General features: G+C 42.4%; 1 protein-coding gene and 1 non-coding gene across 2 annotated transcripts; both read right to left on the reverse strand.

Moving 5' to 3' along the window:
• Window positions 1-73,850: 73,850 nt before the first annotated feature.
• On the reverse strand, window positions 73,851-73,924 carry TRNAI-UAU (transfer RNA isoleucine (anticodon UAU)). The gene has a single exon. It is a non-coding gene; the product is annotated as a tRNA-Ile (tRNA).
• Window positions 73,925-75,487: 1,563 nt separating this feature from the next.
• LOC147422560 (ras-related protein RABA1d-like) lies at window positions 75,488-116,774 on the reverse strand. The gene is made up of 2 exons (XM_086503608.1): window positions 116,383-116,774; window positions 75,488-76,450 (listed from the first exon to the last, which is right to left on the reverse strand). The coding sequence occupies exons 1-2, from the start codon at window positions 116,598-116,600 to the stop codon at window positions 76,021-76,023; spliced, it is 648 nt and encodes a 215-aa protein (XP_086359734.1). The 5' UTR covers window positions 116,601-116,774; the 3' UTR covers window positions 75,488-76,020.
• Window positions 116,775-144,179: the final 27,405 nt, after the last annotated feature.

The raw sequence follows: 144,179 nt of genomic DNA on the forward strand, positions 1-144,179 counted from the left end.
CTATTTACAAAGGTGAAATGTCGATTTTTCTCAATTAAAGAATAATTACAAAAAATAATATTCCATCAGGTAATCATTCTCCGTAGGGTGTGTCCAGCAGCTAACAGATTGGAAAGCCACTTAATGCTTTTTTGATAAAAAAAACTATCATAACGTTAGCACCATATAAATAGTGCTTATATTTCTTCAATGCATAGAAAATAGCATACAATTCTCTCTCATATATTGAGTAATTTTATTGTGCATGGTTTAACGCTTTACTTTCAAATGCTAAGTTAGAGCTGCACCTAGAAAAAAAATGTTAGCATATGTCTCTCAACCACAAAAGGTTTATCAGGATCCACTATGTAAAATATTGGAGTTGGAGCTATTGCCATCTTTAGTTTTTGCATACTTTTCTTTGTGTCTTCCCCCCACTCAAAGATTTTCCCCTTTCCTTTGAGTTGGTCAATCATGGGAACTACTACCTTGGCATAATCTTTAATGAATTTATGATAAAATCCAAACATTCCTAGGAAGATTTGCAACTCTTCTAGATGCTTAGGTTCAGGCTCGGTTTAGGCCATTACAATATGGCTTGGACCTTTTCTGGATCCATCTTGATTCCATCTCTAGAAATGATATGACCAAGATATTTACTTCTTTGAAAAAGAATTCACATTTAAAATCCTTTGCATAAAGAGAAAATTTTCTAAGCAATCACATTTTTGAGATGTTCTAAATGCTCATCTCGAGTATGACTATAGATGAGGATGTCATCAAGAACAAGACCACTAAAAATTTTCCTAGATACAATGGTCAAACACTATTCATTAGCTTCATAAAGGTAGTTGGTGCATTGGTAAGCCCAAAAGGCATCACCAAATAGTCATAATGCCTATCTAGTCCTAAAGGCTATTTTTGAAACATCTTCAACCTTTATTTCTAACTTGATGATAAACAGTTCGTAAGTCGATCTTTGTAAAATAATTGGATCCCTCTAATTGATCAAAAAAATCTTTCATTCTAGGCATACAAAAAACTATTCTTGATTGTGATACTGTTTAATGCTCTATAATCAACACAAGGTCACATAGAACCATCTTTTTCTTCACAAATAAGATTGGCAAAGCTCATGGAGAGTTAATTGTCTTGCAATTTTTGTTCTACTTCTAAGTGTTGTAACTGTCCTAATCTATCAAGTGGTATAGATAGGATTTGCATCTAAAATTAAATCAATAGCATGGTCTACTTCACCTCTTCCATCACTATGTAAACTATTTGGCAAATCAATAGGAAAAACGTCTTTAAATTCCTCCAACATAGGCTTTGCATCTTGAATAAAATCAATAGCATGGTCTACTTCACCTCTTTCATCACTATGTGAACCATTTGGCAAATCAATAGGAAAAACGTCTTTAAATTCTTCCAACGAGACTTTCAAACCACTTTCACAAATACTACAAGAAGACAAAGACAAGTAGAAAACCTGATCTTTCATTTCCATATCACAATCTTTATTTACAACACATTGACACCAAAGCATATATACATCACAATATCTTTTATTCACAAGCTTTTACAACTCAAGAGAACATATCAAACTCAAGGACTATTCTATACATCATGCTCACCTTGTATAAAAAACCTTTTACCTTCTTTTCAAATTCTAGTGAGTTTTGCTCTGGCAACAATGTTTCAAAGAAGGTCCTAATCCCCATAACCATTCCCTTCCCAAATCCAAGTCCGCACGATCCATATTCATAATTTGGAAGTCAAGAATTTATTTATGCCCTTGTATCTCAACTTCTAAATTGAATATCAATGTATCCCATATTTCTTGTCTTCACCATGCATTATGGAAACAACATATTGGTGAGCACTTGGTTATTGAGAAAGTTTTAATTTCTTCACAAGGGCATAGTTCACAAAATTATATGCGGCAAAGTCATCAATCATGTCTCTAACACTTTTCCCATTTACAAACCCATGCATTTTCACCAACTCATGTGGACCAAAACTTGATTTCCACATGGTGATTGACGGACAACAATGATGTTCTTTGTCCTTGTGCAACCCTTCTATGACTATACTTCTCATTACCACTCATCAGAAGTGTTTGGACCGCATGGATTTGCTTGTCTTTATGATTCTTGTCAGAACCTTTACCTTTTAGCTTTTGGTCTTTGGACAATGAGAATAGTTGGGTGGTGACAAACAAGTGAAGCACAAGTTTTCTTTTTTCACCTTTTCAAAGTCCTCTCGGTTCAACCTATGTCCTAATACAACCCTCTTTTTAAACAGTGGCTTTCCTTCCTATTAAATGGAATGTAATGCCAAGAGGAAGAAAGGTTTTGCATGGCTGCATGAAAAATCTCTCTCTCTCTCTCTCTCTCTCTCTCTCTCTCTCTCTCTCTCTCTCTCTCTCTCTCTCTCTCTCTCAACCCTCATGGACACCCTTTCACCTTCAACGGACGCCTTATTATTTATTTGATTGAGTCATGAAGATTGGGCTTGTCAGTACAATAGGTGTGTAGGTGATTGCCATGAGAGGCCCACCACTTATCTTAAATTTACAGTAGTTTTGCAATGACTGGCCACTGTGAGCGCCCATGTGTGAATGGGTCAAACTCTTATAAAAGGTCCATTTGACTTAAAAATCCTCATTATTGGAGGTGCAAGCTAAGAAGTGCTCTTGCTCCATCTCTATTTCCTTCTCCTTTGTTTGCTCACGTGTGTGTGTGTGTGTGTGTGTGTGTGTGTGTGTGTGTGTGTGTGTGTGTGTGTGTGTGTGTGTGTGTGTGTGTGTGTGTGTGTGTGTGTGTGTGTGAGAGAGAGAGAGAGAGAGACAGAGAGAGTGTGTGTGATCCAGCATTACAGTGGCATCGATGATGGCGAGGCGGTTGAGTGCAGTGGCAGTGAGGCGGATCCTTCTTCTTTGCGGCATAGGATTCTTCACGACAGAAGCATTGAGCAATGAGTGACACACCCCTACCCCTTTGAGCTTGCTAGGATCTTCTAGTTGTGTGCTTGCAGCCTTTCGAGACTTGCACATAGTGCACAGGCAAGTTCCCAGCCTCCGACATGTGCAGCAAAGCGCACGTTTTTGGCACCGTTGTCGGGGACTGCCTTGCACTAAGCTTGAGGAGCATTCACTACTACCTCAAGAAGCCTTTACTTCTGCCATTTTTTGTTTTTAGCTGAGTTGTGTGAGAACTGTTAAGTGGCTGTAATGTGCAATCTTAGCAGGTTTTGTTAGCTTCTATTAGTAGCTGCAAGGTGCAATTTTAGTAGGATCTGTAAGCTCTGTTAGATTTGTAAGCAGGATCTGTAAGCAGTGTACTTATTTTTGTTAGATTTGTTAGATCTATAATGTACAGTAGTTAGCAGATCTGTTAGTTAGTGTAGATCTGTAATGTGCAGTAGACAGTGAGTAGATTGAGTAGTCTATGAGTGAGCAGTTTTCTATATTAGGATGTGTAGACAGTGTGCAGTAGTTAGTGTAGACAGTGTGCAGCTTACTCACTACAAGAGGTCACTTGAATTCCGGCGCCACATTACCGGCATCACTGGCGGGCGTCGATATATGTGTGTGTATTTATGGAGGGAGCTAAGGTTTTTTTTTAAAATTTATTTTCAAATTTCCGACGCCTCTTCCGGTACATCTTCTGACGGCAGCGCAAATGCGCATTTCGATGCCCCTTCCGATGACTATTCGGACGGGTGTACGGATAGCAGTACCGTCGGTACCTGCAAAAACCAAAACCGCGAGTTTTCTCTACGCATTTCTCCTAGTTCTTGTGCCACATCTCAAGCTCTCCTCTTCACCATCTCTCACAGATCTGCTGCGATACACGCCGTCGGAGGTGTTAATCTTGCTTGTGTGTTAGCGCATAACACTAAGGTAAGATTGTTTTCATGTTTACTTGTAGATTTAGGGTTTAGGGTTTAACTTTGTGTTTGTGTGTGCGTTTTTGCAAGTTCCAGGACTTTACAACAACTTTCATTGCTCAAATAGGACTAATGTGAGTGCTCAAACCTTTAAATGCATATTAAGTTTATTTAAATTACTTTGTATATTAAGAAAAGAAAATTTCATGCTTTAAACTTTCAATGCTTTAAAAGAAATTAGGATTTGTTATGTGAAATTTTATTTTAAATTATGAAAAAAAATTGTTTAAGTTAATGAAAAAATCTTGTTTTGAAAAAATTTTATATTGAATTATGTCATTTTTCAAATTATGTATTTGATGGTGTTTATGTTTTAGGTTAAGTTTAGGTTATAAGTTAAGTTAGATTAGGTTAGGTTACGTTAAATTAAGCTATGTTGTTATGTTAGGTTATACGTTATGTTAAGTTAGGTTATCTTATACGTTAGGTTAGATTACGTTAAGCTACATTAGGTTAAGTTATATTAGGTTAGGTTAGGTTAAGCTACATTAAGTTAGGTTAGGTTATCTGATATGTTAGGTTAGGTTAAGTTAATCTACGTTAGGTTATGTTACGTTAGGTTAGGTAAAGCTACATTAGGTTAAGCTACGTTTGACAATACGGCAAGCTATAGAGCTTACCCACAGCGTATATTAAAAACAACACAATGGTGATCCGTTCGTCAAAACGGCAAGCCATAAAGCTTACCCACAACACATATGCATTGTGGGCAAGCTCTATGGCTTTCTGCATTGCCAACGGCTCGCCATTGTGTTGTTTATATGTCTGCGAGTGGATTTCAAGTCCTAAAATAACACCATGGCAAGCCATTTGGCAATACGGCAAGCCATAGATCTTGCTTACAATGCATATGCATTGTGGGCAAGCTTTATGGCTTTCCGTATTACCAGATGGCTCGCCATGGTGTTGTCTATATGTTTGCGAGCGATTTTCAAGCGCTAAAATTATCTCGTGCCCCTACAAACAACACAATGGCGATCCGTTTGGCAATACGGCAATCCATAAAGCTTGCCCACAAGGCGTATGCATTGTGGGCAAGCTCTATGGCTTGCCATATTGTCAACGGCTCGCCATTGTGTTGTCTATATGTTTGCGAGCGGTTTTCAGGCCATAAAATTGCTTCGCAACTCTAAAAACGACTCAATGATGAGCCGTTTGCCAAATTGGCAAGCCATAGAGCTTGCCCGCATTGCATATGCATTGTAGGTAAGCTGTATGGTTTGTCATTTTGCTAAACGCCTTACCATTGTGTTGTTTTTATGTTAGGTTAGGTTAGGTTTAGGTTATATGTTAGGTGAGATTATAGGTTAGGTTAGAGCTATCGACCGCATAATAGTCGAAAAAATACAAACGGACTCCGAACATGACTCGTGTACTTCTAAAAACGCAATCGCACTTTGAAGATGACTCGTGTACTTCTAAAAACGCAAACGGACTTCAGCTAGGTTAGTTTATAGGTTAGGTAGATGTTATAAGATAGGTTACATTAAGTTAGGTTAGGTATAGGTTTTACGTTAGGTTAGATTATAGATTAAGCATAACGATTATAGCTTAGGTTAGAGCTAGCGTCAAATTAATAGTAGTAAAAATGCAATCGGACTTCGAAGATGACTCGTGTACTTCTAAAAATGCAAACGGACTTCTGTTAGGTTAGGTTATAGGTTAGGTAGATGTTATAAGTTAGGTTACATTAAGTTAAGTTAGGTATAGGTTTTACGTTAGGTTAGATTATAGGTTAGGCATAACGATTATAGGTTAGATTAGAGCTATCATCAAATTAATAGTAGAAAGAACGCAATGAGACTTCGAGCTGACTCGTGTACTTCTAAAAACGCAAATGGACTTCGGTTAGGTTAGGTTATAGGTTAGGTTTATGTTATAAGTTAGGTTACATTAAGTTAGGTTAGGGTTATGTTATAGGTTAGGTTAGAGCTAGCGTCAAATTAATAGTAGAAAAAATGCAATCGGACTTCAAAAGTGCACACAGACTGAAAGAACCTTAATATATAGTCATTGACCAATAAAGACGAGATTATTACCCTGTTTTCGTGCACCTCTAGACCGAGGTGTGCGGGGATCGGGCCTGGCTAGAGAATGTGAGGTTGTTAGAGCTAGCAAAAAATAGTTGAAAAAATATAATTGGACTTCAAAAGTGCACACAGACTTCAAGAACTTTAATATATAGTCATTGACCAATAAGGACGAGATTATTACCCTGTGGTCCTAATCTACGTGCACCTCTAGACCGAGGTGTGCGGGGATCGGGCCTGGCTAGAGAATGTGAGGTTGTTAAAGCTTGTAGTTATAACAACTAGAGTATTTTAATTATTTGTTGCATCATTGGTAGATAAAGTATGGACGATAGGATGGCGTGTCCTTGTGCGCATTGCAAGCATCAGATCTTTTGAAAACGAAAAATCTGCGACCAACACATACGCAATCACGGTCTCTTTCCGATAGAGCAAGTACAAGACCTGCGTTATCAATCTCATGGTCTAGAGATTGAAGGTCAAAGTACGCAAGTAGATATTGCTTCAATTTCATCCCAGAGAAGATGATTTTCAAACGAGCAGCCATTAATTGAGTCCTCCCAACAAATACCTGAAGCGGCATTTCAAGAAGTAGAGATGGATAGATGTTGGACGCGTTCTTTGACATGGATTCCAACATAGAATGCCACAACATTGAACGCAGTACTGTGGACCAACCTCAGCCATCCCGTTCATATCGACGGCATGATAGCAACGATGAGGAGGACGAGATGATGAAAAGTCTTGCACGCATGCCGCTCTACACTGGTGCAAAAATCTCAGTTCTTCGTACCGCATTGGCAATGCTTAATTTGCAGTCTGGTCTGATGCCTTAGTCACAGAGCTTTTCAGGTAAACATATTTATCCTAAGCATGATAAAGTGCAAATTACAGTTCATATAAAGTGATCAAAGGGCTGACTTGTTCATATAATGCCAGGTTGCTAAATGAGAAAATCTTGCCAGAAGGAAATCACATGCCCCCTACCCGTCCAACCGCTAAAAAGCTTCTTACTAATTTGGGCTTGGATTATCAAAAATACATGCATTTCCTAATGATTGTATACTTTATCGCAATGAGTATGCAAACCTGGAATAGTGTCCCAATTGTGGATCAAATAGGTACAGGGAGGACACACAAGGAAAATTTATCCTAGCAAAGGTCCTTCGACCGACACTTTCCTATCATTCCAATAATAAAGAGCATGTTCAGATGCAAGTCCATAGCCGCTTTGATGACATGGCACTCAAATACTAGATCGACAAATGATGTTATGTGGGTACTTGCTGACTCTCGTGCATGGAAGCACAGAGAGGAAAGTTGGCCTACATTTAAGAACGAGCCTCGATGTATCCGCTTTGGTCTGGCAATGGACGGAGTAAACCCATTCAGATTATGGAGTTCGTCATGGAGCACGTGGCCTATTTGTCTGGTTAATTATAATCTTCCACCATGGCTCGCTATCAAGAAGGGCCATTTGTTGTTGTCATTGATCGTCCCAAGAAAGTACAAAGCAAAGAACATGGACGTCTATCTGGCACCACTTATAGAAGAGCTCCAAATCTTGTGGACAGGAATCGATGTGGTTGATATGTCCCAACCAATCGGACGATGAAATGTACATGTGCAAGGCATTCTCATGTGGACCATGCATGATTGGCCAGGGTTCGGTGAGTGCTCAGGTAAGTGCCTTTAAAACCCTCACACGCATGTGATTCATGGCTATGTCAATGCTTTTAAATGTTAATATGTGATGTTTCAAGCTTGCGTTACTTGGGCAATCATGCATGTCCGAAATGTGGTCCTCGACTTGGCTTCCACCGCTCTGAGCATTTGAGCAAGACAGTTTACGAGGAGCATGGTAGATTTTTGCTTGAAGGACATGAGCTACGTGGACCAAACATATGCAAACATGACATGCATCCACTGAAAGCGAGCGTTTGGAGAAACATGTGGCTGGAGAGGGGAGATTGGATGCCACCTGGAATGAAAAGACTTTCTATTTTCCATGATCTCTCATACTAGAGTGACCTGCTGATTAATCATTTGCTCAACCCAATGCACATCTTCAAGAATGGGGGAGATCATCTGAGAGACCATCACTAGAAAAAGAGAGAGCAAGGCCCAAAGAGATGACCTGCAGGCTGTGGGTCGAATGCCAGAGATGTGGCCTCAACTTAAACCCAATGGAAAGTGGTCTATACCAAAAGTTCCATGGGTTCTGAGTCGTGCAGAAGAGCAACAAGTGAAGAAGACTATATCTTCATTCAAGACTCCCACAGGGTGCATGCGATGTTTGAAAACGGCTTTTACGAGAGATGACAATCTCAGTGGTCTTCAGTCCCACGATTGGCACAAACTTTTATAGTTCATCTTACCAATTGCCATAAAGGGTTGTTTGACAGATGAAATTAGAAGAACAATCTACAAAAGCAGTGAGTTGGTACGCTAGATCAATTCAAAAGAGATAAGAGAAGACGACATCGATGCAGCACGCTTAAATGCTATTGAAGTAGTGTGCATGGTGGAGAAGTACTTTCCAACAAACATTCTTACCATCCAAATGCATGTACTTGTGCATGTGGTCGATGAAGTTGCAGTTGTTGGGGTGGTCCATAGCAGGTGGATGTTCTTCTTGGAGAGATTTATGAAGACTTAAAGGGGTTTGTTTGTCAAAGGGCTCGTCCCAAGGGTAGCATGGCCGAATGATGGTTTGTACAAGAGTCTCTTGTCCTCATCAGTGAATTTTTGGTCTCAATTGATCCAAAGATGCCCCGAATGTGGACTACTGAGGTCAACGTCAAGGTGACAGAGGATGAGCTGCAGGGATAAGGCATCGTTAGAAAGATGGACCTCACAATGCGAGAAAAGGTTATGAGATTTTGCCTTCTCAACTCAGACATCATGCAAAAGTGGCTAGAGAGGTACGAAGGGGAAAAGCAACAACGTTTGACAGGTCGCCTTCAATTCAAGCGCAATCATGCAATTAGAAACCTTCCTTTTCCATACCATCTTTAGAAATTACCTGACTTTCCAACAAGGCGGTGGTTAGATGCGACACTCTCAGAGGCAAAGAGGAGTGGAGTGTTGATTACTCAAGAGGATGAGGAGATGTCAAGGGGTTGCGATTGACACGTACATTTTACAACTTCCTTTTCGAGCTCTACATGAAAATTAGTTTGCTTTAATAACTTTTAGTCTGTTTCAATTTTTTGGCTGCAGTATCACAAATATGGAGCTTTGTGGTCGCATGGGAAGCACTTCAAAGTGCAACAGATTTACGAACAAAGGTTCACTTTCGACAATGGTCTTAGGGCAAGCTTCATCCAAGAAAGTAGGAGTAGTGCCAGGGATGAGAATATAGAGACTGGCTAGCTTGAATACTTTGGCTACATCCAAGACATCTTGAAGATTAGCTTTAGAAAGTTTGATATATTTATCTTTGATGTCAAGTGGTTCAAAGTTATTACCAGCGGCCCTAATGCAACTGTGCGCAAAGACAAGAGTGGATTGATTCAAGTGAACTCTACATGGGTGTAGACAGATGTGCACGATACATTCGTACTTCCGCAGCATTGTGAACAAGTTGTGTTCATACACGATCCACTATGGACAAAAAATGATAATGCTCTGTCTAAACCCTGCTGGCTCTATGTCGTTCAAGTTGCTCCACGTAGCAAGCAAGCGTGTGAAGGATTGAATGTTGAGCTTGAAGAGGTGATGCATGAACAAATCGCACAACTGACTCCAACTTTAAGTTTAGATTTTGAGGTGGATGTCAACATTGAGCAATTGTCTGAACCTAAAGATGAGGTGTCAAATAGTGAAGTTGATGCGGAGAGTGACGAAGAAGTAGAGTTTGATGATGAGATACAGAAGTACAGATTGAGATAGACATCTTTGGTGCATCAGATCTCATAGAGGATGAGAGATTAACTAATGACTTTTGCTAGGAAACCTTTTGTAAAGCTCTTTTTATTAGTCTACAATACACTTTAGATTTTGGTCATTTATGTAGCATTTTCGTTGATTTGTTTCATTTGTGTAGCAGTTTCATTGATTTGTTGTTTGTATTGATTAAGCATTTCTTATGTAAACTAATGTATTTTGTGGGTGTTGTTTGTGTATGATTAGCCATGGCCGATGACGATGAGCCCTACTCTCCTAGTTTTAGTTTTCTAGTCACTCCGGCCGGCATGTCACCCGAGCAGGTGGGCTCCTTTTTGTCTCAGTTCACACCATAGCAGATCCCAATGGCACAACACCTTTGGGGTAAAGGTGCAAGTACCTCTAGACCTACTACGACCGACCCTACGCCCGGGACTAGTGTGTTCCCTACACTGAGCGGCCCCACACCTCAGTCTAGTGTGCCCCCTACACCTAGGACTCGTGTGCCCTCTACACCGACGAGTGGTTCATCCTTGAGACAACATCGCCGTTGTTCTGGAGGTGGTGGTTGTTGTGGTAGCGGTTCTACCGATGCGTCCACACCATCGAGAGAGCATCCATCACTCTCTTCAGTAGATAGTTCACCGATGGGCACACCACATACACCTTGGGGATCACACGAGCATGATCCTAGCAAGGTGTATAGGAGCAAGGATGGGGCTGTTGTGGCAGATAGGGTGGGAAAGGAAATGCGACAGAGGATTTGACAGCTCTGTACGATTCAGTTTGGTCATATTGTGATGGAGATTTGGAAAAATCTCTATCTTGAGAGAAAGAATTACATTGTCGACGCCATTCAGAGAGAGTATAGGCCAACAGAGGGGTACGATCAGGTCTCGAACGCCTGGATTTTGAGCGTGGCGAGGTCCACAATGTCACACCGTTGGTCAGAGGCCAGAGACAGGTTCAATGACGGTGATCCCAAGCCGGCATGGTTGGACGCAGAGGAGTGATTGGGATTGCACAAGAGACACAAGACAATCCCAATAGATTTCAGTAGCAGAGAGATGCAGCCAGAGCACGTTTGGAGTCTGTTGGAGCGTCACATCTTGGGAGTGGAGGCTACGATACGCTTCGACATGAGTTTGTAAGTGTTATACGTATGCTTTAAATTATTGATAGTATATATGTTATTTGAAGATTTATCTAATGATTAAACCATAATTTTGCATGAAGTTGCGGTGAAGCGCCTTCCGACACACCAAGAGGAGAAGTATGGGTACAAACATGGACTTGTGGCCCTTTTGACCTAGCTTCTGCAGGAGGAGGGAGAGGACGTCGATTGGGAGGTATTACCATGAGGGCTTCTCACTCAGTGATTATTTGCATATGTACAGTTTTGTAGTACTTATGTTTAAGGTTTATGGTTATGTTTATGGTATGGTTAAGGTTTGACAGTCAACTTACGTTTATGGTTTATGGTTATGGTTATGGTTATGGTTATGGTTATGGTTATGGTTATGGTTGTGCAAGGTTATGCTTATGGTTTTGGTTCAGGTGATGGTTATGGTTTTGCTATGATGGTATAGCAATCTTGCTATGGTTATGGTTTTGCTATGGTTATGGTTTTGCTATGGTTATGGTTGTCCAAGGTTATGGTTGTGCAAGGTTATGGTTATGGTTTTGGTTCAGGTGATGGTTATGGTTTTGCTATGATGGTATAGCAATCGTGTGATGGTTACGGTTACGGTTATGGTTACAGTATAACAAGCAAGTTATGGTAATGGTAATGGTTATGGTATGGCAAACAAGTTATGTTTATGCTTTTACAGTTTTCAAATCATGTTTTAATCATGTTAACAAGTTATGTTATTCTTACAATTTTGCTAATTGCCATACACTCGCTCTTTAGCGTCAGCTTGTAGGTGGAGTGCGATTGCTTGTGCACTCTTCCTTTGGGCAGAGAGGGTTGTTTTCTTTTGGTGCAGTGCATGCAACATTAGTTCCCAGTCCTCTCTGCCCAAAAAAAATTACAGGTTTTGGTCGTCGATACAGGTTACTGTACCACCCTCGGTAGAGCCAACTAAATGAGCGTCGGAATTTAATTTATTAAAACCGATGCTTGTTTCGTTGATTATTCCGATGCCGATTAATATGCGTATTCCAACAACTGCCACACCAATAGTCATACCGGCGCTACGATACCGGCATCTCTTCTGAGGCTTATTTCAGCGCTTTTTAGTTTAAAAATTAGTGCTATTTCGTCGGTACATGCGCCGACTTCTGCACGACCTTTTGTAGTGACTGTGTTAGACAATGTGTGAGCAGAGGTAATTAGTGTTAATTAGTTGTGTTAGCAGCAAGGAGGTTAGACAAAGCTGCCAGGAGCTGCTGTGTGCGCGCGTGAGCTCGACGTCGGCAACATTATCCACAAGAAAAAGATTTTTTGAAAAAGTTTTTTTGTAAAAAAAATAACAAGAAAAAGTTTTAAAAAATGCACGAAATATTTGAGACCAAAAAGAAAATTCAAAAACAAAAAGAAAATTTTAAAAATCTCATTTTAAAAGGAAGGATCGAGATCATTCCTCGAGCCCGAGCCCGAGCCCAAGCCCAGGCCCAGGCCTCAGTCCTCAGTCTTCTAGTATAGTATACATACTACTATATATACAAAGACTAGGACCTCAAGTGAAGGGAGGGCATGTGGGACAAGTTCCTCAAGTTCTCCACCATTCCCTTCACACTCACCCTTTGGACTTACTAATTTAAGCCTTCACCTCGACTAGGAAAATACTATTTTTAGGATTTTGAGGATTTTACGTAATCGAATTGGGGGCTGTAAAGCACGGTATATCCCTCTAGCCAAGAGGCTTGTTTTGAGCTGTCACACGCCATATTCCATGGCTTGGTTAGAAAAAGGACCAAAAATAACAAAAAAATTGGGTTGTAAACACCTAAAAAACTAGGTGAGCGGCCTTCATGGGCACTCACCAACACTTCTAGAGTGTTAGGTCACATGCACCTACGCTCTGGTCGTGTGCTAGAGGACGATCACATAGAGAGTGTCTCTGTTTATGCGGTCACTCATTATTCCTCCACATAAAACTCTAGGCCCTTAGCAGGAACCCAAGTTAGTACCACTCATGACCCACATATTGCATCTAGTAACTATTCCTCTTACTAAGATGTAATGGAGGGTTACCCAATGCCTAATCCCAATAGTTCAAGCCAAGACATGCATGCCATGGGCCCACGGTTCGGGCCGAGCGTGCTTAGCCGCTTGAAGGATACTTGTAGTAGAGCCACTCGCTCCAAACATGCAACTAACGAGGTAAATAAAGGGGGTGGGGAAGTAAATTCACCATTCATGACCAATGTAGACCCCATGCTCCTAGAGAGTGTGCATGTTAATACTCCATTCACTGCACCCCCTGAATCTTCAGAGTTATTCTCCTTAGAGGTTATATTACCCGATGGTAGAAGCCTTGCCGAAGTGTAAGAGATTGAGTGATATATCATAGCGGCTAGGGAAAAGGAAATCGAGAGCCTATGCAAGGCAGATCAAAGGAGAGAGTTGAAAACAAAAGCCCGTATGTCAACATCCATGCTAGGTGAGCAATCAAGTGCTCCTGAATTAGCAACCACTAAGGGTCAACCCATAGAGAGCCATATTGCATCTAGTTCAAAGGACACCCCTAGCACGTCCATCTTAGATGGAGCGTTTCTAAATGAGAACTGGGAGTATGAACTACAAACGAAGACTTTAACCGACCTATACATAGGTCACACCTATCACATGGGTTGGTTAGATGTCCTACAATCCACAACGGGTGCTACTAGAGATCCGAGCCTATCACAAATTTTTTGTTTGCTATATTTTGTTGGTTTTCCATGCTTCTATAGGTTTACAATAAAAGAAAGAGTGAGAACAACCTCTTGGAAAATTCAAAAAATGACTGGATGGGAATTTTTCCTTGACTAGTTCACCGGAGGTGAAAGGTAGAACCTAGTGGTAAAGGGAAGGGAAAATATGTAAATGTGAAAAGAAAAGATATGATGTGGTTGTGGAGCCATGCACCATGATTCAAGGGTCATGAGGGGTTCATATCATCATGGCTTTGGAGCCATATAATGATTCAAACAGATGGGACCCATGTGGAAGATTTGGTGAAGGAAGAAACCAGACACATGATTTTGCTGGATTTTTAAAAAAATATGTCCACTACGATCCAAGAAAAGTTGTCTTCATCAAAGTGTAGCTAATGAGTTGTAGATTCTGACCATATTTTTTTTATAATATTTGCATTTATGGTCTAGGAGATATCGCCAAAATGGCGGACGCCAATTTTTCCAATTGTGGTGGAGACCACCCCCTCTACCTTTACACACACACCCTTTCTTTTCCACATTGAGTCCTTCTCTAAAATCAGCCATTAGTCTCCTCCCCCTCCCCTCCTTCCTTCTCTCTCTCTCAAGCTCATAAAACCATCACAAATTCCTCTTCCAATCACCTCTCAAATCATGCTTAATCTTGTTGTAATTCATAAGTTGTCATTCAACCCCTTTCTATTATTACTAGATATGCATTGATTTTATGTAGATTCTTTACATTTTAAAATAAGGAAGCTCTTGGACTCAAGTTATGGAGGAAGGAGTGAAGACAACACAAGTGATGATGGAGCCAATTAGTTGCAAATTGATCAACAAATCACTTGGAAGGAGCTTCTTCATTGGTGGAATGTCCCTAATCAAGCTTCATTTGTACAAATTGCACTTGGATCTTAACCTCACTCCTAATCACTCTCTTGCCTATATAAAGAGCCCCTCCCCTTTGTAATTTCAAGGCCTCCCTCAGCCTCATTGAGTCTTTGTATCACTCATCATGATCCCATAAAGCTCATTCATTCACTCTATTCTTTGCACATTCTAGAGTGCAAAATGTTTTATGCTAGTAACCTCACCCCCTCTGTTAACCCTCACGGCACACGGACACCCTATGCTCTATAAACGTTGTATTATTTAGAGTCAGGTACCGGGCTTGTCAGACCAATAGGAACAGGGTAAGGGTGATCGCAGATGACAGGCGCACTCTAACTAGAATATTCAAGGAGTTAGTTGGCTAAGTATGGGCGCCCAAGTGTGAATGGGGTGAGCTCATATAAAAGCCACTAAACTTAATTTTTACTCATTCTCTCATTGTGCAATAGAAGCCGCTCTTGCTCCATCTCCACCTTCTCCTTCACCATCTCCTTGTGTGTGTGTGTGTACGTGAGAGAGAGAGAGAGAGAGAGTGTGTGACAGTGTGTGTGTGATCGAGCGTTGCGGCGGCACGACGGCGGCGAGGCGATTGAGCGCGGCGTAGCAGCGTCTCCCTCTTCTTTGCGGCGCGGGAATCCTTCATTCGCAACTACGCAGGAAGGTGAGTGACACACCATTCTTCCTTGAGAGCTTGTCTGTTGTATGACTGTGTGCTAGGAGCCTTTGTGGCTCGCACATGGCGCGTAGCAAGTCCCTAGCCTTGACATTTTTGGCACCGCTGCCGGGGAGCTGCTGCACGTGAAGCTCCAATGGCGACCTGTAAATTGTATTGAAGCTATTTTTTATGTAGGAAAGGCGCGGCTTAAGTTTGATTATTGTTGTTATGCAAAAACGGTAGAGAAAGACACAATGTTGTTGACTGCATTCAAGTTTTCTGTGTTCTGTTAAGCTTTGTTTTGCTAGTTCTATTAAGCTCAGATTTCAGCTTACACAGTTAGCATTTCTTGCGTTTCTGCGTTTTCTGCATTTTCTGGTTTGCACTGCACAGTTCTGTCAAGTTTCAATTTTCTGCATTTTCTGTGTTTTCTGGTTTGTGCACAGTTAGGCGCACAGTTAGTTAATTAAGTAGGTAAGTAATTAGGTGAACCACTGATTAGCAGGTCAGTAGGTAGCTGAGACAGTAAATAGTTAGGTGAGGTCAACGCGCACCAAAACGCGTACCAAATAATATCCAAAAAAAAAGAGAAAAAATAAAAAAAATAAAAAAATAAGAAAAAAAATCGAAAAATAAAAACGTGAGTAAGCGGGAGGTTATAAAAACAGACGGGTTGGTTTATATAAAAGTGAGATCGGGATCGGGATCGGGATCATTTGACCCAATCCCACCAGGCCCAGGCCCAAGCCCAGGCTCTGTCTCTGTCTTATGATATAGGGTAGTCTCACTCCTATATATATAGGGTAGTCTCACTCCTATATATATAGGCTAGACTCACAAGGAGGGAGTGAGGAATGTGGGATAAGTCCTACACTCTCCTCTCCTTCATTGCACACTAGGACTTGCTATTTGGAGCCTAGTTCTCCAGTTAGGAAAAGACTGTTTCGGGCTTTTCTGGAGCAAAACAGAACCAAACGGTGGCCTGTAAAGCACAGCGCGTCCCTCCTAGCGATACGCTCGTTTCGAGCTATCACATGGCCCATTCCACGACACGCTCTAAAAAATCTAGCAAAAAAACAAACAAAAAGCACGCAAAAAACTAGTCACAAGGCCTCCTAGAGCAGCTTTTTGACACCTTAGGGTATCAAAATCACATGCACTTACGCTCTGGGCGGGTGCTAGAACACGAGCATATTGAGGGTGCCTCTGTTCATACGGACACCCATTACCCATCCACGATAGGCTCTAGACCCTCGGCGGGGACACAAGGTAGCACCACCCAAGACCCTAAAATAGCCGCTAGTGATTCCTCCTCCGACTCAGAAATCATGAAAGCATACCCTTACCAAAACACTGAGAGAGAAGGCCATGCACCTCCCGAAGCTCCACAGCCTAGTACTAGTATGTTTAGCCGTTTCATGGAAACATTAGGTAGAGCTACTCGCTCGGAACCTGATGCAAATGAAGCACACGAAGGGGGTGGGGAAGTGGACTCTCCTTTCACATCGCACATGGACCCCACACCCCCAAAGAGTGTCCATGTGGATATCCTGCCAACTTCTTACCAAGAAGGCCCTGTTGAGCTGCCTCCTTCAGAATTTCCCTCTAGAGTACCGTTGGTGACAAGTAAAACCACGGGGAGCAACATTGCTTCTACCTCACAAGAAACCGTTAACACGTCGACTCTAGAAGGATTGTTCATTAATGATCATTGGACATACGACCTCCACACTGAGGTGTTGACGGATCTACACTCTGGCCACGCCTACCATGTAGGATGGATAGAGATTGTACGATCCACCTCTAGTGCCACGAGCATCGAAGATCAACAGAAAATGATCTGTAATGTTATCCATGGCATTATTCAATCAGAAAGGCAAAACCGAGGGGTAAATATACTCTCAACTGGCCCCATGAGATTTTTGGATACGAGCAAGGCTCAATAGCCTACTCTATCACAAATGGAGACTCCTCTAATGAGTCCCATGGACCCATCTTACGTCATTTCACCTGGGGTCTCTATGCAATCTGAGCCTCCAAGCGACAACTTTAGCTTCCCTAACTTGGCTCAACCCTCTATTAAGGAAAACACAGTGCTCACTCCAGGGATAGGCCTGACAGAGAATGTACCGATGACATCTACGGTTAGCGCAGTGCCACTACCTAGTGTCGTAGTACCTAATATGGGGCCTCGACCGTATGTGCCTCTAGCCCCTTATGCACACCTGGCCCCCACACCTCCAATTGTACCACTTGTTTATGCTCCTCCAGTACCGCTCCCTAGCCCTTATCCGAGTGGACCTATGCCCGGTTATGTTCCATATCCTGCATCATCCACACATATGCCAAGACCGGTACCCGTCCCTCTCCCACATATGATTCCAAGAGTACCTCCACCGGCCCTGCCTCCTCACATAGGTGACTTGGCAGCGTTTGCTCAAACCATAGGTCAATCTATCACGGAAAATATGCGTCATGCATCTGATAGAGAGCCTAGAAGTAAGGCAGTACAAATTGCCAAACTCACACAAAAATTCAATGGGGACGAAGATGCTAGAAAACACATTGAAGTGTTTGAACAAGTATGTGATTCCTTAGGGGAACGCAACGAACTACATAAGTGCAATGCGTTAAGCTTGACATTAAGTGGGAAGGCTGGAGATTGGTATAGAACCCTAAGGGTGGACGAGAAAACAATCTACCCTACCCTTCGAAGGTTGTTTCTAAAGGAGTACATACGAGAAGGTGTGCTTTGGGGTGTAGCATCTCAGCTACAGAAGGCCGAACGTAAGGAAGGCGAGTCAGTAAGGGACTTCATTAGTCGTCTAAAGCACTTAAACTCTCGCTGCCTTGTAAATGAGCGCTTCAACAATAACCAACTGCTTGATCGATTCATTCGAGGGTTGAGGAATGAAGGAATCTATAATGGACTAGTGATTAGAGGTATCACAACCTGGGAAGATGTGATAGCCAATGCAATCCAATTAGAGGACAACTTGATGATAGCAGGCATGAGGGTGTCTACTGACACGAGATCCACTAGCTCACAAGCCATTGAGTATGAACCCATGACTGCAAAGCCCATTGCCAATGAGCCAAAGGTATTTGAGACATTCTTGACAGACCTCACCAAGGCAATCCAAGAGTCTCTTAAGGATAATCGACCCCCTCAAAATAGTCACATGTATCCAAGAAGGGAGCAACAATGGTGTTCCATTTGCTTAGGTCCACATAGCACTAGTGAGTGCCCTACGTTTAGAGTAAAATTTAATGGAATTTGCAACGTATGTGGTACGTATGGTCACCAAGCTAAGGATTGTTTAATGATCAAACGTATGATGGCAAATAGACCACCTGTAGCCTGGACGGATGTGCCTCGAGCTCCTGTATTGATGCCTGCTCCACCTGTTGAGCAACTACTGCAACACATGGTCCCTAGATCTCAAAATGTTGTACAAGCTACACCGCTACCACCTCCTGTGCTAGGACCGCAGCCCCCGCATCCAAGAGTCGCCCCTATGAACCAAGTGGGTTGCGAGCCATCTAATGCTTATGCAGATGGCTGTGAGGAGGAAATAGACACTAGTATTGCCTACGGACTTGATACATTGGAAGAGTGTCCTATATACTACATGGAAGATTGTTGGGGGCAAGTCAAGCCGGTTTATCAAGCTGCTGCTCCCGCATCCAGAGGTCAAAATATCAACACCCAGGCTAGGAGGCCACCTCTTCAATGCTACGAGTGTGGTGGACCACATCGGGCAGCAGAGTGCCCTATTAGGCTGCAAAAGAATGTTGCACAGATGCAAATGAATCAAGGGAGCACGTCTGCAATGCCAATACTCACATGTAATCGTTGTGGCATAGATCACTTGATTGCCCAATGTCCCTATAACCCAAATGCGCCTAAAATCACACCCCTAAATTTGGTCGAAATTGCTAGTGTGACATCGCCAATACCACTCGTCGCACCCGCTTATGCGATTACACGGTCCATGCTTCAAGGGCCAGGCCATATCCTTGAAGAGAGAGATACCGCGTCAGTTATCCAATCAAAGAAAAAGAAGACACGAAGGAAGAGGTCGCAGAATACGGGAAATTCAAAGCCAAGTTCCAAAACAAACATAGGAACAGGAGATGAACCCGTGTATATGAATGACCTCGAGGATGATTCAGATTCAATCGAGACAATGGAGACTAGAACCAATACCACAAAGGGAAAGACCGACAAAGAAAACCGTAACATGGAACCAAATGAAAATCAAATAAGAGAAAACCATAAAGAGCCTCTGAAAACACCACAAGTGTTTCCAAATCCAATCCAAGACCCCCAAGATAAACCGCAGGGGCAAAAAGGGAAGAATCGTAAAAAGAAGATTGGGACGTACCCAAACCCAGTAGACGAGATTGAGCAGGTGAAACATCTAAGAGGTTTAGTAGAGGAGACTCAAAGGAAACTAGAACCAGAACCCATGCATGTCATTATTCATGACACAGTGTTTCCCACGCAAGTTCATCCACCCCACATGAACCATAGACCGTTAGCCATACCTAGTATCATCCAAGAAGGGAGTGAGGACGGGACATCAGAAAGTGAGCATACACCTTTCTTGTTGGAAAGGATGTTTAACGAAGGAATACCTGATCCCATTGAGGAATATGAGATTCCATCCTCACCAGTTCCTAGTCAAGGACCTACACCCTGAAAAATGCCAATGAATGTTGCCAAACTAGTGGACTTCATGTCTTCTGAGGTCCGAACCACGATCATAGCAAAGTTGTATGGAGATCTTGAGTTATTCTTTGCACTTCGAGCATTCCTTAACGAAGAGCTACAAACGAGATTACCGCAGTTTGTGTAAACAAATAGGCCTGACTCGATTATGATTGATGAGGAAAATCATGTGCAATCACTTGACTTAGATGGACACGAGTCTGCGATCGAGGTACCCATTAACGAATTAGGGCAGTATTTTGAAGGCGACGAGTCTAATGCGACCCTACCCATCACTACCAAGGGATTAACTATAAAGGGAATTCTTGATGGTGGTGCGGGAGTTAGCATCGTTACAAAAGATTGTTGGGAATCCATGGGAAAACCCCGCCTCAGTGTTACTAACATTGTGGTAAAGATGGCAAATGGTACCATAGCCAAACCTATGGGGATGCTCAAGGATCTTAAGATCAAAGTTCTAGGACACAAGGTACGACATACGTTCATTGTAATGGATTTCTCTAAACACCTTATGTCATATGAAATGATTTTAGGACGACCATTCATGAGGGAAGCACAAATGGTTCATGATTGTCTAAAAATCATGTCTATTTGCAATTCCAAGACTCTGTCCTTAGAGTGGATTTGGTGACTGGTAAGGTACACCCCTTAGGGAGTAAAACCATTATTGATCATCGCTCTGACACCACAGTTCACTCGGCCCCACTACAATATTGTTACACTTGTAAGAAGGATACAGACATTGGCCAAGATTCTCCTTACATGGATGTGTTACCGGGTATGACGGAATCAGACAACGTAGACTGGGTACACCTAGCTGCAACCATAGATACCCGGGGAAATAGAGGAACCACTTGGGTCACACCAGAGGGGGAAGAGGTACCACAAATTGCACCTCTGAACATGATAAGTGCCATACATGCATCTTCTAAGGGCAAGGCAATTGTAGACCAATCTGACAGTGACACCGATAGCTCAATAGAAGATTTTGACCAACATGACTCAGACACTGACTCCCAGAGTGAAACGGATTCTGAATCTCATGAATTAGAGAGTGGAGCAAGTTCAGAGTCAAAACATTCGGAAGGACCGAGAACATCAACCGATGATAGCTCCTCCGACAGTGAAGAGGACACCAACGAGGACTCCTTTAGTGAGCCAGATCTAAATGCAAATCAAAAGCAGGTCTCAAATAAGAAAAAGAAAATCTTTAAGAGGCGTCAATATCGAGCCAATGTACGTGCTAGGAAAAAAAAGAAGAGATCCTCAACAGAATGACTCAGTTATATAGGAGCATGTGATGCTCATCGAAAATTGGTAGACGATTGGGGTGAATATCTCCAACATGTTATGTGGTGTAGACCACGACCCCATGACATAGCCCAATTAGAGATCATAGACAAGCCAAAGTTGAGCCGCACTGCAAGGAGGCGTCAAAACCAAGAGTTAGCTCGACAACACAAGAAAGCAGAAATAGAAGCACAGACCAAAGCACAACCAGAATCCACAGACTTGCATCCTGCACCAGAACATTTCAAATCTTACACCACAGGGGAAGCAAAGGTTGTGTACACAAAAGCCCAAAGAATACCTATCGATGGGAATAATGGAATCTATGATGGTCCGGCAATAGTTAAAGAAATAGAATTAGCCGACCCCGGTGAAGAATCAAAACCTGTTTTTATTGCCCAAGACCTCACAGAAGTTGAAGAGGCGGTCCTCAAAGAGCTTCTCAAGGAATTCAAGGACATATTCGCTTGGACATACCATGATATGAAAGGTGTTCCACCTTCTGTGGTCCAACATACAATCCCTATGATTAGCACTGCGAAGCCCGTACAACAAAGACCCTACCCGATGAATCCTAAGTACGCAAAGATCATTCAAGAAGAACTAGAAAATCTTATCAAATGTGGGTTCATATATCCTATTGAACACTCTGAATGGGTGTCTCCAATAGTTATCGTGCCAAAAAATAATGGGAAACTCAAGGTGTGCGTGGACCTCAAAAAAGTTAATGCAGCTACTAGAAGAGACCATTACCCCCTACCATATTCCGAACATGTACTCGAAAGAGTTGCAGGCAAGGAAGCTTATAGCTTTCTAGATGGGTACTCAGGCTACAACCAAATCACGATAGCGCTAGAGGACCAAGCTAAAACTGCCTTCATCACAGAATTTGGCGTGTTTGCATTTCGTGTGATGGCTTTTGGCTTAACAAATGCCCCTGCTACATTCCAACGATTAATAAACACTGCTTTTAAAGAATATTTGAGAGAGTTTTGTGAAGCTTTCTTAGACGACCTTTGTGTTTACTCTTCTTGGAAAGAACATCTATCATGTTTGCGGAAGGTGTTTGAAAAGTGTAGGTTATATCGTATCTCATTGAACCCGTTCAAATGCCAATTTTGGGTCAAGCATGGAGTTATTTTAGGGCATATAGTATCTAAGAATGGTATCTCAACCGATGAGAGAAAAATTAAAGTGATTCTAGAGTTACCACCACCAACCAATTACAAGGGAGTTCAAGGTTCATGGGACACGTGGGTTATTATCGACGGTTTATTTTATTTTTCGCTGAGATAGCACGTCCTTTGTACAAGCTTCTCATTGAATTTAAATGGACTGAAGAGTGTGACCAGGCCTATGAACAATTGAAGAAAACACTAGCAAGTGCTCCGATTTTAAGGACACCTAACTGGGATGTCATTTTCCATGTGCATATTGATGCATCAAACTTTGCTATTGGGTGTGTTCTCACTCAACCAGGAGAACATAAATTGGACTATCCCATTAGCTTTGCAAGCCGTCAATTGAACGATGCTGAAAGGAACTACACCACTACAGAGCGAGAAGGTTTAGCAATGGTTTATGCAGTAAAGAAATTTCGCTACTACCTTCTGGCAAACAAGTTTGTATTTTATGTGGATCATCAAGCGTTGTTGTATCTGGTAAACAAGCCATGCTCCATAGGAAGAATCACACAATGGTTGTTAATTCTTCTAGAGTTTGATTTCACGATTGTAGTGAGACCCGGTAAAAGGCACGTCATGGCTGATCATTTGTCTCGCATACCCAATGGTGAAGCCCCTACAGGAGTTGATGATGAATTACCCGATACTTCCCTATTCATAGTTGAGACTATGCCTGAATGGAGTGAGAACATTGTTAACTTTTTAGTTAATGGTTTTCCACCCAAGGAACTTCGTAAGGATATCGCTCGAAGCCTAGTAAAAGAATGTGAACCCTATTGTTTGATTGCCGGAACTCTGTATAGACTAGGCAAGGACGATATTCTTAGGCATTGTGCCCGCGAGGATGAATATTTGTATATCTTGCAAGAAGCACATATGGGCATAGCAGGAGGACATTTTTCAGGAGACCTGACTGCTAGAAAGGTGCTGCAATCAGGCTATTGGTGGCCAACTTTATTTAAGGATGCATCACTTTTTACAAAAGGGTGTGATGAGTGCCAACATTACAAGACCACACAGCGCAAAGACAGAATGCCCTTACATCCTATTAAAGTAACCCAACCATTTGAAAAATGGGGCTTAGACTTTGTAGGTCCAATTAGTCCCGCAGCTCGCAACACTCAGTCTCGATATATTCTAGTTGCTACGGACTATGTAACAAAGTGGGTTGAAGCTAAGGCTTCACAAAAAGCTGACCCGAGGACAACAGCTAAGTTTCTTTTTGAGAACATTATCACAAGATTTGGTTGCCCTTTTGAAATTGTTAGTGATAATGGTACCCATTTTATAAATGAGGTAATAAGAGAGCTTACCACGACCTTTATCCCACCATAAGTCTACACCTTATTACCCGCAAGCTAATGGACAAGCCGAAAGCACCAACAAGACTCTAATCTCTATTTTAACCAAGACGGTAGAAGCTCATCGCACTGATTGGGATTTGAAGTTGACATCTGCTCTATGGGCTTATCGTACTGCTTATAAAGTGGCTATTAATTGTACGCCATTCAAAATGGTATACGGCCAAGAAGCGGTTATGCCTTGGGAGTTTGTCATTCCTAGTCTTAGGGTAGCTTCGCAAGAAGGATGGAATGGTAACCCCTTAACCGAGCGTTTGTATATCTTAGAAAAACTAGACGAAGAGAGACAGTTGGTTGTGCAAAATGCTCTTTGTGGAAAATGATAGGAGAAAGAAGTGGTTTGATCGCCATGTGAAGGACAAGGACATCAAAGTTGGTGATAAAGTCCTTATGTATGGAGTACGTAAAGAGAGGAAAAAGTTGAAATATGCTGGTAAAGGACCATATAGAGTATGTGAAATTACCCCACAAGGTACCCTTCGTGTGGAAACTCTTGATGGAGTTGAAACCATTGGATTCCTCAATGGGAGTAAATTCAAAAGATATTATGATCCTTTAAGCCAAGAAGAACTACGTGCCATTCATCAAAAGAAGGCCGCCAAAGCACAAACCGAGTTAAAGAAGATACAAGCTCAAGCTGAGGCTAAGGAGCGACAACAACGTATAAGACAAAAACGAGAGGCTAACCTTGGAGTCACAAATGCATTCCACGTGGAAATCGAAGAGGATTGGTTGGACTCTGATACACCTCTACGATACCCTATTGAGTTAAATAGTGCCTATGGAAAAGTGCTATATAACGCCTTATTGGACACGGGTGCTAAATATAACCTGCTATCCTATGGGGTGTGGTGTCAGTTAGGGAAGCCACCTCTATCTGAGAGTATTATCCAAGTCAAGGGTGTCAACAAGAAAAAAACTACGGTTTTTGGAATCTGGCACACTTTTGTCAGTTATGACAATGGAATTGTAGCTCAAGACTTTTTGGTCATGCCTATTGGAACTATGGAGGGTAATATAAACCTAGGACGCACGTGGATGATAGCCACCAAATGCACTATTGATTGGGGGACTGGGGGTGTCACAACGCAAAAACCAACTCTTATCCCTACCACTCAAGCCATAGTCCCTAAGATATTGCCTAAGGAAATAAAACCCAAGACATTGCATGTCCAGGAGGTTGAACCATACGTCCCCATAGCCCAACTCTCTAGATCTTCAACTGATGTAGTTGAAAGAAAGCCTGAGACACACAAGAACCATCCTAATATAACAAAGAAAGCATACAAGTGGGTCCCTAAAGCTTCTTTAGTAACCATGGCTGATGCTAAAAAACGGAAGCCTCGTAAGAAACGTCCCACTCGCTCCAAGAAATGTAAGAAAACGTGGCGCTGGATTCCTAAACGACTATTAAAAGCCCAAGGATAGTATAAAAGAAATGATCAAATCTGGGTGCCCAAATGTAAATTGTACTCTTACCTCTCACCTGGCCCATGTAAACCCAATCCTGTGGCTCCAAAACAAATTGAAAATCGTGGAAAGGAAAAAATCACGGAATGCGACACACCTGCTCCAGAGCTAGTTTGGGTACCAAAGAAAGAACGATTTGTTCCACCTAGCTCAGGAACACGAAAAGCAAATGAAGCTTCTTGCTCTTCATGTAGTTCCTATACGGAAATAGAAGCTTCGACACAACCTCCACCTACCATTGTACATATCTATACAAGCAAGAAAGAGTTTGCACCTCCCGTTGTAGATTCACCACCTCCAACAATGTTGCAAATAAAATCATGGGAGAGTACCTTACCACCCTTGCAACTAGATGAAACACATAGGGTGATCGAAAACTATTGGTTAAATCCTTTACCCATAACAACTTGGAACAATTGGTTTCAAAAGGTGACGACATCATTCCAAAAGGTATGATCTACCCAAGGAAGGGGGGAGTGTTTGCTGACATCCGTCATTCACTTGCTTCCCTCTCAACCTTCCTCCCTGACCTCTCAATCTCCAATCTTAGGGAATGTATATATAAAGCCTTATACTCACAAAAACAAGATAAAAAAGTAAAAGAGCAAGAGCCATAACACAAAATAATAAAAACAAATTATGCACAAGAACACGACCCTTGTAATATTTGCACTCTAACCATCATCTATTTGCGTGTACAGATATGGCTAGTACGCTAGAGTCATCCACTCCTGCCTTGGGTGAGAGGTACCCTCGTTACTTTTCACAAATGTTTCACATGGTCTTTCCAGTGCTTGCATGTGAATGGGATTTGATAGGTACGCTAGCATGTGAGAGGAATTTTGAGGAGTTAGAATGGCTGATACGTCTCTTGACCACGTCTGATCCATACTTAGTAGAGAGCGTTTCTCCCATTGCACAAGCCTACCCTTTTAACCAAGATGACTATAGGCATCTAGTGACCTTCTTAGTAAACATGGGCACCTATGATGAAGAAGAAAATTTACATGACTACACGGATGGCACATATGGTCTCATGGATGATGACTTTGTTTATCTCGACGACGAGGATAGGGGTTTAGCCTTAGGGTTTCCCCCCAACCTCTACAATATCCTATTCCCTTGACTCTTTAGGGGGAGTGCAAATAATTAGGTTAGGGTTCCTTATGTTTTTTGTTGTGTTCAATAAGTGTTGGTACCTTTTCCCACTAATGTGCCTCCTGGAGGTATTCCTTTTGTTTCCTAGTGTGTACAAGAGCGTGTTGCTATTGATAGGATTTGGACCTTCATGGAACCTTTCCCTCGTTCACACTTCAAATCAAGCGCAACCATCAACACAAACAGGTGTTTTATGTCCATTAGCATTGCCCTTATCTTTTTGCATCCATGTTTGTCTGCTTTGATTGTGATTGGTAGCATAATATTCAGCGCATTTGCTTAGTATCAAACATTTAATTCAATGTAATGTTTTGTCATAATCACTTGTCTAGGTTTAAAAATCAAGCAGTCCGACTAAGCTAGTTTGACCAAGCTAGGTATTAGAAATCTTCTCTTAATACCATGGGGAATGCCTTCCTAATAAGCAATGGTTACTTAGGTTCTTAACCCGATTTAGGTAGCATTGTGTGAAATTTACTAGGGCTTTCTAGTGGGCTTAACCCTATTGACCTTTAGCTTAAGTATTATAAAGGGAGTTTACTAATGTGATGAGCCTGGGGAGGGTAACAGTGTTATATGACCCCCCAAAGTTACAAAATTAAAATGCTGAAAATGAACAAACAAAAAATCAAAGTGCCACAATGTAAAATTTTAAGCTGGAAGAGAAATCCCTGCTTAAATTGGTACTTCACTCACATGTATCGCCTATGGTACTAGAGCCCTAGAGGTTCCCAGTGTGGGCGCTTTTCCTTGAAAAGCCAAAAACCCAAGGCATACAAAATAAGCACACACATCAAAATTGAATCAATGTGAAAAGACTTTGGGGGGTCAAAGAAAAGGTAATCAGTCAGGCGATGATTTCATGAGAAATTCCTTTTATCGTAGCTTAACTACAAGTTCTTCTAGGTATAGCCTCTAGTCAGCCCTCGAACATCAAATACTTGGCTCTCGCGATTAAACAACTTAATTGACCACAGAAAATTGAGAAGTTACCCATGGTATTAATAGTCGAGCTCTAGTGCCTTTTGACCGTTAAATTAGCGACCCCGGACTTGTTTAATTTTTTACCTTTACATCTGTTTATGCATTTGATTATATTGCAATTTAATTTTTATTGCTGACAAATTGTCTAAAATTCTGTTACCAATCAATTTGTCTGTCTAAAATTGCATATGATTTTTAATTGTATATGAGAATGCAATTACTGTGGCAATGTTGTTTGATTTTGCAGTGATTGAAGAAGGCTACGCACATCCATGTCGACTGCTCTTCCATCTCGACGAACGAGCTTCGACTGGATAGCTTCCGAGGACGGAATCTACATCAGGAAGGGGGGCATGTTAACCCTCACAGCACGCGGACACCCTATGATCTATAAACGTTGTATTATTTAGAGTCAGGTACCGGGCTTGTCGGACCAATAGGAACAGGGTAAGGGTGATCTCCGATGACAGGCGCACTCTAACTGGAATATTCAAGGAGTTAGTTGGCTAGGTATGGGCGCCCAAGTGTGAATGGGGTGAGCTCATATAAAAGCCACTAAACCTAATTTTTACTCATTCTCTCATTGTGAAATAGAAGCCGCTCTTGCTCCATCTCCACCTTCTCCTTCACCATCTCCTTGTGTGTGTGTGTGTGTGTACGTGAGAGAGAGAGAGAGATTGTGTGAGAGTGTGTGTGTGATCGAGCGGTGCGGCGGCACGACGGCGGCGAGGCGGTTGAGCGCGGCGTAGCAGCGTCTCCCTCTTCTTCGTGGCGCGGGAATCCTTCATTCGCAACTATGCACGAAGGTGAGTGACACACCATTCTTCCTTGAGAGCTTGTCTGTTGTATGACTGTGTGCTAGGAGCCTTTGTGGCTCGCACACGGCGCGTAGCAAGTCCCTAGCCTTGACACGCTCTTACTTATGTTAATTATGAGTGATCTTTTATGTGTGTGTGAGAGTATTTTGAGGTGATTTTTTTGGCTAAGTCTTGAGTTGTGGTTTAGTAATCTACATGCTATTTGTGTTGGGAGTGCTTGAAGTTATCCATTTCTTGTACACACATTGAGATTAATGCTTCATTCATAGTGATAGCTCTCTCTCTCTCTCTCTCTCTCTCTCTCTCTCTCTCTCTCTCTTTCCGTAGCAGTCCTAGTCCACGCTTCCAAGACTAGGTGGTGCCCTCATCTCATTTCCCTTGTGGCGCAATGGAGTTTGTTTTGGTGTAGAGGCCGCCATTCCAAATTTCCTTCGTCATAAATTGGTGCCCCCACTGAGGAGTTCTCAAGCAGCGCTCTGTCAATCCTATGAAGGAAGGTCCATCAAATTCTCCGAGACTTCCACTATGGTCTCCCCAAGAAGCTCGAGAAAAGAAGCGTCTTTATCGACAAACGGCACATATGCGGGTAAAGAGAGTTAACTACATACACCCTTCTTTGCTTCAAGAAAAATCTTGTAGTCATCAAGTCCCTAGGTCAAAGCATTGTGTTGAGTGCTTCGTGGCTAGTGTGAAGACACTTCCTTTGAAGCCTCGACTTCAAGAGGTGAAAGCACTCTCAAACTCGGGTATTAACAAGTTTTTGGAGGGGGAGCTACACATCAATGGGGTGCGGTATTGGCAAGAGGCTACATATGGTGATGCACTCCAACTACTACTAGCAAGAAGGCTCAAGGTGGTTGAGAAGGTAGCCATTGAACCCTATGAACTCTACAAAGCTGAAGATGGTCACACCAAAGATAGGCTAATCATTGGTGAGCAAATTCTTCGCATCTCTCAAATGGTGGGATCCAAGAGAGCTAAACTTCAATAAAGTGCTTCATGGAAGTTTGTATTTAATGCACCAATGAATAATCCCATTTTCTACAACTTTCAATCAGTTCAGAATATTAGGGTGAATGTGCGCATTGATAGAAAGTTTTTTTAGGACGACCTTGGCTCATGGGTATAGGAGCTAGGCAAGATTGGGCAACAGGTGACTTGGAGTTGAGGCCTCGTGTGGGTGGCCATAGTCGGAAGGTGGTTTATAACTTGAAGAATGGGCGACAAGAGAACCTTGAACTAGAGACGTCAACTAATGAGTGGAGCTCAAGTGGATGCTCCTCATCCCTGGATGAGGAAGAGAGTTCAAGTGAAGAGAGTGATAGCACTCTCGAAGTAATGGGCGTCACCCTAAAGGAAACTACCTCATCAGAAGACAACCCAAGGATCCAAATGGAGAATGTGTGGGATGCCAGCCTAGAGAAGATGTTATCCAAGGATATAAAGGAAGAAGAAAGGGAGGGTTATGTAAATTTTCTCAAGAAGCATGCATCATTGTTTATTTCTGATTACACTCACATTATAGGTGTCACCGCAGTGAAGCATCATATCCATCTAAAAGAAGGGAGCAAGCCAGTAGTGCAAAAACTAAGAAGATTAGGAGTTGTGCAACAAAATGCACTATTGTCCGAGGTGAAGAGACTCTTAGAAGCAGGATTCATATACCCAGTAGAAGATTCAGAATGGGTCTCCCCAGTAGTGGTGAGGCCAAAGAAGAATGGTAAATGGCGAGTGTGTGTGGATTACAAGCCACTAAATGCTGCAACAAAGAGGGACCACTTCCCTCTCCCATTTCAAGATGAGATTCTAAATGAAGTAGCAGGCCACGAGCGATACACAGTGTGTGATGGCTACTCCGGCTACTTTCAAATACGCATTGCAGAGGAGGACCAAAAAAAGACTACTTTCATCACACCATGGGGCTGTTTTGCATTTCGAGTCATGCCCTTTGGTCTCACCAACGCTCCAGCCACCTTTCAACGATTCATGAATATGGTCTTCCAACCTTACTTTGGTAAGTCCATAAGGGTTTTCATAGATGACTTTTGTATTTACACCTACAAAAGTATGCATCTCGGCAAGATTGATGAAGGATTTACTCGTTTAGCTAAGCTGGGTGGACAACTAAACAAGGACAAATGTCACATTGGGGAAAGCAAGGTTACACTATTGGGGCATGTAGTGTCCATTGATGGAATCGAGGTAGATCCTGAAAAGATAGAAACATTGTTAAATCTACCTCCCCCAACTTCCATCAAACAATTAATCTCTTTCTTGCAAAAGCTAAGATATTTGAGTAGATTCATACACTTACTCTCCCAAGTTATATTTCCTCTACAACAGATGACTCGTCAAGAGACGCTTGTTTGGAGTGAAGAAGGTGATGGGCATTTTAGAGAGATTAAAAAAATGTTAGGGTCACTCCCTGTAATCCTCCAACCTTGTTGGGAAGAAACATTCTTTGTAAAGCCTAGTGTGGGAGAAGAAGCCATTGGTGCTTCCCTCCTACAAAAAGATCCAAAAACATCCTTTATGAGGCCTGTGTATTTTGCTAGCCGCCTCATGGAAAACACAGAGAAGGCCTACACCCTGATGGATCAGCTAGTGTTAGCCCTCATGTTTGCGGTAACCAGGTTTCGGCCATACTTGCTACCAAAGAGGTTTGTAATTATCACTGTGGAGGATATGTTTCCCTATGCACTACAACATATGGAAATCTCTAACAAAATAGCAAAGTGGGTGGTGCGACTTCAAGAATTTGATTATACAATACAGGTTGAAAGAACGACTCGAGCATGCTTAGCCGACATTTTAACAAACAAGTGCTATGAAAAAAATTTCCATTTGAAGAGAAAGGAACTTCCACCACGTCCAGCTCTAGAGGCTCTGGTCAATGCTTAGAGCCTCTACTTTGATGGAGCATACAAGAGCACCAAGGATAAGGTAGCTGCAGGCATTGTGGTCTTATCTCCATTGGGAGAGAGGATCCATGGTGAAGGGATCACTCTAGAAGATGTCCACTCCAACAATGAAGCAAAATATCAAGCTCTAATTCATGGCCTTTGTTGGTGCCTGGATAATTCAATTGAGAGATTAAATGCTTTTGGTGACTCCATGCTTTTGGTAAGGCAAATGCAAGGTACATGGGCTTGCAAGAATGTCAGTCTCTCTACTAAAGTGAGAGAAGCCAAATCTCTGATGAGGAGATTTAGGGAGGCACAAGTACATCATGTGCCAAGAGACTAGAACAAGGAGGTAGACCACCTAGCATCATCGAAGTTAAATGAGTCAATAGTGGGAGCAGTGGCCATCAAACCTCCACTTCAGCAAGGCAAGGAGGACTTAGAAGATATCATGCACATTTTGGAGCAAGGAGAGGCTCCTAAACACTTGAATGCACGGGAAAGGCGATGGTTAGCTAGGAAGGCTACCAGGTATCGCATAGTAAATGATAACTTGTATTGTCTTGATAAGGATGGTGTGCTTAGGAGAGTGCCTTTGAAGAGTGAAATTGAAGAGATTTTAAAAGCTTGTCACGATGATGTGTGCAGAGGACACTTTGCACACGACATCACTAGTAGAAAGGTTCTACAAGCTGGGTTTACTTGGCCAAGTCTTCATCGTGATGTCAAATACTGGTGTCAAACATGTGATTAATGTCAAAAAGCAGGACCACGACAGCTCATAGCTGAACCTCAGAACCCAATAAAGGTATATGGGCCCTTTGAGAAGTGGGGAATTGATGCCATAGGGCCTCTACCACGCACTCAGTCAGGTAAAGAGTACATCATTATGGGAGTAGACTACATGACTAGATGGGTTGAGGCTATGCTAACCAATAGAATCACTGCTAAAGATGTGAGTCAGTTCATCTTTGACCACATTTGTTGCCGGTTTGGCACCCCTCTTGAAATACTATCTGATAGAGGACCAGGGTTTAGAGCAGACTCGGTGGGAGAACTCATGCAGAAGCTAAGTATTCAACATCAAAACTCTACTCCTTATTACCCTCAGTGCAATGGCTTGGTGGAAAAGGTAAATGGAATCATTTGCAAGATTCTCACCAAACAGGTACATGCCAGGCACCAAGATTGGGACAAACACCTGAATGGAGCTCTATGGGCCTATAGAACCTCCTTCAAAACGGCATTAGGGTACACACCCTTTCATTTGGTTTATGGAAAGGAGGCACTTTTGCCCATTGAAGTGAAGTTAACAAGTCTTCGAATATTGGGTAGCCAGGTATGCTCTCAAAAGGAGAAAGTACATCAAAGGATCATGGATCTAGAGAGGCTGCAATTGGATCGTGAAGAAGCCATCAACCACTACTCTCAAGAAGCAGAGAAGCGCAGAGAAAATTTCAACAAGAAGCTAGCATCTAAAGACATCAAAAAGGGATCTCTAGTGCTTCGATATGACAATCGCTTCGACACTCGTAAGGATGGAAAGTTTCTTTTTCGATGGGAAGGCCCGTTCTTGGTCACCACAAAGTTCAAAAATGGATCTTACAGACTTCAAGACATTGATGGTAAAGTGCACAAGACCAGAACAAATGGTAAAGTGCACAAGACCAAGATTGGGACAAACACCTGAATGCAGCTCTATGGGCCTATAGAACCTCCTTCAAAACCGCATTAGGGTACACACCCTTTCATTTAGTTTATGGAAAGGAGGCACTTTTGCCCATTGAAGTGAAGTTAACAAGTCTTCGAATATTGGGTAGCCATGTGAAGGAGTACGAGCGGAAGTGCGACGCGAGAGAGAGTGCGAGAAGAAGAGCACGACGATATGGTGAACTCGCTCTACTGTAATGTGTAGAGCATAGTGAGTTCTTATTAGGTTTTTACAAAAGAATATGTGTACATACCTGGCGGCCCGCCCACTTACCTGACAACCACATTGGGCTTTATACCCCAACAACCTCCCACTTAAAGTCCAATGTGGTACTTTAAGTGTGAGAGAAGCTACTATACAAGCTAATATACAAGAGATGTAGAGAAGTGATGTACTTTGACAAGCTGAAGTTGCTTATCCTCGAGCATTTCCCTAATGAAATGATACTTCACATCCACATGCTTTGTCTTTGAGTGATAAACTGGATTGCAAGCCAATTGTATAGCACTTTGACTATCACAATATAATACAGGCATCTCTTCTTTGATTCCCGAATCTGTTACTAGTCGATTAAGCCAAATTGATTCTTTGCATGCCTCTGATGCTGCAACATATTCAACCTATGTAGTAGACTGAGTAACACAATCTTGTAATCTAGAACGCCATGATACTGCTCCACCAGCCAATGTAAAAACATACCCTAACGTAGACTTTCGGTTGTCTAAGTCACCTGCATAATCTGAGTCTGTAAAACCCTTTACACTTAGCTCCTGACTCCCATAGCATATACGCATACTCTTTGTAGCTTGCAGGTATCTCAATATTCCTTTCACTGCCTCCCAATGTTTCTTGCCTGGGTTTGACATGTATCGACTTACTACTCCCACTGCAAATGCAATGTCTGGGCGAGTAGCAATCATTGCATACATCAAACTACCCACTGCAGACGCATATGGAATCTTATCCATTTCAGCCTTTTCTTCCTCAGACACAGGACAATCTTGTTTGCTAAGTTTCACATATGGTGGCAATGGAACACTCAATGCCTTTCCCTTCTCCATATTGAAACGTTGCAAAACCTTGTCAATAATATACTATGTTTGAGATAACCAAATCAACTTCTTTGATCTGTCTCTCTCAATGCGCATACCAAGTATATGACTTGCCTCACCCATGTCTTTCATGTCAAACGATTTTGCCATCTTTGACTTCAAAGCTGAAATTTCTTCCAAGTGCTTGCCAGCAATCAACATGTCATCCACATACAAAATAAGGATCAGCCAACTGCCATCCTTAGCCTTCTTTGTATATAGACAGTGATCGAACTCACTACGTTTGTAGCCTTGAGAAAGCATAAACTTGTGGAATTTATGGTACCATGCCCTCAGTGATTGTTTTAAGCCATAAAGACTCTTTAACAACTGGCATACCCAATCTTCCTTGCCTTTCTCAACAAACCCTTCTGGCTGCTGCATGTAATTTCCACATCTAAATCACCATGCAAGAACGCTGTCTTGACATCCATTTGGTGCAACACCAAATCTAATATGGAAACCAATGCAAGAAAGCATCTCAATGTAGTCATCTTGACCACCGGAGAGAAGACTTCATCAAAGTCAATGCCTTGTTCTTGCTTAAAGCCCTTGGCAACAAGCCTTGCTTTGTACTTTGGCTGACTATCATGAGCGGTGATCTTATACCTGTAAACCCATTTACAAGGTAGAGCCTTTTTGCCCTGTGGTAATTTAACTAGCTTCCATGTCTTGTTTTTATGCAGAGCTTTCATCTCTGACTGCATGGCCAATTGCCAATTCCCGGAGTCCTTCATTTTCACTGCTTCCTTGTAACATGAAGGCTCATTGCAATCAGTCAACATGACATAGTTCATAGATGGAACAAACCTATCTGGAGGTCACGTGATACCTCCAGATCTACGCACAATAGGTGGCTCAGGCTCAGCCACAACCTGTGGTTCCACTCTATCCTGTCCTTGCTCCTCTTGAGCCCTGACATTTTGTCTTGCACGTGCAGGTCCATCTTCTTGGAAGACAACTCTTCTAATCTCCTCAACCCTCTCTGGTTTAGAATGTTATTTGGATTCATTAAAGTGAACATCATTGCTGCGGACAACCTTTCTGGATTCGGGATCCCAAAGTCTGTACCCCATCTCACCAAAATTACCATAGCCTAGAAAGATGCACTTTCTACTCTTTGCCTCAAGTTTGTTCCTAAATTCCTTTGGAACGTGAGTATATGCCTCACAGCCAAAGACTCTGAGATGCTTGTATGAGGGCATTTTACCTGACCATACCATCTATGGCACTGAATCCTTCTGCAAAACCTTGCTAGGAGATCTATTTACAAGATGAACAGCTATTGATACAGCTTCAGCCCAAAACCCATTTGGCAGTTGTGCATTAGACAACATACTTCTGACCTTCTCTTGTATGGTCCTATTCATCCTCTCAGCAACACCATTTTGAGGAGGATTGTAAGGAGCAGTAAGTTCACGTTTTATACCTTTTGACTCACAAAAGTCCTGAAAGGCCTTTGAAACATACTCTCCACCATTGTCAGTGCGTAAGCATTTAAGATTCTTGCCACTCTGATTCTCCACAAGTGTCACAAACGTTTTGAAAACACTAAACGCTTCATCCTTGTGCTTGAGAAAGTAAACCCATACTTTCCTCGAGTAATCATCTATAAATTTCATAAAGTAAGAACCTCCCCCTAGAGATAGGTTAGGCATAGGTCCACACAAATCACTATGAACAAGTGCCAACTGTGTATCTCTTCTACTGCTTCTATGCTTATGTGGTTGCTGTGTTTGCTTACCATACATACAATGTTCACAGAACTCAAAATCATTAAATGAAAAGCCAGGCAAATAACCAGAACGAGACAAGATTTCCATTCCCTTCTTGGACATATGTCCTAACCGGCTATGCCACAAAGAAACGTTCACCTGCTCGGTTACATTGATTACATTTTTAGAGACATTTGATACATAAATCATGTAAAGTCCTCCAGACTTTACTTCATGTGCTACTGTCATAGAACCCTTGGATATCTTCCACATGCTCTGTCCAAAAGTGGTGACATAGCCAGCATCATCAAGTAAACCTGTGCTGATCAAGCTCTTTGTAATTGCGGGAACATGTCTCACATTCTTCAGCGTGAAAGAAGAGCCATTCTGAAACTTCAATTGAACATCTCCAACACCTAAGATCTCACATGTCTGCCCATTTCCTAGCCGAACAGGTCACATAAGAAGTAAACCACTCCTTGTTTGGAGACACATGAAGTGATGCTCATGAGTCTATAATCCAGTCACTCAGTGCATTTCCATCAGATGTTATAAGAAGAGCTAAGTCCATTGTATTCTTCAAGAAGTAAATGTCTCCTGACACTAGACTGTCATCCTCTGCAACAGTGTTTGTCACATTTATTTCTTGAATCTTCACTGAGGACTTGTTCTTCTCACCATGGTCTTCAGCTTTCTCTTTGCCTTTTTCTGCTTTCCATTCTCTGCAGTCTCTTTTCATGTGACCCTTCTTGCCACAATGGTAGCATTCTATGTCACTCTTGCCTTTAGCACTGCGGGACTTGCTACGTGACTGATTCCTCTTTCCACCTTTGTACTTTTCTTTGGTCCTTCCCCTGACAACTAAGGCTATTCCTTTGCCTTTTTCCATTGTCTTTCTATTGGTTTCTTCAGTAAGTAGACTTCCTTCTACACCTGCTATGTTCAAACCATCTGGAGGTGCAGAATTACTCAAAGCTGTGCGAAAAGTGTCCCAACTTTCCGGCAATGTGATCAACAAGAACATAGCTCTAACAGGTTCATCAAACTTGACACCTTGAGCTGACAACTGACTGTAGATGGTGTTGAATTCATTCAGATGATTGGACATAGGTGTCCCTTCTTTCATCTTCAAGTCAACAAGCTTCTTAAGCCAGTATACCTGTGAAGCTGCACTCTGCTTCTCATAAAGATCACTCAGCTTTAACCATGCTTGATAAGCCGACATCTCGTCTGCTACATTGAAGTAAACGCTTTCTGCCAAAGTCAGCATAATGGTAGAAAGTGCCAATTCATCCATTTCGCTCCATTCATCTTCGTCCACATCTTCTGGTTTTATCCCCTTGAGCTTTATAGGTTTTATCTGCTTCTTTTGTACCAACACGTGCCAAATCTGCTGCTTCCACAATGGGAAATTGGTTCCATCCAGCTTCTTGATATTGTAAAGAGCAGTGTCTTGTGATCCAGCCATAGCTACGCTTCACAGTAGTTTACTTTTCTGGGAAAAATTCAGCAGAGTTTCCCCTGTAAACTGACCTCTGAACCAATATCAACCTGTCAAATGAACCAAGAAAGCTTCAGATTCTTCAGAAATTTTGGCAGAGTCTCCTTTGTAAAATGGCTCTGGTGTACTAAAAACAAACCAAAAAACAGCTCAAAAAACCACTGTCTCTCTAACACTGTAAGCTGTCGGTGAACCTGTCCTGCACCTGTACTGTCTCTGACTGTCCTGTCACTGTCCTGTAAGCATAGACTGCGACAATGCCTCAACGGCAGTAAAGCAAAGATGCAATCCCAACTGTCTAATTCACAGTCAATACATCCTAGCTGCCTATCTAAGGGTGCTCGAGGGATCGCTCCAAGACCTGTATCACCGAAAGGATCTCAACATTCGAGAATCCCCCAGCTCAATAAAACCTCACTCGACCCTCAACAAAGGCTGCAGTAAATCTGACAGTACATAGATTTCCCACAAAGTCATACATCCACAAATTTCCCACTGTATGTTGTAACCGTTGGGGCGGTTGTTTGCTGCGTGACTTAGAGCCAGCAAACCCTAAACAGACATACATCATCTCTGACAATACATCCCATGTGGAAGTACCTGCAAAGTCAGGATGAAATCTAGAATATCAAGCAGCAAACACAAGCTACCTGATGAACTAGTGGATGTCGCCTATAGTCTGTGTGTAGATACGCCTGTGTCGTATGTGACACGCCTCCAAGAACTGTGAGCCGTCCTTCGATGTGTAGACAGCCACAAATCAACACTCTAGGAGTGTCGATATCCTCAGCACCTGCAGTCGTAGGCCGAAAACCCCAAATTTCCAGAGTCGGATCTGCACCCGCTGAGACCACGTAGTCGAAAATGGTTTGTGCAGACCTTTGTCGAAGCCAAACGGTGGTCGAGATGACCTCAGAATGAAATTCTGACAACACCGAGCCCTTTGGGCTCGCCCACAAGATTTGGGGTCGTGTCTTCGCCTGTCGAATTTCACTCCAATCTGAGTTGGTGACTCTAGCCTCCTGCAGTGCTACCCCAAGCCTCGATCTGAGCTCTGATACCAGTTGAAGGAGTACGAGCGGAAGTGCGACGCGAGAGAGAGTGCGAGAAGAAGAGCACGACGATATGGTGAACTCGCTCTACTGTAATGTGTAGAGCATAGTGAGTTCTTATTAGGTTTTTACAAAAGAATATGTGTACATACCTGGCGGCCCGCCCACTTACCTGGGCGACCACATTGGGCTTTATACCCCAACACCAGGTATGCTCTCAAAAGGAGAAAGTACATCTAAGGATCATGGATCTAGAGAGGCTGCAATTGGATCGTGAAGAAGCCATCAACCACTACTCTCAAGAAGCAGAGAAGCGCAGAGAAAAGTTCAACAAGAAGCTAGCATCTAAAGACATCAAAAAGGGATCTCTAGTGCTTCGATATGACAATCGCTTCGACACTCATAAGGATGGAAAGTTTCTTTTTCGATGGGAAGGCCCGTTCTTGGTCACCAAAAAATTCAAAAATGGCTCTTACAGACTTCAAGACATTGATGGGAAAGTGCACAAGACTAGAAAAAATGGATGGCGTCTAAAGCCTTATCACATCAGAATACGGTCAGCCCAAGATCAAGGAAAGTAGGCTAGAGGCATAAATACCTCTAGCCAGGTTTGGGGGGGCTATGATCCGAGCCTATCACAAATTTTTTGTTTGCTATATTTTGTTGTTTTTCCATGCTTCTAGAGGTTTACAATAAAAGAAAGAGTGAGAACAACCTCTTGGAAAATTCAAAAAATGACTGGATGTGAATTTTTCCTTGACCAGTTCATCGGAGGTGAAAGGTAGAACCTAGTGGTAAAGGGAAGGGAAAATATGTAAATGTGAAAAGAAAAGATATGATGTGGGTGTGGAGCCATGCACCATGATTCAAGGGTCATGAGGGGTTCATATCATCATGGCTTTGGAGCCATATAATGATTCAAACAGATGGGACCCAGGTGGAAGACTTGGTGAAGGAAGAAAACAGACACATGATTTTGCTGGATTTTTAAAAACTATATCCACTCCGTTCCAAGAAAAGTTGTCTTCATCAAAGTTGTAGTTAATGAGCTGTAGATTCTGACCATATTTTTTTTATAATTTTTTCATTTATGGTCTAGGAGATATCGCCAAAATGGTAGACGCCAGTTTTTCCAACTGTGGTGGAGACCACCCCCTCTACCTTTACACACACACCCTTCCTTTTCCACATTGAGTCCTTCTCTAAAATCAGCCATTAGTCTCCTCCCCCTCCCCTCCTTCCTCCTCTCTCTCAAGCTCATAAAACCATCACAAATTCCTCTTCTAATCACCTCTCAAATCATGCTTAATCTTGTTGTAATTCATAAGTTGTCATTCAACCCCTTTCTATTATTACTGGATATGCATTGATTTTATCTAGATTCTTTACATTTTAAAATAAGGAAGCTCTTGGACTCAAGCTATGGAGGAAGGAGTGAAGACAACACAAGTGATGATGGAGCCAATTAGTTGCAAATTGGTCAACAAATCACTTGGAAGGAGCTTCTTCATTGGTGGAATGTCCCTAATCAAGCTTCATTTGTACAAATTGCACTTGGATCTTAACCTCACTCCTAATCACTCTCTTGCCTATATCAAGAGCCCCTCCCCTTTGTAATTTCAAGGCCTCCCTCAGCCTCATTGAGTCTTTGTATCACTCATCATGAGCCCATAAAGCTCATTCATTCACTCTATTCTTTGCACATTCTAGAGTGAAAAATGTATTATGCTAGTAACCTCACCCCCTGTTACTTATGTTAATTAAGAGTGATCTTTTATGTGTGTGTGAGAGTGTTTTGAGGTGATTTTTTTGGCTAAGTCTTGAGTTGTGGTTTAGTAATCTACATGCTATTTGTGTTGGGAGTGCTTGAAGTTATCCATTTCTTGTACACACATTGAGATTAATGCTTCATTCATAGTGATAGCTCTCTCTCTCTCTCTCTCTCTCTCTCTCTCTCTCTCTCTCTCTCTCTCTCTCTCTCTCTCTCTCTCTCTCCGTAGTGGTCCTAGTCCACGCTTTCAAGACTAGGTGGTGCCCTCATCTCATTTCCCTTGTGGCGCAATGGAATTTGTTTTGGTGTAGAGGCCGCCATTCCAAATTTCCTTCGTCATAAATTGGTGCCCCCACTGAGGAGTTCTCAAGCAGCGCTCTGTCAATCCTATGAAGGAAGGTCCATCAAATTCTCCGAGACTTCCACTATGGTCTCCCCAAGAAGCTCGAGAAAAGAAGCGTCTTTATCGACAAACGGCACGTATGCAAAGAAGAAGCTACGGTATGGTTCCAGGCTCTAGATCCAACCCAAAGAGCTAAATGGGAGGGATTGAAGGCGGCTTTCCTACGAAGATTTCAACGAACCAATTCGGCAGAAGAACTATGGCAACGGCTTCTGGCCCTTCATCAAGTTGACCCTCATGGTTATGCAACCTATGAGGAAGGTTTTCTGAAACTTTGGGGGCAATGGTCAGACTCACTAAACCCTGGTGAGCGAGCTCCAAATTGCCTCCAAAAGGATCGATTTATCTAAGTTTTGTACCCCTTGATAAGGGAGAAGGTAAAGAGCAAATTTCCAAATACTTTTGAAGATGCCTTAAGAATTGCTAGGGAAAAGAATTGAAAAATTCTCTATCAAGCCCAGGCTGGCCAACTAGCTTTGGGAGGCAATATCACAACATGAAAGCTTCTCACGTATCTCCAAATGTGTCTAATGCACCAGACCTCAATAGAGGTCAACAAGAAGATATGCTCCAACAAATAAACAATCTCACAAACCAGCTAGAGGGTTTGAGAGTAAATCTTGTGCAGGGTGCAAGAAGGCCTATTGAGGGGAATGGTGGGAATCGGCCACCAATGCGACGTCAAGCAAGGGAAATATTGTGTTACAACTGTGGGGAAAATGGCCACGGCATGTATAATTGCCCTCATCCTAGAAGATATGACTACCCTGTCAGAGGTCCTCGACAACAAGTAAGTCCTCCCCATGCTAGAGCTCAAGCACAAGAGCAACCGCAACCTCCAATTTTGCAGCCACCACGTGCTCAAGCTCAAGCCCCTGCTACTCAGCCAAATGTGAGCATCATAAGGATGGAGGAGGTCGTCAAGGGCAGAAGCAACCAGGAAGAAATAGTTAAAGGGAAGATGAAGATAGATGAAGTGGCTACAATGCCTATCAAGCGTGTGCGTGTCCAAGATGAAGTAAGTAAAGAAACAAGCAAAGATGCAAGCAATGAAGCAAGTACATCTCGGGCAACTAAAGATGAAGCCAAGAAGAGAAAGACCCATACTAGGTCTCAAATTGACATCTCTGATTTCCCTATGGGATCTCAGACACAACCTTATGACTTGACAACTGATGTGAGTTCTCAAGGACCAAAGATTACTTGGCCACAACTACTTCATATCTCCCCAAAGTTGCGACGACAGTCGTCAAAAATGGTGAGCACGAGGGCAAAGCGAAGTAAGCTAGTAAGTGTAATCAAAGCCTATGGTCTCAAGGATATAGTGCCTTTGGTGGAGGCTCAAATCAAGGGACAACGGATTCCAAAAACTTACATTGACAGTGGAGCAGAGGTTTGTGTCATGACAGAAAAGCTAATGCATCAATTGGGTTTAGAGGTAATGGAATCATCAAACTTTAGGGCAAAAATGGCCAATAATGTCTCTGTCACTTGTGTGGGTGTAGTGAAAGCTTTGAGAGTTTCTGTTTTTGGAATCACCACAGAGGTTGACGCTTATGCGATGCCAGTGAAGGGAGAAGGATACCCCCTTATTTTAGGACGACCTTGGCTCATGGGTATAGGAGCTAGGCAAGATTGGGCAACAGGTGACTTGGAGTTGAGGCCTCGTGTGGGTGGCCATAGTCGGAAGGTAGTTTATAACTTGAAGAATGGGCGACAAGAGAACCTTGAACTAGAGACGTCAACTGATGAGTGGAGCTCAAGTGGATGCTCCTCATCCCTGGACGAGGAAGAGAGTTCAAGTGAAGAGAGTCATAGCACTCTCGAGGTAATGGGCGTCACCCTAAAGGAAACTACCTCATCAAAAGACAACCCAAGGATCCAAATGGAGAATGTGTTGGATGCCAGCCTAGAGAAGATGTTATCCAAGGATATAAAGGAAGAAGAAAGGGAGGGTTATGTAAATGTTCTCAAGAAGCATGCATCATTGTTTATTTCTGATTACACTCACATTATAGGTGTCACCGCAGTGAAGCATCATATCCATCTAAAAGAAGGGAGCAAGCCAGTAGTGCAAAAACTAAGAAGATTAGGAGTTGTGCAACAAAATGCACTATTGTCCGAGGTGAAGAGACTCTTAGAAGCAGGATTCATATACCCAGTAGAAGATTCAGAATGGGTCTCCCCAGTAGTGGTGAGGCCAAAGAAGAATGGTAAATGGCGAGTGTGCGTGGATTACAAGCCACTAAATGCTGCAACAAAGAGGGACCACTTCCCTCTCCCATTTCAAGATGAGATTCTAAATGAAGTAGCAGGCCACGAGCGATACACAGTGTGTGATGGCTACTCCGGCTACTTTCAAATACGCATTGCAGAGGAGGACCAAAAAAAGACTACTTTCATCACACCATGGGGCTGTTTTGCATTTCGAGTCATGCCTTTTGGTCTCACCAACGCTCCATCCACCTTTCAACGATTCATGAATATGGTCTTCCAACCTTACTTTGATACGTCCATAAGGGTTTTCATAGATGACTTTTGTATTTACAGCTCCAAAAGTATGCATCTCGGCAAGATTGATGAAGGATTTACTCGTTTAGCTAAGCTGGGTGGACAACTAAACAAGGACAAATGTCACATTGGGGAAAGCAAGGTTACACTATTGGGGCATGTAGTGTCCATTGATGGAATCGAGGTAGATCCTGAAAAGATAGAAACATTGTTAAATCTACCTCCCCCAACTTCCATCAAACAATTAATCTCTTTCTTGCAAAAGCTAAGATATTTGAGTAGATTCATACACTTACTCTCCCAAGTGATATTTCCTCTACAACAGCTTACTCGTCAAGAGACGCTTGTTTGGAGTGAAGAAAGTGATGGGCATTTTAGAGAGATTAAAAAAATGTTAGGGTCACTCCCAGTAATCCTCCAACCTTGTTGGGAAGAAACATTCTTTGTAAACCCTAGTGTGGGAGAAGAAGCCATTGGTGCTTCCCTCCTACAAAAAGATCCAAAAACATCCTTTATGAGGCCTGTGTATTTTGCTAGCCGCCTCATGGAAAACACAGAGAAGGCCTACACCTTGATGGAACAGCTAGTGTTAGCCCTCATGTTTGCGGTAACCAAGTTTCGGCCATACTTGCTGCCAAAGAGGTTTGTAATTATCACTGTGGAGGATATGTTTCCCTATGCACTACAACATATGGAAATCTCTAACAAAATAGCAAAGTGGGTGGTGCGACTTCAAGAATTTGATTATACAATACAGGTTGAAAGAACGACTCGAGCATGCTTAGCCGACATTTTCACAAACAAGTGCTATGAAAAAGTTTTCCATTTGAAGAGAAAGGAACTTCCACCACGTCCAGCTCTAGAGGCTCTGGTCAATGCTTATAGCCTCTACTTTGATGGAGCATACAAGAGAACCAAGGATAAGGCAGCTGCAGGCATTGTGGTCTTATCTCCATTGGGAGAGAGGATCCATGGTGAAGGGATCACTCTAGAAGATGTCCACTCCAACAATGAAGCAAAATATCAAGCTCTAATTCATGGCCTTTGTTGGTGCCTGGATAATTCAATTGAGAGATTAAATTCTTTTGGTGACTCCATGCTTTTGGTAAGGCAAATGCAAGGTACATGGGCTTGCAAGAATGTCAGTCTCTCTACTAAAGTGAGAGAAGCCAAATCTCTGATGAGGAGATTTAGGGAGGCACAAGTACATCATGTGCCAAGAGACTAGAACAAGGAGGCAGACCACCTAGCATCATCGAAGTTAAATGAGAAAATAGTGGGAGCAGTGGCCATCAAACCTCCACTTCAGCAAGGCAAGGAGGACTTAGAAGATATCATGCACATTTTGGAGCAAGGAGAGGCTCCTAAACACTTGAATGCACGGGAAAGGCGATGGTTAGCTAGGAAGGCTACCAGGTATCGCATAGTAAATGATAACTTGTATTGTCTTGATAAGGATGGTGTGCTTAGGAGAGTGCCTTTGAAGAGTGAAATTGAAGAGATTTTAAAAGCTTGTCACGATGATGTGTGCAGAGGACACTTTGCACACAACATCACTAGTAGAAAGGTTCTACAAGCTGGGTTTACTTGGCCAAGTCTTCATCGTGATGTCAAATACTGGTGTCAAACATGTGATTAATGTCAAAAAGCAGGACCACGACAGCTCATAGCTGAACCTCAGAACCCAATAAAGGTATATGGGCCCTTTGAGAAGTGGGGAATTGATGCCATAGGGCCTCTACCACGCACTCAGTCAGGTAAAGAGTACATCATTATGGGAGTAGACTACATGACTAGATGGGTTGAGGCTATGCTAACCAATAGAATCACTGCTAAAGATGTGAGTCAGTTCATCTTTGACCACATTTGTTGCCGGTTTGGCACCCCTCTTGAAATACTATCTGATAGAGGACCAGGGTTTAGAGCAGACTCGGTGGGAGAACTCATGCAGAAGCTAAGTATTCAACATCAACACTCTACTCCTTATTACCCTCAGTGCAATGGCTTGGTGGAAAAGGTAAATGGAATCATTTGCAAGATTCTCACCAAACAGGTACATGCCAGGCACCAAGATTGGGACAAACACCTGAATGGAGCTCTATGGGCCTATAGAACCTCCTTCAAAACGGCATTAGGGTACACACCCTTTCATTTGGTTTATGGAAAGGAGGCACTTTTGCCCATTGAAGTGAAGTTAACAAGTCTTCGAATATTGGTTAGCCAGGTATGCTCTCAAAAGGAGAAAGTACATCAAAGGATCATGGATCTAAAGAGGCTGCAATTGGATCGTGAAGAAGCCATCAACCACTACTCTCAAGAAGCAGAGAAGCGCAGAGAAAAGTTCAACAAGAAGCTAGCATCTAAAGACATCAAAAAGGGATCTCTAGTGCTTCGATATGACAATCGCTTCGACACTCGTAAGGATGGAAAGTTTCTTTTTCGATGGGAAGGCCCGTTCTTGGTCACCAAAAAGTTCAAAAATGGATCTTACAGACTTCAAGATATTGATGGTAAAGTGCACAAGACCAGAACAAATGGATGGCGTCTAAAGCCTTATCACATCAGAATACGGTCAGCCCAAGATCAAGGAAAGTAGGCTAGAGGCATAAATACCTCTAGCCAGGTTTGGGGGGGCTATGATCCGAGCCTATCACAAATTTTTTGTTTGCTATATTTTGTTGGTTTTCCATGCTTCTAGAGGTTTACAATAAAAGAAAGAGTGAGAACAACCTCTTGGAAAATTCAAAAAATGACTGGATTTGAATTTTTCCTTGACTAGTTCATCGGAGGTGAAAGGTAGAACCTAGTGGTAAAGGGAAGGGAAAATATGTAAATGTGAAAAGAAAAGATATGATGTGGGTGTGGAGCCATGCACCATGATTCAAGGGTCATGAGGGGTTCATATCATCATGGCTTTGGAGCCATATAATGATTCAAACAGATGGGACCCAGGTGGAAGACTTGGTGAAGGAAGAAAACAGACACATGATTTTGCTGGATTTTTAAAAACTATATCCACTCCGTTCCAAGAAAAGTTGTCTTCATCAAAGTTGTAGTTAATGAGCTGTAGATTCTGACCATATTTTTTTTATAATTTTTTCATTTATGGTCTAGGAGATATCACCAAAATGGTAGACGCCAGTTTTTCCAACTGTGGTGGAGACCACCCCCTCTACCTTTACACACACACCCTTCCTTTTCCACATTGAGTCCTTCTCTAAAATCAGCCATTAGTCTCCTCCCCCTCCCCTCCTTCCTCCTCTCTCTCAAGCTCATAAAACCATCACAAATTCCTCTTCTAATCACCTCTCAAATCATGCTTAATCTTGTTGTAATTCATAAGTTGTCATTCAACCCCTTTCTATTATTACTAGATATGCATTGATTTTATCTAGATTCTTTACATTTTAAAATAAGGAAGCTCTTGGACTCAAGCTATGGAGGAAGGAGTGAAGACAACACAAGTGATGATGGAGCCAATTAGTTGCAAATTGGTCAACAAATCACTTGGAAGGAGCTTCTTCATTGGTGGAATGTCCCTAATCAAGCTTCATTTGTACAAATTGCACTTGGATCTTAACCTCACTCCTAATCACTCTCTTGCCTATATCAAGAGCCCCTCCCCTTTGTAATTGCAAGGCCTCCCTCAGCCTCATTGAGTCTTTGTATCACTCATCATGAGCCCATAAAGCTCATTCATTCACTCTATTCTTTGCACATTCTAGAGTGAAAAATGTATTATGCTAGTAACCTCACCCCCTGTTACTTATGTTAATTAAGAGTGATCTTTTATGTGTGTGTGAGAGTGTTTTGAGGTGATTTTTTTGGCTAAGTCTTGAGTTGTGGTTTAGTAATCTACATGCTATTTGTGTTGGGAGTGCTTGAAGTTATCCATTTCTTGTACACACATTGAGATTAATGCTTCATTCATAGTGATAGCTCTCTCTCTCTCTCTCTCTCTCTCTCTCTCTCTCTCTCTCTCTCTCTCTCTCTCTCCGTAGCGGTCCTAGTCCACGCTTCCAAGACTAGGTGGTGCCCTCATCTCATTTCCCTTGTGGCGCAATGGAGTTTGTTTTGGTGTAGAGGCCGCCATTCCAAATTTCCTTCGTCACTAGCATAGAGGATCAACAACAAAGAGTTTGTGATGTCATCCATAGGGTTATTGAGCTAGAGAGGCAGAATAAAGGAATCCACGTGCCTTCAACGGGTCTCATGAGATCTTCAGGGAAGGGTAAGCAACCAATCTTATCGCAAATGGAGACTCTTTTGGTCAGTCTGATGGATCCTCCATATGTTGTTTTTACAGGGGTCTCAGTACAATCTGAACCCACAAGTGATAGCTTTACCTTTACAAGTTTATCTCATCTTTCTCTTGATGACACCACGGCTACCATGCCTACCCCAATGATGATCGTGCAAAAAAACACGCCATGGACCTCATTTGTTAGTAAAGCACTGCTACATGGTGGCTCAATGCCTGCATCAGTACCTACAAGTGTGTATCAATCATATGCACCTATAGGTCCTCATACTCATATAGGTCCTACCCCGCCCATTGTTTCAACAACTTTTTCTCCACAACACAACATCCAAGCTCTTATTTCAATGGGACCATACCAGCTAGCATTAGCATGTCACAACGTCTACTCTGCCCAGGGCCACACATATGAACTTTGGGCCACCACATGGCACAACACCGTACTCAACTTGGAACCCAAGGGCTGCCTATACGCCAAGCCCAATGCCACCAAGCCCAATGCCAACCCCCATTCCACATGCACTCTCGAGAGCACCTAACCCCACTATACCTGCTCACTAAGGTGATTTGGCAACCTTAGCTCAAGCTATTGGTCAATCCATTGTTGAAAATATGCGTAAAAATATGCGTAACAGGCCGAATAGAGAGCCTAGAAGTAAGGCAGCGCAAATAGCCAAGCTCACACAAAAATTTAGTGGAGACGGGGACGTGAGAAATCATATTAAAGTATTTGAACAAATATGTGATTCCCTAGGAGAACACAATGACCTGCATAAGAGTATTGCTTTAAGCCTAACCTTGAGTGGAAAGGCTGGGGATTGGTATAGAACCCTAAGGGTGGAAGAGAAAACAATTTACCCTACTCTTAGGAGACTGTTCTTGAAAGAGTACATACGAGAGGGAGTGCTTTGGGGTGTAGCATCTCAGCTCCAGAAAGCCCAACAAGAGGAAGGAGATTCCATGAGAGACTTTATTAGTCGCTTGAAGCATTTGAATTCTCATTGTAATCCAAATGAGCGCTTCAATAATAAGCAATTGCTTGATAGATTCATTAGGAGACTACGCCATGAGGATATCTACAATGGCCTAGTCATTAGAGGAATCACCACTTGAGAAGCAGTCACCACCAATGCGATCCAATTGGAGGACAATTTATTGATTCAAGGAGAAACAGTATCTGTTGAGCCTAAATCTACTAGCTCACAAGCATCGGGACATGAGCCAGTGACCCTAAAGCCTATTGCTAAAGAGCCAAAGATATCTAAGATGACTTAAGCAGATATTACCAAGGCCATTCAAGAGATTCTTAGAGACAATCGTGCTCCACAAAACAATCATATGTATCCAACAAGGGAGCAACAATGGTGCTCAGTTTGCTATGGTCCGTATAGTACCAGTGAATGCCCTACGTTTACAGTAAAATTTAATGGAAATTGCAATGCTTGTGGTAGGTATGGTCATCAAGCCAAGGATTGCATGGTATTTAAACGCGCGATGACCAATAGACCAACCTTAGCATGGACGGACACACCTCAAGTGCCTGCATTGATGTCAGCCCCACCTCTTGAACAAATGTCACAACACATGGTCCAGAGGGACCAAAATGTTGTTCAAACAACACCCTTACCACCTCCAGTGCTAGGATTGCAACCACCACATCCAAGAATTACTTCTATGAATCAAGTGGGTTATGAGTCATCTATTGCTTGTTTGGAAAGCTATGAGGAAGATATAGATCCTAATATTGCCCATGGGATTGATGCACTTGAAGAAAGTCCACAATACTACATGGAGGACTATTGGGGACAAGTTAAACATGTCTATCAAGTAGATGCTCTTGCGGCAAGAGGCCAAAATATCAATTCACTACCAAGATACCACCTCTTCAATGTTATGAGTGTGGGGGTCCACATCGTGTAGTCGAGTGTCCTATTAGGCTACAAAAGAATGCAACACTAATGCAAACCAATCAAGCAAGCACATCTACAATATCGATACTCATGTGTAATCGATGTGGCATAGATCATTCGATTGTCCAATGTCCTAATAATTCAAATGCACCAAAGATAACACCATTGAATTTAATTGAGGTTACTGAGGAGCCAACACAAAGTACACCTGTGGTACCAGTAAATGTACTCACACGATCAATGCTCCAAAACCAAAATTATATTCTTGAAGAAAGAGACACAGCACATCTATTTCCCAATCTCAGAAGAAGAAGAAAACACGAAGAAAAAGATTGCACAAAGCAGCGAAGTCAGACCCCAATTCAAAGACCAACATAGGGACTAGTGACGACCCCATATATATGAACGACGCTGAAGGGGATTTTGATTCAAGTGATGCCATGGAGATCAAAACGACCATTAGAAAAGAAAAAAACAAGGAAGATCGTCGTGAGTCACAATCACCAAGACCCAAGAAGAAGATAAGAACTTACCCAAACCCTATGGAGGAGATCGAGCGAGTCAAGCAATTAAGGAGTTTGGTAGAAGAGACCTAAAGGGGTCTAGAGCCATCACATAGGCAGATCCAAATTACTGACACAGTGTTCCCTACAGAAAAGCAACCTCACAAAGACCATAGACCACTAGCCATACCTAGTGTCATCCAAGAAGAAAGTGACTTTAAGTCATGAGAAAGTGGGTGTACTCCCTTCTTGTTGGAGAGAATGTTTACAGAGGGATTACCTGACACTATCGAAGAAATGGAGATTCCATCTTCTCCACGTCAAGGGACTAAAGCCCAAAAATTTCCGTTAAAAATTTTCAAATTGATGGATTTCATGGCTTTAGAAGTTAGAATAACATCATGTCCAAACTATATGGAGACCCCGAGCTATTCGTAGCTCTTTGAGCTTTCCTCGATGGAGAAGAGGGAACCAAAAATGGTGCATGACTAGTTTAAAAACCATGTCTACTTGTAGTTCCAAGATTCTGTCATTCAAGTTGATCTTGTAAGTGATCGAGCATCCTCTAGGAAATAGATTTATAATTGATCATGGATCTGACACCACAATTCACTTGGACCCATTGCAGTATTGTTACACGTGTAAAAAGGACACTGATGTTGGAGAATATTTCCCTTATATGGATGTTCTACCTGGGATGACTGAGTCTGACAATGAGGATTGGGTCCATCTAGCAGCAACCATAGACACTTGGGGCAATAGGGGGACGACCTGGGTAACACTTGAGGGGGATGAAATGCCACAACTTGTACCTTTAAATATGATAGGAGAAATGCATATAGATTTTGATGACCTACCAGATTGTTGGGAGATCCATCACTGCATAGCTCCAATGACCAACAAAATTATCAATCGGGAGGGATGAGCTATAATTAATGAGCTAATCATGGTAACACGAATGGTTGACTCTACGAGGTGAGCTTCTCGGCCTATGGAGGAGCTAAGCCACAATGATGGGCAATCTCCACATCCACTTCCCTTCACCTCAAATCAACCCAATCACACACATCACGATTGCAAGACACTCACAACACTAATCCTATCATGCAACACACTAATCACTAGCACGCACACATAGATCTATCAAGCACCACACTCCAATCAAACCTGCATGCACACACAAGCAAGAGAGGGCAATCACACAAGATTAGAGAGGAATTAACCACTAATTAGTTACGATCTAGCTAATCTAAGCATCATAGGTAATCACAAGAAACATAAGAGAGGCATAGTGAAAGAGAATTAAGCATTGATTAGTGTTAACCAAGTCACATGAGCAAGGAGAAGTTCAAGGACTCCATAGACTTTCACCTCAAGAGCTCTCACCAAAGAGTGCTCTCAACAAATGAGCTGGAGAACCCTCATTTCTTTTACACACTGCTTTATATACCTAAGATAAAAATATGCAATGTCCGGACGCCCAAGGCCTTTAGGGCTCCACCACTTACTGAATCTGCTACCTAGGCACACTACTGACCTGTTCTTTACAGCTTGGAACTCCCATTGAGCCCGTAACACATTATTAGAAATATTACAATGGCTTGAAATAAATCGGGAATTTACAATACGTGACCATTTTGGGAAAACATGAAAAATGTGTAACTCCAATCTTTACTGCTTGTTCATGTTGATCTTCGATGTGCATCTGTATGTCTTTGGTCTTAGGAGATTTTGTTAACTGGCGTTTACTCAGTTAACATTCCCCCTTTCGATTTTAGTGCCCTTCGTCGTGCACTGTTGAAAAGTGTCCGTGGAGGCTGTGAAAGGTCAACTTCGTATCCATGTTGATTGGCAAGACTTCATTGCAAAAATTGCACTTGCAGAGTCAATCAGCGGCCTACCGTGGCTCACCTTCCAAAGTATCTGACCACTCTTTAGCTTTGCCTAGCATCACCAAGGGCATTGTTTGCATTTTTCTCTTGTTGTTTTTCATACACAAAAATAGCATGATCAACTTTTTGAAGTATGTTATCCACTCATCCAAATTTTCTTTTCATATGAAAGTCAACCCATAGCTTCGTGTTGCCAGCTTTACCATCTTTAGAACTTGCTTTTTTTTTTAACCAGTGAAACAATCAGATGTTGCTCCTCAGTGGGGGCACCAAAAGATGGGAGGGGGGAATAGCAGGACACACCAAGAAGCAACAACCAACATGCCTCTCTATAGCTCAATGCACTCACAACACCCCCATCCTCTCAAAATTCAGCACACTAATGCTAAAAAACTCAAATCCCAATAGTTACCTCCACTCTTGATGAGCACACCAACAGTACATAACCCTTGGCACACCTGCACTCTCTCTCTCTCTCTCTCTCTCTCTCTCTCTCTCTCTCTCTCTCACACACACACACACACATGGGTCGGTGTGGATACACCCAAGCACGACAAACACAAAGGAGAATAAGATCACAATGAGACTAATCAAGAGTAATAAATTGGGCTTGTTTTGGCTATGGAAAGATGTTTTAGTGAGCTTTTCAAAAAAATACACACCTTAGGAGAGTTTTTCTCCTCCTCTCTCCAAAAACCTCAAAATTCCTATTTTTAGGAACTTTTCTTTCCTCTTTCTTGACAACTTAATACTTCACTTTGCATGTTTGATTACATGGAAACCACTTGTCTCCCCTTTGTACGAGTTCCTCTTTGGCTTTATTTAGGAAACCCTCATACATGAGTGCCTTCCCCCTCTCCTTGGAACAGTCATGGATCGGAGGCGAGCCCGTTATCCTCAAAAAATATTGGCCCCTTGTTTTTGGTTGTGAGGGGGGAACCCACCCTAACCCAACCCCCCCCCCCCCCCCCCCCCCCATAAACGCCAACACTTTTAGTGACCATCGTGACCGCCATAGAAGGGAGCAGTGCCACAAACAACCGGCTTGTGTCGACCACCAATGTCATCCTATGTGCTCGCATTACTTGCATCTGAGCCACCATAGCTCCACCACACAAGCTCAAGAGAGAGTTTCTTTCTCTCCTTGGTTGATAATGGGAGGGTTCAAAAGCTATATAAATAGCTTGATCCCCTAAGCCATTCCTTGCAAGTGGGCTCATGTTCCGACCACATGGAAGCACTCGGTGAATGGCCTTCCTTGAGCATCCAAAAACCAACCAAACTTCTTCAGAAAAAGTTTGATTTTAGACCCACTTTGTCCAGCCATATCTTCTTGCTCCCAAAATTGATGATTGCTTTGTAAATACTGGCAACAACCCCATGCCTGAGCCTTAGAAATACCTTCTACATCTTACATTATGTAACACCTCCAAAAACCTTTGGAAGCTAAGGATCTCTTCAAGTGCATGCATTTCAAAGGGGGAACAACTACCACAAGAAGATTTAGAAATTTTCTCATGTAGGAAAATGGAGTCTTTTCTAGTGTTTTTCACACAATGAATAACATCATGAGCTTCTGCTCGAGAGGCACCGCATACCTAGCTAGGTACGATTGGGGGCAGGGGACCACCGGCCCCCCCACCGGGGCCGGCGGTCCCTTGCCCCCAATCGTACCTAGCTAGGTATGCAACGCCTCCCTCACAGAAGCTCATGATGTTGAGGTAAGTCACAATGTGGGAATTATTGTGAGAATTTGTCCAAAACTTCTTGTGTACTACAAACCCTATCCCTAGGAAAAATTCTTGTAGCCATAACTTCACCATGTGAGATCCAATTTGGGATATGTAAAGTCTTTGGTACCATCCGGCACACATCTACTATAGGCTACACTCCAACTTTCATCTTGGCATAACTTACTCACCATGCCTCCACAAGAAGTTTTGGACAGATTCTCACAATAATTCTCACATTGTGACTTAACATCATGAGCTTCTGCGAGGGAGGCATCGCATACCTAGCTAGGTACGATTGGGGGCAGGGGACCGCTGGGCCCTGTCCCCAATCGTACCTGGCTAGGTATGTGGTGCCTCTCGAGCAAAAGCTCATGATGTTATGCATTGTATGAAAAACACTTAAAAAGACTCCATTTTGCTACGTGAGAAAATTTCTAAATCTTCTTGTGTATGTGTATGTGAGTGCTTGCAAAGCAGCAATAAGTGAAGCCACAGCTCCACACTTATCAAACTCACAAACTTGTGTTTGGGCTCTCAACACACAAGGCATTAACAAACTTTCTGAATATATCCAATTAAAAGGAACAATCTTTCATGTTCCTTTTACAAGCAATGGTTACATTATCGTGGAGATGTAGGCAAAGTTTATGCAAAAAATTATAGACCAGTATTTTATCAACTAATTAGTGTCAATATGTAGGTTCCCAAGTTCATGGCCTACACTAAACAGCATCCAATAAAACAATTTTCAAATTTTTCTTTAAGTTTCAAGGTCCTATTTTGTGTATACAATATTCACTTTACGGTGCGGTCAAGGCCTAAAATTGACAGGCATAGTAGAAATTTCTTTTGACATGCAATTTTTCAAGCCCCTTTTCATATGCTTTGTGTAATGCGATCGACTTACATAATTTGCCATATATAATGTAAATTTAAGGGTATAAACACAAAAAATGACAGACAATGTCAAGATTCTAGCATGTCAAATGCAGAGAGTTTTTTTGAAGTACCTATTTTGCCTGTCCTATTTTGACAGGCAAAATAGCCCTTGACAAAAAAAAACAGGTGTCAATTTTAAGCCCTGGGTGCGGTAACCCAGTTATATAAGTTCAACCATCATCTGTTAAATTGCAAAAACATTCAGCCAAAATGGTTAGGAAACCAAAATTATCAAATATGCACATGCAAAGAAAATATGAGTGAAAATCCGCAAACATATCCAGCCAAAATGGTTAGGAAACCAAAATTATCAAATATGCACATGCAAAGAAAATATGAGTAAAAAATGTGGCAGCATTTTCCTTTGTTTTTGCACATTCTCCAAAAAAAAAAAAAAAAAAAAGCAGGCCATGGCATCACAAGAAATTTTGGACAAATTCTCACAATAATTCCCACAATGTGACTTACCTCAACATCATAAGCTTCTGTGAGGGAGGCACTACATACCTAGCTAGGTACGATTGGGGGCAAGGGACCGCTGGCCCCGGTGGGGGGGGCGATAGTCCTTTGCCCCCAATTGTACCTAGTTAGGTATGCGGTGCCTCCCGAGCAAAAGCTCATGATGTTATTCATTGTGTGAAAAACACTAGAAAAGACTCCATTTTCCTACATGAGAAAATTTCTAAATCTTCTTGTGTGCATCTCGTGTGAGACCCTCACAAGAGATTATAGATATATCAACACAGCAAGTATAATATATGTAGAATTATGTATTGAGTAGGTGCAAAAAGCACCTACTTGACACAAGTAAGTAGGGTCTAAGATTTTGGTGCACTTGTAAGAAGAAAAAAAAAAACCTTTGTATTTACATATTCTGACCCCGGCTTTTCTAATTTTCATTTATAAACCCCTTCTATAAGGATAACAATTTAAAATAAAATAATTTTTATGACTTAAAATACCCCTCCTTTTGAAAGCATGTTATACACTAAAAAATTTTGGAGGTGCATGCTTGCCCCCGATGTACATGTTCCAACAACACTCATGTAAGCACATTTGTCAAGGTAATCAAATGACCCCTTTTTGGCCTGCCCAAAGGGCAAAGGCCTTAGAGTCGACTTCCCTTTTTGGTTGGCAAAAAATACAAGTTTGTTTTTTTGGGAGCAAAAATTTTGATTGGTAGATATAAGATTAGTTGATAGTGGGCAATCAATGTGGCAAGATGTGGTCAAGAAAATGATGAAGGATCTAGCCCCCAGGTCATCAGGCAAGCTCTAGAGATTGTACAAATATTCTTCGTAGCTTCGGGGTCCTAGTGTAATATAGAGAAGTCAAGGCTGATCTCCCTATCGGAAAATGACTCATTTGATCCTTCTGATTGGTCGGGGGAGATTGTCACAAAAGGGAATATCTTCAAACATCTAGGAGGCCCCTTGGGGGTGGACGTAACTCACAAGTAAAGATTTGAGTGGGTGCTTGAAAAAATCATAACAAAAATGAGTAGGTGGGAGTATGCTCTTCTCCCATTCTCAAGTTGGATAAAAGTGATAAATGCCTTTATGATTCCTTATATTGCCTTCACTAGCCCGCTTCTTAAGATGGCTAAGTGTCATTGGAAAGAGTTCTTAAAAACAGTGAAAAGGTTTTTGTGGAAAAACAACACGAAATCCTCCAGGCCATGGCAATGTGCCCGTTGGGAATCAGTTGCTCGGCTGGTGAATCAAGGAGGCCTCGGAATTCTCAACCTTGTGGTCTATGCAAAAGCTTGTTGCGCCAAATTTGTTGTTTCCTTGGCTAAACAGGATCAAGTTTGGGCTGTCAAGATCAAAGATATGATAGAAGCAGCTAAACTTGGCTCGAAAGGTGGAAAGTGGAGAGGGGTGGAGGTTCATGACAAGCTGTTAGCCCCGACGTGGACTACCCTAAGACTAGGAGGCAACGCAGGAGAATTGGTAAGAAAATGCAATAGAGCGGCAGGAGTCTTAAAATGGGGGGAAAAAACCAGATACTTCAAGAAGTCCATTTTGCATTGGTCCCCCTGGCTTTCCAAAGTTGTAGATCTGCCACAAATTCCCTATTGGATAGAGACAGCCAAGAAAGCTGAATAATAAGGGTCTGAATCGACTAGGGCACTTCTGGGACAGTGACAACAAGAGTTGGAAAACCATTGACCTTCTGATTACCCAGGACCAACTGAATAGCTTGGAGGTCTTGCTGGTCCACAAAGTGAGGAAAGAGCTTGACAGTATAGCGATGCCTATCTGTGATTCGGAGTTTGATTGGAATGCCTGGAAATGGCCCGGAAGCAGTCTCTTATGGAAACCCCATCCTAAAGACATATACCAGACAATGATACATAAGAAGAATTGGTCTAGCCCCCTTAACAAGATATGGAAAAAACAATGGCCGGAGGAAAGGTGGGAGTAAGTAATGGAGAACATCTGGAAGCCAAAGGTTCCGCAACTCATGAAGGTATTTTTGTGGAAGGTAATCTGGGGTGCTCTACTGACGGGGGTGAAGATTCGAGAAAGAGGGATTGGGTCAGATCGATGCTTGGGGTGCAGGTCGGCTAGTGAAGATCTGGCCCACCTCTTCATGGATTGCCCAACTATCAAAGGCCTTGTAGGAAAAATATGCAAGTGGGTCCAAAGAACATGGAAAATTGGCTTTTACAAGACTGATCTATTCCTAGGAGGGAAGAATTCAGGTGGTCCTGCCATCCTCATCAGCACTCAAATCGTCTGGTACTTCTTCTTACTTAATGTATGGCAGACAAGGAACCGACGTGTGTTTGAAGGAGGTCTTGAGGTGGCAAGCTTCACAGAAATTATAAAAGAAAGCAAAGTGCTAATATGGACTCTCGGACGTAGGCAACACTCGGAGGACTGGTCTAGGACTACTTGTGCCTTGTTGTCACAAGATGTCATGCCTAGGAGGGGGGGAAATCTTGGCTATCTGCAAGTAAAAGATCTCAGAAGAACATGATAATGGACCCTATATATCAAGGATAAGGGGGCAAGTTGGTTGGGATGGCTGCCCTGCTAGCCGATGTAATTATGGTCCCTCGATGGCGTCATGGCTCAACATGAGCATGACAAGACCTTGTAATTTTTTGGGATGATAAATTTAATTCACTCACAATTGTGAGTTTTGCTTTTTTTTTTTTTTTAATGATGAAGGAACTCTGTCAAGTAAATGATGAAGCGTCGTGATCTGGGAACGCTCAACCTCTTGACTAAGTAACACCTATATTTAAGAGGGGAGGCAATGGGATCAAAGGCGGAGAAGCTCACGTGCGAAAGCTGAGAAGATCGCAGCCCCAAAAATCAAATCAAAAACTAAACCTGGACACGCACTAAACTTAGACAGCCTGGGAAATGCATTTTATTATATAATATAATGTTGTAAAAAAGGTTGTGAGTACACAATGCGTGCGCGTGTGAGGTGGTTAGCCTATGTGACCCTAAACTCGGACGGCCAGGTCTTGGGTTCAAATCGTCCCGCTGGCCATGTTTAATGCGCTTCGCCTTTTTGACAGCGCGCCTTGCTTTTCCCACTGGCCAGGTTTAGTGCGTCTCGAGATTCTGCACCGCAACCCCGACCGTCCATCCCATTACTCCACCCCGCATTTAATATGGGTGTCACTTCTCGCTTTTCCCGTTGGCTAGGTTAGTACGCCTCGAGATTCCGTCCCGCAGCCCCGACCGTCGATCCCATTACTCCACCCCGCATTTAATACGAGTGTCACTTAGTCCCAAGGAACGCCCAAGATACTGGAGGAATGATGTTTGAAAGTGGCAGCATGCACTGTGGACACAACCCACTTTTGAGAGAGGGCTTAGCCACTCGCACCTCCATGAGTCTTCCAATTCCAATTATTCAAAGGGAGTTTATGGAGTTCGCCAGGCGGGCCGATGGCAAGGGTTGTATAAGGGGTATGAGCCTCCCGAAAACGGCCACGGGAGGGGACCCCCCACCTAGACACGCTAGCCTCACTCCACGCACTCGTGCACCGTGGGGGCTCCGCGCAAGGTTCCCCAGGGCACGCTATGACCCTCCGTGAGTGCGGGGGAGCCTGAGGATACGTGGGGCTAGGGACCCGGAACGCAAGACCCGCGAAACGAACCACGGCCGTCGACCCACGGAACGCAACTCGCCCGAGCCGGGCCCTCTTGAAGGCAACTTGACCCGAGCCGGTCCCGTCCGAGCCGGGCCCCTTGAAGGCAAACCCCCACGACCCGAGCCGGTCCCGTCCGAGCCGGACCCTTTGGAAGGCAAACTCGCCCACCACGCTCCTCCGCATGACGGCCCAACCTCCGGGTCGTCACACTTGGTATCAGAGCTCCAAGCCCCGTTCCCATGACGCGCCCAACCCCCGGGCCGTCACACTTGATACCACTACTGCAAACATAAAGGAAAGATGCGAGCCAGACAGGGCTCTTCTTATCAAAATCAAAAAGAGAAAAACGCGATGGACTAACTCAACTTAGTTCGTCGCGCCCGGCCACTTTTGTGGCCTATGCTGAGCTGAAGACCCATTCAAGTCTACAAGAGATCAAAGGGACACCGAGCTAGCCCTCCAAATGAAGTCCACACAGGGACCAACTGGGATCAGTTTGACGATTGAAGATTCAGCCAAAGCCTTCATGGTGTCATGACGACCAAAGCTACTTCAACCTAAAGACTGCATCTAACCAAGTAACCTTACCCGATTCAAGATTCAGCGATTGGAAACCAAAGCTGGTGTCAGCCCAAGTCTACAACGCGCGTCAACATGACGGTAAGTTTCCTTGCAACTTCGCAAGGGCTGCATTGCGACGGACTCTACTTCAAATTCGGCTTTCAAAGAAGTCTCCGCGCGGGCCAATGCAGCAGGTGGCTCCGCGCACTCCGGGTTACCTTTTGGGGAATGCTCAAGTATGGGGAATTCTACTTGGGTATTCAAAGCATACATTTTTCAGCCTTCTGCCAAAACCCACAAAAATACACACACTTTATTCCAAAAATTACAAAAACAAAGCATGCTACCTACTTGCATTCGGGTACAGTTTTCACGCACTTTGCACTATATGCACCCCTTAAACCTTTGGCCCATGCATAGCCAAGCTCTCTTTCCCCTTCGTTCGACGAGGACGTCGAACTTTCTTACAACAGGGGTGTATATAAGGGGTATGAGCCTCCCGAAAACGGCCACGGGAGGGGACCCCCCACCTAGACACGCTAGCCTCACTCCACGCACTCGTGCACCGTGGGGGCTCCGCGCAAGGTTCCCCAGGGCACGCTATGACCCTCCGTGAGTGCGGGGGAGCCTGAGGCTACGTGGGGCTAGGGACCCGGAACGCAAGACCCGCGAAACGCACCACGGCCGTCGACCCACAGAACGCAACTCGCCCAAGCCGGTCCCGTCCGAGCCAGGCCCTCTTGAAAGCAACTTGTCCCGAGCCGGTCCCGTCCGAGCCAGGCCCCTTGAAAGCAAACCCCCACGACCCAAGCCGGTCCCGTCCGAGCCGGGCCCCTTGAAGACAAACGCACCTTGACCCGAGCCGGTCCCGTCCGAGCCGGACCCTTTGGAAGGCAAACTCGCCCACCACGCTCCTCCGCATGACGGCCCAACCCCCGGGTCGTCACAGGTTGGAGGTCTTGCTCATAGGGAAATGGATGACGATGGTGCAGAGACGGGCTATTGCAACAGGTACCCGTGCAGAGTTGAGGCTGTTGACGCCGATGTGAAAGCGCAGAGAGAGAGCGGGAGAGAGCTACATTGGCTAACCGCCTGATGAGTTATGGGAGGCTGACGAAAGCGGGGTTTAAAAAGGACAGGGAATGGTCCTTTCTGTTGTGGCTACAGCCCTGCACACCGCATGCTCCTATGCAGGAAAAAAGAACAAGTGATGAAATCATGAGGCGTGCCTCCATATGAGATGGATCTGCCTTGTATGTCTAAGGAATTCAAAGTTGTTTTCAAAAGGAATATCGGCTAGACGGTCTAAAAACAAAGACAATGAAACGGGGCCGGGGCATTTACATGAGGAAGCAAAAGGACGGGAAGTGCTCAAAGAGATAGAGCCTACTCAAGGGCTACTTGAAATTATTGTCTTGCTGTCAGTGTTGTTTGCAAGGTTCCTTTCAGGTCCATTTGTTGTGGTTGATGGCATTGCAGGGATTCTTTGTTTGCCTTGGAAGATTACATCCTTGGTCATGACACTCTCTAGTTGCTAGATCAATTGAATGGACTTCAAAAGGAGATATCCTTATAGTCTTATGTCCCAAGGTGACACCATCTTCGCTGAGCTTGTCTGCATAAGCATGTCTTGCATCTAATAAGAAGATCTTACTAGTATTTTCTATATAGAGTTGACACTTGTATTTGGAATTTGATGAGGGTGATGGAGTTTTTATTATGCTTTTTGGGGCTACTTGTTTGGCATTGTACAGAGGGACATACTTCAATGAGATGATGAAATGCATGGGCTCCAAAATTTGGCTCTCCTAAATATATTCAGCAAGTTGGATGTGTGAGTACCTTGTGAAAAAACCACGACATGTGAAGTTAGTGCTTTGTTTTGTGGATTATGCGATGCAGAGGTAGTAGGTAGCATACTATTTTGTCTCATTACAAAATACTACAAGTACTATGGTTGCTAAACAATTGGGTTAAGGTGAATGTGTGAATGCATTTTGAGCCAAGTTCAATACCTGGAGGCTTGGCATTTAATGCTAAATAAAGGTAAACATCCCATTTCTTTGGCTCTATGGGTCAGCTTTGAAGTATGTGGACGGTGGATTGGGATGAATGTACTGAGTGCAAATCGGTAGTGTGGGGAGAAGTGTTCTTGGGTCATTTCGGAGTTCAGGCTAGGTCATACTCATGTACGCATGTGTACTTTATGTTTCCATTGTTTCTTGTAGGCAAACAAGTTTGTATGTTTTGGGAGTAGGACTATTGGTGTTGTTATAGGAGGTGATGACACACTATTTATGTGCCTCTACAGCCATTTGGATGGTTGTGGATTCTAAAGAAACAGACATTGGTCCACACTATAGTGCATGGGTACGGTGGCCCACAAGAAAATCAGTGCAGCAGATGTTTTGTGTAAATTAACTTTTTCAGATTCATCACAGTAGAAATTTGTATGATGGCTGATACTTGAGCTAACTTGGGTAATACTTAAGTTGACCTGAGTGCGTCAATAATGCTACAGTTTTCTCACATGCGACTGGAGCATACGATGTTGCGGAAGTGGACAAGTCCGGTTATGAATCTTGATCAACTGGAAATGCCATGTCTATTCACTCCGACACAAAAACCGCCACCACCCCGAGTTACATTGAAGCACCACCACCCTGAGTTACATTGAGGCATTTTACTTTCTATGCTTCTTTTTAGGTCACTGCATGGCAACGACGGAGCTCGTGGTAATCGTAGTGCAGGTCGGTGTAGTTGTGAAAAGCCCAACATCTTCTCCCAAGAGGACGATGTCCTGCAACCACATGTGCAAGCTTGCTACTAGCGCTCATGTGCCCACTAGTACATCCACTCAATCTTGCTTTGCTATTGCACTTGGTCTACTTTCCACTCCTCTACCGTCATCTTCTCTGCTACTCCCACAAGCTTGCCTCCTTTTATAATGCCCCCATCAAATCTCCCCTTCCATGAATAAATGTAGAAGATTATTATATACATATATTTGATAAAGGATGTCTTCTACATATCTATTTTTTGGAAGGCCTTATCACTTGTTGCTAATGAAAAAGAGGTTTTTCTTTAAATAAAAAGTCATGTTTTAAAATTAGCAAATAATTTAGTGGGCACATTATTGCTACAAGAACGCTCTCACAAAAATGATGCAACACCATATCATAATTTGGGTAAGCTCGAGAGTCGAGAGATGGGCAGAGTGATGGTGTCACACGGGTTAGCCAGGAGGGATCTAGGGTCTATATTTGGAAAGCTAGGCGGCTTTGATTTCAATAGTCTTATCGTGCGGTATCGCGTGATGAACTAGGGGTGAAAACCACCTACTCCTACTTCTCCGACAATCGTTTCCAACTTCAATTGGCCATATCTCGAGGCATGAGAACCCAATTGATGAGCCGTCAATTCCAGATAATTGAGTTCACCCATGTCGCGGGGTGTGGGTCGAATCCAAGACTTCTTGATTGCCACACGGATGCCCTACCAGCACGCTAGCGTGTCGTTGTCCATGTTGGCATGACACATGATCACACCCTAGGGTAATCGCCCCTAGTTCACCCCTAGTTCATTGGATAATCCGACAATTGAGATCGAAGCCGCCTCGCCTCCTCAAATTGGGCCCTAGATCCCCTCTAAGCCATATGGCCGTGCCATATAGTGATGAGGCTCTCCCCCACGTTTCGCTCTCTTCTCTCTCTTTCTTTTCTCTTTCTCGCTCCTCCTCTCTCATGCCCACTTAGGAAGGGAGGAGTCACTTACCATCTGAGGCAAACACTAGGATAGAACATGGCGGTAGAGGTCAAGAGAGACAGAAGGCTACAGCATTGTACATTGAGGGAAATGGCAAGCGATTGGGTGGACTCAAGGCTCCTAGTTTCAAGCATTGGCTGGTGTTGTTTGTAGTGTAAATGCGCCGACCTCTTGCACCATTCCTTCTCCTTATGATAACCACTCGACTATCTCTATATTTTGTGCGCCCAAAAATATCACCCCTAACATCACCTTCTCACTAAACATTCACAAGAAGATTTAGAAATTTTTTCATGTAGGAAAAGGGAGCCTTTTTCAGTGTTTTTCATACAATGCATAACATCATGAGCTTCTGCTCAGGAGGCCCAATCGTACCTAGCTAGGTATGCCGTGCCTCCCTCACAAAAGCTCATGATGTTGAGGTAAGTCATAATGTGGCCCGGCGATCCCCTGGCCCCAATCGTACCTAGCTAGGTATGCCGTGCCTCCCTCACAAAAGCTCATGATGTTGAGGTAAGTCATAATGTGGGAATTATTGTGAGAATCTGTCCAAAACTTCTTGTAATTGCAACCTAACATACTCACAGAACTAGTGGCACGATGACAAGGTGGTGCAGAAAAATGGTAGGAGGAGAGCTCATGGTGGTGGTCCACACAGCACGCTGCACGTGAGGATGCCGGATCATAGAGAGCATGCAAAGCTCGGTGCCGCTTGGCAGTGGGAAGAGGCCCTGGATCGGTGGTGAGGGCAATCCACTACATCTACTATGTTGTTCATGTGAGCCCATGGTTTAATTTATTGCCAATTTTTTGTGTTCGCATATAGTGTTTCCACCAAAAAATTGGCGACTTTTTACCAACAAGTTTCCAATGGGCTCCTTGTCAAAGGGGTTGAGCAAGAGGCATGCCAGTTTTAGGGAGCCGAGGTGCTCAGGGCATAGAGTTCTAAGGGGCCTGGCTACTTGAGGCCGATGGGCGTGGAGCTAGGGTGGCTTTTTGTCTAGCAATTTGGCGTCCCCTTGATCAGCTTGTCAAATAGAAATGGGTTATCTGAGGTCTAAGCTGCATGTCTTTTCTTACATTGCTAGGTCGTAAATGTACAGTAAAATCAATTCATGAGCCTCTAGAGCTTGCTTCGCCCCAACCGGTAAGTAACACATAGCATTAGAGGGGCAAGGCCGGGGGGGGGGGGGGGGGATCAAGGGTCAGGAGGTCCACGCACGATGTGCGAGGAGTTCGCAGCTGTGAGATGCCTATCAAAACTAAACCTGGCCAAAAGTCAAACCACTTAAACCCGACTAGTGCACGTGTGCTTACAATAAAAGGTATAATACTGGGCAGGGGTACAACATGTGCGATGGGCTGCCCATTTTTTGCGTTGTTCGGGTTTCATTTTGCCTCGATTTTTGTGCTACTTGGGTTTAATTTGCCTCGGCCTTCGCATGTTGACTTCTGGGTCGTTGATGTCATCCCCCCCCCCCCCCCCCCATAATTCCCTGTGTCACTTAGAGTTGTGGCCAGACACTACAGGTATCCCATCCCACTCTGCTCGTTTCCTACCAACATTGATATTTTGCATGTGACATCACCCAAGTCTTCTAGAGGTCACGAGAGGCAGAAGGCTGCAACACACAGTGGGGGATATGGCAAGCAACCAGGTGGAGACAAGGGTATGATTTACCCCAAGGACTCATGATGGCTAGGAGATCAAGGAGAAGTTGGGCTTTGCCCTCTAATTAAGAGGAAATCCAATTGTAGTCTATGCATGGCAAGACAGCCATTGACTAGAGAGGATACCACCCAAGGTAGCTTGGGGATAGGAATGTGGCATCCACCAACAAGGAGCACATGAGCATGCGAAAGGTCGACAATCAACACTATGAGTGGATGGAAAGAGTCGCTTCAATGGTCATGGTATGATCATATGTAACTAAGTAGCAATGTGGTGCCACATAGCTGAGCACCCTGAGATTTATCCATCTCCAATCGAAAGAGCAATTCCAAAGATGTAGACAGCGAGTGGTTTGGAATTGTTTGCTGCTAAAGATAGTGGGAATTTGATGACAATAGACATAGGCAACTATATGAGAACACAATGTACTAGTAGGGTATAGAGCAATGGTGGTGTTGAAGAGTCAGGGTGGCAAATTAAGGTGGGCAATGGCTTAGGTTTTGATGGCATCCACATTTTGCTGGAAATTTGGGGTATCCCCATGTAGGTGGCATGTCCAATGTTCGATCTTGTTGCAATATGCTCTATTTCTTTTGCAAAATTATTTTTTTCCTCTTTGTAATATTATGTTTCTCATTATTTGATGGTTCTACAATCTAGAGAATGATTGTGGGGGCATGTATTTGATGTTCAAACTCATATAAAATATTAAGGTGGCAGCTACTACAATAAACAAGGGTGATGTAATTCAACAAGGATGACTAGACCAAGTGGTTGGGAAATAGTTTCGTTTAAATTCATTATGAATTTTTGATTGGTTGTGAATGCTCTTATTGCACAAAGTATAATTAAAAGCTAAAATAGACCGACTACATTTTTCTTTCATCCTGGACCACTCAAGCACTTCCTCCCTTGCTAGCACCTCCATATGGCAGGCCTCTTGATTTTATCACTTGTTCTTGTTAAACTTGTAGGCTTTTCTAATTTTCATTTAAAAACCCCTTCTATAAGGATAACAATTTAAAATAAAATAATTTTTATGACTTAAAATACCCCTCCTTTTGAAAGCATGTTATACACTAAAATTTTTGGAGGTGCATCCCCCGAATGTACATGTTCCAACAACAGGCATGTAAGCACATTTGTCAAGATATGCACTACAAAAAGGTGTGATATATTCTTTTTTGAGATACTATAGATAGTGAATGGTCTCCATATTACATTGTTTTGTGTGGTGGATACAAATATCAGTACTAGCTTGGTTTGCAAGTATATTAGTATAGTTTGAAGAGACATATGGATTGAAGAGAGAGAGAGAGAGAGAGAGAGATTTCATTAGTCTTTGAAGGTCAAATATGACCTATCAAAAGTAAAGAAACGTATCTTGTGGGGTGTGTGGAGCTGATAATTGACTCTTGATGCTCAAAAATTGTGGAATGTGTAGGGAAACCTCATGGATGAAAATGTGGAGACAGCAAGCTCTAATGTATCAAAATTAGAGCAGTCAAGTATGATCTGGTGCTTAGGCTCGCACACTTGTGAGGTCATAAACTACGTAGTCGATGAGACTCCTTGCTAGTGCCACCCTAACACCCTCTTTTACATTGTAGAGGATGAGAGCTAAGCCCAACGGAGGCAATGGTGTGGATCTCACTCAAGGGAATAGGCTCGAGCATGTAAAGATGGATGTCAATCCCTCGTTCAGAGAAGAAGAGGGTTTTATAGTCTAGAGTAACATGTGGTGTAATATATGAAGTGTGACCCCTTGGATTTTTCCCAAGCGATGATACATTGGCATTGTAGACAAGCCTCGTTCAATAAACCACTTCTTGATGTCTTGCATCCATCATTAACTTAAGTCTTTCTTTTGTGCATCTTTTGGAATTTTTTACTTGCTTCCCATGCAATTCTTGGAAGTAGATTTGAAGGGTTTTGCTACATTTCAACCATGCGTTGCATGACTCTCTCCATACCCTTAACCTCATTGAGGATTAATCCGGACTCAAGAAATAAGAGCATGTATGGTGTGTTGGGATTAAAGCCCAAGTGGCCTCTTATGCGGATATGGCCGGCCGCCCGCCTAACTCACTTACCTCTAACTCTTTGTATATACTAACATATTCTTTGTGAATACTAAGGATTTGAGAGATAACCCTTCTAACAGATCTCTGTGTATTGTACTGTGTAAGCTCACTATGTGTGTGTGTGAGAGAGAGAGTCGACCCACGCTCCGCTCCGCGACTTCAATTGGTATCAGAGCCTTGGTTCAGTGCGGATTTGCGCAATCGCGCGCGCGCGCACTTTTCCGGCAGATTCTGGATCCGGAGTTCGAAAATTCACACTCGGTGTTCCGGGAGCGTTTCCATCAAGCGACCTGGGGTTTTACCCCCCTTTCGAAGCCGTTTATGCCCTCAGAATTTCGTTCTGAGCACTACAGCAGAAGATAGATTTCAGCCGCAAAGAAATCCGTCTTGTGTAGATTGGCAAGCAGGAGGTGGTCGACATCAATATCGACATCGACATACATCACTTATTCGTCTTCAGAGCATCATCTATAGACCAGGTACACATATATATCATCAGATATATATATTGCAGTCTGCATTGCTACTTCTTGTGCTTGCCAGGTTCCAGGGGAGGTGTGGCCATACGACGGCTTGACACCACTGGCATGTATTGCAGATTGATGTACTGTGATTGTGGGTCTGCTAGTTGTGAGTCACGCTAGCAGACAGACCGCCGCAGCGGTCATAGGACAGTGATTGGTCTATTATAGGATGTATGCTAATTCTGGGCAGTTTGCTGAGCCATCTGAGAGGGTCGTGTGTGAGGTTTTTTGAAGCCAAGCACTGGGGGCTGGGTTACCCAGTGTGAGGTGGATTAGGTTGCTGGAGTTCCCCTCTACACGCATCCTCTTCGGCGACTTTTATCCCTTAGGATGTATGACTTTGTGTAGACACTGGATTGCATCTTATGCGTCAGGCCGTTGAGGCATTGTTCAGGGTTCAGTCTTGAGACAGATACAGGTTCTGTCATCGCCCAGAGAGGAGACAGTGTATGCTTACAGGACAGCATATTACAGGGATTTTTTAGATTTGTCATTGGTCAGCTATTTATGATTGTTTCTTGAGCTATCTTTTGGTTCCCAGAGCTCAGTTTACAGGGGAGACTCTGTCAAAAATTTTCAAAAATACTGACAGTTCCTGAGGAGAGGTGTTCAGCTTGTTGATTACAGCTTGTTTACTGTGTACAGAGGCCAGTTTACAGGGGAAACTCTGCCGGATTTTTCTCAGGAGTAAACAGTTTGGCAGATATGGCATCTTCTCACAGTGAGACTCTTTACAACATAAAGAAGCTGGATGGCACAAACTTTCCATTCTGGAAGAAGCAGATTTGGTAGGTTTTGGTGCAGAAAAAACAAGTGAAGCCACTGAAGCTCAAAGGGGAGAGACCAGAAGGTATGGCTGAAGATGAGTGGGAAGAGCTTGACGAGTTAGCTTGTTCCACAATCATGCTGACACTGGCAGAAAATGTTTACTTCACGTAGCAGAAGAGACTACAGCGTATGGCGTATGGCAAAAGCTATGTGATATGTACGAGAAACAAAGTGCTGCTTCTCAGATTTACTGGCTCAAGAAATTGGTGGATTTGAAGATGAAGGAAGGGACAGCCATGTCAAATCATCTGAATGAATTTCACTCAATTTTCAGCCAGTTAACAGCACAAGAGATAGTCTTTCCAGATTCAGTGAAGGCTATGTTTCTCTTAATCACTTTGCCAGACAGTTGGGATACTTTTCGTACAGCGTTAAGTAATTCTGTCGCGCCAGAAGGTCTTACAAGTGCCAATGTAGAAGGCAGCTTGCTCACAGAGGAAGTGAACAGGAAGAACATTGACAAAGGCAAAGGCAATAGCGCTTTGGTCGTTCGAGGGAGACAACAGTTTAAAGAGAAGAAGGGTAAGAAGGCACAAAACCGAAGTAAGTCTCGTGATTCGAAGTCAAAGGATGACATAGAATGCTACCATTGTGGCAAGAAGGGTCACATGAAGCGAGACTGTACGAAGTGGAAACAAGAAAAAGGCAAAACAAAGAGTTTTGAGCAAGATGAAAAGAAGAGTTCAGTGAAGATTGAAGAGGTGAATGTCACAGGATCTGGTTCAGACAGTGATTATGGTATAGCAGCTGGTGACATCTTCCTTACAAGCAATCTTGATTCTGTTTTCTTGACTGCAGAGGATGGACATGCTATGAGTGATTGGATTATCGACTCAGGGGCATCTTTACATGTTTCTCCGCACAAAGAGTGGTTTACATCATATGTGGCTACTAAAGACTATGTCAGACTTGGCAATGAGCAAGTTTGTGACATACTTGGAGTGGGAGATGTGCAGTTGAAGTTTCATAATGGCTCTTCTTTATGGCTCAAGAATGTCAGACATGTTCCAGCAATCCGAAAGAGCTTGATTAGTACAGGGAAGTTGGATGATGCGGGTTATGTGACAGTTTTTGGGAACAGCGCTTGGAAGATCTCCAAAGGTTCGATGACTGTAGCACATGGCAGCAAGTCAGGAACTCTGTACACTTTACATGTTTCAGAGGTTAAAAACCATGTAATTAATGTGATTGAGCAGCCAAGTGTGTCACTGTGGCATCGTAGGTTGGGACATATGTCAAAAAGAGGAATGGAAATACTTTCTCATTATGGTTATTTGCCTGGCTTTTCATTTCAAGATTTCGAGTTTTGTGAGCATTGTGTTTATGGTAAGCAAACACAGGAACCGCACAGATCAAAGAGGAATCGTAGGGACGAACGGTTAGCTCTTGTACATAGTGACCTATGCGGACCAATGCCTAGTTTGTCACTAGGGGGAGCAGCGTACTTTTGTACATTCATAGATGACTATTCTCGCAAAGTATGGGTTTACTTCTTGAAGCACAAGGATGAGGTGCTCAAGGTCTTTAAGACATTCTTGCAGCTTGTGGAGAATCAAAGTGGTCAGAAGCTGAAGTGCTTGAGAACTGACAATGGTGGAGAGTACGTTTCCAAAGCTTTTCAAGACTTTTGTCAAGAAAAAGGGATTAAGCGGGAACTTACTGCACCATATAATCCTTCACAGAATGGGGTTGCAGAACGTATGAATAGGACCATACAAGAGAAGGTCAGAAGCATGTTGTCAAATGCTGAGTTGCCTGATGGATTTTGGGCGGAAGCAGTGGCTACAGCAGTCCATTTGATCAATAGGTCTCCTAGTAGGGTTCTAGATAAGAGTGCAGTGGCCGAGATGCTATGGACAGGCAAGGCACCTTCATATAAGCATCTCAGAGTCTTTGGTTGTGAAGCTTATAGCCATATTCCTAAGGAGTTCAGAAATAAGTTAGAACCAAAGAGCAAGAAGTGTATATTTCTTGGCTACGGAGAATCGGGCGAGATGGGTTACCGGCTTTGGGATCCTGAGTCCAGAAAGCTTATTCGTAGCAATGATGTGCATTTCAATGAAGCCAAGTTTCACGCTAAGCCAGAGAAGACAGAGGAGATCAGAAGAGTTGTCTTCAGGGAAGATGGACCTAGTGCTAGCACATCAAGACAGCATGGTCAGGCTCAGGAACAGCCTATAGTGGCTAGAGAGGCAGAATCAGTTGTGGTGAGACGTTCTGAGCATGTCTCCAAACCACCTGATCGTTATGTGCCATCTCTAAATTATGTCATGCTCACAGATTGCGGAGAACCATCTTGTTACAAGGAAGCATTACAAGTGGTTGACTCGAAAAAATGGCAGTTGGCCATGCAGTCAGAGATGACAGCTCTGCATAAAAACCAGACATGGAAGTTGGTTAAATTACCACAGGGCAAAAAGGCTCTACCTTGTAAATGGGTTTACAGGTATAAGATCACCGCTCATGATAGTCAGCCAAAGTACAAAGCAAGGCTTGTTGCCAAGGGCTTTAAGCAAGAACAAGGCATTGACTTTGATGAAGTCTTCTCTCCAGTGGTCAAGATGACTACATTGAGATGCTTTCTTGCATTGGTTGCTATATTGGATTTGGTGTTGCACCAAATGGATGTCAAGACAGCGTTCTTGCATGGTGATTTAGATGTGGAAATTTACATGCAGCAGCCAGAAGGGTTTGTTGAGAAAGGCATGGAACATTTGGTATGCCAGTTGTTAAAGAGTCTTTATGGCTTAAAACAATCACCGAGGGCATGGTACCATAAGTTCCACCAGTTTATGCTTTCTCAAGGCTACAAACGTAGTGAGTTCGATCACTGTCTATATACAAAGAAGGCTAAGGATGGCAGTTGGCTGATCCTTATTTTGTATGTGGATGACATGTTGATTGCTGGCAAACACTTGGAAGAAATTTCAGCTTTGAAGTCAAAGATGGCAAAATCGTTTGACATGAAAGACATGGGTGAGGCAAGTCATATACTTGGTATGCGCATTGAGAGAGACAGATCAAAGAAGTTGATTTGGTTATCTCAAACAGAGTATATTGACAAGGTTTTGCAACGTTTCAATATGGAGAAGGGAAAGGCATTGAGTGTTCCATTGCCACCATATGTGAAACTTAGCAAACAAGATTGTCCTGTGTTTGAGGAAGAAAAGGCTGAAATGGATAAGATTCCATATGCGTCTGCAGTGGGTAGTTTGATGTATGCAATGATTGCTACACGTCCGGATATTGCATTTGCAGTGGGAGTGGTTAGCAGATATATGTCAAATCCCGGCAAGAAACATTGGGAGGCAGTGAAAGGTATCATGAGATACTTAAAACATACAAAGAGTATGCGCATATGCTATGGTAGTCAGGATTTGAGTGTCAGAGGATACACTGACTCAGATTATGCAGGAGACTTGGATAAGAGGAGATCTACATCAGGCTATGTCTTTACATTGGCTGGAGGTGCCATATCATGGCGATCTCGATTACAAGATTGTGTTACGCAGTCTACTACAGAAGCTGAGTATGTTGCAGCAAATGAGGCATGCAAAGAAGCTATTTGGCTTGGTAGATTGGTTGCAGACTTGGGAATCAATGCAGATATGCCAGAGTTATATTGTGATAGTCAAAGTGCTATACAATTGGCAAAGAATCCAGTGTTCCATTCGAAGACTAAGCATATTGATGTGAAGTATCACTTCATTAGGGAAGTACTTGAAGACAAGCAGATACAACTGCTGAAGATCCACACCAAGGACAATCCTGCTGATCTACTCACAAAGGGACTTCCAGGAGAGGGCTTTGTGCATTGTCGTGAGTTATTGGGCATTGGATAGATGGCAGCCATGTAAATCTTTGTACATTTATGTTCATAGATTTACAGTTACTTAAAGTGCCACATTGGACTTTAAGTGGGAGGTTGTTGGGATTAAAGCCCAAGTGGCCTCTTATGCGGATATGGCCGGCCGCCCGCCTAACTCACTTACCTCTAACTCTTTGTATATACTAACATATTCTTTGTGAATACTAAGGATTTGAGAGATAACCCTTCTAACAGATCTCTGCGTACTGTACTGTGTAAGCTCACTGTGTGTGTGTGTGAGAGAGAGAGTCGACCCACGCTCCGCTCCGCGACTTCATGGTGTTTGTGGGTTGGCTTGAAGAAAGTTTGTGAGAAAATGTTTTGGAAAATCTCAAACTTTCCAAGTAGGCTTAAAGATGCTTCCACCCCATACTTCAATTCCATAAAGGAGCACTAGTGTCACCAAGGTGTCAAAAAGGTATTTCTTGAGAACCAAACATTTGTCTCTTAGGCATTGCACATGTTCTCAAATGCATAGTAGCGCCATAGTAGCCTCTCATTTGGGCTTCCAAGCATTGTGTAGCACATGAACTCCATTTATGATTGTTCGGACCTCCAAGCTGTTAGTTTTATGGGACACCACCAAAGGCTAGCTTCCTATGCTTGACACAATCGATTGATTCATTCTACACCAACATCGTCAGTGAGGTCACATGCATCTCAATGTAGATATGTAAGCCACCTCTGTTGTACACCCTATGGTTTTCTGGTTCGTTCTCATTGCATTTTTTATTTTGTTCATCTCTCTCTCTCTCTCTCTATAATTTTTAAAGTCATTTGACTTGAAAATTTTATCAAGGGGTCACTCATACCACCTGGACTATTATATCCTTATATACCAACTATGAAGCACACTATGTAAGACATGCCATTGGATAACATCATCAAAGCACAACAATATTTCAAGTTCAATCTACTCTTTTTGTAATGGGTTCATGGCACATTTTCTTTTGGCCCCTTATCCACTAGTCAAATTTTCTTAATATAGGAGTTTTTGGCCCTTGTGCCCATACATGCATTTGAAGCAACAACTTCAAACTACTTGCTTGAAGAAGGGACTGTATCAAATATATCAATCAGGCATGTTAACATGTGGATGTGATAGCTACAAGAGCTAGAGATGGTAAAACTGCAAGTATGGGATCAAGATAAGCATGGCAGAGAAGAACTACATGAAGCAATACAAGCTCATGGAATTGATAAAGCTTTATCAAATCAAAAGACTTGAGACCGACAAAATTGCACATTCATAATAAATGACAAGTACACCATTATACATGAGATAATCAAACCAAATTAGAATTGCAGAAATGAAATGGGTACGAAAGGTGCTCTCTAAACAAGAGCTCATAGTGCATCTAGAGCTAGTATGACCATGTACTACATACAACTCATAAGAGTACAATGCATCTCCACCTAGCTCTTTTAGAAAGCGGGGTCGGCCCATGAAGAGAAGGAACACTTTTGGGCTCATGTACAATTAGACAAAGTTCATCGCATGTCACGTGGAATATTGCCACATAGTAATGTAGGGTTCTCCCAAAAAGTAGTTGGTGTCATGAGACTAAGCCCACACACCCAACAATAGTAATCATATCTATGTAGAAGTTTCCTAGGGGAAGCCTACAAGTAGTGAAAAAGCGATGCGCTAATGTTGTTTGCCAATAAAAAGGTGAGGCGTTATGGCCAATATATTGTAAGTGATCACATAGCTAGGCAAGGGGTGAGAATCATGATTCATGTACCAGCTAATCTACCAACATAATATGGCGAAGGTAGTGACCCTTTACACGTGTCACTATCTACGAGATGAAGGCTATAAGCCAAAAGTGGGGGAGCGAAGGAGAGAGAGAGGCCGCGGCCGGCCGTACTCGTGTTCAAAATGGCTTGAAAGGGGAGAGGACAAGGGAAACCGGGGGTGGGGGGAAGCTACATGGCTATGAGAGAATCTCACCTCTAAATTGGACTTTTATGTGAGCTTAAAGTTTGAGAGACGGCTTGGAGGGAGAACATAGATTTGAGAGAATCAATAGGTTTTTAAAGCATTTTTTAACATTTTTGGCTTGGCCAGATCAGCTGGTCCCCTTGTCCAAATTAGAATTAGAACCAGCGTTTTCAAATATCCAAGAAGGTGGACTACTTACTACATAAATACCCCGTGCACAAAAGAGACTAAGGATGAAACAGGACACGCTTGTAGACTGACCTCGATTCGTCAGACTTCGCAAGATGTAGGCGGTCTGACCTCCATACGCCAGACGACATCGTTCTAGAAAATAGTCCCGGCGGGGCTTGAACCCGCGACCTTCGGCTCATAAGACCAACGCTCTAACCAACTGAGCTACGGGACTTCGCTGTTGGATATGCCATATTTAAAAATAAAGTCTAAATATACTAAGGCTCTAAACAATACAAAATTTATATTTCTCCGAGTAGATTTAAAGAGAGAAGCTCCTCATGCTACATGAATCCATAATGTTTCATATGCCATGATCCCTGTAATAGTGCATGTTCTCTTTGCAGGTATGAAGCATCAGAATGCATCGGTAGAAAAAATGGATTCCACTCTCCATCTAGGCCTTTTTGACAGACCTCCATTCAAAATGAACCAACATGGGTGGTGAAATTTGATGCCACCATGCCATTTCCCAGCCTCTTGTAAATCCCATTAAGCATGCCACACTGCACTTTCAATCATGTAGACAGTAATTTGTTCAAGATTGTGGAGCATTGCTGGATTGCTTCGGGTTTCCCACTTGGAGATCTGTCGCCATGTCTTCGCATAAGGGGAGCAAGCCAATCCAAAGGGGGGGACTTTTTTAGAAGGCTTTCTTCTTTGGTGAGAAAAGTGTTTGGACAACAATGGGATCTTCTTAACACAGGGCAATGGGGATCCTGAACACAACATTCCATGGTAACAATGAATTGATATCTGAGTAGGGGTCAAAAAGGGCACGATAGCTTACTGGCCATCCCACGAAGAAGGGTTGGGACAAGAAGGGACACCTTTTCAGTTCAGTATGGGCAGTGCTTGCCCTGCTAACCTTCACGACATTTTGGAGTCATTAAAACTATCAACTCTGTAGCACATCTCTTGTGGAATGGTTTAATTCATCAGATACACGTACATGTAGGTGATTTTTTTATTATCACTTGTCCATGCACTAGGCATGCAAGAAGGTGACCATTCCATTAATAAAGCAACACATATTACACCTAGTCATATAAACCATAGGTATCTTCACTTGTCAATGCATTTTACTTGCCACATAATGCAATCTCTGGTAAAGCATGAATGTATGTTCATGAGTTTTTGTGGATATTGACATTTGGCATAAGTGTATTGGAAATAGCTGTTCAAAAAGGCAATAGAAGTTTGAACACATATAGCGATTCATGCATAATCCGTGTCACCGACCTGAGAGAGTGACCCGACAACAGCTACAAAGATAGTGAACTACACAATCACTTGTCCCTCGTATGCATGCCAAATAATTTTTGTTCAGTGAAAGATAAGCGGCAAGCACAAATCATACAACTCTGTGAATAATTAGAGCGTCTTTATAAATTTCCATGGAGTCTTTAAGTCTATTTCTACACCATTACCGGCTGATATGTACACTTGAACCGAATGCATTTAACTGGTTCGCTAAGAAAATTTCTCTTACTTGATATGCTACATCAAATGCAAGGTACAAATGTTTGAGAAGGGTTGGAATCCACTGAATCACAAAAGCTCGCCACCAATTACTGGTGGCCTTCAACCATTCAATGCTTCACATGCGAAACTAACTCCCTTCTTCAATAAGGCTTGTTTTAGAAAGCCAAAAAAAGCTATTAGAGAACGTAAACATGGACCAACCCGAACTTCAAAAGAGAGGGTTGAATGAAATCACTGCTATGTAGGCCAAAAATGAAAAAAGACCCATATGAAGCAACTTTCCCATTTACAAACTAAAATGACAAGGAAGATTTCAATCATTCAATGCAAGTGTCAATGTATGCCTAACGCCCTTCTTCACTAAGGCTTGTTTTGGAAAGCCGAAAATACAACAGTTCGGACGCAATGAGCTGTAAACAGTACATTGCATATGTGTAGAGTCAGTTCCATCATCAGATTGCTACACAAAAATACAGTATAAAACATTGTTTGTGTATAATAACTATTAAAGTTCACCCAGCTTGACTTTTCCATCATGTCAGATTGATGTTTCGCCATAGCTCTCTTCCTACTAACCTTCTGTTTCTCTATGACACTTTTAATTGAGGCATACTGGCACGGAACCATCTGTGTTCAACATCATAAACAACATACCAGCTCTCAACTCCATTATTCTCGCCGCCCTCCCCTGCGCAGCAAGTGATCGCAAAGCTATAAGGAAACTCGCCATATACGCCAGCAACACAACCATTAAAGGGCTTGCCTTCATCACCCACTACATAAGCATTAACAGCACCCTGTCTTCTTAGTTGAATTGACCTCCTTGGGATTTACATCAACAGTTTGGCCATGACCAGGGACCGTCGACACACTATCCTCCCCGACATCCAATGCTTTTCGACTCACAACCCTGTATATTTGGGTAAGAATCTGCTGAAAGGCATTCTCCACATTGGTAGATTCTAGCGCAGATGTCTCCATGAAGTATAAACTCTCGCTTTCCGCAAAAGACTGCCCATCCTCAGTTGACACAGCTCTCAAGTGGCGAAGATCGGACTTGTTTCCCACAAGCATGACTACTATATTAGAATCTGTGTGATCCCTCAGTTCCTTGAGCCATCTCTCAACATTCTCAAATGTTGCATGCCTTGTGATATCATATACGAGCAGAGCACCTACTGCACCTCGATAATAGGCACTTGTGATAGCTCTATATCTGCAGTACACAAACATGTCGTAAAAGATCACCACAACGTGTCTATGAAAGCTTAGCATCATACACATTCAGACTAAGCAGAAACCCTGCACACAGCACAAGACTTGACCTCAAAAAGAACAAGACCAGACTCTTTACCTGTAACTGGACGGGCACCACGTGCCAACTGAAAAGAACAGACTGACAAGGACGTTTAGCACTTCAAACAACTGAACAGAAAGACATAGAGAATCCACACGAGACACGGAGTGGTAGGACTCCCAGATTGCAATGACCCCAAACGATGGCGCCCCTTTCCGTATTTCTATATATTTCTTCAACAAGGTACAACTCTCTTGCTTCGCTCTGCTTTCTATGCGGTAGAATGCCAGAGAGTGAGCATTTAGTACATATTTGAAGGCCCTTGGCCTATCCAAAAGCAGTTACATGAAAAGCACCACGTCTAAAAGCATCTGGTCCAAAAGCCTTGCGCCTGAAGGGCTGTACATACATTGTTACCACGTCACCACAGCCAGCGCAAAACGTACCTTATGGAAGGAACCTAACCCTAACTTTGGAGGAGGTCCCAGAAAGGCAAGCCATTCCACCCTGCCAGCTCGACTAACCAAGACCGAGAATGCTTTTTAAGTTGACACTTTTTGAACTTTGTTTGAGAATCTGTTTGAGAAATTGTTTGAAAATAATTTGTTTGAAATGGATTTTATCTGTTTTGAACTTGTTTTGGTGCCAATGTGAGAACGCTTGGTTTTTAATGCTGACTTGTGAATATCTTTGGCTCGACATTCCTGAGAGGAGTATTCATGTATGATGCGGAACCTCTGAACGACGCAGGCCAATGATCTGGGAAGCATTTAATTGTATTCTGGAACACCTTTGAACGACGTAGACCAGTGGTCTGGGAAGTGTTTAGTTGTATATGGATCCTCCAAGTGACACACGTTGCGGTTTGAGGAGCGTTTGGTTGTATCAGTCCTCTAAGCTCATATCCCGGACCTTTCTAGGTTATTTGCGGGGGGAGTAAGGAGGTAGTCATTGAGTAGTTTCATGCCTAAGACCGTCTGTCTTGGAGGAGTGCTCGACGGTGTTGTTTGTTGTGTCTTGTAACATGCATATGGAAGCATCTGTGTTGCATCATGATGTGTCAACCGCTGAATATTCATATTTGGGTGAGATTTCTCGGGTATGTAACTTTGCATTGATAGACCCTTCTAAAGACACGTGAGGTCTAGGTGTGATGACTAATTTTACTACGCTAGAATATCAAGACCTCCAATATGGAATACTTGAGGAGTTGTGCAAATATAATCGCGGACAACTACTCTTCTTTCAAGAAGGGGATATGTCACAAACTGTTGGTGTGTCAAGCCACTGAAGACCCTAGCCAAACTGCATATCCAAGCTAGCGGCCTAAACCCTAGCAAAAGCAGAAGAAGAAGAAGTCCTTACCAACTTACCAGTTTTTGTCGAGTGGCCCAATTATTAAAACCTTCACCGAGGGGCCTAAGGCCATTAAAGAAATCAGAACCTCACACACACTCACAAAATAGCGTGGAGGGATGATGGCGTGGCTGTTGTACCTATGGCCGACCGCAGTGTGGTCCATAAGCTCTTCAATAGACGAAATTGGCTAGGACAGACAGTAGTCATGGCAGTCCAATGATATAGCAATCATTGGGCCTCCAAGGTTATCAATCTAAAGAGAGAGACCAGAAAATAGATGTCTAGGAATTTCTTGTTATAATTTGTCAGGGTGTCTATGGCAAGCATTTTCAGGATACCCTACTCTACCAGAAACTGCACTTAAACAAAAGAGTCGTGTAACTTCGGGCAAAAATTTTCTTGAAAGCTTGCCAAGTCCTTGGAGTGTGCAGCTTGGTAGAGCTATACAAGGCATAGATGTTGTCAAACTACTGCAAAATCTGTAAAGCTTTCCTTGTACCTTTCTCTCCTGTTTTCGAGCAGCTCCGCTTTCATGATGGGAAAAAGATCAAAAGGATGCTTGAAAGGTCTACTTGATTATTGATCACTGATCATGGCTTGATAACAAGCTAGTTTTAAGCTTTATGTATGCCAGATGCGGCTTTAAGGGGCCAAAATTGATCTCGATCTCTCTCTCGACAGAGGCTTTAAAGCTAGAGGAGGGAAGAAGAAGGCTACTGATCTCTCAATCTCTCTCGACCAAGGCTCGAAATCCGAAGCTCTCCCTTGAAGCAACAAGGGAACTGCGGCATAATCGAGGAGATTAGGAGGGCTAACCAAGGGTTTTGAGAAGCATAGGGAAAGCTTCACCGTTTTTGTTTTTCTTCTTCTTGATAATCGTACAAAAAAATTTGACATTCATCAACGCCGACCATCGACGGATACTCAAAATCAATATAGGCTAAGTTAATTTGGCCCCAGCTTTTGAAAAAGAAGCTTAAACTCCTTAATATGCAATTAATTAAGTTAACGGTATTGTTAACGGCACCGCCTTGGCAATTGTGCGTCGGATTTTGTGGGCATTATAAAATTCGATTGTTTTGGCACTTTGTTCTCGTTTCAAAGAGGTTACTAGACAATTGTGCGGTGTGGTATATCTTTTCTCTCTCTTCTCCCACAGCTAGCAGCCCGGTGCTGACCTAGCTCGTCTTTCGAACCCCTTAATCCCCGACAACCTGGTGAACCCAACGTGAAATCGAGCCGGGATGGGAAATCTTTGTTGAGGAAGATGTCTACTCCGTAGGAGGCAGCATGCAACAGATGATGTCATAAACTGCAGACGTGTCAAAGCCCTGAAGAATGGAGCCAACTTGCAGATGCTAGCCGAGGGGCCTAAACCCTAAGGAGAACAAGTAACAGAAGAAGAAGTCCTACCAACTTATGGGGACCCTGTCCGATGGGGCCCCAAGTGACATAAAGGATTACAATAAAGCAGGACCCGCACACATGCGTAGCAGCTGATGACATGGCAGTTTTTGGATTTTCCGCTGACAGTGCTGATGTGCCAATTGTACGGAATTCCGTGATTTACGGTGGCAACTTTTTGGCATTGCTTTTGGACCAGAATGTCACGATTGTGACTATGTTAACAGTAATACATCTACTCCTAGTTGCAGATATGCGAAGTGCCATGCCAAGCAGAACCCCTGCGCTTGGATGGTCATGACCCTTCGCTCAAGAGACGTGTCTCTTCGTCAAAAGCCACACTCCTTCGACGACTGGTCACACCCCTTCGCTCTACGGGGCCGACTCTTCGCCCAATGGTTGCAGCTCTTCGCCGAAAGGATGTGTCTTTACGTATAAAGTCATGTCTCTTCACTAAGAGACATGTCTTTTCATTTATGTCTCTTCGTCTCCTATATAAGGAGCCTATTGTACTCAGTTTTCAACAAGTCATCAATCAATCAAACACAGAGTCTTCTAAGTCTTGTTCTAAGTTCAGTTTCAGTTTCTTAAGTCTTAATCATGAGTTTAAGTACTTAATTAAGGATTAGCGACTAGAATCCTTACAGTGGTATCAGAGCAAAATTTTTTTCCCGGGACTTGCGGGTTGTGAGTCTCTCACCCTTGCCGCTACCCTCTTCACCCTCTCCCTTCCCCGGCGTTTAATGGAGGAAGAAGAAAGGCGGCCCTTACAGGCAAGGTGTAGTTGACACATGTAAACCCCCACCCGCACCGGACACAGCCAAAGAAGGGATGGAGAGTTACTCTTACTCAGAGGACGCAAAAGGAGGTATGACCTCGACGTTGGGCACTTGTCTCTGTACAATAGACGTTTCTCCCGCGTGCTCCGCACTCTTCTCCTTCTCCGCTGGCACCCCTTGGTGAAGGGGCGCACCCTCTGCAAGTGATCGCACCCAAAGTTGCTGATTCGCTGGATATATACCTTTCGAAATTCTCACACTGGTTCTCACGCTGGATATACCCTTTCGCTGGTGATTGCCTTTTCACCCTTGTGCCTTTTGCACATTTCATACCAAAGTGGACACACTTATTAAAAAGGTTTGGTCCCAGCCCTATTAACTTTGGCCACTTTGAGTCAATCTTAAATTAAACCATCAGCGTAAGTCCACAAAGCCCAGCCAGTGTGCGTAAAATAACCAGCCAGCGTATATAAAAAAAACCCACATGCGATTGCAGATTCGGAGCCTCTCGGCACCCCAACCTTGGCGCACGCTGGTGGCGATTGCTTCCCTACACCTCTTCAGCCCCGCCTTGGCGTCTCTCCATGTTTACGGCTGCCCCTCTTCCTCTATTCGCTGGCTGTTATTGGGCGCACCCTCTTGTTGCCGATTTCCCACACAAGCGGCCCTTTTAATCTAAGAAAACCAAACTTTTAAAAAGATTGGCCCCTTTGGGCACTTGGCATAATAAATTCCAGCCAGCGTTAAGCTCCAGCCACTGGACAAGTTAACCTCTTCAACTCACGATCATCAGCAGCCCGCACCTTGCTGAGTCTTCTACACGCGTAGGAACCAGCCCCCGGTGTCCCTCTTCAGCGTGAGTTTGGCAGTTTCGAAATTGAGAACCGGGCAGAGCCGAGTCGAACCCTCCAGCTATTGACAATTCACCAACCAAAGCTTTAGATGCTTGGTTTGCAGACAAGCAAAACCCAACAATGGTTCAGCACACTCTCTTCTCCCAGTAGCTATTGCTACATAATCGGCGATGGAGACAAGATGGCGACGACAATATATTACCGAAGATCCGATAGAAACTTTCAAAAAGGAGATGGCAGCAATTTCATCAAGCCTCGCATCAATTCACACTCGCTTCGAGCAGATGCAGACGGAAAATGCTTCCCGGAGTCACTCAACAGCTTCTCAAACAATACAGGCATCTTCTTCCGACGCTTCAGTGGTCGACCAGGAAGGGCCACTCAAACAAAAGCCTTCGGAACTCAAATTTTCTCACCCAAAGCATGGTTTCTCAGAGACAACTAGACGCAAAGTATCATCGTGCAAGCAACAAAAGTCTCAGCATGAATATTCTTGTAAATGCTACAGTTCTAAGCAACCAACTTCTTAGTGGAATCCTCAGCAACAGAAGTAGCAATATGAAGCTTCCAAAGGATCATCAGCAATATCAAGATGGGCTTACTTAGTGGCACAGATATCCGACCCTAGTCGAGTACTCGGTCGTAAACGCCGTGACGCTGGACAAGTTCCCCCTCGCGAGCCATGCCCTACATTTAAGTCTTTCTTATCTGATGGTGGTAAAGTTGAAGATTTATTGATCCTTTCCTTGTGCAAGAGGATTCTTCAGAGGTCTAAGATGCAACAGCTCCCTCGACCTCCCCCTTCTCAATTGGAAGCCTTAATACCCGCTGAGAAAGCTGAAGATTCAGAAGATTTCAATTCTTGTATGACAACGAACAAGCACATAACCCCTTCTTTGGTCGTGATCCAGGCAGAAAAAGTAGCCTCGTCACCACCCTTGCAGAACCAAGTCCTTGTCTCTGAACAGATACCAGATGCGGTGGTGAATGAAGATTCTTCTTCAAACTTGAAGACTTCAATCCTTACCTTCAACGATGCAAAGGATAAAGCAGATACAAACTATTGCAGCACGCCTTTAGTCGCTGCAAATGAATCTTTGGACACCACTTGTCCCACAGATAGACCTTTATAGATGGATATACATTCAAAAACTACTCTGTCTCAGTCTACGACATCCCTTCAGGAGGATTTTACTGTTCCAGACAAACCAATGGAATACCTTACAGATTTCCAACCAATGATCATCATTCAACAGAAAACTCAAGTCAGTTTACCAATAATTTCACTCGAAGCAAATACAGATTCAATCTTTTCTTGGACAAAGCTCGAAGTTACAAAAGACTTTGACAAAGGCACTTATCAAGTTGCAGATATGATCAGTTTTCAGTTTGGCAAAATAGTCATGGTCAATAACAGTGCCATGACGTGGGACTTAACAGAAAGAGCTTTGGATGCAGAAGCACAACAACATTACATTTCTTTCTCCCGGAGTTTCTACAACTACCCTCGGTTTTATTTAAAGAGGGAGGGAATGTCACGATTGTGACTATGTTAACAGCAATACATCTACTCCTAGTTGCAGATATGCGAAGTGCCATGCCAAGCAGAACCCCTGCGCTTAGATGGTCACGACCCTTCGCTCAAGAGACGTGTCTCTTCGTCAAAAGCCACACTCCTTCGACGACTGGTTACACCCCTTCGCTCTACGGGGGCGACTCTTCGCCCAATGGTTGCAGCTCTTCGCCGAAAGGATGTGTCTTTACGTATAAAATCATGTCTCTTCACTAAGAGACATGTCTTTTCATTTGTCTCTTCGTCTCCTATATAAGGAGCCTATTGTACTCAGTTTTCAACAAGTCATCAATCAATCAAACACAGAGTCTTCTAAGTCTTGTTCTAAGTTTAGTTTCAGTTTCTTAAGTCTTAATCATGAGTTTAAGTACTTAATTAAGGATTAGCGACTAGAATCCTTACACACAAGCTTTTGAGTTTGAAGCCTTTTCATGTAAAGTGCTTTTGTCACCAGGAGGTGTATTTTTCATGTTGCCTTCCGTAAATAAGTATTAGATATATTTATTTTATTTTTACTTGTTTGTCCCAAAACCCTTGAAAAGGTGCAACTGGACATTGCATGGCCAGTGTGAAACGGCTGTAGCCAAATGGGTTTCTCACATCGGGGATCTAGGTCGGTCAGACAGGGACTGCCCGGGCCAATTAGCACTGAATTCTGATGAGTATGGAAGCTCGTGTGCGCCAAACTGGAATTTGGGCCACTCGTCAAGTCACTGCAACTTTATAAGTTGAAAGGGGCCACTAAATTAACCCACATTGTAGATGGTGGTCAAATGGTAGTCTTCAATGATGGTCAGGAGACCGATAGGGACGCCATGGAAGCATCTCCTAAAATTTAGGGAACTGCTATTTTTGACCAGAAAATGTGTTCGCGTCATTAGCTCTGGAATGACAAGGGGAACATTTTATTGCTCTGCTGCCAAGTCAACTGACGCACCAGTTGAGATATTTTTAGCAGGGAAAGCCCAAACTCGGAAACTGGGCGACGTGTCAGTCTGTGAGCGATTCTGCCACTCTGGGAGGCAAAAACGAGCTGCATATCAACAACGGGGACGCCATTTTCAGCCTCAGGTGGATTGTAGCAGGTACAGACGCTATGGAATGCTTACCTTGCCCTCTATGCACAGTATGGTGACGGGAGTGATGCCCCGCACGCTACATACTACTCTCTTTCTCCCCTACGTACAATATGTTATGCCCCACTAGTGGGCTTCTCATTTGACCTATGTACAGTTCTGGGGGTTTATGCGCGTTTGCCAAGGCAAGAGCCTTCTGAACAGGAACCGGATTAGCTAATTGCTAATCCCCCACAGGTACGCACAATTCCATCACGAAAGATTGCGAGTTTGGAGAGTTTTCTCGCGTGAAAACTCGTCCAATTCACAGGGGAACTGTCCCATTGCGTGCGGGAGCCCTTGGGACACGCGTAGGCGTGTTCGCTCCGCTAAAAACGATCCGAAACAGGGAATTACAGCCTGCTGTGTTTTTCTGCAGGTTTAGGGTTTCACACCTAAACTGCGAACATCGGGGAAGCCTCGTGAGAGCCTTGGGATGCGTGTCCAGGCTTTTGGGCTCCCGGCAGTGAAAAACAGAGAATTACAGCCCGCTGAAGTTCTGTGACAGCTCACCAGAAAGCTTCCAAATATCGAGGGAATCTGTCCTAGATAGGTGTTTTTGACCTACAGGTGTTTTTGCGCCGTTATGCTGTCGAAATCCGGTCGAAAACCTGCGTTTTCAGCCCTCGCCAAGTTTGGACAGCTTTGTGAAAGCTTGTGCTAAGTGGTCGGATCGTCTACCTTAATTTGAATAAAGAAATACCGAAAGGGGCGCCAATCTTTGGGGCCTACAGGGTGTCGGTCTCGTGTGCGCAGTGACATTCCAGTCGCTGGACGCAACTGTGTTCTCTTCCCTTCTCAGTGCTCTGTGTAAAGTTAACAGGTAATTGAAATAGTACCGCCCTCTACGTTGTATAGGCCGGTTATATGGTTCCATCGACGGAATAGTCACTTTTTCTTCAAAAAGTGCAGCGTGGATTGTTGTGGGTGAAAGCAACACAGAGCTTGTCGATATGGCAGAGAAGAGAGACCAAGTACCTGAAGAGGGATCTTCCTCACATGGCACAGAGAAAATTCCTTCAACTCTTCAAGAAGAGGACAAGTTGTTTAGAACTCAACTGCGTTGCTGCATGGACATGTTTCAACAGTTGGCTAACAACCCAAGGATGCAGGAATTCTTACAGGCTCCGACACAGGGTTTTCAGCCTCCTACACAGGGCATGACTGAGCCGTTGCAGGAAAAGGAGATTCCAATGCGCAGAGGACTCATGATGCTCGAGGGAAAGCCCATGTGGTTGAGCAACTAGTGGTGTCCAATGATCCAAAGCAACTTGCTTTAGGTGGACAGGAACCGTTTGTGAATGGTCAAGGGAGCAATGAACAGGTTATGCGTCAGACCCTTCCATTACCTAATACTTATCCCGGTTGTTTTGGAGGTGGTTCAGTGTTTCAAGCTATGGCTGGACCTTCCACAGGTTATATGCCAGGGAATGTGTTCGGGACAATGCAAACAGGCATGGGTAACCCTATGTACGCGAACATGGGTGTCCAACCTGGTTTTCAGGGTGCCTATGGCCAGTTTCGAGTGCCTAGAACACAATTTGGTATGGCTGGTTTTTCGCAGCCATACGTACAAAATGCAGATATGACAGGGAAAACAGTTGATGCGTTTGCTGGAATGAACACTCATGGAGCACCACTGTTACAGGCACCTGTTTATGATAATGTGGCTCCTTTGAGTTAGCCTAAGGATTATAAGGAAGGTGGGCAGGGAGTGAAGTTTGAAACTTTCAGAGGAACTGAGGACCAATTAAAGGCTTTGACCTTCATACAGCAGTTCGATGCAGCTTATGCTGGAGGCAACTTCACGGAATCTTCAAAGATACGCAAGGCTGCCATTTCTTGAAAGGGAATGCGCTTCAATGGTGGACCGCATTGTTGAACCAAGGTCAAGTCCCAACAACGTGGGTCCAATTCAAACAACTTTTTGCGCCTGCATGGTTAACAAACACTTTTGAAGTGGATGTAATGACGGAATGGCACGAGTTGAATGCTAAACAGTGTGCGGATCTGGAAGAGTACAATAAACGGTTTTGGGCCGCACTGTTGCCAGTCACCTCTTACAGGTTTGTGCCTTTGTCAGAACAAATTGAGAAGTACTGTTGCGGATTGCCCAAGAAAATCAGGGACTACTGCACAAAGACTAATGTCATGAATATGTTTCAATTGATAGAGAATGCAAGAGTGGCCAACAATCTGTCGAAGGGAGATTCCGATCGATTTAATAGCCACAAGAAAGGGACCCAGGGCAAACAGTTTTCAGCCAAGGGCAATGTTGCAGCAAAGCCTTCTGAGTCTCCTGCAAAGAAGCCCTCCACTGAAGAAGCTGATACGTCCAAGAAGCAGTCTAAATCTTCTTCGGAACGAGGACAAGGACAAAAAAGGCATTTTTCTGGCAAAACTTTTCAAGAAAGGAAAGCTCTTAGGGAGGCCAAGAAATGCTACATTTGTGAACAGGAAGGACACTTTGCAAATGAGTGCCCACAGAAGAAGTCACAGGATAAGGATGACAAGTCAGACCATAAAGGGAAGAAGCCAAAGCCAAGTGCAGGACTTGTTCCAGATTTGGTTGGAGATCAGCCAAACACAGATGCCACGGAGCTGTGCAGAGCTTGGGGCAAAGTTAGAGACCAGACAGTGCTGGTTTTCTTTAATCCAAGAGCCCGTGCAAATTTCATATCACCAGAATTGGCATCAAAGTTGGGCATTCGTGCAGAGGAGATGGGTATGACAGGCGAAGCAGGTTTGGCATGCCCAGGACATTCAGAGCCTGTTACTCCCATTCTGGGAAAGCTTCGTCTGCACATTCAGAGCTATGTGGATGCGGAAGAATTTCATATTATGCCGCTTCAGGGCTGTGATGTGTTATTGGGTATCCCATGGTGTTACAGGTTGCATGTTATGGTGGATACTTACAACAAAAAGATTACCATTGTACATAGAGGAAAGACTCATGTCCTTGATGTAAAGCTTAAAGGCGAGTCTGTTCCAGTTGTTTCTGCTTCTGCTATTTCATCTGTAATAAAGAATCATCTTTCTGCGTACTTGATCTTTGCAAAAGAAGTACCTCAAGTTGTATCTAATTTGTCTACCTTAGATAAAGACAGGTCAACTTTTTCGAGTGGTTTCAGTGATTGTTTTTCGGACTCTTTGCCAGGGGAGTTACCTCCTGAGAGACCTGAGGATCATACTATAGATCTTGTGCCAGGTTCTAGTCCACCGAATAGACCACCAAACAGGGTTAGTGCAACCCAGCAGAAAGAGATTATGGGTCAGGTCAACGAGCTTTTAGAGAAGGGGCTGATTCAGTCCAGTTCATCCCCTTTTTGTTCGCCTGTACTCTTAGTGCAGAAGAAGGATGGTTCATGGCGCATGTGCATTGACTATCGCGCCTTGAATAAGAATACTATCAAGAACAGGTTCCCCATACCGACCGAGGATAGATGACATTCTTGATCGGCTTGAGGGAGCGTCATTGTTTACAAGAATAGACCTAAAGAGCGGGTATCATCAGATACGCATTAGACCAGAAGATGTCCATAAGACTACGTTCAGGACAACATTTGGTCTCTATGAGTTTCTTGTCATGCCATTTGGTCTCACAAATGCTCCTGCCACATTTAATAGAATGATAGACAAAATTTTTAGACCACATAGAAACTTCGTGGGTACCTTCTTTGATGACATGATTGTCTACTCAAAGTCTGAAGAGGAGCATAGGGATCACTTGACCGCAGTTTTCAATGAGCTACGCAAGAATAGGCTACTCATCAATGCGAAGAAAAGTGAGTTCTTTTTGCAAGAAATTCACTTCCTTGGGCACATTGTTTCAAAGGATGGGGTACGCATGGATCCCGCTAAAGTGGAAGCAATTAGGTCATGGCCAGACTTGAAGTCCGTACATGACATTCGAAGCTTTCTAGGCTTATGTTCCTATTACAGGAGGTTCATCCGAAATTTTGCTAAGATTGCTTCTCCACTCCATGCACTGCAAGGAAAAGGAGTTACTTTCAAGTGGACAGCCAAGGAAATTTTAGCGTTCAAACACTTGAAAGAGAAGCTGACTTCAGATCCGGTAATTATTTTGCCAGATCTTTCTAAACCTTTTGTGGTTCAATGTGATGCGTGTGGCCATAGTCTTGGTGCAGTTTTAATGCAGAATGGCCGAGTAGTCGCATATGAGAGCAGAATTCTTTTGAAGACTCAAAGGAACTTGCAAGTCTATGAGAAAGAATTGCTGGCAGTAATTCATGCTCTCACTAGTTGGAAACACTATTTGCTAGGGGCTGATTTTGTTGTCCAAATGGATCATCAAACCTTGCGATATTTTCTTACACAGACGAAGTTGTCTGAGAAGCACATGCGATGGGCAAACATCTTGACAATGTTCCATTTTCAGATTGTGCATGTGCAAGGGAAAAAGAACGTGGTGGCTGATGCGTTGTCACGAAAGCCCCAAATTTCAGCAGTGTCAATTCCGTACCATTGTGAACTAGACGAAATGAAGACACAATATGCTGAAGATTCAGATTTTGCAAGGATCTATGACCAGCTTGTTGATGGGCAACATCATGAGCACTATATGCTTAAGAATGACTTTCTCATGATGCATGGAAAGTTATGCGTTACTAAACAGTTACGGCCAAAGATTTTGATGGAAAGTCATGCTCCACCTTATGCTGGGCATCGTGGAATTGATGCGACAGTGAAAGGGGTTGAGGCATTCTTCTATTGGCCAGCTTTGCGTCAAGATGTTGACACATTTGTAAGATCATGCTTAGTATGCCAAAAAGTCAAATTTGACAGACAAAAGCAACCGGGATTGTTGCAGCCATTGCCGATCCCTGATAGGCCATGGGAAAGTATAGCAATGGACTTTATCTTTGATCTTCCAAGGACGCAAACAGGAAATGATGGGATTTGGACTATCATTTGTAGGTTCAGTAAGCAAGCCCATTTCATTCCTGCTAGGAAGAAGATAAAGCCAGAACACATGGTCAAGATATTCATGAGCAATATCTTTAAATATCATGGGATGCCTCAGTCAATTGTCAGTGACAAGGATCCACGTATGACGAGTATTTTCTGGAAGGCATTGTTTGAGAACATGGGCACTACGCTCAAGTTCTCTTCTTCGTTTCATCCGCAAACTGATGGACAGTCAGAAGAGGCAAATTCTATTGTCTTGGACCTACTCAAATGTTATGTCTCAGAGCACAAGGCAACTTGGGAACACCATCTCCCATTGGTTGAATATGCTTACAATAACACTGTGCATACATCAACAGGTAAGGCACCATTTGAGATAGTGGAAGGAGGAAAGAAAGTCCCACCCATTTTGCAGACAAAGGACAAGATATTTGAGGCAGACAAGTATGTGCAAGATATGGATGAAACATACAGGAAGATAAAGATTGCTCTTGAGAAGACTCAGGCTAAGCAAAAGAAAGCTGTTGATCGTCACCATCGTGAACTTGTATTTTCACTTGGTGATTGGGTACTTTTGCGCTTTGAAAAGGCCAAGTTAAGGAAAAGGAAAGGCAAGGAACGCTTGTTTCCTAAGCTCAGTATGCGATATTATGGTCCTTTTCAGATTTCAGAAAAGATCAGCGATGTAGCTTACAGGTTAAAGCTACCAGAAGGCTAGAAAATACATAATGCTTTTCATGTCAGCCTTCTAAGGCCCTTTGTTGGTGATGTGCCAGAGAATATGCTTGATGAGGAACAACCCGAAGTGGAAGAATTGGATGAAATCCTTGTTCCTGAACAGATATTGGCACATAAAGAAAGAAAGGTTAGAGGAAAGGTTGCAAGACGCTATTTGGTGAAGTTCAAGAACTATCCATCATTAGATGCCAAATGGATGGAAGAGTCTGAATTGCTTGATTCACCTCAGCTATTGCAATTGTATCTTGAAGCCTTTCAAATGGAACCCACAGTGACTTGATGCAGCCTTTTTGGAGCAAGGCAAGAGCATGGTTCATGATGCTCAAGAGAGTAGTTAAGCAATTGTATCTACTCTTTCCATACAGAATTTATCTAGAGAAGTTTGTGCTCAAGAGTACACTAGAAGACTTCTATGCTTGATATATGTGTCGTAGCCAGGTTGGTGGGATTGTTTAATCGTCCAACGCTACATTTCCGGAAGCATGTATATCATGGATTCCCATCATAGAATATATGTGATATCAGGAGATATCTGCATGTATTATTGGCATGCAAGCGAGGTCGCTTGCAGTATTTCAAGGGTGGGGTGTGTCACCAGGAGGTGTATTTTTCCTGTTGCCTTCCGTAAATAAGTATTAGATATATTTATTTTATTTTTACTTGTTTGTCCCAAAACCCTTGAAAAGGTGCAACTGGACATTGCATGGCCAGTGTGAAACGGCTGCAGCCAAATGGGTTTCTCACATCGGGGATCTAGGTCGGTCAGACAGGGACTGCCCGGGCCAGTTAGCACTGAATTCTGATGAGTATGGAAGCTCGTGTGCGCCAAACTGGAATTTGGGCCACTCGTCAAGTCACTGCAACTTTATAAGTTGAAAGGGGCCACTAAATTAACCCACATTGTAGATGGTGGTCAAATGGTAGTCTTCAATGATGGTCAGGAGACCGATAGGGACGCCATGGAAGCATCTCCTAAAATTTAGGGAACTGCTATTTTTGACCAGAAAATGTGTTCGCGTCATTAGCTCTGGAATGACAAGGGGAACATTTTATTGCTCTGCTGCCAAGTCAACTGACGCACCAGTTGAGATATTTTTAGCAGGGAAAGCCCAAACTCGGAAACTGGGCGACGTGTCAGCCTGTGAGCGATTCTGCCACTCTGGGAGGCAAAAACGAGCTGCATATCAACAAAGGGGGCGCCATTTTCAGCCTCAGGTGGATTGTAGCAGGTACAGAAGCTATGGAATGCTTACCTTGCCCTCTATGCACAGTATGGTGACGGGAGTGATGCCCCGCACGCTACATACTGCTCTCTTTCTCCCCTACGTACAGTATGTTATGCCCCACTAGTGGGCTTCTCATTTGACCTATGTACAGTTCTGGGGGTTTATGCGCGTTTGCCAAGGCAAGAGCCTTCTGAACAGGAACCGGATTAGCTAATTGCTAATCCCCCACAGGTACGCACAATTCCATCACGAAAGATTGCGAGTTTGGAGAGTTTTCTCGCGTGAAAACTCGTCCAATTCACAAGGGAACTGTCCCATTGCGTGCGGGAGCCCTTGGGACACGCGTAGGCGTGTTCGCTCCGCTAAAAACGATCCGAAACAGGGAATTACAGCCTGCTGTGTTTTTCTGCAGGTTTAGGGTTTCGCACCTAAACTGCAAGGGAACATCGGGGAAGCCTCGTGAGAGCCTTGGGATGCGTGTACAGGCTTTTGGGCTCCTGGCAGTGAAAAACAGAGAATTACAGCCCGCTGAATTTCTGTGACAGCTCACCGAAAGCTTCCAGATATCGAGGGAATCCGTCCTAGACAGGTGTTTTTGACCTACAGGGGTTTTTGCGCCGTTATGCTGTCGAAATCCAGTCGAAAACCTGCGTTTTCAGCCCTCGCCAAGTTTGGACAGCTTTGTGAAAGCTTGTGCTAAGTGGTCGGATCGTCTACCTTAATTTGAATAAAGAAATACCGAAAGGGGCGCCAGTCTTTGGGGCCTACAGGGTGTCGGTCTCGTGTGCGCAGTGACATTCTAGTTGCTGGACGCAACTGTGTTCTCTTCCCTTCTCAGTGCTCTGTGTAAAGTTAACAGGTAATTGAAATAGTACCGCCCTCTACGTTGAATAGGCCGGTTATGGCTTTTCATAGGCCAAGGGCCTTTAAATATGTGCTAAGGGCTCATTCTCTGGCATGCTTCCTGGAGAAGGTCCAGAGTCTAGAGTACCGGCTCGTACTGTGTTGATTCAATATAAAGAAATATAGAAAGGGGCACCAAGGTTTGGGGCCAATACTCTCTGGGGTGGAATTCCGCCACTCCGTGTCGCATCATCTCTCTCTCTCTCTCTCTCTCTCTCTCTCTCTCTCTCTCTCTCTCTCTCTCTCTCTCTCTCTCTCTCTCTCTCTCTCTCTCTATGTGTTCAATTGTTATTGAAGTGCTAAAAGTCTGTTCAGTCTGTTCTTTCGTATTGGCACGTGGTGCCCGTCTTGTGACAATGATATCAGAGCTTCATGCGTGTGCTTTTCTGAAAGCATACCGGTCCTACCAAAGAGGAGACAGAGCAAGATCCCACCGTTACTTCATCGCGCATCGGGCCCGCTCCCGTCTTCCGCTCGTGTCTTACAAGGCATAAGCCATAAAGATCACTTGCAAGAGAAGGATCCAAGATTTGTTTTGAGCTGCTGTTTTTCTCAGAGGCAGTGCCATACAGATGTTGATCTCTATAGCTACCAAGCCACACACTGTAAGGACTTAGCAAGCTTTCAAGAAAATTTTTGTCCGAAGTTATATGGTTTCTGACATCTTCCTTCAGAGTGCAACTTCTGCAGAGGGGGGTATCCTGAAATGCTTGCCATGGAAACCCTAGCAGATTATAACTTGAAATTTCTCGACATCTCTCAGTAGATGTCTCTTCACGAGCAGATGATCTTGGAGGTCCAGTGCGATTGCTATCTTGGGACTACCATCGCCACCAAAGAAAACACTGTCTGTCCAAGAGCTGATCGACCATGCTGTGCTCGGCTACGACCTTATGGAATAAACCTAACCCTTGAGAACTTGTTTGGTGATCCTGTTGTAATTTGTTTGAAATGGATGGTATCTGTTTTGAACCTGTTTTGGTGCCGATTTGAAATGTTTGACTCTAGTTTTAATACTGGTTTCATTGATTGGTGATTTTACTCCCGGTTGGAGAAGTGAGAAATATTGTTTTGGTATTGTTTGAACCTCGGAACGACACAGGCCGATGCCTGGGGAGCGTTCCGTTGTATGCTAGAAAACCTCCGAACGACGCAGGCTAGTGCCTTCTGTATGCTTGTAAAATAATTTTTGTTGTGACTCCGGGCCCAAGCCTGGATGGTTATGCGGGAGGAGTATTAAGAAGTCTGAGCAATGGTTACTCTCAGCACCTCCAAACGATGCAGCCTGCGGTTTGGGGGGCATTTGGTTGTAAAAGGCATCTATATCTCCCGGCTTGGACCTTTTTAGGTTATGCGGGAGGAATGATGAGGGAGGCGTTGAATATCTCCCAGCCCGAACCTTGTTAGGTTATGCGGGAGCAGTGTTCATCAATGACTTTATGTTTTCTATGTCTGACAATGCTGACGTGGCAGTTATACAGAATTACGTGATTTACGCTGGCAGCTTTTTGGCATTGCTTTTGGACCAAAAGCTTTTGAATTTGAAGGCTTTTCATGTAAACTACTTTTCATAGGCCAAGGGCCTTTAAATATGTGCTAAGGGCTCATTCTTTGGCATGCTTCTTAGAGAAGATGCAAAGTCTAGAGTACCAGCTTGTACTGTGTTGATTCAATATAAAGAAATACCGAAAGGAGCGCCAAGGTTTGGGGCCAATACTCTCTGGGGTGGAATTTCCCCACTCCGTGTCGCGTGTCGTCTCTCTCTCTCTCTCTCAGTTAGTTGTTATTGAAGTGCTAAAAGTATGTTCAGTATGTTCTTTCCTATTGGCACGTGGTGCCCGTCTTGTGACAGATGATGCAGCACTTTGCGGCTTATATGCAGCAACAACAGGCTGCCCAACAACAGCATAATCTGTAGGAGCGGATTCGTAGAGCTTGGCAGACAGTCACAGATAAACTATAGCATTTGAAGGCCAGGATATGAGCAAATTTTGCAATATCTACGAGCAGGCAATGGAAGATAATGGGATTGATGATCGAAATGCAATTAAGGGTTTCACATAATTGCAGTGCCTGAACTTATGAATCGGAATAAAGACATTCAAGCGGCTCATGTACCGGATTGGTAAGAGTTCAAGAAGGCACTACAAGAAGAATATTTTCTTGAAGATTCTCAGAGGATAACCAGGCAAAGCTTCATCAAGTGGGTGCAGAAGAAGAACAAAAACTTGTCTGCACGAGAGCTGTTACGGGAATTTGAGAAGAAATCTAACCAATTATCCTCGACAGAGCAATGTTCGATGAAGGATCAAAAGGTTGAATTGTTTATTCAAGCTGCTCATGCGTGGATTCAAAAGAGTTTGGTACAATTGCTGGAAGATTCAACGGGTGAATTGGGCTTAACGTCTGATTGAAAGATAGTCACTGAAGCGGTGAATATAATCGTGAAACGGCAATGAGGGTTGATAAGCTGATTGTGGCCGATGTCATGGATATTGTGGAAAAGGAAACTAAGGAGAAATCATCCTCAACAAAACCCAAAGTGAAGAAGTTGGTTCTTGATGAACTGGTGAAAGGTATTCAAGAGTTAAATTTGAATTTCAGAACTATAAAACTTGAAGGGTTAGCTGTTCCAAAGGGGTCTACTTCTGAGCCTAAGCAGCAACCTTCACGCAAACTTTGGGATCGATGCATGTGGTGTAATAGTGAAGACCGTAGGCATGTTAAGGAGTGTGATGAATTTGATGAAGCTTACAAGAGAAATGTGGTTTTCTGGAAAGACGGGAAGAATGATCTCAAGGCAACAGGTGAGATGCTCCACTTGAACTTTGGTAGGGGCGGGAATGAAAAAGCTAGAAGAGATGCAACATAATCTTGCTCTTGTGGAAGCTGCTACGTATGGACTGCAAGTCTACCGGAAGGGAGATGATGAAGGTACAGGTGCAAAGGGTCAACTATGGCCTTATGCTTTGAAGACAGCAGAAGCAGGTAAGGTAGATTAAAAGAAACTACGAAGATTAGGAAATTCTATTCGAGAAACCACAGTCACGTGACACATCCCAACCCTATGTGTCCGTGGACAAGCTACACCACAGCAGGGTTTAGTCAGTCCAATCAAGTCTAGATTAGCAGTGATCTGGCACTTTTGTGAGTCTATTCGTAGACCGTGCATGCCCAGTCACTTAGCATAGATGCATATCCTCCGGTTGCACACAGCATGATCATCGGAATTCCCATCAGAATCCATTAGCATCAGTTAGGGGAATTTTCCAGTGCATTTAGCCTATTTTCCTATTTATTGGGATTTTCACTTATTATTTTTAGGTGACTTTCCAACAAAAGTAGGTAGGGCAATTTTGCTAAGTTAATATATAGGCAAACCCAAGTTCACACTTTCTGGCAGAAGAGGCAGCAAGAGCTCCCCGCTCAACAGGCAACTTCTCAGCAGTACCCCCCACCGCAGTAGACCATTGACATACCTTCCCATTCCTTGGCGTTTCCATTCACCAAAGCCATCGCCATCAACTTCCGTGCTTGGCGATTTCAGCCTCACCCCACAGCCAACCCTGGCCTTCTACTAACGCTAGTGCATCAGCTTTCTCAACGTTTCCTTCAGCATTCACTAACGCTAGGGGAGGACAGCAAAAACATCAACTTTTTGCTAGCGTTTTTGCAGCAGGTCAGCGTTTTAGTTTTCAGCCTTTATCAACAGCAAATCCACGCAGTTTCCAGCATATGCACAGTAGCAGATCAGCCCCCAAGTTGGTTGCAGATGATCCTCCATTTTCAGCCATAAAAACGCAACCAAAACAGTCATTTTCAGCCACCGAAACAGTCCCAGAATTCAACGAATAGAAGAACTCAGATTTCAGCCATCAAGTCGCCGTCGTCGTCATCGGCATAGTCCCATTGCATCAATCCATTGCATACGCATTGTACACCTTTGTGCAATCAAAGAATAGACCACTCTCGCCGACGAGAGTGGGGCCTTCGGAGGAGGGTTTTACAAACCTCTCGGTGTCGTATCTCTTCTCTCTCCTTCTCTCAATCTCATTCACTTGCACGCACAATAATCCACTCACTTTGTTCGTGACCACAACACTCTACAAGGCGGAAAGCTCTCTCTTTCCCTAAGAACTAAAAGGAACCTTGAGCAATAAAGATCACTAATCTTGAGAAATTACAACATTCATTCCGCTGCACCTTACATTGGTATCAGAGCTTTGGAAGTGTTCTGCATTACTCAAGGAAAGAACAACAAGAACCACAAGAATTTTTTTTGCTTGTTGCGATCGCACGAACCCAAGTTTACTTGGGCGTGGCGATTCCTAATCGTGTTTTGCTGAAGAATGACAGGAATCCCAAGAAAGAAGGGCTTGTCTAGCCTCCCCTTGTGTCTCTTTTCACTCATTGAGAGCGGACCGTGCACTTAGCGGCCGGCCAATCGACGTGAGGTGGGAAAAAGCAACCGTGGTGTGAGCGCAAGGCCGCCAAGGGGTGCGCCCGCAGAAAGGAGTAGAACTCGGGTGAAGAGAAGATCCTTCTCCAACGCGATTTGCAAGTGAAAGAAAACCTCAAGAACCCCAAGAAGCCAAGACCCTCAAGACTCAAGAACCTCAAGAACCCAGGATTCTCACGAATCAAGGACCTCAAGAACCTCAAGACCCTCAAGAACCCAAGTTCCTCGCGAGCTTAAGACCCCAAGATCCTAGTGCATGGTCGTCACCCGAAGCGGCATGGATACTTCGCATTCAGGTGATCAGCATGAGAGAGGCGACGAAGGATTCTCCCCACCAAGAGATTTTTCCAACCCTCCCCCTTCGCCATCTACGCCACGAGTTGTCCTCACTCCTACGGAGATGATGGTCAAGTCGATGTTGGACATGATGGCACAACAACAAGAAACGAACCGAGTTGCCTTGGCACAACCCGCAAGCAAAGCAGAAGAGCAAGTAGCAAAGGACCGTGCACAAGAAGCCAAGGACCGCGAGCGCGATGAAAGAAACGCCAAACTTGCTGCAAAACAAGAAGAACATCGACTTACTCAGGAACGTGAGCGCCTTGCTCAGGAACGTGAGCACATTGCGCTTGCCGCAAAACAAGAAGAGGAGCGACTTGCTCTCGAACGTGAGCGCGCTGAACGAAAAGAACGCAAAGCAGAAAAGGAGGCCGAGCGCGAAGCTCAAAGGGAGCTTCGCAATCAAGAATTTATAGCCCAAATCCTAGCCTCGAAGACTGAACCACCCAAAGATCGTGGGAGTTCGTCAAGTGGCGCAAGCCACGATGCGGATTCACACAATCCAGGCACAAAGAAGTTGACTTTCAGTAAGTATGACGGTAAGATGGATGCTACTGTTATTCATTCTTGGTTGCATCAATTTAATGCTTATTTTGCGACAACTAAGAAAACAGGCAATAGCAAAGTTTTGACGGCAGCTATGTACCTTGCCGGTGATGCCATAAATTGGTACCAGGCATGGCAAGAGGCACAGCTAGCCGCGCACCTAGAGGCAGCCGACGATTTCATGCCCCTTTCTTTTAGTTGGGCTGATTTCCAAGACAAGCTCAAGGCGCGGTTTATGCCACCTCAGTACCTTGCACGATTGAAGGACGATTGGCGAGCTCTCAAGCAAAACGGTATGCTGGTTATGTCTTTCTCTAATCGTGTTTTGCAGCTCGGCACTCAATTACGCAAATCGGATGCGAAGCACAAAGAGGCATTTCTTTACGGATTAGACGAGTATGTCCAGTATGATGTCGAGGTACTCGATCCAGTCGATCTCAACAAAGCGGTAGCCATTGCTCTCGCCCACGAGATGAAGCACAACAAAGGAAAGCCTAAGGAGAACAAGACGTCCACAAGTACCTCGCAGACTTCTCAGAACGGTAAGAATGGTAAGAATGATAACTCTTCGAACCAATCTTCCAATAGTATCTCATCAAAGAATTCTTCCAATGAATCTAAGGATAAGGCTAACACAAATGCTAAACCTAAGCTTACTCCAGATGAAAAGGTAGCACAAGGAATTGTAGAAGGTTACATCACTTCGGAAGAACAAAGCACTTATTCGAAGGAAGGTCGTTGTTTTCATTGTCACATTAAGGGTCACATAAAAAGAACATGTCCTAAGCTTGAATCGAATGAATCTAAAGAACCCACAGCACCCACTACATCTGTAAATGCAATGAATGATAACACGAGTGTGCCCCAAGTTTCTCAGGACCCTCCCATTAATGATTCTCTCATTAAATGTTATGGTCGTACGTCGGGGCACCGTTCTGTCATATTGTTTGACCCAGGTAGTATGCATGATGTGATCAGCCCCTCTCTTGTTGAGAGAGCCCGCCTTGAAGTTAGTCCGAGATCTCCTATCGAGGTCTTTGGCTTTCGTCCTGGTATGGACGCTCTCATCACGAAGGAGTGTCTTGATGTGTTGTTTGCAATTCAACAGACTGCCTTCACTAGAAGATTTGTTGTTTCTCCTCTCTCAGGATGTGATATGATTTTAGGCATGAAATGGTTTCGTGAAATAAACCCTCTCGTTGATTGGGAGGCTAGCACTTTAACTCTCAATGCCAAAAGTGATTCTCCTACTATCTTTCATGAAGTGGATACTTCTCCTTCTCCATCTCTCATTGCTAATATGCAGGACAAGGTTGAAAGGATTCGAGATAAGGAGACTCTCTCAGTCTCTTTTTCCCCCCAGCATGACACACAGGAATTGCATGATTATGAGAAGCATGATGATTTGCAGGATAATGATTTGCATAATGATTTGGATGATAAAGACAAGCATGATGAATTGCATAAACAAGATGTGATTGTTCACAAGGATGATGTGTTAGTTGATGCTTTTGCTAGCGAAGCTAACCTCGTTGTAGATTCAATCAATCACCAAGAATCGATCTTGGCTTTCGAGTCAAGGTCCACAGATCCCCCACAAGAAGATTCCATAGATCCCGAAGAAGCGATCTTGGCTCTCGAGCCTTGGTCCAAAGAACCATCACAGGAAGTATTATGTGTTCCCATGATTGATACGCACGCATTGTTCGAGTGTTTCATTCGTGAAGGTTTCCTGTATTTTAGTCAGCATCGGTATGTGATCCCTTTTATTAGGCATGACATATTGTATGTTGAGCACGTTTCTCTCATGGATGAGCACAGATGTATGCGGATTGTTCATGAAAAGTTGAAAAGTTTGTATGTTAGGAAGGCGCATTCCATATCTCTTCCTTGGCATGACACAGTTTCCGAAAGAGCACATGATTGTATGAGCACCAAGCATGGGCATTTCCATTATGATTCGCCACAGTTGATTGGTTTCGATCAAACAGAAAAGATTCGACCACATTGTTTGCATGTGTTTGATGAACGGGTTGTCACTCCGTCTCTATGTTCATCGACATTGCATACACGGTCTTTAGAGAAGACAATATTTTTTTCCTTCACTTTACATGGAATGGGTATGTTCATGGTTTTGTGTTGGAGTTGGGTTCAAGAATTTTCAGCCATGGAGATTCTTGAAGACGAAAGACGCAGGACTCTTGACGAAGTTGAAGCAAGAAAGGAGATTCTAAAGACTTTGAGTCGCTTTCGGCGCGGCCCATAGAAGCAAGCGTTGCAAACCTTTATGAAGTTCAAGTACCGCACGACCCACACATCAGAGTGGGCCGGCGAAGAGTCCCTTCCAGGATTCCGGATGCTGTTGGCGATCTCCCTCGACGCCATACAGTTCGGTACCAGTACCTCACTTTGAAAAGGAGGGGATGTCACGTGACACATCCCAACCCTATGTGTCCATGGACAAGCTACACCACAACAGGGTTCAGTCAGTCCAATCAAGTCTAGATTAGCAGTGATCTGGCACTTTTGTGAGTCTATTCGTAGACCGTGCATGCCCAGTCACTTAGCATAGATGCATATCCTCCGGTTGCACACAGCATGATCATCGGAATTCCCATCAGAATCCATTAGCATCAGTTAGGGGAATTTTCCAGTGCATTTAGCCTATTTTCCTATTTATTGGGTTTTCACTTATTATTTTTAAGTGACTTTCCAGCAAAAGTAGGTAGGGCAATTTTGCTAAGTTAATATATAAGCAAACCCAAGTTCACACTTTCTGGCAGAAGAGGCAGCAGCAGCTCCCCGCTCAACAAGCAACTTCTCAACAGTACCCCCGCCGCAGTAGACCATCGCCATACCTTCCCATTCCTTGGCGTTTCCATTCACCGAAGCCATCGCCATCAACCTCCGTGCTTGGCGATTTCAGCCTCACCCCACAACCAGCCCTGGCGTTCTACTAACGCTAGTGCATCAGCTTTCTCAGCGTTTCCTTCAGCATTCACTAACGCTAGGGGAGGACAGCAAAAACATCAACTTTTTGCTAGCGTTTTTGCAGCAGGTCAGCGTTTTAGTTTTCAGCCTTTATCAGCAGCAGATCCACGCAGTTTCCAGCATATGCACAGTAGCAGATCAGCCCCCAAGTTGGTTGCAGATGATCCCCCATTTTCAGCCATAAAAACGCAACCAAAACAGTCATTTTCAGCCACCGAAACAGTCCCAGAATTCAGCAAATAGAAGAACTCAGATTTCAGCCATCAAGTCGCCGTCGTCATCACCGTCGTCGTCATCAGCATAGTCCCATTGCATCAATCCATTGCATACGCATTGTACACCTTTGTGCAATCAAAGAATAGACCACTCTCGCCGACGAGAGTGGGGCCTTCGGAGGAGGGTTTTACAACCTCTCGGGTGTCGTATCTCTTCTCTCTCCTTCTCTCAGTCTCATTCACTTGCACGCACAATATCCACTCACTTTGTTCGTGACCACAACACTCTACAAGACGGAAAGCTCTCTCTTTCCCTAAGAACTAAAAGGAACCTTGAGCAATAAAGATCACTAATCTTGAGAAATTACAACATTCATTCCGCTGCACCTTACACACAGGGTGGATAGATCTAGTGGATCTCTCTCAGTATATGCATTTATTGCTAAGTCTCAAGCGAACGATGCTATGGTGGAAGAGAAGCGGAAAAGGAATGAAGATGTCGCTAGGACATCAAAAAGGGCAACAAGATCCAGCAGCAAGAAAGAGGAAGAGCCTACTCCTAAGCCTGTTCCCGAAGTGGTTATGGAGGAGGCACCAAAGGACAAAAAGCAAGGTACGCCGAGGGGACCCTCGTATAAGCTTAAATCTGATATTGAATTGGCTACAGATCTAAAGAAGATTTTCGAAGAGCGTATCCTGAATAGTAAAGTGGAGCTCACATTGGGTGATATTCAAGGAATTGCCAAGCGCAAGTTCCATGAGGAGATCATCGATATTATCAAAAGGAAGCGGCAGATACCGAGTGAGCAAGAGCCAGATGATTCGACACATTGAAGCAATTCTGGATGATTGTGGAGAAGAATTTGAGGAGCTAGAAGATGAAGAATCAAGGCTTGTGGTGGTTTCAAACCCGATTGTACCCGAGGTAAGAAACGTGCATTTTTATGACGAAGAAGACAATGAAACTATACCCAGTAGTGATTTTTCAAGGACTCATTGGGTAAGAGCAACGACTGAAACTGTGGTAAAGCTTGGCGACATTGAGGAGCCGGTCTTAGCACTTAAAGACCATGGTTCAAAAATCAATCTTATGGCAAAGAGCTTGCACCAGAAGGGGAAGTGGCCTAGTGATGTGGACCACGGTTGGCGGATACGAGCTGCCAACATGCTTCTAGACGATCTTTATGCTGCATGTGCGAACATCAAGGTAACTGTTGGGGATGTCTGTAATGAGCAAAACTTTATACAAGAGCATTCCTCCTACCCACTGATTATGGGACAGCCCTACATTACGACTGTGCGAATGGAAACCAAGGTGCTAGATGATGCTCTGCCTATGCGAGGGTTCGCTGTCACGAGGACGTGGCAACTGCTAACCTTAGTTGTTGGTTTCTTTCCAATGATTTTTGTTTAATTTTTGAGACCCTCTTTTTGAAGTTGCAAATGGTCGGACATTGTATGGCCAATGTAAACGGTAGTTTCACCCTTAGACGGGAAGTTGGTCGGCACTGGAATTCGTAAAGTAAGAGGATGTCTAGGTTCAGAGCAAGATCATGTAGGTCCCCCCGTCGCACTTAGCAAGTTGGTGGATAGTAGGAAGTGAACTCAATAAAGGCATAAAAGTCAAGGTGGGATCACCAACACAAAGTATCCGACAGTTGGGCCACATTGCACTTTTGGATGCGGTCCCAATGAGGATAGATGGTCAGATGACCAGTGGGAGCCCAACGGAAACATCTCCTAAAAATTAGGGAACTGCTATTTTGGGCCGTGAAATGTGTTCGCGTCATTACCTTCGGTATGACCAAGGAAACATTTTATTACTTTGCTGCAAAGTCAACTGACGCACCAGTTGAGAGATTTTTAAACAGGAAGCCCAATGCGGGGAAATTGCATGTATGAGTGCCAAGTGGCACTTTTTGGTCAATTTACCAAGTCTGGGAGTACAGAACCCGTAACTGACTTTCTGGAGCAGTTTTGGAGGCTGTTAACTTTCATTTTCAACCATTTCTCTCCATTTTTGAGCTTCCCATGACTTTGCCTAGGTCCAAGGAGCTCATTTTCAGCATTGGAAGGCATCAGATGCGTGTTTACAGGGCTGTTTTGCTGCGTTTTCAGCGATACACAGGTTTTGGCAGCCATGGAAATCTTTCCGTTTTTGCATCTATTTGTTCACAGATGCATTACAGGTTAAGGGCAGAAGAGGGGGCGCTCGATTTATGCTGGGAGGATGCTTCATTGAGAACCTATCACAGGTTAAGAGCTATGGAGTGCATGCTTTCCTCTCTATGTACAGTGTGGTGCTAGGAGTGATGACCTGCACACTACACACTGCTCTCTCTCTCCCCTACGTGCAGTTATGTGATGCCCCACGAGAGGGCTCTTCATTTGACTGATGTACAGTTGTGTGGGTTCATGCTTTTGTGCTGAGGCAAGAGCCTCCTTGAGCAGGAACAGGGGTAGTTAACTGCTACTCCAAAGCAGGCACCGGTGAGGGTCATAACCTCACCGTACAGGTGCGTTTTCAGCGCTGTGTATGCGCTGTAAATTGACTGTTTTTCAGCCATACGGACGCCAAAACCATTGGGAATAGTGCCCCACTGGCAGAGGACAGTTAGGGAACTGTTTGGGGCTGAAAACAGGGCAAAAACCAGTAAATACAGCGTGCTGAATTTACTGTTTTTGGGCAAGAATCAGAGGGTTTATGCCAGTGGAAGTGAGTTCAAGCAGGGGAATTGGTTTCGCGCAAGTTTTGGGGTTGTTATGCTGTCGAAATTTGGCCAAACAAGTGGTATCTAGCTGGATACATGTAAAGAATTCCCAGGACTCTACTTTGTAATTTACCCTCTCAAAGAAGAAAGAAATACCGAAAGGGGCGCCAATTTTGGGGCCTACAGGTTGTTGGCGTCTGCTCGGGGCATTCTAGCTTCCGAGCCGTGTGTGATTAAGTGTTAATTCCCGTCGCAGGTTTCCTTTGCAAAGTGCTCTATGTGTGTCTAAAGTAAAGAATTTCGGGTGAAAGCCAACGTCTACCGCCCCACGGGCCGGTTTCAGTTCGCAGCCGAGATGGTAAGAAAGCGGTTCAATTTTTTATTGTATATGTTGACCATGCCATAAACAAAGACAGTTTACGTGATCGTCCAATGCCAAGGATACGCAAAGAGTTCAAAGAACACAGATTTGTACAGGATTTTCTCGGGGTGCCACTATAAAGCGGGACTATGGTGGCACAAGTGAGGAGAAGTTCTCGCAAAGAGAAACCTTCTCTCAGGATTTTTGGGATTGACATCTGAGTGTTCAGTATCTTATAGAAAATTTAATGATTTATCTGAGTGGGAGAAACAATATGTTTGAAGTATTCAAAGTAAATACACGCAAATAGTCATATGAAGCAGGTTTGCCAGACCAAAACTCTTCAAGGATGCCATTGTCCAAAGCACGATTTGGAGAACGGTTGCATACATGAACTGCAGTTTTCAAAGCTTCTCCCCAAAATTCATGTGGACGGTTAGCTGTGGACAACATGCAACGTATCCCCTCACAAATTGTGCGATTATATCTCTCAACCATTCCATTAGATGATGGATTATAAGGGGCTCTTAATTCCCTTTTAATACCATGCATCTCACAAAAACTATTAAACTCACGTGATACATACTCTCCCCCATTATCTCTTCTTATGGCCTTTAACTTAAGACCCTTCTGTGTGGTCACAAAAGCATGAAATCTTTTAAAGGCATCAAAAACATCACTCTTTCTGTTAAAATCATCAATAATAGAAACAAAATAACGTTCATCCCCATGTGAACTCACAGGCATAGTGCAAACATCTGAGTGTACTAAATCAAGAGCATGCAACTTTTTAGAGACAACAGACAAATAAGAGAACTTTACTTGTTTACCATAGATACAATCTTTAGAAAATTCAAGGCCAAGACCTTTTACATCAAATCTCCCAAGAGAGGAGAGACATGTAGCCCTTTCTCACTCATATGACCAAGTCTCTTGTGCCAAAGTTCCATTGGGCAATGAACTTTAGCCACAGCAACAAACTTGCCAGGTAAGGCCTTGCAATGCAAATAATACAAAGTTCCCTTTTTACTACCCTTCACAATCAGCATAGAACCCTTTTGTATTTTCCAAAAGCCACCACCAAAAGTAGTAAAAGAGCCCTTTACATCCAGCTGTCACGTGCACATCTAACCCTATGTGTACGTGGACAAGCTACTTCATGACAAGGGTTCAGTCAGTCTAGAATAAGAAGTGATCTGGCACTTTTGTGAGTCTGTTCGCAGACCGTGCATGTCCAGACACTTAGATTAGATGCTTATCCTCTAGTTGCACACAGCATGATCATCAAATTTCCATCAAAAGACCTCTTTTCTCTCTTTTTGACATTTTTCACTTATTATTTTTAAGTGACTTTTGTTAGAAACTAGGTAGGGCAATTTTGCTAAGTTTGTATATATAGAAACCTAGCGCTAGCACTTTCTGGCAGAAGAGGCAGCAGAAACAATTTGTTCAACAGGCAACTTCTCAACAAGACTCCCACCAGCATTGGATGTCCTAGCGTTTTTGCATCTCAGCAGAGACAGTGGCGTTTTTGCATCCACAGACTAGTCCTAGCGTTTTTGCATTGCAGATTAGCCCTGGCGACAGCAAGACACAGCAGACTCTCCAGCGTTAGCAGATTTCCACTACAAGGACAAAGATTAGCCCTAGCGTTTTTGCATCTATAAGACACATCAGCATTTTGCAGATCTTCGCAACAGAACCAACAAGTAGACCAGCGTTTTCAGTTTTCAACAGTCAGACACCACAGAAGAAGTCCCGAACCTCGCAAATCTCACCTTCCCGCAGTAGTTCCTCGCCCCACGGTGGAATCCATCGAAGTTTACAGTTTCAGCCGGAAAACACAGATTCTGCGTTTTCAGCGCGTCGTCGTCGCATCGTCGCCATCAACATTGTCACCGACATAGAGTCAAAATTCAGCAGATAAAGATTTGCAGATTTCAGCCCTTAGCATTCTCAGATTTCAGCCCGTCTCGTCGTCGTCGACATCATAGGCAAGTCCAAGCATTGTAGAGATTTGTGCAATCATAAGTAGACCGCTCTCGCCATAGAGAGTGGGGCCTTCGGAGGAGGGTTTGACAACATTCTGGTGTCGTATTCTTTTCTCTCTATCTCTCAGTCTCAGTACCTTCATTCACAGTGTTCACCACTTTGTTTGTGTCCATTGCACTCTCTCACTAAAGGAACGGAAGGCTCTCCCTTCCGTAAGTAAAAGGAACCCTTGAGCACAGTTCGGAGCACTCATCTTGAGCAAAGTTCAACATTCACTTCCGCTTCACCTTACATTGGTATCAGAGCTTTGACAGTGTTCTGTATCACTCAAGGAAAGAACCACAGAATTTTTTTTGCTTCTTGCGGTCGCACGTAACCCAGGTGCACTTGGGCGTGTCGATTCCTAATCGTGTTTTTGAAGCGTAACAGGAAACCCAAGAAAGAAGGGCTTGTCCAGGCTCCCCTTGTGCCTCTTTTCACTCATTGAGAGCGGACCGTGCACTTAGCGGCCGGCCAATCGACGTGAGGTGGAAAAAAGCAACCTTGGTGTGAGCGCAAGGCCGCCAAGGGGTGCGCCCGAAGAAAAGAGCAGAACTCGGGTGAAGAGAAGATCTTTCTCGAACACAGATTGCAAGCTAAAGAAGAACTCAAGAACCTCAAGACCCTCAAGAACCTGAAGAACTTAAGACCCCCAAGAACCCAAGAACCCAAGACCCACAAGAACCCAAGTTCCTCGTGAACTTAAGAACCCAAAACTTCAGTGGATGGTCATCATTCAAAGCGGAATGGATACTTCGCATGGAGGTGGTGAGCATGGGAGTAGCGAAGAAGAATTGTCCCAACCAGGAGGTTTTTGTGACCCTCCCCCTTCCCCATCTATGCCAAGGATTGCACCATATCCTATGGAGGCTTGGTGCAAGACGATGATGGACATGATGACAACGTGGCACGAAGCAAGAATGGCAACCATGGAGCGTGAGCCATAGTTACCAGGAACGGCAGTCGGAACGGGGAACGGGAACGCCCATGAATTTGCCATTCCCTGTTTAGAGCACTCACGTTCGTAACACGAAACGGGGTTCGAAACGGGAAATGGGAACGCGGAACGGGGCACGGAGTCATGAAAACTGCCATTCCCTGTTACTATGGCCTGAGCGCAAGCAATTACGCTTGGAAGCCAAAGAATTGGATCGCAAGTACGCAGAAAGAAAAACAAAATTGGATCGCAAGAACGTTGTTCATTCTTTCTCTCTCAATTCTAATGTGCAGGCGAAGATTGAAGAGATTCGGGAAAAGGAGACTCTCTTAGTCTCTTCTTCTCCCAAGCATGACGCACATGATTTGCATGATGATAAGCATGATGATTTGGATGATAATGACAAGCATGATGAATTGTATGATAATGATTGGCATGATGATTTGCATGATCAAGATGTGATTTTTCACAAGCATGATGATTTGCATAAAGATAATGTGATTGTTCACAAGGATGATGGTTTAGTTGATACTTTTACTAGTGAAGCTAACCTCATTGTAGATTCGATCAATCACGAAGAGCCGATCTTGGCTTTCGAGGCGAGGCCCACAGAACCCCCATAGGAAGATTCAATCGATCACACGGAACCGATCTTGACTCTCGAGTCAAGGTCCAAAGAAACCCCCCATGAAGTATTATGTGTTTGCATGATTAGTCAGCACGCATTGTTCGAGTGTTTTATTCGTGATCATTTCTTGTATTTTAGTCAGTGTCTTTATGTGATCCCTTTTTTTAGGCATGACATATTGTACGTTGAGCACAATTCACTCATGAATGAGCACTGATGTATACAGATTACTCATGGAAAGATGAGATGTTTGCAGTCACGGAAGTCACATTCCATGTCTCTTCCTTGGCATGACACAGTATCAGAAAGAGCACAAGAAAGATTGAGCATCAAGCATGGGCATGTCCATTGTGATTTGCCACAGTTGATTGATTTAGATTAGAAAATCAAGATCCGACCTCATTGTTTCCGTATGTTTGATGAACGGTTTGGCACTCCGTCACTTTGTTCATCTGCATTGCATGCACAGTCTTTAAGGAAGACTAGAATTTTTCCAGTCACTTTACATGGAATGGGTATGTTCGTCTTTTTGTGTTGGAAGTGGTTCATGGATTTTCAGCCTCGGAGATTCTTGAAGAAGGTAGACGCATGACTATAGACCAAGTTGAAGCATGGAAGGAGCCACATGACTTTGTGTCGCTTTCAGCGCGGTCCAAAGAAGCAAGCGTTGCAGACCTTTATGAAGTTCAAGTATCGCATGACTCACACATCGGAGTGGGCCGGCGGAGAGTCCTTCCCAGGATTCCAGACACTGTTGGCGATCTCCCTCGACGCCATACAGTTCGGTATCAGTACCTCACTTTGAAAAGGAGGGGATGTCACGTGCACATCTAACCCTATGTGTACGTGGACAAGCTACTTCATGACAAGGGTTCAGTCAGTCTGGAATAGGAAGTGATCTAGCACTTTTGTGAGTCTGTTCGCAGACCGTGCATGTCCAGACACTTAGATTAGATGCTTATCCTCTGGTTGCACACAGCATGATCATCAGATTTCCATCAAAACCCATCAGGAGCATTTTTACAGTGCATAGACCTCTTTTGTCTCTTTTTGACATTTTTCACTTATTATTTTTAAGTGACTTTTGTTGGAAACTAGGTAGGGCAATTTTGCTAAGTTTGTATATATAGAAACCTAGCGCTAGCACTTTCTGGCAGAAGAGGCAGCAGGAACAGTTTGTTCAACAGGCAACTTCTCAACAAGACTCCCACCAGCATTGGATGTCCTAGCGTTTTTGCATCACCGCAGAGACAGTGGCGTTTTTGCATCCACAGACCAGTCCTAGCGTTTTTGCATTGCAGATTAGCCCCGGCGACAGCAAGACACAGTAGACTCTCCAGCGTTAGCAGATTTCCACTGCAAGGACAAAGATTAGCCCTAGCGTTTTTGCATCTACAAGACACATTAGCATTTTGCAGATCTTCGCAACAGAACCAACAAGTAGACCAGCGTTTTCAGTTTTCAGCAGTCAGACATCGCAGAAGAAGTCCCGAACCTCGCAAGTCTCACCTTCCCGCAGCAGTTCCTCGCCGCACGGTGGGATCCATTGAAGTTTACAGTTTCAGCCCGGAAAACGCAGATTTCAGCATCTGCGTTTTCAGCGCGTCGTCTTCGCATCGTCGCCATCGACATCGTCACCGACATATAGTCAGAATTCAGCAGATAAAGATTTGCAGATTTCAGCCTTAGCATTCTCAGATTTCAGCCCGTCTCATCGTCGTCCTCGTCATTGTCGACATCGTAGGCAAGTCCAAGCATTGTAGAGATTTGTGCAATCGTAAGTAGACTTCTCTCGCCATAGAGAGTGGGGCCTTCGGAGGAGGGTTTGACAACATTCTGGTGTCGTATTCTTCTCTCTCTATGTCTCAGTCTCAGCACCTTCATTCACAGTGTTTATCCACTTTGTCTGTGATCATTTGCACTCTCTCACTAAAGGAACGGAAGGCTCTCCCTTCCGTAAGTAAAAGGAACCCTCGCGCACAGTTCGGAGCACTCATCTTGAGTAAAGTTCAACATTCACTTCCGCTGCACCTACAAGCTTCCCAAGTTCCAACTGATAGCAAACTCTTCTTGATGCCAGGCACATACCTAACATCATGCAAAACAAGCTCTTGCCCATTTTCCAAAGCCAAGTGAATGGTGCCAACACCCTCAATATCACATGCATAGTTATTACCCAAGTAAAATTTACCCAGGCTACCTACAGTGTACGTGGCAAAAGACTCCAAAGACGCAGTTACATGAAATGAGGCACCACTGTCTACATCCAAGATTGAGACAGCCCATCATGTGTTGAAATCATAGCATCAATAAGATATGGCTTTGTGATGTACATATCACTTGCCATAGCCACAACATCATCAAAAGCACTCGAAGCTACGACACGTGTTTCGTCCACATCAACGATTTCCTCTATGACCACACTAGAGGCCACATTGGCCTTGCCAACATCCTTAGAAGAACAAGAGGTGTCATCATCACCTTTAGCATCTTTTGCATCCTTCTTCTTCTTACCTTGCTGCTGCTGCTTCCTCTCAAGCTCTTGCTTGTAAATCTGCAATCAGGCTTTTTATGTCCTTTGCATCCACATTTATCTTGAGACTTTCCCTTGCCCTTACTCCTGCTCTTGCCCCTATTGGCCACATTGTTCCTTTTATCTGACCTGCCCCTTACATTATAAGTTGTGCCACTGCCTTCACCACTTGCTTTGCTCCTAATCTCCTCATTGAGAATGGAGCCTCTTACAACATCAAAGGTTAAAGCAGCATTGTTTGACAATGACACAACAAGCGCTTCCCAACTGTCAAGCAAAGTCATCAAAAGAAAAATAGCTTTCAGCTTGTCATCAAATGGTTGCAGCCCTAAATCCTAAAGCTGACTCAAAACACCTATAAACGCATTCAAGTGCTCAAATGCAGGCTTTGCCTCATCTAATTCCATGTTTACAAGCTTCCGCATGAGATGAACTTGATTCACAGGAGTTTTATTCTCATACGAACTAGTCAACTTGTCCCAGATAGCATATGCAGTGTCAGGACGCTTAATGTCAGTAAGCACATCGTCTGACACAACCATTTTGATATAAGCAATGCATCTGACAAGTTTTCAAGCTTTATCGGAAGCAATGCATCTTCGCAATCTTTAAGGAATAGAATACCTTGCATCCTTTCCTTCCACAAATCAAAGCCTGTGCCGTCAAATCTTTTGATTTCCATCAAAGACTTTGACTCACTGCTACTGGTAGATGCATTAGAGGCCATTTCCAAGGCAAAAGACGCAAAAATATGCTGCTGAAATTTTATGACAGCAATTTAATAGCTGAGAAAACAGCCTAATTACTGCCCAAAACTCAGCACAAATGAGCCAGGAACAAAGACACTGTACAGCGGACGGTGTAATTATGCATAAGCAGCATTAAACAAGGGTAAATTTCAGCTATAAATGCTGAAATTTTCACACAAAATGCAAGAACACTCCCACTACAGTGGTATCACCAAAAAGTATGTGCAGAGACCCAAAACTCAGGTCTAAAGCAATTGCAACATGTGATTTCAGCAATACATCAATTCTGAAGGGAACATTCCGCAAGTGATATACATGTGTTTATCACATAAATCTCCTGTACATGTGAAAAGAATCCCAAACTCTGCTCAACAGGACCACAAATTGTAATACATGCTACAAATTGTCCTGAATTGCATCACCTCTGCAAAAGCCCCAAAAATTTACTCAGCAATTTGCTGAAATTTCTGAAAAATCAACAAAATCCTCAAATTTTCCAACTAGAATCCTCAAAATTTCTCATGTAATTGCACCTGTAAGTAGTAATCTTGAATAATCTTGCACAAATGTGCAAAACCCCCAAGTTTAGAGCGACAATTTACTGAAATTTAATGAATCAACTTTGTATCAGCTTACCCATTATATCGGCCCTCACCCCACCACCCCTCCTTCCCCTATTTCATTTCAGTTTTTTGTACTCAAACATTGTATCAAATTCACCGATTGTAACTTTTTGGTCTCATAGGTCATTCTGGCCTTTTGAAGACGTTAATATAACATTTCATTTCATTTCATCTCTCTCTCTCTCTCTCTCTCTCTCTCTCTCTCTCTCTCTCTCTCTCTCTCTCTCTCTCTCTCTCTCTCTCTCTCTCTCTCTCTCTCTTGGTCTCTACGCTTCCCCATCATCGACTTTGACATTACAGTGATATCACAGCTTCAAGCATATGCTTTTTTGAAAGCATACTGGTCCTACCAAAGAGGAGACAGAGCAAGATGGTTTTATTATTGAAGAATTTTCATGTCCTTGCCCCGGACTCATTAGCCACTCCCACCCTTAGTCCTTTGCACATCGGGCGCGCTCGCGTCTTCATTGCTTTGTCTTAAGCGGCATAAGCCATAAAGACCGCTTGCAAGAGAAGGATCAAAAAAAAAAAAAAAAATCGAGCCACCGCTTTTCTTAGAGGTAGTGGCATGAAGTGGTGGATGTCTATATTCGGCGGTTGCGCACTCTAGAGGGGGTGGTGACTTGTGATTTGCTACGGACACACCTATGCACTCATCAGAGGAGTTCACACGAGATATGGCCATGCTCATGGCATATGGGATCACAACCCAGAGAAGACACCACCATCTTTGGTGGACAGACACTTACCACTTTACCTCGACACGTCAGATCACTTGCTTACACAGGAGCATCTATATGGACTTAGGGAGAGGATCTTAGATCTCTTCTTGGACAGGTTCATTGCTTGGATCTACAAACTGGAGTGGGACTTTAGTGCTTTGGACTCTCTTGGAGAGTTTACCCGCGAGATGCAGGAGATCAGGCATCATCCCGCGACTACATCCGAAGTTACCCAGAGTTTGGCTTGGATGGTAGTGCAGTTGCTCTTCTACGCTCCTGATCATTTGGATTGCTACCTTCAGAGTTGCTTACACTCGCGCTCGGTAACCTGTAACCTTACAGCAGACTTAACCCCCAACCTGGGTAGTAGGTCACTCCCAGCTCATTCACATTGAGAGCCACACCAAGTTGTTGTTTGGTGGCATTGTTGGCGCGGATAAAGGCAAGACGGTGCAAGCAGATTGGTCTAGCCTTTCCTCTTCTTAGAGGATCTTCACAGTGCGGACTTCTCAGTCTGGCTTCCCTACTTCTACAGGATGACCGTGCAGACAGCTTGGTCTGACCACACCTCTTGTCACAAACTGGTGACGTGGCATGGCCCTGGACATGGGGCAGTAGAGAGCGCGCACACACACCCCGGCTGGCAGCAGAAATGCGGAGACAGCCTGACGTGGAAGATTCCGCTTTTCACGCCGCAAACCCCGTGGGAAATGCTGACGTGGCCCGTCGTACAAATCCCCGCTTTTCACACTGATAGTGTACGGAAAAGCAGTTTCTACATTGTCTGAAATTGCGTGGGCTGATTTTGGCAGCTTTTGAGCCAATTGCTTTAATTTTGAAGGCTTTTCACTTACAGCTTTTGGGGCTCTGCTTTTGGGCATCCCTTGTAACCTTTAAATACATGGGCAGGGCCCTCACAACTCAGAGCATCTGGATGCAGAGTCTAAGAGTGAGAACCCTCCCACTCTCTTGTACTTTGAACACAGATTAATACAGAAAGAAATACCGAAACAGGCGCCAGTCTTTGGGGCCAATATCTCTAGGCACGGAACTCTGTCGGGCCGTGTCAAATCTTTTGTGAACTATGAATTGTTTTGAAGTGAATCTCTGCTGTGTCACGGTAGAATCTTGACTTGGAGTGTCCAAGTTTGTTACACCTCTTCTCAAAGGCCCTTCATAGCGCAAACTGTTGAGTCTGGCTTTCCCCTCATCTTGGATTACCCTACCTACTAACAGGACAATTCAGTGGTGGTGCGTGAGGTCTATCGATGACTGTTGCAGCTTGCGGTAGCTTCTACAGTCAACACTGCTTAGTTTGGCTTTCCTTGTTTTGGAGTTTTTCACACCTAAGCGACCTGGCCACCCTTGGTTGCAGGTTCATGCATTGACAGACCCCGGTCATTCTCATGACGGTTCCTGGAGTTTTTCACAGCTTAGCGACCTGGCCACCCTTGGTTGCAGGTTCATGCATTGACAGACTCCCGGTCATTCTCATGACGGTTCTTGGGCTTTTCCATTTTCTCCAGACAGTTTGACTACAGACACCACAGATCCTAATGGGGAGGACACTTGCAGGTCTATTGGCACTTCTTTTATGACAAGGAGTTGTTTTCACACTCAGTTCGAGACCTTCATGCAATATCTTCACCCTGTATCGACGGAGTACAGCAGTTTGCTACACCGCTCATAATGACATCTTTCCACGGAGATCTCTCGGCGGTTGGGACACCCCAGACTGCTGCTACAGTCATGGAGTATCCTTTAGTGGACATTGCAACAGACATCTTCATCATTTGCCTCACATCTTCGGCTTCATGCGGTTTGTTCCGCATCAGGTGCTGAGAGGCTTACACCACTCTGTTGCTTCACAGATCTAGGGCATGCATGTACGGCTAGACGTGTCAAGCCACTGAAGAATTGAGCCAACTTGCAGAACACGTTTGATGGGGCCCATAATAAAATAAAGCAAGAATCACTCTCACAAAAATTGCCTGATGATGTGGCAGGACTGTACGGTCATCCCGTGAATTGCGTTGACATGGCATTGTACGGACTGCCGCAATTCGCGCTGATAGGCTCCTGACGTGGCAGCACGGATTTCCATGAAATGTGCTGGCAGCTTTTTGGACACCATGCTTTTGGGACCGAATGATTTTCGTGTAACCTGCTTTTGGGCCTAGGGCCTTTAAACATGACCCATGGGCTCTCACTCTGGCAATCTATCTGCGGGAGATGCAGAGCAGAGCCATGGGAGTTGTACTGAGTTCAAGCAATATGAAGAAATACCGAAAGGGGCGCCAAGGTTTGGGACCAATGCTCTCTTGGGGTGGAATCCCCGTCTCACCTTGCATCTCTTTCGGTTCAGTTGTTATTTGAAGTGCTTAAAGTTGTTCAGTCTATTCTTTTCCATGGCCATGTGGTGATCGTCCCGTTACAAAGCCACATTTCTTTAAAAAGTCTTTGAATGATGCAATGACAGGATTTAGCAATTAAAGCAAAAAGGTTTTGTAAGAAGCAAAAGTTCAAGACAACGGTTCCAAATAACTCAGACTGAAGATTTTCGGAGATTCAATGCTTTCCCGGAGTTCTATCAACATCAAGTCATTTCTTTAACCGAGGTCTCATTTTCAATGGGAGGGAACTTCACGATTGTAGCTATGTTACATAATTACATCTAGTCCTAGTTGCAAATACGAGAAGTGGCATGCCAAGGAGGACCCTACGGTTGGATGGTCACGACTCTGCACTGTAGAGACATGCACCAAAAGCCACACTCCTTCGATGACTGGTTACACCCCTTCAACCAATGTTGCAACTCTTCGTCCCAAAAGATGTGTCTTTATGTCCAAAGGCGTGTCTCTTCACCGTAAAATATGTCTTTTCGTTTGTGACTCTTGTCTCTTATATAAGGAGCCTATTATACTCAGTTTTCAATCACTCATACAATCAAAACAACTCAACAAGTGTTCGTTTCTTGAGCTTCAATTTAATCTTTGAGTCTAAAGTTTTAGTATTAATTCTAGGATTAGCACCACTAATCCTCACACAGTTTGCCAAAAATTGCCAATGAACTTAGGATCACAATCACTAACAATTTTATTGGGCAAGTCATACTACTTATATAAGTGCTCCACTAAGAGCTGAGCTAACTCATGGCTCTTTATAGTGATGCAAGTAGAAATAAAACGTGCCATTTTCGAGAGTCGATCAACAACGACCCGGATGGCATCATGACCACGATTGGGATAATCCCACAACAAGGTCCATAGACATGCTAGTCTATGGAATTTGTAGAGGATTTGTAGAAGATGTACAACTATGTCGGGAATTTGTAGAGGATGTAAGAACCCAGCGAACAAGATGGCTCACAAATGAGCCTAGCACTTGGCCCGACATAGTTGGAGCGCCCCATCCTAATGTCTGGGGACATAACAAGTACGGGCCCTTACACATGTCTCACCCCTAATACAACTTTGCCTTCCTTCACTATTTGCTCACCCTACCCAACATATCCTTTCAAATAAGTAATGAGAATATGGATTACAGCTATTCGGAATTGGCCAAATCTTAAGAATGTTCATGAAGTTCGAAGCTTTTTGGGTTTGTGCTCGTATTTCAGGTGGTTCATTAAAAAGTTTGCGGAGATTGCTTCGCCTTCACATACCCTGACTCAAAAGGGTGTTCCGTTTACTTGGGGACCCCCAGAAATTGCAACGTTCCAGACACTCGAAAAGAAGTTGACTATTGGTTTTGTTTTGATATTGCCAGATTTACAAAAACAATTTGAGATTTATTGTGATGCGTGTGGTAGAAGTCTAGGTACGGTCTTAATGCAGGAGGGCCATGTCATAGCTTACGAAAGTAGAATGTTCTCTAGACCTAAGAAGGCTGCACAGATCTACGAGAAAGAGCTGTTAGCAATGATACAGACTCGAACTCAAAAGAAATTACTGTCTCTCGTCTCAAGTGTGAAGTCTAATTCAGTTCAAGTGAATTAGGTAAATTTGTTTCCGATTGTCTTTTCAATCAGCATGCGGTGCCTTCCAGTTTCAAAGAGACGACACCCCGGACACCCCGGATGGAAGTTCGTCAAGCACTTTTTATGTACTATAAGTTTAGAGAAAGGTATAAAGGGGGGGGGGGGGGGGGGGGGGGGGGGGGGGGGGGGAGAGAGAGAGAGAGAGAGAGAGAGAGAGAGAGAGAGAGAGAGAGAGAGGTTTAAGCACTCACAGAATGCTCTAACTTGACCTTTCAATCTTGGAATCGAGAACGCTCTCTCTCGTCTCAAGTGTGAAGTCTCTTTCAGTTCAAGTGAATTAGGTGATAAAGTTGTTTCCCATTGTTTTTTCAATCAACATGTGGTGCCTTCCGGTTTGAAAGAGACGACACTCCGGACGGAAAGTTAGTCAATCATTTTTTACGTACTACAAGTTCATAGAAAGGTACTAGCGTCTAGATTTTTTATTTTATTTTTGTGGGGGGGGGGGGGGGGGGAGAGGTTCCCAATTTTTAACCACTCGCAGAATGCCCTAACTTGACCCTTCAATCTTGGAATCGAGAACGCTCTAGAAGCCGTATGGTTTGAGTATGAATTGTGTTGTGCATGTCTGAAGCTTTTGACTGCGCTCAAACACAAATGGGGTGAACATGAGACTGCAAATCTTGTAATGAACATCACAAAATAAGCCCATGAAAACCATCTATCACAAACTCTTACAAGAGACTCTTAATCTAAACAAAATCCCTCATTTCTTACAACAAAAATAGCCAGATCGTGTAATCATCAGGAAAACAGTTCCGTTCAGTTATGTATTCATCAGAACAGCGAGTTATGTTCCTCAGATGATCAATTTTTTATTGCTCGTAATCAATCTCATGCCATTGCCTGCCAAGCAGTTACTAGGGATTCAAAGGCTGATCGCCAACAAATGATTAAAACGAAGAACAAAGAATAAATGGAAGTAAGCAACAACAAGACCGAAGTGTACTCCAAAGTCTGCATGAACAAGATGATAGCCCAAACGAAGGGGAAGAGCAATTACACAAGAAAATAAAAAACAAGAAACAAAGAAGACATTCAATATCGTGCATAACTGAAACATGAAAAACACAACCAGGAGAGCTACCTTTCTTGGCCTGCAGTGTCCCAGATTTGCGCCTTGATCAGCTTTGTATCCACAGTAATGGTGCGGGTAGCGAACTCTACCCCGATTGTAGACTTGGACTCAAGACTAAACTCATTACGTGTAAATCTGGACAGCAAATTCGACTTTCCAACCCCTGAATCTCCGATCAAGACAACCTTGAATAAGTAATCATACTCCTCGTCCCCTCTGTAGGCCATGAAAGCTCAAACCTGTGCAATTACTTGTAAACGCCTCAGGGAAGCTTTTGGAATAAGCCCAAGTATGGCCTAGAGCTCCAAGTGAAATCACAAACAAGCAACCGAAACGGAGGACATAAGAGCCTGATGATCCCGACTTTTTAAGCCTGTTTGAAGCATGGCGGGTGACAGCAAGAAAGGCTGACAAAAAGTGCAACCCTTTCCATCACTTTTATATAGATAATAACAATAATAATAATAATGATAATAGGTTTTGTATAGTAATATCAACTTAAGGATACAATACTACAAAATCTCATGTGTGCGCGCGCGTGTGTGTGTGTGTGTGTGAGAGAGAGAGAGATGTGTGTGTGTGTGTGTGTGTGTGTGTGTGAGAGAGAGAGAGAGGGGGGGGGGGGGGGGAGACTCTTGGTCTTATGTCCAATGTTATGGGATTTTGTGTACTATAACGGGTTGAAATTGCAAATCCTAGGCTAAATTCAAAGCTTGCCTTGAAGAAAACCGGTAAAATTTTATAAGTTTTACTGTAAATGTAGGCAAATGGTTCAAACTTTGACTTGAAAATCGAAGGAGTTGAAGTGACCCTTATTATATTCGGTTAGAAAAAATGTTTATGGCAAACCGTGCTTATGTTCCCAGAAAAAGGAATCTCTTAGAACGCCCAAACCATGCCAATGGTTGCCGACCATAAGGCGTGCACTTTAGGGAGCGTTCAGACTGCACGGCAAAACGTTGGAGCCAGGGGCTTGCTTCTTTGTTGCCAGCATACAATTGGACCAAAGTAAGAAGTGCTCATTTTTCGAGACTACGAAAGCATAGCCAGACTAACCCCTCGGACGTGAAATAGGGTGGATGCTTTTCAATGTGAAATACAGGGGTATTGTTGAACTCCATGACCCCTTTGGTCACAGTCCTACTGAGACTAACCACGAGCTCATATCCCATTCGTTGAACTTGCATCATGAACACACACCTTTTCCGTGCAATGTGTTGACGCAAACCCTTTGTGCAATCTGAAGTGACCCTTATCTTGCACTTCATTAGCTTGGTTCAAACGAAGATATAGGGTAGAGAAAATGGAAGGGGTGTGTTCCATGTGTGGCATGTAGAGATAGAAGCAAAGAAGAAATGTATGTCCAAGGCCCATGCTAAAATTAATGACCCCCTCCCCCTCAAAAATGCAATGTTGCTCCTAACTTAGCAGCACAAAATGCAAGCAAAAGGATGCATTAGCCCATCATCAAACCACCAAAAGCAATAAGATTGGTTGCACCATCATCCCTTATTAGCTTGCCTCCATGTCAAACGAACTAGCAGGGAAGGATACAAAGAAAATGAGCAAGCTACTTCGTTTGAACCCACCCATAGGTTTCTCTTGAAACTAAAAAGCTTCGGTAACTACATCGTGTTTATTGTGAGTCAAGGTGAGAATATTGTGTGCTATTTTGAAGGTAGGTGACTAAACGAATAAGAATAAGAACTTCTTACTTGCCCAACCACAACATTTTCATTATCAACCTATGATACAATGAAAATTTATAGACTTGCAATTGGAGTCAAACATGAATGGCACAACATATGCTTCTTACTTACAGGACATTTCACTATAGAAAACCCAGCTTCTCTTCTCCTATGTAGAGCTTATTGGAAATAAGGCTAGCACAAGTGCAAATGGAGGTGTGAGTCTCATTCTAAGTGGTTGCCTTCCACAAACTGTAGCCTTAGACTTTCATGTATGTGTGGTGCTTATCCCCAATATGGGTAGTAAAAATGCAAATGCAAGCCCAAGCACTACCTAATACACCAAAGCAACAATATAAAATCAAATCGGCCTTTGATATGTTTCCATGTGTGTGTGTGTGTGTGTGTGTTGCAGTATTAATCTATATACCTTATTCACAACTTGAAGCGACAATTCAAAAAGAGAATTGACAAAGAAGAATAAAAGTGAGTGCATACATTTTTTTCTTAAACATATGTACATTTGAAATAGAATTTTGATGTTTCTATTACATCTAAGAAGTAAAAATGAAATAGAATCAGTAGAAGTTTCCCTGCAAAAACTGGTCGAACAGCATTTGAATTCAAAGATAAAAGAAGTCAGAATCCTTACCTGCAACCATCATGCAAACAAAAAAATCATTAGCATTTTTGTTTAGTCATGGAATGCAGGTATAGACGCACCCAATAGTTATCATCCATGCCCCTCTTATCCATGCATTCAAATATGTTCAACTCTTGACAAAAATTCTGTCTAAAGCCATGTACGCCCAAGGTTAGTATGAGTATATACTCAACACTTGTTAGTATATGATAGACATGATTATCAAACCACAATACTTAGCTAGATAGGATCAAAAATAGCTTTTCAGAGCATTATATTGAGCTAGGGAAAGAGAGATAAACTTTAGTTCTCATGGTAATGAAACAAACCGTCCATGTAATGATATCGATAATTTTGGTATTTAGTGCAGCTGACAGGTGGAAAAGGCTTGACCGAGCTAGGCCTATCTGAACGGATATATATTTTATGTACATTTTATTATTCAAGTGCTATTTATGAGCTTTGGCCATTTATGACCGGCCAGCCAGTTGGTACTCAATTTGAGCATTCAAGAAATCTATAAGTAAATACGTGCAAGAGGAAAATGCTCACTCTTGCACGGGGGGAGATTGCACCCAGCATCTATTTCATTCTTCTCCTCCCTCACTTCTCCTCTCACCGTGCCGGCATAGCACTCTACTCTAGGAGATGCACCTGCACTCTCTCTCTCTCTCTCTCTCTCTCTCTCTCTCTCTCTCTCTCTCTCTCTCTCTCTCTCTCTCTCTCTCTCTCTCAATTTTTGTGCTTGCATACAATCCTCATGCTGCGTTGGTTATGGCTATAGATTGTTTGGAGGCAGAAAGCAAGGGTGATGATGAGCAAGATCGAAATATGTAGAGCCCGATGCTAACAAGAACGAGAAGAGAGCAAGGCCCAACAACCACTGTACTGAGTTTCTTCAAACTTTCACATATGCAGATACCTACGTCTATGTGTTGATGACATTGGGGAGCTTGGGAGCATTTGGACACGGCTTCACCTTCCCTGTGTTCTTCCTCTTCTTTGGCAAGCTAGTTAATAGTTTTATTTCTACCCGAGCTAGAAATCTATAGAAGCAATAGCCAAATATCTGTTAGATTTCGCCTACCTCGAACTCATCATTTTTGGCTCTCCATGGGCAAAGGCGGCTCATTGGATGCATACTGGCCAAAGAAAAACCATCAAGATCGATACAACTCAAGTATTTGGAGGCCATTCTCTGTCAAGAGGAGGGTTTTCTTGACATGAATGCTTGCTCTGGCATGCTAGTCAATAGCATTGCCAAGGAAAAAATGATGGTGTAAGAGGCTATAAGTAAAAAGGGCCCTTTGTCCTTTCGGATATAAACGACAACAAAGAGAGTTGGATCTAGGTTTCCGAAATTGAGGGTGAACGGTTGTAATTTCAAATCTCATGTCTCTTGTTCTTAAATGACTTGAGCTCAACACCCGTTATCACCATCCTTAGGCGGATTCCAATTCAGGTCCCTATGATGTCATTTTGGTTTTGATAAAGAAGAGGGCGTTATTTGTCTCAAGTTTATGGGCTCGACCCTTGCTTGTGAAAGTATACCTTGTATATATATTGTAACTTTCCCATAGTCTCTTTCTCTATCTCTTTCTTTCTTTCTCTATCTCTTTCTTGCGCGCTTGAGTAATGGACTCACAATCATTGTATCTCCTCAAGCTCATAACCAACACTAAGCAATGTAGCTAGCAACAGCCGTTGTGGGTCACTAGCAAGGCTCAAGTTGTTAGGAGCGATTGAACGTCTCTACGAGCTTCTACTCTTGAGAATCAAGTATTGTCAAAACAAAGATATATGTTTGATAAGGATCACACCTCCTCTACTTCAAAGAGACTGGCCGAGCTCCCTACTCCTCAACACTCTTCAGATTGTCTTTTCTGTTAACATTGATTAGAGTGCAATTGCCAAGGGTCCTACCATTTTAGTCCAAGTATGTAGCACTCAAATCTGGCAAACACAGGTCTACAGCTATATTGACAACACCTAATATTGTAACTATGATAACCAAATATTGTAACTATGATAACCATATTTTGTTCTTACATTTATGACATGCTTGATGAGGCGGTATCACTAGGGCCTACTACTACGGAGATAAAAGTCTAGCTGTATGAATAGTTTGTCCCATTTTGGCAGGGTTAATCTTGTCTATTTTCAACCCCAACTTTACATCTACTTTATCGTTACAGCTTTTAAAACGTGAATGCATCTAGTGTACTATTAAATTATCCTTAAATCTAACCTAAAAATACCTCAAATAGCATGATAGAAATGATAAAACACCGCAAAATATGCATACCTGACGAATCCTGTGAGCATATGATCAATTGTACACAAACAGAGAGAGATAGAGAGCGGGAGAGAGTGAGAGAGCACGGCAGCACATCCTAGAGCGGAGTGCTACGCCGGCACGACGAGAGAGAAGAGTGAAGAGGAGAGAAGCATTACGCAAGCACTGGGTGCAATCTCCCCCCGTGCAAGAGTGACCATTTCCCTCTTGCACGTATTTACTTTATAGATTTCTTGAATGGTCAAAGTGAGTACAAACTAACAGGCCGGTCATAAATGGCCAAAGGTCATAAAAGAGCACTTGAATAATAAAATGTACATAAAATATATATCCGTTCTCATAGACCTTAGCGCTGCTACAAATGGATGCATCACGAGCCCTACAAAATACTGAGAACGACATGCTACAAGCAATAAAACCACGAATTTGCATACCTGACAAATCGCATAGCACATAATTGAGATTGCACACGAACAGAGAGAGACAGAGAGCGGGAGAGAGTGAGAGAGCGCGTGTAGATGCACCTCCTAAAGTGGAGTGCTACACCGGCACCACGAGAGATACGAGAGGAGAAAAGAGAAGAAGTACACAGGCACTGGGTGCAATCTCCCCCGTGCAAGAGTGACCATTTCCCTCTTGCACGTATTTACTTTATAGATTTCTTGAATGATCAAAGTAAGTACAAATCGGCCGACCGTTCATAAATGGCCAAAGCTCATCTTGAATAATAGAATGTACATAAAATATATGTATCCGTTCGCATAGGCCTAGATTGGTCCAAGCCTTTTCCACCTATCAGCTGCAATGAATAGTAAAGTATCAATTCCATTACATACCTCTCCGTTGGAAAGCAAATGTTCCCACTTGCAAAGATAAGAATCTGCACTATATCGGTCAAAAACAATGATTAGTATTCTGTGTTAGGAACATCTCATAATAAAAGAAAAAATTTATTAAACTAAACAACGTTGTTTGTGCCTATTGTCATCCATATACTGCCTATTCTAGTGTCCCATACCACTAGAATAAGCAGTATATATCATACCCTAATGAATCAGGATATCATTGGTCACACTCATCATTTAATAATCAATTCTCATCAATCTCAATGTCAATTCCATAAATATTGTCGCAATAGGAAATTGTCATATACCAAGTGCAAATCCAATATAAATCCAACTCCAAATTTTTGCCAACATATACCCGGGTTAAAAAATCATACTACGGACAGTGGTGGCCAGCCAGTATAGCATGATTTCGTGATCGGTGTTGCCTAAATCGAAGAATCTACACCAATAATATGTGCTGTCTAAATCAAAAAAATATGCACTAATGCTGTCTAAATCGGCACAAATCTAAAATTGGTATTGTTTTAAAAAAATTGTGAATCTGTAGTCTATTATTGTGCTGCCTAAATCGGTGAATTTACACTAGGATGAGCATTTACACACTACTTAAATTGGCGAATTTGTGTGCATGTGACCAATGGACTAGACAAGACATTAAAAAAAACAAAACAAAACATTTACTACCTGTGTGACACCACATTGGAGTATAGTGGAGTAGCAAAGTATGTACAAAGTGTTTTTCACTAACCCAAAGCACCTCAGCTCTTGTGAGTAGCTACATAGCTTAATGTCAAATCCTCTCTGTAGAAAATACATTCAGTGCAAGCACAAGCTAGGATGTTAGGGATGGTTAATTTCACAATATGGCATAAGATAATATAGATAAGCAAAAGATCTTTTTCCTTTCAAATTGTCCATTGGTATCATCGTTATCGCAAACTGCATGAGTTTGTCCCCCTAGATTTAATTGTAGCAAGAAAATAACTTACAAGGAAGTAGAGAAGGTGAGTATTATCGTAGTAGTTTATTAAACAAGAACATTGCGGTATCTGCAAATGAGAGATGGTTCATAATGACGAGATCTGGAGGTGGTTCAAAGAGATAAAAGTAAAGGACATCAACAAATTCATCATTTGGTAAACGGTATTCAAGATAAACAATTAGATTATCTAAAAAGAATTGTAGACTAAACCAAAGGACAAATGTTCAACCACTTTTAATGCAATTATCAACAAGAGAAATTTCATGACTTTTCTATTCTCAATATACAGTAATAGTGTTTACTCTGCCCCTAGGTATATGTCCATAACAAGAGCAAAAACAAGTCATGATTGAGTTGGTAGGGGTGGTTAGACAAGGTAATAGTGAAAATAATTATTAGCAATGCTTGAAGTAAAACCTAGGGTTACTATAATCTCATGTACAAAAGGGAGATTCACCTATAAGTTTGAAATTTGAAGGCGGGAAGCCCTATCTAATTTAAAGAAAACTTAGTGTAAAAACATTCAAATTAAGTCAATTGTCTCACAATTTATCCCGTATTTAATTGAATTGTACCTCCTTCTACGTCAAAAATACTTTGCTGAGGATGGTCTTTAGCTCTGTGGTGTAACAAATTTCAACTTGACTTTTCATGCCCGGCTACAGTTTCCATGTTTATATGGTGTTGAGGCCAACCATGTTGGTGGCTACACTGACAAGGCTAGAAAAATACATTTTTGCTAACCAGTGAAAATAAGTGCGAAGTGAAATTCTCGCGGGTTTCAGGTCAAAATTTAAAGCTTTTGTCGCTAATTACACTAAACTTGCGTAAATTTTTTAGTGTTCTTAAAGGCAAGCTAACGAGCTAATCGGGACTTTACAAGTTCAATCGATCAAAATACAGTGGACTACATGGTGTCTAACTCTAATGTTTATTTTCTTTTATTATTAAAATACAAATGCTTTTTTAAATTTTTTAAAGAATAATAATAATTAAAAAAAAGAATTTGCAAGCATAGCTCGAAAGGAACACTATAAAGCAGCATCCTAAAATAGCTTTAAAAAGGACTAAAAATTCTTATAAAAACTACTTCATGGCGAGCGAAACTTGCTTAAGACAAGTGCAACAAGCAAAAGTGGACACAAGGGGGGGAAAGAGTAAGAGGAAATAACTCATGTGTATACACCAAACGCGTTTCGCTATATTAGCTCATCAGTGGTGTATCTTTTCAGTGCCCGCCGTCAGCATACGAAGGTGGAGAGAAAGTGCTACCATGCAAATATTCGATGAGGTAGATGGTGTTGGTGGTGGGCTTGAACGTCATCGAGTGTGCATCATAGCCATGATAAAAAAAAGGGGGGGGGGAGAAAGGTAATCAAATATTATATTAACCGTCTACAAAAGGCTATGAGACCAAACTAATACATCCTTGTGGATATAAACCAATGACTGGGTACAAAAATTAAAATGAAGTAAAGTGAAAGACTAACTAAAATCTTCAGAGTAAATCATCATCATCGTCGTCATTGCTCGACATTGTCAGAGCAAGTATTGCACTGCACGTTGAAGTACTTCATCAATGTTCGCCGCTCTAAGTAGTGAACTCGGAGGGGAAAGAGAGAGAGCGAAATGAAATGAAATGCTATATTACTCGTCTTCAAAAGGCCATGGGATCAAGCTCTTATCAAGTAGGTTATGTAAGGGCACTCTTGTCATAGGCCTACTATTGGCTTGGGCTTTATGATTGTCTTTTTGAGTATGATAAATCTAGACTTATTTTAGAGAGGGTGGGGGAAAACTCCATAGAAAACATGGCACCTTTCATCATGAAGTCTGTTCTGTCATTGATCCAACTTCAACTATATGAATTGGCGAGTACAAGGCTAGAAGAGCTCAGCAAGAGAGATCCAAAAACTTTTGTTGCTCATGCTGCATCATTTTGCATTCTTGAAAAAGTATACGCTCTTTCATATATACGAAAAAAAAGTGGTTTTAGTGTTCCAACACAGCCCTTCAAGTGCTGGAAAGCAACCTAAAATTTTTAGTAACTAGTGGAGAGTATATATGCTTGCTAGCATCAACATACGAAATGCAAAAATATTATGAGTGCGCTATGGGATGTGCCATGTATGTAGATTTGTGATTTTCATGGATTGCAACATGTTATTTTGGGTATTTTGCAAGGATACCACTCTCACGTTTGTAGTAGTCCATACATAGTTTTTAGTCATATCTAGCATAGTCTTTAGCTGAGTTTAAGAACAGAAATGACTTTTAGGAAATAAATTAAGATTAAATAACTATCATGCTTGTTGCTATGTTCTTGGTGTTGACAACATACTTCCCAAGTAATGAATAACCAAAATATTGGGAAATCCAATTAAAAGTAAAAGCTTGGGTTATTTACATGTATTTTTTATTCCCTAGGAAGGTAAAAAAAACCATATTTGTGCAAAAAAAAGGAGGGAGAAGAGGAAACCGTCCACTTGAGAGGAGGAGGATGAGCCCACGACTTCTATGTTTGTCTGTTTTTCCGCCATGATAGTCTTTGTTGCAAGAATTTGTCAATTGACACCTCCAAGATTGTTAGTTCTTCTAATGATTTTTGAGCGTCTGGACCTCTTAAGGTTCATGATACCATTGTATGGGCGGTATTTTTGACCGAACGAGTATGGCAGCGAACAAATGAAGTAGAAATATGTGTGACAATAGTTAGGTTTGCGTGCAAATTAATGCTAAAGGCTATCAAGCCAAGGCGGTTGGGCTCATGAAGCAGTAGCAAATTTCCTAGTGCTGAGAGCGACTTGCATATGCAAAGGACTGATGTGCCTTAGGCTGGATGGCCTTGCGACTATGAGAGTGTGCAATAATTGTGAGGCACTGTAGTGCACGTGTTCTTAAGTAGCAGGGGGTTCGTGTGTGTTCAGGTGTGTGTGTGTGTGTGTGTGTGTGTGTGTGTGTGTGTGTGTGTGTGTGTGTGTTTGAATTTAAAATCCCATCATTCAGAATCGTATACTTAGAGACTTAAATACTGAATGCAAAAGCATATTGTGTAAATAACAAAACAAAGAAGAATTTCTTGATACATATAAAATTTATTACAAGATACTTTGATGCATGACAAAGTAGGAGTTTTAGCCGGAACTCCCATCAGATGAGAGCAGGGATCTTTACCTGCCAACCAACCACAAGTACAATTAATTAGAACTAATTTGTACTAAATGGGTGAGAGATATCCAAGCAATCCTCACTGCTTGTTACTGTTGTCACATCCCAGACCCCAACCATACTCCTAAATATATATTATGTTTTCTTTAGCTTGTCTATGTAAGTATGGTCTATTACGATCTTTGAAAACTTTGATGGGTTTACATGGTTTGGATATAGGGTCCCTGATTGCTACTGGCTTGGTCTTCTTTTGACTACTATGTGCCACCATTAGCTTGTCCTGAATTTTTTGTAGCTTAAATACGTCTCGAGTGATGGTCATCCTAGCTATCTGCCTGTAGCCCTGTTTATCAGGAATAATTACATACATGTAAATAATATCATTATGTGATAGTCCTTTCTTGCCCTTACTTTGCAAGTATTTAGATTACATCTGTATGAATTCCCCATTTATTACATTCTATGGTATATACATTTGCTTGTTACCATCCAGAATCAACCAATTCTTTGTTTAGCATGATATTTCTTTATTAACTTCTTACTTGTAAAAATTTTGGCAGCATTTTGTTTGTAATATCACTCTTTAAAAAAAAAAACTGAAGTAAACATTGACTTTTCTTCCTCACAGGAGTTTGTCATAACTAATGCTTTTTCTTCCACATTTATGTTTCTCACTTGACCTGAGATTTTAGGGGGATTTTAAACCTTTTTGGAAAAAAACTCTTACTATAGAAAATCGTTTTGTTTACGTACATGATAAAGGAAGCTAAGAAAAGCTCTTGTACCATAATACATGGTTATTACTTGTTATCGTCATCTGTGTTATTGCTTCTGTATGTATGTCTTGTCCATGATGCTGCAATTATGTTACTGCTAAACCCTTCAAATGATACAAGTATTTAGCTTTATGATGGTAATTACTATTACTTTTTCTTATTATCCTCCTCTATGCTTTTCTTTAATGCTATATCATAAGTATGATTGTATATCTACTTTTGTATGTAGATAAGTATTATGTGAACACTTTCAATGTGTGTTTTGTGTGTGTATATACCTGTGTATATGCATATGTATGCGAAAACGACCCGTTTTTATACTCATGCATGTGTATGTGTGAGTTTATGTTTACATAATCTTATGAACCAATAGGCGTTTTCAACCTCTTTTTGATGTACCCATGTAATACAAATGCCAAACTTGAGACCTTGGAATGCCATACTTGAAACGATGGCTACAACCTTGGCTTCTTTAATACCTTTGCACGTGTCCGACACATGCACGTGTGTGCATGTGTCGGACACCACCCTACCGTGTATACATACATGTGTATGGAGTTCTGAGGAAAGAAAACACCTTGCTTATCTTTATGTATTATGCTGTGAAGCTTTTTGACCTTCTGTGTGTGTAACTAGGTATGTAGACATATTTCCTCATGCCTCTACCAGTGTGTAAAAAAACCAATTACCTCCGTATTATGCCGTTGGCTACTGTGTTGGTTGTTTGTGTGTGCACCTCGTATGTCGTTTGGGTTGAGAAGGTAGTTGCACAGCAAGCAAGGGGAGCCTTGGTTGCGGTTGGGAGAGCAATTGTGCAGCCTGTCCAATGGGGCCTACGGTTATGGTGAGTTGAAGTTTGTGCAAGTTGAAGGGCTACTACAAGGTGAGCGCAAGAGAGAGCCTACGTGTTTTACTACAGCATACGGTATTCTTAGATGCTAATACATAATACGCATGTGTGTTTGACAGAGCTTAGGTAGTGCAGTTGCATTCAAGCTTATGCGCACCACGTTTATTTATACAAGGTCTTGCATGCGGCACATTAAATAAGCATGTGCATCTATTTGTGGGAAAGTCTAGCAATCCACCGGGTGCTGCTAAAAATATCCCCTTAGCCGTATAGAATTATCTCTTTCCCCTTAATTATGAAAAAGAGAATATTATACTTAACACATGGTCCAATGGGCCATCGTATGGTATAAAAGCATAATATTGTATGCGATTACGATCACATTTCCCAATTGTAGTTCATGCGTCTTCTCAAGGCCTATATAATCTGGAATCTTACGCTATCAATAGATTGCCAATGTGTTTTGTTTTTAAAACTAGTTAATACATTTCTCGTTCATGGAATATCATTTAAAAAAAACATGTAATTTGTGCATTAACTCAGCATGTGCAAGTATTTCTCTTGGGCCAGTGTATCAATGATCGAGAGTTGCTAAAAATACCGTGCTATTTAGGATTTCCACAAATTTTTCAAATAATAATGATAATGGGGATTTGTTTATTCAAGGGTTTGTACATTTTTTGGTGACTTCCACTAAAAACAAAAATAAAAAAACTGTTCCATGCCGAAAATGTTTACAAAAAGAGCTATTCAACTTGTTTTTTATTAAAAACTTCAATTGTGTCCTGCTTGGAGCCATACTCTATCTCCAGTCCTGTCCATCACGCTTCTGCTAATGAAGTAGTTGCATGTGCCATATTAAAGGATTAGTAGATCTCTGGTGACATGTCATCAACACTTGTGTCCTTTTATGTTAAAAAAACAAATGATGCTATATTTTGTGCATATGTGTGTGTGCGTGATATCACGGGGTGTTATCTATATGTGGCATATGTCCAATATATTGTGTGTGTGTGTGTGTGTGTGTGTGTGTAAAGCAGGAGGCGACCTCAATCTGTTTCGAAATGGTGTACACCTTGCGCAAGTTGCTGTGCAGTCAAAACGGCCTGGCAGTAGGAGGCGACAAAATTATGTTTCAAACATGATGTGTGTGTGTGTGTGTGTGTGTGTGTGCGCGCGTGTGTGTGTGTAAGGCAGGTAGGGACGAAAATTTGTTTTGATTCCATTTTTGGTAGAGTTAAACAACCTGCCATGTTTTGCAGATCTATTGAAACGGCCTGGCAGTGCTAATTTAGGGGTTGTCTTTAAAATAAAGGAACTTTTTTAACAAAAATCCCACCGATAGGTTGCGTTTCTATAGGGGGCATCAGTGTATTGTTCCCACTAATAGGTAGGCACAAACTAAAAAAGTTGAGTCATAATTATCTCAGTAGGGGTTTCCACTAGTGAGGTTAGAAATGGCTCGCATCCCTGAGCCTAGAGAAAAGTGATTGGTGTGAAAATTATATTATACCTGCCCAGGCAAAAAAATCATTCCAAACATTGTCAATAAAGCAAGGTTTTAAATGTGAAAAAGCATGTGAATTTTTGTTTTTTTTTCCAAGCACATTGTTCATGGCAATGGGAGGGAAAAAATTTAAAAACACGATGTGTGTGTGTGTGTGTGTACGCACGTGCACACGCACGTGCGTACTTGTCTCTTTGCATGTGAGCACTTATCTCTTACAAACACGTGCACATGTCTCATTGCACGTGCACACTTGTCTCTTCCAAAGGTAGAAAAGCCAATTAGGATGCCAAAGTTTGAGAGACAGGGGCGTGCTCTCCCCATCCTTTTTGAATATTATGTCCATCTTGACCACCTTGCATCTCTAGCTTCGAATTGATGAGACTCCTACTAAGACTAATTTCACCAAAGAGGCATTACAACATGGACCTTGGTAGGGTTCAAAGCAATGTTGTTGAGGACCGATGACGGTCCAAATGCATTGAGAAAACTCATGTATTTAACAAAAGCATTTGAAAGCAAGCATTTACAATTATCCATAGCAAGCATTCACAATTATCCATAGCAACGGGCCTTCATGTGCTCGTCCTATCTTTTTGTCTCCACCTCAAGCAAGGGCCATTGTATTTTTTTTCTTCATGGAATGATCAACATATTGTTTCATCTTTCAAGGCACAAGTGAAAAGTTAGGAAAATTGATCATCAACATCGTTATATCATCCTTACCAATTCAAGAATATAATTACTAACATTGCATCCAATTTTTTCGTGTTGATCAAATATATAGTGTTGATGTGCAACTCACAAGAATGGCGGCATTAATGGTGTCATGATGACTTATACAATTGAAGTGATTCTTAACAAGCTAAATAGAGGGGAGGAGGTGAAGGTCTTATTAAACAAAAGAAAGGATGGTGAGTGAGGTGTAAAGCTCATGGGTCTGAAGCAAAGGAGTGACATACACTGCAATATCTTGGAACTCAAAAGCAACCTTAACGTCAATAATAAGTTTGTGTGGTTCTACCATGATGCATATAATTTCTCTACTTTGATTCATGGTATCTATTATATGCACCTAGTCAAGGCATAGAGGCATCTCACATAGAGTGAGAGAGTTGAAGAGAAAGAAAAAGAAGGTATTCTGAGAATGGAATCCATCAATAAATCCATGGTTATGCTAATCCCCTCTTCACCTAAAGCTAACATTCTCAACATTTAGACACAGAAAGATGTACTCTCTTATCATACTTCTACATGTTGGCGTGAGCCCAACTTGTGAATTAAGTTGTTAGGGTTGTATAAATTGGCTCGGATGGAGGTCCCACCTCAAGGTTTGGGATCTTCCCTAAGTGTGCATGTGTGGGAACAACACCAAGATGGTTGACCTCTCAAGATGTTTTGCCGCCATGCCACATAACTAGTATGAGAGTTAGGTTAAGAGTACCAAGCTCTAAGCCACTAAGAAGGGCCAAGTCAAAGCTTTGAGCCAGTTAAAAGGTGGACAAGTAAAACCTCCAATCCAAAAAATAAAGCACCAATTTGAACTTATAAGCCTGTTAAGAAGTTCAACCTCCGAACCACAAAAAAAGGTGTCAATTTGAACCTTTGAGCCTGTGATAACTTGAACCTTGGAGTCGATAAAGTGGACCAAGTTGGCACCAAGGAAGGACACAAAAATGAAGTAGAATAAGTTTGGCCTATTGGGGTGATGGTTGGGGTAAGCCCAACTTGTGAACTATTACTCGTGTCTAGCTATTAGGCATGCATAAATTCATGGACGAAAGGTCCCTATCATTAACTTCATCATTCTTCGTTTGTTGATGATTATTGGCTACTTGAAAATACACTGTTACTCTGTCATGACCTTTGTATATACATATTTGTAGAGGTATTTTACTGCCGATATGGTTGAACAAACCTCTACATTTATATGTGCATCAAATTTCATAGTCAAAAGTGATTATAAGGAACAATCCATCTTTTATCCAACTTTCCTTCTTTAGACTGTATTGATTTTCCATTGTTGCTTCTCATATATATTGGATATCCATCACCATCGAATGTAGTGGTTTCAAAAAAAAATCTTGGATAATGGCAAATGTATTTACCATTTTTCATGCAAGGTGCATTTTGATTGAAATCTCCACATGGACCATGTATATTGCATCGACGACAAACAATATTATAAAGCTCAAACAAAAAATCTTTGTCTGGAATCTCAACACAAACCAATCTGTCATAGTGTTCAATATTGCTTGGTTTGCTTTTCTTTGCCAATATTAGAAGAATATGAGAATGGGGTAAACCTCTACTTTGAAATTCGATAACAGAGACATTACTCTTGACTTGCCAAAAATCTGTTGCTTTGTCAAATAAGTCATTAATTTGTTGTGCTTTTTGTGAAAAACTCTCGTAGTTAAGTCCGGTCAATCATTAGGTTTCTAGTTTGGAAGCAAAGCATCTTGAATTTCCTTCCATTTGGGATTACATGTGAATGTTATAAACAAATTTGGTTTACCATTGGATCTAACAATCTCCATTGCATCTTGATAAATTTGACGCATAAAACATGGTCCACTTTGGAAACTCGATGGTAAAATTATTCTTCTTCTTGTAATGTTTCCATTAATTTTGATTGAAGCATCCATTGTACTCACCATATCGGAAAGTCCTTGATATAGTTCACTTATTAGATTTGATTGATTATTCCTTAACCAAATAACCTGGATTCTTCAATGCTACTATAAGCGTCGACTAAATATTGTTGAAGAAGCCTACCTCCCTCCTTTTAATAGACATGCATTTGTGTCTTCTCTGATTTGCAATCTGTAAGTATAATACTCTATTTGAGTAATAAACCGTTTTTCTTTCTTCTTCTTGTGTTTGGAGGTATCTTGAATATGCTTTGGCATATTCAAATGCCAACCTTTTTCTCCTTTAGGGAAAAGCGCCAAAACATAGGTTAATGGCATATAAGAGTTGTTTAGATTTGTGATTCTCTTTATACTGCCATTAATATTCAAAAGTTGAATATCGTGATGTCCAATATTCTCATCATCTCCATGACCTGGCATTATAGCTACAGCTTCACTTCCTAAAGGTACTCCATATTTCTTTGCTACTTTGCTAGACTCATAAATTACTAACTTGACATCACTATTAGCATTTTGATTTAGATGTTCTTCGGATGCTTTGAAACGTTTTGCATACGAATTCCAAATATGCATCTTTTTTTGTAAACTAAGAACAATCGTTGCATCTATTTTGTTCATTCCCTTTACTCTATTTTCTAACTCATGTTTTATGTCGTAAACATATAGTTGAGCATACTTTGGCCGATGAATTCCATTTTTTTCATTCGATAATAAATTATCAATTCTATGATATATGGATCCATGTATTCTAAAATTATAAACTCCTTTTTTTGTGAGACTATCATCAATATTTGCTCCAATAGATGCAAAAGCCAAAATATTGTTATAAGTGCGAATATTCTTTTGAAAATTTATTCTTTTGAATCACGTGACTCAAGTAGCTCTTTGAGTCCTTGAGGAGGTTCTAAGAGATTTTCCAAATTTACGTTTTGAAAAACATTTTGTTTCATCTTTCCAAAGAATGGCATATGATCTTTTGTACTTTTAACTTTGTCTTTAATCTCCTTTGTCTCCCCTAGAATTTTCAAAGAAATGTTGTCAAACCTTCAACTCGCATAATTGGTACTACTCCATGGATTGGAGTGCCGTTTAACTCACTCCAGATATATGAAAAATATTTCATATACATTTCATGCTTTAGATCTATTGTACTAAATAGATCCATGACTTTTTTATGAAGAGATGATGAAGTCGAGCAATCAATGTTTGTTGATTTGTTTCTTCTCTTCTTAGCCTTTAATTCAACTTCACTTTGATATTCTTTCTTAACTCCTTTATTTTTCCGCTTGTTAATACGGATTGTTTCGGCATTTTTTTCTTCGTTTTCTTTACGTTCATGATTTTCTATAGTAAAAATGTTATCATACTCAATAAGTGCTTCTTATATGTTATAGAAAATTGATGAAATTTAATTGCATTTACATTTTTTTTTAAGTATAAATTTAAGTCAATTTGTTTTACCATGAACTATAGCATCATTGACATCCATTTTATGTCCTTGAACTTTGAAAACAATAATTCACTATATAATTAAACTATTGTGTGTGTGTGTGTGTGTGTGTGTGTGTGTGTGTGTGTGTGTGTGTGTGTGTGAGAGAGAGAGAGAGAGAGAGAGAGAGTAGGTGTTTGCTTGTGTTTTTTTGAATATATATATATATATATTAATCAATTACATGAAGTAATATCAAATTCTAAATGAAAAACATTACATTCTTTCAATGATCAAGTTATGCATGTGTATGTGATTATATATGTGTTTGCGTGTCTTTTTTAAATATATATAGTTTGTGTCCATATATACTTATTAATTCTGAAACAAACATCAAATTCTAAATAAAAAATAAGACATTGGTGCAATGAGCGTTTATGCATGGGTATGTGTGTGTACGTGATTTATAGAGAGAACGGGGGTTGGGAGTAGCAAGTTATTTGAAATCAATAGGCATAGTTATCAATGATAGAAAAAACATCTGAATGTCACATTTTGGTTTTCTTTTAATGTATAAAACGATATTTAAAAAAAAACATATATGAATTCGCTGCTTGTTAATTTTTATCAATACATTTGATACTCATAGATAATAGAAACTAATACCTACACTTATGTTCTTAATGATTTTGATACAGATTTTTGTATAAGAAAACTATCAAATTTCTATGTAATCTATTTTTTTATGCACATACATATTTTATTAGAAGCTATATATTACAAACATATATATTCACATATTATCAATAGCAGAAAGAGAGTTCGTTAGAATACTACCTTCTCTTCTTTTTGATAAACTTCAAGTTATTCTTTGTGCTTATAAGTTTTTTCTCTTGCAAAACCTAATTATTATTCCAAACATGAGTTTTTTATTAAAAAAAACAAATTTACATACAAATATCCATACATATATATATATATATATATATATATATAGTTGCATAGTTAAGTTACCTCCAAGAAATCAAGGTTTCTTGCTTTAGATTTTATCTTCAAAATCTAAACATATGATAGAATAGATATAAGTTATATGATTCAAAAAAGAATAGGATATGCATGAGCTATTTAATACAAAAGAATGTGATCAGCGCAATGTTTAGTTCCAATAAGATTGAGGAATATACTTTACAATGATTTTTAGTCTCCCAAAACTTCTATGAGAAAACAATGTACCTCCATTTTCATATGCATGCCTTAAATCTACATATTTATTATGCAATAAACAAATCATATACTAATACCGTGTAACTATCTATTATATCTAGCATTTGCTTGTATCTCATTAGCTTTATTTGGTCCCTAAAGTGATGACTATTATGAGTAATAATTCTAAGTGCTCCCCCCATTTTACCAAATGACCCCCAAGTGTTTGATGTTTCTACCATCCATCGGATATTCTTAACTCGTAGGCATCAACTCTCTTTCAAACTCCAAAGATAGAGCAATTCGTGTCTCCTATGGTAATAATCTGAAGATAGCATCTGCCATTTTCCTAATGCAATGAAAAATATATATATTAGATTATTTGTATATTCATTCATATATTTTTATATCTTTTTATACATAGATTTTTATAAAAAATCTAGAGACTCTTTAAAAAAAGGATTATTGCAACACCATGTCAAAGGTTTTGTATCCTCTCTATTTTATTGCATACTACTACCAAACCACTATTAGAAGTGAATTAACTAAATATCTTGCCATAAATATAAGAACTTAAAGGTCATTTTCTTCTTTTAAATTGTTGATTATACAATTAAAGTTTTATTTTTTCACTCTCTACTATTAAATATAAGCGGCTAAAATAAAGAAAAACATACGTCATACCTTTTTGAAGGTTATAGAATCTTCAAAGTAGAGAACAAATGAACAAAATTTGTGGTAAACAATTCTTCCAACTCTAAGTGACTGCAAGGAGAGATCTTTCTTATGTTGAAAATATTTTGCTACATGCATATGAAAGATGACATGTTAACAATGAATTATACACCATGAAAGTTCTTAGTGTATATATATTTGTACATCATTAAATTAACTTACTACTAGACATTTTTAATATATTCATATTTGAAATAAATATGAATCCAAATTGATACATACGAAAATTCTCAAGTTAAGGCAAGTAGGACCATTTATATTGAAAAGATTAAGTAATGTGTATGATAGAGAGATGGAATGGAGAGACAGGGGGGGGGGGGGAGAGAGAGAGAGAGAGAGAGAGAGAGAGAGATAGAGAGGTGTTATACTTTACCTTGAGGTATCTACTCAAATTTAAGAAGTATTTGGCAAGTATCTTGCAGTTCCCATGACATCAACTAAGAATAGACACAAAAATAGATGTTAATTTAAAAAATATACACATCACCATAATATGTAAAATGTCGCGATATGATGAATTGAGCAAGTAAATTAAGACACAAATATTTGTAGGAAAATCTTAGGTAGGTTTTTGAATGAAAAATGTTTTGCAACGGGGTCATTGAAAATGTGATTGATTTTTCAGCAAGTTATTCTTAACCATTCTTATTGTGCTTGACAACAATATTAACCTAACGCTCTTCTTTGACATGGAAAATTTGTTCAATCTTCAAAAAAATAATCACACACACACCACATACACTATCAAAAGAGTCCAACGACCAACAATAATGTGTCAGCAGCAATAAAGGCATAATAAGCGACACATGCAATAGTGCCTCCATTTGATAGGGCATGCCACATATGTACCACACTTAATTAATGTGGGCACATCACAGAAAGAACAAACTCTCTCTCTCTCTCTCTCTCTCTCTCTCTCTCTCTCTCTCTCTCTCTCTCTCTCTCTCATCATTGTAGCCTATGATGATAATTAATTAAGTAAACATTGATGTATGAAAATCTTCTATTAGGTACATAACCTTATCCACACAAACCTAGCTTATGAAGTCATAAATAAATGAATATTTATTAGCAAATTGTTGTCCTAACTTGGGTATGGGTGGGTTTGGGTCCATTTCCAACAATTGTTTTATAGGGTAATGGACCAAAGGGTTGGATTCATTGGAAATTTTTAAGAATGAAAAATCACCTCGAGGTGCATCTACCTACCTAAATATTACATACACAATGATACCCTACAATTCTCAAATTGTCATGTTCATGAACCGGATATCACATACACTATCAAAAATCGCATTGAGGTGCATCTACCTACCTAAATAGTACATACATTATAATAGCTCTCTCACATACAACACATACACTATCAAACATAGCCCTTTTTTTCACAATCATGGTTCGACCTTCTATGATGTAGAGAACTTTCTTAAGTTAAACATCTTTTGCTACATGCATATGAAAGATGACATGCATGAGCAAGTATGTTAGGACTTAAAAAATACTTATAGAAAACTCTTACCTATTTTTCAATAGACAAATTTTTTACAATGGGTTCATTGCAAATGTGAGTGAGTGTTCAACAATTTATTTCTCACGATCCTTATTGTGCTTGTGAACAATCTTTCATAACATTCTTCTTTGACATAGTGAATTTATATGGAAGATGACATGGCAACAATGAATAGGACACCATGTAAGTTCTTATTGTATATGTTTTTGCAATACACAAAATTAACTTAAGTTTAGACATGCTTAGTATATTCATATATGAAATCAAAATTAATCGTAAATAATTCATATGTCAAATCTCTCTTTAACGCAAGTATGATTATTTCTTATTAGAAAGATTAAGTGTATGAATAGATATAGAACGGAAGAGAGAGAGAGAGAGAGAGAGAGAGAGAGAGAGAGAGAGAGTTACCTTGGGGTATTTACTCGTGCAAAAAGTATTCATCAACTAAATTGCAATTCCAATGAGATCAACTAAGAGTATATACAAAAAAAGATGATAGCTTAAAATCTATATATGACACCATAGTATGTAAAAGATTGCAACATGATGCCATGAGAAAATAAATTAGGATTTAAATGTTTGTAGAAATTAACTCTTATCTCAATTTTTTTTACAATGGGTTCATTAAAAATGTGAATGTTTTTCAGCAAAGTTAGCCCTCACAAACTTTGTTGTGCTTGTCAACAATCTTTAATAACACTCTTCTTTGACTTGGTAAATTTATCCACTCTTAAAAATAATCGTGTATAGTAAAGCTATTCTATTAATATTTTCCTCTTTTTTTTTATAACAGAGAAAGAGAGATAGGTGTTTTACACTACCTTGAGGTATCTACTCAAAGTTAAAAAGTATTCGGCAAGTAACTTGCAGTTCCCATGACATCAAGTAAGAGTAGACACAAAATAGATGTTAGTTAAAAAACTTTAGATGCCACCGTAATGTGTAAAAGGTCGCAATATGATGAATAGATCAAGTAAATCAAGACTCAAATATTTGTAGGAAAATCTTAGGTAGTGTTTTGAAGGAAAAATGTTTTGCAATTGGGTCATTGAAAATGTGATTGATTTTTCAACAAGTTATCATTAACCATTCTTATTGTGCTTGTCAACAATATTAACCTAACACTCTTCTTTGACATGGAAAATTTGTCCGATCTTCAAAAAAAATCACACACACACCATGTACACTATCAAACATAGCCCTTTTTCTCTCAATCATGGCTTGAACTTCTATGATTTAGATTGCTTTCTTAAATTAAACATCTTTTGCAGACTGGTATTGCAAGACAATGATGATGTTGTAATGTCAAGTAAGCATCATGGGAATTGGGCCTCCATTTGTTTCTGATGTCTCAAACTCAAGTGCAGCAGACAGACTGGCTTATCACCCTCTTCATTCTGCTACGCCCATCATGATGCATGCATGTGCCATGAACAATTATGAGTTCTCTTACCCTTTGGGAGCTTGTGCTCCTTGGTCAAATTGGAATTATTTTTCCCAGATCGGCTTTTTGCCTATTACCACATTCTTTCAAGATGCAATTGTAGATGATTGCATTTGAAGAGTTTCCCTCGCTTTGCAAAACCCATGGCTTGTTGGCCCTGTCCACTCTGTTCTCTTTGGCAAGTTATTGGCAAGCTTGGGGTATCTCTCCCCCCCCCTTATATCTCTTTCTCTCTGATTGAGCCCCCCTTCTCTCTACCCCACACACGCTTACACAATCTTTCTCTCATTCCAGAGTGGCTACGTCATAAGTGCGGGCGGCATCCTTGATAGCCAGTGGTGGCACCTGCCAATGCGGTCCGATATCTCAATTTTTGCATGCAATAATATGGGCTCTTCGCCACCATTATCATGCCACCCTTCCTTTTCATCTCCATCTCCTCTGCATCTTCCATGGATGCCTCATCTCCCCACGACATCCCATCGTACCTCTTGCCTACAGTCAATCGCTTAGCTATATAATGTGGCTCGCGTACTGTTGAGAAAAGTATTTGCATACAACCTTCGTGGCCACATGTTTGTCGTATCCCAATATTGCCCTTCTTCCAAACCTACCGGCGGCCATGGTTGCTTGAGGTAGTTGTATGAAGATTAAAGGCTGACGCAAGAGCTTGGTCAAGTGGCAAGCCATTTTGCTAGCCTAACCCTCACAGAGCCATCTCCAACATTGGAAATTGGTCCTCTTTCTACTCCACGACTCTTGCTCACTCCATCTCTGTGTGGTTTCTCACCTTCCTTGCAAGCTACAACTCTCTCAAGGTAACACACGCCTTGTTCTGATGTAGATGTTTGATGTAGATGTTAGGGTTTTGGTGCCCATTCCACAACCATTTTTCCTATTACCACATTCTTTCAAGATGCAATCGTAGTAGTTGATTGCGTTTGAAGAGTTGCCCTCGCTTCGCAAAACCCATGGCTTGTTGGCCATGTCCACTCTGTTCTCTTTGGCAAGTTATTGGGAAGCTTGGGGTATCTCTTCCCCTCCCTTATATCTCTTTCTCCCTGATTGAGCCCCCTTCTCTCTACCCCACACACGCACACACAATCTTTCTCTCAATCTAGAGTGGCTATGTCATAAGCGCGGGCGGCATCCTTGATAGCCAGTGGTGGCACCTACCAATGCGATCCCATATCTCAATTGTTCTACGCAATAATATGGGCTCTTCGCCACCATTATCATGCCACCCTTCCTTTTCATCTCCATCTCCTCTGCATCTTCCATGGATGCCTCATCTTCCCACGACATCCCATCCTGCCTCTTGCCTACAATCCATCGCGTAGCTATATATTGTGGCTCGTGAATTGTTGAGAAAATTATTGGCATAGAACCTTCATGGCCACATGTTTGTCGTATCCCATATTGCCCTTCTTCCAGACCTACGGATGGCCATGGTTGCTTGAGGTGGTTGAAGTAAGATTGAAGGTTGATGCAAGAGCTTGGTCAAGTTGCAAGCCATTTTTCTAGCCTTCCCCTCACAGAGCCATCTCCAACATTGGAAATTGGTCCTCTTTTTGCTCCATGACTCTTGCTCACTCCCTCTCTATGTGGTTTCTCACCTTCCTTGCAAGCTACAACTCTCTCAAGGTTGTGCATGCCTCCTTGTGATGTAGATGGTAGGGTTTCGATGCCCATTCCACCGCTCTCAACGTTCTACATATTGCATATGTACATAGCAGCCATCAATCGGTTAACCAAATCGACATGAAAGTAAGAAGCAAGTTTTAAAAACTATACGGGGGGGGGTGCAAGTAAGCAGTGTCGAAAGGTGATGAAGAAGAAAACATCACATGCAAGTTTCCATGATTTTGTTTCTTCTCTCGTCGAAGGGAAGAGCACCTCACATGCAATGGGTAGTTAGAATCAAAATGTGGATGGAAAGTCTAGACAGTCTTCCCATTTACAATGGCAATGCAGCCTGTACATACGTATTTGAATGAAGATGCAGGGGTTGCTGTTGTCAACCTAATTGATTGTCAATAGGAGGAGCAAAGTGGTACCCCATGTAGAAGATCCAGAACAAAAAATAGAGTCTTTGTCCAATAAGCGCAAAGCATGTGCATGGAGAAGGGGCAGTGCACACAAATGTCATGCGAGAGAGAGAGAGAGAGAGAGAGAGAGAGACTTAACCGAATGCAAAGCAATCATTTCACTACGGATGTAACCTTTTGAATGGCACTTTAGGGATGTATGCCTAGCAATGGTTAGCTGACAAGTATTTGGATGTTTCCAATGGATGCAATAGAAGATATCCCCCTAATGCAATTATTGACATTGATGTGCTCAATGCACTCGGTCACTTAGGTCTCGGGGATGAAGATTAAAAGTATCCACAAACTCTTTACAGACCGGGATTCACAGGAAGAGAAGATATCCCCCCAATGCAATTATTGCTATTGACGTTCTCAATGCATTTAGTCACTTAGGTCTAAGGGATGAGGGTCAAAAGTATTAATAAAATCTTTGCAGGCCTAGATTCACTGCAAGGTAGCTTACATACTCCTACTAAACAAACAGGATGGAGAGTCTCATTGCCAAACTTTTTCTTTCTTAGAGTTTCCTCTATCCATGCAGTTGCCTCCTGGTTTTTCACTCAAGGTCCATGCAGACATCTTGAGGTTTAGCCTAGAGATGGCCTCTCACAGATAGAGATATCCTTTTATGTCATTTTTTGAGATACATGGTATTGATGTCAGTGCAATTGTGATGTATTGCTTTATGTTTGAGACAACACATGATCCTTTGTGGGAGTCTTTCATGGTTGAGAAGGCTTTGTGGCGTCAGAGTTGGGACAGCTTGGATTTGTGTGGAGAGACTTTTGAATATGAGTACTTCATACACATCACACAACATCTTGAGATGCAATAGGAGGTGGTTTAAGATACAACGGGGAGGTTGGCGTAGTCAAACACATTACATTGTTGGCACCTACCCATGGTCTTTATCTTTGAGGATGAGTGGTGTCTTTCCCCCCTTTGAGGTGTGGAGATGTAGAAGACCTGCATCTTAGCATAAGCCTTAGCACTATGGTCTACAAGATGACAGATGGGAGAGAAGAAGTAGAGAATTAGAAAAAGGGACTTGAAGATCTATCCACCCCCACACACACACATGCACACACACACATAGAAAGAGAGAGATGTCATGGGCATGCTTTCTCACACAGACTCCTCTGTGTGTGTGTGTGTGATACACACACGAAATATCTCACACAGAGAAGCACGATGTGCACAGAGAGAGAGAGAGAGAGAGAGAGAGAGAGAGACCCTCTTACCTGATGGTTGCAAGATGACGGCACTGGTGGGCACTACAAAGGGCAACGCGCGACGATGGGACATTAGCGGTTATCCAAAATTAGACGAATTCAATTCAAAGTCACGGCGGCGGTTACTCGCATCATTTTTTTAAATAAATTATTGTTATGGTTTTACCTACGATGCCCATGTGGCACTTTTTGAAGAAACCTCTCCATTATATAAGCTAGAAACATTATGAAAGCAGCTGGCACATTGGTCAACCCCAAGGGCATAACCAAAAACTTGTAGTGTCTGAACCTTGTTCAAAAAGTAGTTTCAGTATCAACAAGCCTAATACATACTTGATGATACCCTAATCGAGAATCTATTTTTATAAAAGATACAAGCATGAGTGAGTTTATCAAATAACTCATCTAGGCATGGTAACATATACTTATTCTTAATAGTAATCACATTTAGGCCACAATATTTTACACATATGCGCATACTACCGTCCTTTTTCTTCACCAACAGAATGGGAGAGGCCCATGGTGAAGAACTAGGTTGAATGAACCCTCTACTGATGTAGTTATCAAGCTCATATTCCACCTCAATAGCCTTAGAGTAATTCATTATGTACGGCAATTTACTAACGAGCTTACTTCTTGCAACCACATCTATGATGTGTTGCACATAACATGTCAGCAGTAACCTCAGTGGTAAATTGATTAGAAACACATCTTTGTATTCCATTAATGGTTCTTTTAATTTACTAGCAACATTTTCTTGTTCTGGTGATAAAGAAGTAGCAAGAGTTGGAAGAGAAGAGAGAGAAGAATGTGGTGTTCAGGAAGCATTACTTATAAAACCATTATCAATGTTTGACAAAAAATGACATAGCGAGTAACACAAAAAGAGTTCTTCTATTTCATAAGCTTCGCTATACAAATAAGTGGTGAGAAAGGCACATCCTTTTCCCACAACAACAATACGTACACACCATTGGGTGTAAACATCAAACTATTATGCTCATAGCTACACTTTAATGAGGGCCCTAACCCATATAACGACTCTCGACTTAGTATCGCATTTACTTGATCCATATTCATGACTTGAAAATCCAAGAATGTATGATACCCTTGAATCTCCAGTAGTACACCCTTTACTTGTATATCCCATACCTCAGCATCATGGTTGTTAATCATGGCTACCTTGTAGCGATGGGAACCACGGGGAAAATTGAGCCGTTTTACTAACTTATTAGTTGATGAAAATCTACAAGGCACCGCCATCTACCAAGATTCTTACCTTGTGACCTTGGATAAACCCATGTATATGCACCACCTTGTGTGTACTAAAAGTCGGCTGCCACATGGAGGCCGTAAGACAAGACTCATGTACCGCTTTGGTGTGTGTTACTTCCACATTGAAAACGAAAGAAGAGGACTCTAAGGGTAGCAAGTGCACCTTGTACACCACTTTCTCTTTACCTTGAGCATCGAATTTTCCCTTGGGACAATACTTATTGCCAAGTCCACTTCCTAAGTAGCTAAAACATAGCTTTTTTCTATTTGCTTTGTCAAACTCTTCACTAGACAGATGGCCCCTAGGCCCCTTGGTCTTTTTGGATGCATTAAATACAGCTACCACAAATTTTCTCTTACTATGACCATGCAATTTTCATGCATTTGCATGTGAAGTGCTAGGCATGTGTGCTATGGAATGCTTTTTCATTTGGATCATCATGGATATGAGCCTTCATTGTAGCTTCCTCAAGCATCTTGGGATCCTATGTTTTAACATGAAAGCCTTAAGCTCTAGTGTTAAACCACGACTGAACCCACACACCTATTGGAAGGCGTCTAAACCATCCAGCTTGAAGATCACACCAACATAGCGTGAAATGTACTCAACCAGTGTCTTACGCTGCCACATAGAGCAATTATATTGGGGCTATTAGAAGCTTGACAGGAATCGGTGCTATCTTGGCTCTGTTGAACCCTCTCTTCTATTCCTTGCAATTAATAATATTCGAGCCACGGGTATAGATGCTTGAGTGCTTATCTTTGAAGGTAAAGAGGAGTAGCAACTAGGGCTTGAAGTGCAAAAGTACAAGTAAAAATTTACACCTAAAATTTGCTAGTATGGTTGATAAGGGAAAAGAGATTGAAATGAATGTTGATAGCTTTGATTTTGCTAATGAAAGAGCAACTAATGATGCCCCTATGCTTGTAAACTATCGTGTTTCTAGGCTTCAACAAGCCTTGGGCAACCCATCCCTCCAAGGTGAAGTGCTACATCAATTGCACACCCATGGTATTCTCCAAACTCCCCACCAAGAAGAGAAAGTACCTAAGAAATCTCCTGGTGAGACTTCCAAAAGAGGACTCTATTCCAACTTGTTTACATGGATCCTTCTTGGCAAGGATTGATATGATTGCCATGTGTCTACTTTGAAGGTAATTTTGACACACATGCACTTGTATTACACCCTTCCACTGCCTACTCTAGCCTTATTTGAAGGTGCAACCATGTGCTCACTTTGTTGATTTAATAATCAAGTTTACTTTGTGTCAATTTTCTCTCTAAGTGTATGCCTTGATTAAGTGTGAAATTAGTTGCTAATCTCCATTATACTTAATTGATGAATGTCTCTTTTCTCTATTCACCATAGCCTTTATTAGTGTTCTAAGGTAACACTTTATCTCAAAGGTACATGTTCACTTGTTGCAAAGTGAGGTGCTTGTGTCCTTGGAGGATAAGACAATAATTGTTGC

Source organism: Adiantum capillus-veneris, chromosome 27, assembly GCF_014529385.1.
Source record: "Adiantum capillus-veneris isolate H3 chromosome 27, ASM1452938v2, whole genome shotgun sequence".
NCBI lineage: Eukaryota > Viridiplantae > Streptophyta > Polypodiopsida > Polypodiales > Pteridaceae > Adiantum > Adiantum capillus-veneris.

Bases quoted from the DNA above. Each gene is read 5' to 3' on its own strand.
- LOC147422560 (XM_086503608.1), bottom strand. From the start codon at position 116,600: ATGGCCTACAGAGGGGACGAGGAGTATGATTACTTATTCAAGGTTGTC. The intron at 76,451-116,382 runs GTAGCTCTCCTG...TGTGTACTGCAG, and splicing joins GACACTGCAGGCCAAGAAAG to ATATAGAGCTATCACAAGTG.